General features: G+C 45.5%; 4 protein-coding genes across 14 annotated transcripts; 1 reads left to right on the top strand and 3 right to left on the bottom strand.

Moving 5' to 3' along the window:
* Window positions 1–19,846: 19,846 nt before the first annotated feature.
* POMGNT2 (protein O-linked mannose N-acetylglucosaminyltransferase 2 (beta 1,4-)) lies at window positions 19,847–52,611 on the top strand. 10 transcript variants are annotated; one of them, XM_055709674.1, is made up of 5 exons: window positions 19,974–20,035; window positions 22,276–22,392; window positions 28,807–28,929; window positions 43,557–43,687; window positions 50,281–52,611. In XM_055709674.1, the coding sequence occupies exon 5, from the start codon at window positions 50,373–50,375 to the stop codon at window positions 52,107–52,109; it is 1,737 nt and encodes a 578-aa protein (XP_055565649.1). In that variant the 5' UTR covers window positions 19,974–20,035; window positions 22,276–22,392; window positions 28,807–28,929; window positions 43,557–43,687; window positions 50,281–50,372; the 3' UTR covers window positions 52,110–52,611. The 10 variants fall into 10 exon arrangements, with proteins under 10 accessions (XP_055565654.1, XP_055565649.1, XP_055565651.1 ...); XM_055709673.1 differs by lacking the exon at window positions 19,974–20,035 and adding an exon at window positions 21,368–21,849; XM_055709676.1 differs by lacking the exon at window positions 28,807–28,929.
* A 22,927-nt stretch (window positions 52,612–75,538) lies between these two features.
* On the bottom strand, window positions 75,539–83,484 carry GASK1A (golgi associated kinase 1A; the record flags this gene model as incomplete). Its single annotated transcript, XM_027814859.2, has 4 exons — window positions 75,539–78,035; window positions 78,621–78,724; window positions 79,001–79,123; window positions 82,648–83,484. Coding segments are annotated over 4 exons (1,275 nt in total), but the record flags the coding sequence as incomplete, so codon positions are not given.
* A 23,503-nt stretch (window positions 83,485–106,987) lies between these two features.
* On the bottom strand, window positions 106,988–110,762 carry RPL14 (ribosomal protein L14). Its single transcript, XM_055709386.1, has 6 exons — window positions 110,409–110,762; window positions 109,824–109,925; window positions 109,095–109,189; window positions 108,292–108,391; window positions 107,861–107,914; window positions 106,988–107,289 (listed from the first exon to the last, which is right to left on the bottom strand). Exons 1-6 carry the CDS (start codon window positions 110,745–110,747, stop codon window positions 107,104–107,106), a joined length of 876 nt encoding a protein of 291 aa, XP_055565361.1. The 5' UTR covers window positions 110,748–110,762; the 3' UTR covers window positions 106,988–107,103.
* Window positions 110,763–112,234: 1,472 nt separating this feature from the next.
* ENTPD3 (ectonucleoside triphosphate diphosphohydrolase 3) lies at window positions 112,235–137,200 on the bottom strand. 2 transcript variants are annotated; one of them, XM_055709938.1, is made up of 11 exons: window positions 136,895–137,200; window positions 136,164–136,214; window positions 132,903–133,023; window positions 127,568–127,685; window positions 123,856–124,006; window positions 122,927–123,086; window positions 120,665–120,895; window positions 119,960–120,232; window positions 119,753–119,863; window positions 119,133–119,270; window positions 112,235–116,122 (listed from the first exon to the last, which is right to left on the bottom strand). In XM_055709938.1, exons 3-11 carry the CDS (start codon window positions 133,020–133,022, stop codon window positions 115,889–115,891), a joined length of 1,536 nt encoding a protein of 511 aa, XP_055565913.1. In that variant the 5' UTR covers window position 133,023; window positions 136,164–136,214; window positions 136,895–137,200; the 3' UTR covers window positions 112,235–115,888. The 2 variants fall into 2 exon arrangements, with proteins under 2 accessions (XP_055565913.1, XP_005445922.1); XM_005445865.3 differs by lacking the exon at window positions 136,895–137,200 and adding an exon at window positions 136,417–136,615.
* Window positions 137,201–143,226: the final 6,026 nt, after the last annotated feature.

Below are 143,226 nucleotides of genomic sequence, written 5' to 3'. Positions count from 1 at the left end.
CAACTTTTGGAGTCCCCCCCCAGTCAGAGAGTGTGTGCCCTGGGGTGCAGTGCAAGGGCAGTAACAGGCATGGGTGGCGGCTGTGCGGGCAGATATGGGGAGCTGGGGAGGAAAATAATGAGGAATGTTTTCCTGAGGCACAGCCTCTCAATGGAGAGGAACAAGGGGGTCTCCCGTGCCCTTATCTCCTTAACTCTGTCCCATACATCCACCTTTCACTCATCAAAACCAAAGAAGGCTGCTGCTCTTTTGTAAAAATCAGTGAGAGTCTCACCTGAGGCTGAACTTTGATGCACCACCAGAAATCAAAACAGGTGGTTTTGTTGGGCCAGAAATGCCTGCTTTCCCATATGTTCCCTATATAGTCGAGTGGTGGCTGTTGGCGGGTAGGACGGCATTAGAAGTGGGCTGTGTCCCACCACTTGTGCAGCTACAGCGGCCCTCACCAGGGCCCTGGGCTCTGTCCAGGCTTTGTGCGTGCTCCCTTGCTGACAGTGAGTCGCTGCATGTTGCACATTGCCAAGTCCAAGGAATGCAAAAAGTCATGTGGAAATATAATGCATGATCAGAGCTTAGTCATATATATATATATGTATATCTGTAACACATTTATATGGACTAGGTATAAGAAACAGTCACAAAACATTGGAGAGAGGAATCAAACACTCCATGCACAACATTTTCTTCGATTTTTCAAAGCCTGCGCATAAAATGGAGATGGTGTTTTGCACAGCGGTGGCCTGCTCATAAGTGTTTGTAAGATGCTCAGACATTGCCAGGGTTGCAAGCTCATGAACAGGGAATAGAGTGGCAGTGTGATCCTTTTAATAAGAATCTCATTAATCTAAATTTTATATAAAAGACATCTGAGGTTTGCTGGGAATGGAATGGAATGGAATGGAATTGAAAAGAAGAAGAAAAAGAGAGGAGAGGAGAGGAGAGGAGAGGAGAGGAGAAGGGAAAGGAAAGGAAAGGAAAAAGGAAAGGAAAGGAATAGGAAAGGAAAGGAAAGGAAAGGAAAGGAAAAAAGAAAAAATAAATAAAATAAAATAAAATAAAATAGAAAAGAGAAAATAAAAGAAAAGAAAAAGAAAAGAAAAAGAAAAAGAAAGGAAAGGAAAAGGAAAGGAAAGAAAAGAAAAGAAAAGAAAAGAAAAGAAAAGAAAAGAAAAGAAAAGAAAAGAAAAGAAAAGAAAAGAAAAGAAAAGAGAAGAGAAAAGAAAACCGTCTCTGCCAACAACAGACGCCAGAGCCTCCCTCTGGAATAGCCACAAATCCTGAGGAAAACGGCGTCATAAGCCACTTCCTCTTGGACAATAGCTGTGTGCTAAGCCTCTACTGCATCCATGCACAGGCTTAAACGAGCTACACTGAATGGCAAGACACCAGTGTCCCCACATTTCCTAAATAACTTGATTGACCTGCCTTAAATTCAGGACCTGACTCAGCAAGACAAAGAATTTACACCAACTGAAATCCCAGTTTCAATGGACTGAAAAATGTGCTCAGCAGCACATGAGCCTGATGGACCAGACTGTTGAATGCAGCAGTCCATAAAGCTGTGAAAAACACTAAGGCTAAGTCTCACTGCACTTTCAATTTGCTTAAAGATGTTATGGTGTGTGCACTAAGATGCTGTGCTGAACCAAACCTGGGAAAAGCACCTTGTAATGCCGTGGCTGGCTTGTTAGATGGTATTATCTTGTACATGGTGGGAGCTGTCAAAAGTCAGGAAGATGAATTCTGCATAGCTTCAAAAAGCATGCCTTACCTTCACATTTTCATATATATATAATGGTGTTGTGGCAGCAGTAGTGAAGTGATAAAGCCAAGTCTCGAGGTAGCTCAGCAGGAAAGAATAAATCTTCATAATTGACAGGCCGTAATAATAATAAATACGTGAAGAGTTTATTTCTCCCTCTATCCAGGTAGAAAATGACTACATGGGAATCCTTGCCAGCAGTTGGGACTCTTCTAAATAATTACCAAGTCAATCCACTTTGCAACCTCTGCCAGCTTCAGCATCTCAATAATTAAAAAGGTACCACTTGTAGCTAATGGTAAAGAGAACAGATGTTTCCCCTCAGAAGCTTCTTCCATCTTCTTTCCCATCATTTCCATTGCCTTAAGCCATACTGTGTCTGAGTATGTCCCAGTTACGCTGGCACGCCTGTTCCAGCAGGTCACAGAAACAAAGCCCACTGTGATCCCCCTTTGCTTTGCCTTCGCCTTCTTCGCTGCCTTCTTCACCTGCCTTCTTCACCTGCCTTCTTCGCCTGCCTTCTTCGTCTGCATTCTTCTTCGCCTTGTTCTTTGCCTTGCCTGGCCAGGCAAGGCCTGGGTCGTGCTCAGCTCCTGCATTTTCCAAGATACTTAATGTATCACAGTATCTCATAAGGTGTCATGTTTGCTGCTGTTTAAAAGTTGGTTTACCCTGTGAAATAGGATCATTGCTGTTTGCTAGCGTTTGACATAGTAAAAACGACTACTGGAATGCTGCAGGTCACTAAAGAATGTAGCAACAAATCCGCAAACATTTGCCACCTTTAAAGGTTTCTTTGCATTCAAAGCTGAAGACTTATGATACCATAATGTTCTGTATTTGCACAGAAAATAAACAGAGTTGCTGGTTTTGGCCTCAGCAAAGCTCAGTCCTCATGCACCTGATAGACATGGTAGTGCCACTGACACAGTTTTATGGCTGGTTGAGCTATTGGTAACTCTGATGTCTCCATTCCTGCATCACGCCCGAAGGATGAAAGTGGCCTGCCTGCTCCCCTTCTGGGAGCAAATGTAAGCAGGTTGAAATTTAAGCTGTCCTAAGTCAGCCAAAGCCTAGCTGGCTCGTTGAGCTAGGGTAGTTAAGGCACATAAGAAGATGGTGTGGCTAACATTATCTTCAACTGCCTTTGACTCCACAGGCCAGATATGCATGTATAAGGGGGCAGACCGGGGAGGTGAAGGCACAAATGAAGCATAGCAGTTAAAAGCCCATCTCTGGACCCATAAAACCTGTCATGCACCTCTCTGTACAAATTCTGCAGTCCATAGGTGAAAGCAGTGGAACTCCAAGGATTTCACTCAGCCAAAGATCCCTTAACAAAGTAGACAAGTTATGGGCAGCTACAGCCAAAATGTCACGTTAATCTGAGCATGCAATTGCTCAAGGTCCCTTTGGGGTGGGCAGTGATCAAAGGGACAGGAATAGCAGCCCAGTGACACACCTTGGGCTACAAGGGATGACCAGGCTTGGAGTGGGGTCTGGCAGAAATTATATCAGAAAGGCAGTAACTGGCAATGTGCAGGGGAAGGAAGGGTGTCAATGGGCACAAGAAGCCAGAAAGGGGGCACAGCAACCTCTCTCCCCATGGCGACTGGCCACCAGCACCACAGACAGTTGGCAGAGCCCACATCAGGCTGTCCAGCTGTATGGCACAAGGCATACCAGGGCTGGGAACAACCCCACTGCCTGGACCCAGCCTATGGCAGAGGAGCAATGAGTGACCCCAGAACCCTCACCCTCAGTGTATGAGACCTGACAGCTTAGCTGAATGGACCCTGGCCTGATGATGTCCAATCTGACCTCCAGGTAAAGCTGTACAGACGTTTGCATCCTTCCTAAGGCAATGAGGGGCTGGGTGAGGCAGGAATATCCTCATTTCCCTTTCATTGTCCAAATATCCTTTGCCCTGGAAGGGCTGCACAATGCTGCCTGCCGGGACAGCTGGACAATATCCATAACCCTGCCTTGGCTTGGCTGCGGGGAGTATTTTTCCAAAAGCAGCCAAGTGACATAGGTGTTCATATCATCTCGCAAGTCAACAGGACTTGTGCTCCTTTGAAAACTTGCAGTCTTCATGAGCGAAGGCCTTTACATATTTTTAAAGCCATTGAAGAGGCACATAAATATTTGGGTACAGTCAGCCCTATTTTAGACACATAAAACTACCTACAGGGACCCTGAAAGATGCTCACATCATTCCAAGGATCAGTGTGGGCCTGATGTCTCCTCTGAAGGTTACTTGTTTGATCTGTTCACTGTTCTGATCCCTCTTTCCTCCTCCTCTTCAACCCCTGCAGAGAAAAGTGGTGACATGATTTATAGATGTATTCCAAGGTATTTGAATTGTTCCAGCCAACTACCTTGTTCCTGCTACCTGCTCTGACAGCTGCTGTGCCGAGGGCTCCCTGAATAAAGGCTTAGGGCAAGCAATTCCTTGTCTTCACTCCCAAGAAAGATTTAAAAAGAATCACCTCCTCCTATTATTTCTTTGTCTTGTTATTTTAATTTTTTCCCCTGTGCAGACAGCAGCATGAAGCCCACTAGAGAATGAATGAATATCAATGAGACGGGGCAAAGACGGAATGTGCAGAAGTTCTTTCCCAAGGTTATAATGAAAATGCCTACAGGGAGGTGGCATTGCAGCAGGTAACACCCCCACCCCCACCCACCACCATTTTGGGGAAACATCCACATTTACTGAAGAATACCTCTTACGTGGGCAAGTTTCTAAATGTTCATTCACATTCATGGTGCACATGGTCTTCTAGCAATTTCATATAGCGGCTGCCTCCTTTCTGTTATGAATGGATGTGCAGCCACAGCCCAGGGATGCAACAGGCTAGGAACACTAGAAAGACAGACACAGGCTTTCCTGTGAACTCCCAAATCAAGGACTGTTTCTAATTATAAAATGCATTACTCAGGTGTTAAAGGAATTGATTGGTTGCTGGCAGGGAAAAGAAAGACATGTTTCTAACAAAGGACAGAGACAGGGACGGAGAGACAGCATCTACCCCATCATAAACACTGCACCAGCTAAATCCTCCCTTCAAAACTTTCTGCTTGCACTCCATCTGAGCCCAGCCATTTGCCTGGGATGCCTTTTGGCAGCATCCCCTCCCGCTGCAGCTGCAAGGATGCCCTCACAGCTCTCCAGTTTTATTAAAAAACAGGAAGGAACTGAGTCTTTTAGTGAGACAGGGAGTCAAGTCCAAAGCTGGAGCACAAGGCTGGTGTTTGCAGCAGCAGCTGGTGGCTCCCCAGGTATTCTCTCTTTTCCCCCGTGGGCCCCTCACTTCCATAGTCCCCCAAAATAAAGGAACAAAAGCTAGGAGTTAGGGGACATGTTTCACTTACAAGGCTGCCCAGGTAGTACCCAGCTCTTGGTAAAGGAGGAGCGGCACGGCCCTGTCAAGGAGCAGACCAGAAAGCAGAATTTTCCATGAAGCTGTGAGCAAAAAACCCCTGCCTTGCCCTCCCCCTGCCAAAAAATATATATATATAAAAATAACAGCCAGCTTTAAAAGGAAATTTTAGTTACAAGCTAGTTGTTAACACCGTTTTTGAAAAACATGAGTGCTAGGCTTTTTACTGCAAAGAAATGGCTCACAGCAGAGTAAACATTTTGTAAGCATCATGAGCATTTCTTGTGATGGGCAAAACATTTCCCATGGAAATTTCTGATGGTGAAAATAGGCCTTTCTGATGGGGAAGCATAAACAGAATTGCTTTCTGGTTTTGGTTCTTTGCAATCTGTTCTCTGTTCACCAGGTACAGGGGCAGAGTAGCTCCCAGGAGGGCTTTGCATGGGTTCATCAGACCAAAGCTGTGCACAACTGCCTCCTGAAAGGACACAAGGGACAGGAGTGGTGGTACAGCGCATCCCGTTCTGGCAATGCTACTTATTCAGTGGACGGAGGCACAGATACCGTATGCATGTATGGTTTGAGAATGCGATGGCAAAAGAGGGTTGGGTGGCTGTGGGCAGCTGGTTAGCAGCAATGAGCTGGACTACCAGGAGGAGAAAAATATTAGGAGCCATGAAGCATGACAGAAAAACTTGGCAGTGGCTGGTACAAGGGGTCGGGATGCTGTTAAAAGATGGGTAAAAGAGTTGCTGGGGGGGGGAGGGCTAGCAAGGGAACTTGGGGAAGATCAGAGGAGGCTCTGCTAGGGCAGCAGTGTGCACAGATGCTCCTGCCAGCCGGTTGTGCCACTTGTCTCATCCAAACGCTTGCTGCCATCACATCTGCTCTAAGTGCAAGGCTGGCGGCGAGGATAAATGCAGCTTACTCTTGTGGCTCCAAGCAGAGGCAGAGAAGGCTGCAGGAGTGCATCAGCAGGCTGGGGAAACACAGCAGTGCAGGCAGGAGATGCTCACTCGCTTGCAAACCAGTCCTCATATTAACTCAGCAAGGCTGACAGTGAAACAGCAAGAGATTGCCAAGTTTTGGCAGAAAGCACAACTAAGCAATGTCGGTTGACTTGTGCCTTGTATGTAAGTACTTCCCCTTCTCTGACTCTGATGGTAGCCCTGCTTCGGGGTCATCTACACCTAGAACACTTTGAGCATCACTAGTAGTAAACAGCAATATAATTGTTGCTTCAGTCATGACCAAAACCCATTTTCTTGTCATCTTTTTTCTGAACTGCGCAATCACGAGAGAGCCAAGTGCTTTTCCCTTTTTTTTTTTTTTTTTTTTTTTTTGTATGATAACTCAATGCTGCCCTCTGTCAGAAATGCAGCAGTACTGGTCTTAAATTGCTTGTCCCTAATTAACAACTACTATGTGTTCTTTCCATGGTGCAGTTTTTAACCATAAATCCCCCTCATCACATCCGAGGCCATTCAAAAAGGCGAGGAGGTGATCCAATTGCTTTCCACTGCACTGTTTCATGAGCTAAACATCTGACCATGATTAATAATACACCTCAGCTGCTCAGCTATTTACGGTGATAGCTAACCTAAGGATGAATTAATGAAAAGAAGACATATTACTGCCCAGATGAAAAAAAAGAAATAGTGCTGTTACTGCTTGTATTTAGTGCAGTTCAAATGGAAGAATACATGGGCGCTCTGTTAAATGCTGATGAATCTATGGTGCAGGATGATGTCCTATTTCATGAAGGCCAAGCTGAGGGCAAGCCCCCCCAGGTATACTGGGAGAAAGACGCACAGACACACACACAGTCTGGCACAGCCCCCCAGCTGGTGTAACTCAGTCCCATACAGTGTGGCTGTAAAATGTGCATATGGTGGTGGTGTCCATCTCACCTGCCTGAGGTGCAGGGCTTGTGCCATCTGGACGTCTGCCCAAGGGTGGATTTAACACACCAGGAGAAGTGATTGCTTTTACAGGGATAAATTACAGCTCTTAGCAACGTATCCATCAAATAAATGGCTAAATCCAGAGCTGTTTGGTCCCAGCAGACTGTGCTGTAGTAGAGCAATCAAAAAAAGAAGTGCTGTTAGAGGGGACGCTGCCTGGCTAAGTCACCTCTTTGGCAGTGGCTGGCAAGATTTACACACTGCAGACCTACAGAATGCTGCCTGCAACCCCCAGTGAGTGGGATGCATGTGCCAGGCACCCCACAGCTGCCTCTGAAGCATGTCCAAGACATGTTTTCTCTGGCACGGTGTCCTGCAGGCATGTGAGTCTATCTCCACAAGTGTGTGACAGTCACAGAGGGGATCAAACAATCAAAAGGGTGATGAAAGCCTCCCTTCTCCCTACAGCCCAAAACACATCACCTTTGCACTCCTGCTGGGGTCACCAACATGCAGTCCTTTCACCCTGCTACGATGAGATGCTACAGGGGAGCCCACCTTGTGGGCAACTTGTCTGCAGCCAAAGCAGGTCTGCCCTTGGAGGCCACTTTGGACAGCATGGCCACACTCTCCAGTGAGGTCTGGCAAGGCCAGCAGCCAAAGGAAGGAAATCTGTGCTTGTAAAACACCACATTTGGTCTGGAGCCACAAGCACAAAGCACCACGATGCATTGGTTTTTAGGTAGGTGTTGCCCTTGAGAAGGCACAGTGGTCTGGGATGAATATTCCTGAACACTGACTGAAGATACCACAGGTATCACTTGGTTTCACATTGAGTCACTGAAACTCAAGAAAGGCAATTCACAGGGGAAATCAAAAGGAGTAATTAAGAGAACACAGTAATTAAAAATGTATCCTAAGAGATCCTCTATGTGACATCTGCACCAGACAGAGAAGCATGCCTTTACCGACTCCAGGTTACATGAGACCTGGGGAAAGCTGCAGCCACAAAGTCGCCATGGTTACAGATGCACAAAACTGAGAGCAATGAGACATCCTGCTCTGCCATGACCACAGTGTGCAATTTCAAGCTGTAGCTATTTAATTGACCCTGGATTATGCAATTTAAAAAGAAAGAACCAATAAAGTCCTAATATATTCAGCAATATAAAAGTAGACAGATTAGAGATTTTAATATATGCACAGTGTACAGGGTGTGGGGAGGAATAGGTATTATGCTGTTGGACTGTAAATTGAGGCACTCATTATGCAGTCCTCATTCCATGTCCAAAACTTCCGCTTAGATTTGTTTCTATCACCTTCAGTCCCAGAGATGCCTGCATTTAACACACTGATGTATTATGTGTGTATTTGTGTGCATGTATACTAAGCTGTAGTTATAATACATCATAAACGCTACATACTAATTATCACATGCTAATGTAGCAAATTAACCATACGTTAGTTTCCATCAAAAGCAGATTTCCTTTGCATACCGGGTGTCAGATACACCTCATGTGGTCTGATCAGAGTGGAAATGATGGGTGCATAATAATCACTTGAATACGCTTTCCATGCTATTTTGCTGACATAAATCCTAGTGATAAAAGTATAAGAAAACCACTGAGGGTTTTAACATCACAGTGTTTACTGCACATGATAAGGAAACTGGATTTCACTGTCCGAATGCATTCCCAAGGGCACACTGATACATAGACATGTTTTTAGGGTAGTGGTAGTAAAATCCAACCTCACTTTTCAGATTTCTTAAGGTGTCTTGCTATTTTTCCAAATGCTACCCTCATCTGATGCTGAAGGGCTGCCACAGCAAACTTAGCGGGCAGTATCTGGACTCTATAAGCAAGTCTATAGGCAGGAAGAAGCTGTCTGGGAACACAGGTCGTGTCTACAGAGGAAAGAACTGCCTAAGTGTAGGGCCAGAGCCAGGTCCTATCTCTTTCCCTGAGGCTCCCAGTCCACAGACAGGACTGTACTGGCCCACCTCCCTTGTCCCAGTCACTGAAGAGCCAGCAGCTTTTCTGTGGCAACAAGAAGGCTGTTTCTCCCTCCTAGAGCATGGACACATGTGGGACAAGCAAATTACATACTCATTACTCATACTTTTTACACAGATGTGGCTCCGATTTAAGGCTTGCTGAAGGGGCGTGGATGGAGGTACGGCAACTTCCACTGAGCCACAGAGCCAACTTTACCTCACCGGCAGTTTACGGGAGTGCTCTTCTGAGTTGAGGATGGCTCTCAGCAGCTGCAACAGGATAGCTGGCCTTGTTTCTGGGAAGAGGAAGAAACTGAACAGCAGCCTTTTTGCTCAAATGTCTAAGCTTTCTTTTTGTTTTCAAAATACAGGTTTGTAATTCCTAAGCTACGGTATGCAGTATGAAAGGTAAAATGGTTTTCCTTGGGAGCACTGGAAACACCCACTCTATAGATAATAATGCATCATAACAGAGAAACTTGAGTTTCAGATACTGAATTTCAGCAAACCTGTTAGAAGTGGTGGTTTATAGGCAATGAAATTAGTGGCACCATTTGGCTGTAAAATATTATAACCGCTGGGCTGCTAATGGGACTCAGGTATTACATGAACCCTAATTAGAAAGGAAGTCTTTTGCCTACCCATACATGATTACACTTTAGTCATGTCACACTGCTGTCTTGGCACAATTTACCTGGAAGTAAGGTGACCAGGGTCTGTAATATTTACCGTGACATGTGTCTGCAATATCTACTGTGACATGTGTCTGCAAGTGTTATGGTGTGAGCTGTGCTGCATGGTGCCTCTGCAGGTCCCATGCAGCCCATGCATACAAGCCCCTTGGCCTGGACAGGACAACCCACGGGCTTCTGTGGCAGCTGAAATGGGTGCCAAAAGTTTAACTTTCAGCTACTGGGGCTCCTTTGTCCTAACAAACAAGGTCTTGGAACCAACCTTTTCTCAAAATCTGAATTTTTCTGAGCATTTGCTTCCCTCTGCGCTCTACCCAGTCCGTTAATTGTCCGGCACATCAAGCTGCGTGTCCATGCTCCTTACACAGGTTCTTGAAGCTTGCAACGCCCACGTTGCCTTTGCTGGCTATTTGAGACATCTCTTTCCCCTTGAATTGTTCAAACATCAGTAGGGGGCATTATTGTCTGTGGCTGCCTAGCCTCAGAGTGCTGCCTGTGATTCCTTGTTTCATTGTAATGAAGACTGTGTCCGTGAACAGATTATGTGGCGACTAGAGAACTGAGCCCACTTTGGTGGGTAATCCTACCAGGAGTTACTGATCCTAGTACCAAACCTACAGCTGAAAGGCTGGGACCATAACTACCACACACACATTAAATCTACTACCTATCTGAAGAAATGATCTGTAGCATAAGTTTGTCTATAATACTCCCATCAGCAGAATAAGGTGTTTATAGCTCAGATGAGTTCTGCATGCACCTTCTTTGCTAGGCTAAATATCACCATGTCTCGTAAGAAGGAACAGAAGAAGAGGAATATAGTCTACAGAAAGTTAGATTCAAAGATGGGAACATGTCTTGAGGTTTACAGGTAGAAGAGTGGTATTTTGCAATTTTACTTTTATAACACTTAGATTTTTTAAAAACTCCAGATTCCATTCACCTCCAAATTTTCACAATGTGTCAGCACTTGGTGTCTCTCCTCTGGTCAGATTTTCTTTTGCTAATCTTTGACTTTGGAACTAATCAAGTTATCTTTCAACATAACCTACCACAGTGCTCTGACATGAACTTGTGCTTGTGCTCTGGATCCAATTCATTCACATACAGAGGAACTAGCAGAGGGACCCTATGTGCCACTAACCCCTGAAAATAGGACTTACAGAGTCTCTTTGCATACTTTGGCCTTGAGACCCCTGAGGGGGTTGAATTTCAACTCAAAATCGGACTTAATCTTCAAGCTACAATGTGATTTTCATGCCTGGCCTTTACTTACTAAAGATTTCTATTACAGCCCTGGGATAAAAATGTCAATCCAATTGCTTTCATCTTTCCAGACGCCCTGTCCCAATTCACTCCTCAGCCATATTCTGGGGTCTGCTCTGGGTAGAGGGATACGCTGCAAGGAAGATCGAACAGATGGCCTGCTGCTTCTTTAAACAGTTGTGTATTTAGCCAGTAGCCACTATGAAAGAGTTGGATTTCTTTTTAATGAGTAGCTTTCTCTATGGAATAGCTCAGTCATTTGCTCCAAGAAGGAGAAAAGATTCCTCCTTTCCTCCATCCCTGCTCCAGTACTCGGGTGAGACCCATCAGATCTGCACCACACACAGTGAAGAAGTACAGAGGATTATTCTGCCCTTTAAACAGGAATGTAGCCAGGGACACCAGCCTCATTTAGTGTAGTACAGGAATTGCCATCAGGAGTAACCCCTCAGGCCATCTCATCTGATGCTCTTCCCAAGAGAGAGACCAATATCATCTGATTTGGAAAAAGAAGCAAGAAAACCTAACAGTGCTGCTTACAGAGGTTAGCTTTCATCTGGGACCATGGGGACTGGCAACTTCTAAACACTTTGAATGGTACATTGCTGGCGAACATAACTCTTGGCTGGTCCAGCTCTCCATATGGCAGCAGCTACTTTCAGACCAATAATAAAGAAAGCTAATGGTGAAGACTGGGAATACTAGAAAGCTGCAAACAATTCACACATTTAAATCAAGCTCAAGTGAAAGAAGCAATTCCCAAAGTATTGGTTTGCATATTTACAGTATTGTATGTATCCCATAACCAGAATTACCCATTCCTGGCAGCATTCTTGCCCATGAAGCACAGTAATTGCAATTACACTTCCTAAGAAGTCCAGCACTTTACCTTAAACAACCCAAACACCTTTTGCCAAACTTACCTGCAAGGAACTGGTTTTGATGAAACGTTCGAGAAGTCACAACAACTGCTAGGTCTGACTTCAGTGTAAGCATCCCTTCATGTGACACATAATTTTTACACATGGAAAAGAAGATTAAAGCTCTTTCACCACTGGGTGCTTCTCTATAAGCTAATCACTACGCTAATGCGCAGATGTTCTTTTGATACGTCCTTTTTCATACTCCACACAGCAGGCTGTTTAGGTTTTCTGTGAAGAAAATGAAAGAGACCCAGTGGGTGCCTGAAGTATTGCGTGTTTGTTATTATCCACCTCACTCATCATAACATCATATGAGTCGATGTGCCTGTGATTTCTTTTTTTTGAACATCTAATGCAGCCACTACGACTTGCCGCTGCAGTGGTGCTGTCTGTGGAAAAGGATCGAGGAGAGAGGACAGGTTTAAAATACAGAATTTAAACACAAATGGCACAAAAGGAAGAGCTTAATTTTCTGTATCGTATCAGGCGTGAAGCAGAAGGTGACCACACAGAAACCATTTTAATAACATAAGTGAGATGGGATGTGCCATCTGTAAGTGAGGGAGCAGGGAGAAGGCAGCTGTGGTTCACAGGGGGCCATAGCTGCGGGGAGACAGAGCAGCTTCAGCCAGAGATGATTTTTCTGTCAGTGAAAAGCACAGGAGAGGAGAGCTGGGGCATGCTCACAGACAGCAGTGCTTTGAGAGAGGAGGAAAATTATGCTGTGTGAGAGACACTCTGCCCTTCTGTGAGATGAATGCAAGGAGCTAAATTCCTTGCCCAAAAGAAATGGACAAATGTTATATGTCTTTGGCTACAAGAAAAAAAAAAGAATAAAATTAAAGGTGGGGGGAGAAGAAAGGAAAAAAGAAAAATGAACAAAAATGAGTGCCTGAGTTGCTGTCACTCTGGAGACTCCCCACCCATATGTATAAATTCTCTGGTAAACACAGGTGCTGAATTCATGTTACAGCCTGGAGGTCCTGTGCTCTCAGCAGAGCTGAGCCTTATTCTTTGTCTTGTTTTCATTTATTTTGCTGTGTTAGTTAAAAATTGAGCTCCTAGGAACATATGTCCTGGGGCAGGCAGAATCCAACAAGAGGAGCCAGCTTTAATAACAAAATGGGCATTAGCTGGCCTAGCCCTCCCAATTCACTATTCTCTTCAACTTCTGCAAATACCCAGGGCTGCCACTGAGGAGGACATGGTTCTACTAAGTTGTGTGCAAGTTCACAGGGGCCAAATATTCCCACTTCAAAGCAGTGCTACGCAAAGATTGGCAGTGGGCGTGCTTGCCTTCCAACTGGCCTGGATCAGGATCACCTAGAAAAGTGGGACAGCCAATTTCCCTTCTCAGTCACAGCCCAGCCCTCAGAAGAGGAGGCAAAGAGAGTATTTGCTTTATGGCCATTTTGGGCACCTGAGAAGAACCAGCACTTCCCCAGGAGCCAAGCAGCAGGGATCAGTGAGCAGAGGAATCAGCCGTAACTCACTCCCACTCAATTTTGGGAACTACAATGTTTGTGCTTGCATGAGAACAACTAACAAATTTCTGAAAACGAAAGTAATCTGTCAAAAGGAAGGCTGGGATGAAAAGCAAGGATTTCCTAGCATTAGGTTTGATGTTTCACATTGTTTTTCAGAATGGGCACAGCTCTCAGCTGCAGTCAGTGGAAAGCTGCAGTCTTGGAAGGGGGTATAACGCCTCCTTACTTTCATAGCCATGTGTCATTAAACGAAGGTGACAGAAGTTAGGCTATGCTACATGGGACAAAGCTTACATCATATGAAAAGTAGGTACAAAGAGCAACAGGCTGGATTGCTGTCTTGGCTCAACCATCAAGTGAAGCAGGAATGATTATTTTCTATGTCCAGACCTCATACATTTGCTATGGAGGTGTAAATCACAAAACTGTATTCCCTACCTCTAAAATGACTTCATAAATAGGATATGCACGCCCAAAACCATACGTGAATGCAGGGCATCATAGCTCATTAGAGATGCAGGAGGGATTCAGAAAGTGAGGATGATCTGCAGGATAAATACTCCTGAAAGAAAAGTCCTCTCCAAAGGACTGATCACCTCAGTGAATTTCAGATGTCAGCAGGTTAAACTTCAGCATCTGAGCTAACCAGTGACATGGTCATCTTCTCAAATTAGGCATCTTAAAATACATTCTAGCTGCAAGCTACCACATATTTTCCTGAGAGGTACAGATGGATACTTGGGAGCCAAAACACAGGGCTAAAAAAACAATGGAAAGCAAATATTCTGCTAATCACAAGTTGGCAGAAAGAACTGTTAAAAATCCTGTCCCTGAAGAGCTCATGAATAAAAGAAAGAAGAAGTTTGGAAAGAGAGATGGAGGGTATGAAAGCCAAGGTGAACCACACCTTTTTTTGTTATCACCAGCCTGAAGAGTTAACAACTCTTATATTTTGTTACAAACAATTACATGTAGAAAAAAGGAAATCCTCTGTGAAGACTTTGCTTTGTTATTTTATTAAAGAACAGATGCCATTTCAAGTTACCACTTGCTGATGTTATTTTTGTTTCTCGAACAGTAGTAGTAAGCCCTGTGGTACTGAAACCCAGCTGATACATCACCCTGGTACTTTTAGCGGTAACATGTAAGTGGTGTTTTATTTTACAAAATCAGGTGCTTAAGGTTTGGTGAGAGCAGATCTGCAGCCTTAATCCATCCCCTCCCCTAAAGACCGGAATCAGCCTTTACACATGCATAGTTTACAGGAAGAGGCAGAAGGAATATATGGGGCATAATATTATTTAAAATAAAACCAAACCTGAACTGATAAATTATACATAATGATATATAAATAAGAAGGTAAGAGCAGCTGCATCAGGCCAAAGCAAAGGTCCAAATGTATGTAGCCACAGTTAGGGTTGCAACAGTCCGGTGAATACACAGATAGGTTGCACATTTTTAGTAATGTCTCTTACCAACAGTAATTCTCATAGAAGCAGGACACAGTCCTTCGTTAGAGGAATTCCTGCCAGCAAGGATGGGAGGATGAAAGAAGACATGGTGATAGGAGCCCCTCTTCATGGAGAGCAGCAGATGCGAAAGGGTAGGTCAAGGCACAACAGGGCTGGGGAAACTGAGTCAGACAACCAAGAGGCAGGAACGTAATTGAATATGGGGTTCATTCTCAATGACAGGGGTGCCAGGCACCGAAGGTGGAGGACTTGTAATGTCAAGACATGGTTAGCAAGTCTCATATCCATCCCATATGGAAGAAGAGTGATTACATGCATCACATACCCCTGCATTCAAGTAATTCCCCCTCTCACACCCTGCCAGTGACAACGGCCACCATCACTCCCACCACTTCCAAAACCACCTCTGGGCTGGACATTGCTCAGTACAGAAGGGAACTGGTCTCTTAGGACCTGTGTAGTGCTTCTCATGGGATTGGGCCTGTGTTCTCCTATTTCCTGCCAGACACCTCTCCACCTCAACAGTTAGGTGCTTGATGGTGTTGTCATCTTAAATGGGCAGGTTACAGAACACCAGAAATAGCAGAGCACCATCAATTCAGTTGCCGAGTGAATCAGGTACTAAGAGTGATGAATCTTTCCTACTAGGACAAGAAGTGACTGTGGAGGTTTGTATTTAGTCATGGTATTAGATTAGTGCAAGCCTTTTTCTGTATTTAAGAGGAACATCTACTTAAAGTCCATATATGAATCTCTGTACAATCCTGTTAAAATGGAAAATTCCTTGTTTCTCAAATCCCTCAACAACTTGCCTGTACCATGTTATTAAATAAAGGAATGGCTAAATAAATATGGTGTTTGCCTGTCTAGCTGTCCTGCATTCCAAACTAAGCAGACCACTCCAAAACCAAGCAAAAGTTTTCACCACTCCATGGGGAGCTAGAAGAGAGCTACACTCTTGCTTTGCTGTCACACTAGCACAGATTGCCACATGCTGCTCACTTCTGTGGTCAGTGGGATCCAATTGCTAGCAGCAGAAAGCGCAGAGGTGAGTGCCCTGGCTGTGGGACTGATAACTCTTTTTGTTCTCTTAAAACCGTTATGAAACTACTGGCTAGTTTGAATTGGCATTCTTAAAGTTTTTACACTATCTCTTTCTATAGAATAGTCACGTTTACTTGCCTGTTTAAAAGTACATGTGCTCATTTCACCTCATTTTACCTACAACAACAGAAACAAAGCTTTAACCTTCCCTGGCAACACCAGCAATTACCCAGCCCTTGGACTTGAGGAGCAAAACAGTGGGATCACAGCTGCACTTTCAGAACACCAAGTGCCCTCACCACCTCATAGACACAAGTCACTTCAGTGGCAGTGTTGCTCAGCAGCAGATTTTTTAATTTCTTTTTTCACTCTTGCATGTGTTTGACATCAGCATGTGAAAAATTTACACCAGGGAGTAGGTACTGATCATGATGCAGCTATTACTAGCTGTCATGTACTCCAAAGAGTGGGGTCACTGCTTGGATTTTCCAAATGAGAGACAGTTTAATGAAATCTTGCTCTTTGGAGGCACCTGAGTGTCTATCCCCTCCAAACAAATTCATAATCTGAGGTAGAATGATATGAATATGTATAATTTCTTTAGTGAATTACATGAATTTGTAAGAGAGGTTTGAGGCATGTAGCACTTTCAAAATCCCTTGTTTAGCTGTCTCTGCTGCCCGCATTTAGAATATGCTGAGCTGATGTGCAGAGAGTTACATGCTGCCTTTAGTCCCAAATGACTTTGCTGATTTTTTGGCTGAAACAGTGCTCTTTCCCAGGATGATCAGCAGCATGCTTCATGGATGTCACTTATTACCTTTTACAAGATTAGAATCATTGGTGCTCATCCAGTTTTACATACTGGCTGGTCAGCCTGCAAGCTCTGCTGAGTTGTGATTGCACCACAGGTAGACTGCCTCATCCCTAGGGCTTGTGTGTCACTCATCCCTAACTCATAAATTTTACAAAGCTGACATTCAAAAAATCTGGGTGGCTTAATGGTGGATCTAGTTGACTTCAGCTGAGCAAGGCTTGCAGTGCTGCAGTCCAGTGTGTTGATGTTCATGATCAGGCACATCAGCAGCTCTGCTGGACGGGGACAGTTTCCAGGAAGGAGCCTTCTGATATTTTCTCATTCAAAGAGGTTGCATATACAAAGGGAACTATAACTCCCGTGCAGAAGGTAAGGTGATGATGTATGAGGTAGAAACATTTCAGTGTTTGCTTGAGGTTGGAGACAGCTTTGTCTATTAGACTGCAAAAAGTGGGTCAGCTGTCCTAGCTCCCAATTGTGAGCTCATCTTCTGCCTATGTCTTTAAAAGCCAATTTATTCTCTGAACAGTCACAATGGAAGTGATTCAGGCAATGTAAGTGTCTGGTACTATGTTGAAACTCAAGTTCAAGCCAGGCCTCTAGCTACCATTACACCAGTTGAGAGTGTCTTATAGAATCATAGAATGGTTTGGGTTGGAAGGGACTTTAAAGAACATGCAGTTCTACCTCCCCTGCCATGGGCAGGGACGCTTCCCACTAGACCAGGTTGCTCAAAGCCCCATCCAGCCTGGCCTTGAACACTTCCAGGGATGGGGCATCCACAGCTTCTCTGGGCAATCTGAGTGCCTCACCACCCTCACAGTAAAGAATTTCTTCCTAATATCTAATCTAAAACTACTCTCTCTCAGTTTATAATTATTACCCCTTGTCCTATCGCTACAGGCCCTACTAAAAAGTAGGTCCCATGCTGTATCTACCGGCCTTGTGCAGATGTCTTGGTCAACCTAAACTGTCCAAAATGGCACTAGGCACCTATATCTGGGCACCTAAAGTGACTGCCTCTTCCATTAGCATATTCACATTGCTTTCACTAGTTATCCCCTGAACATCCTTGTATTAAAGAAAACATTTCCCCACCCCTTACAGGCGGTGGACTTAAACAGATGTGGGTCTACAAAGCTGTTACTCCAGGAATAACAAATGAACTGTTTTGCATGAAAAGTTTATCAGATTATGCTCTTTTCCCATTGCAGGTTATTCTGAAGCAGACATGGCAATAAGTCACCGCAATCCTATGAATATTTCATAGAAACACATTTCAGCTTATGGGCGTTCTTTTTATTCTTGAATGATTATGTCTGTGTCTTTGGCCATTTATCGTCTGTGATACGTGACTGGCCACTTAATTCAAGTTACTGTAATGTCTGGCTTTTTGAGTAGTTCATTAAATATTTCATAACAAGGAGGAAAAGTAGCACTGCAGATGACATTTATGTGAATATGCAAACAGGTATTTGTGAAATCTTAGTCAAGATTTCTACTCACAAATGCTTTGAGAAAAGGAATAGGATCTTTAAACATTGTTGGAATAGCGACTTTTTATTCCAACAAATGTTAATGAAAATGGTGATGATAATGATTATTTTGCACCATTGCTTTACTTATAAGGATGCAGATCCAGCATTCTGAAGTCTCCCTAAGACTGGAACATAACTCACAAACCTAATGAGAAATGGAGTAGATGGGATCTCTTGCAATGGATTTCATTAGTGTAATAGTTCTTGAACAAACTCTGGAAAATGAATCTCAGAAGCCTGACATTTCCCTTATCAGTTCATTGAGAGCTCACAACACTAAAATTCATAGAGACCATAATGAAATTAAATTCAGAGTAGCAACGAGCATTCCGGAAAACCCTCGGTTCTTGTGTGTACCTCTTATAACACGTTAGTTCTTCAGATCATTAGCTACAAAATCTGCAAGACAGAAAAAGAGACTGGAGGAAGGAGTACTAAGCTATTAAATTTGATTTCCCCCAAATTACTATCAGCTTTTCAGGGGCAAACATTTCAACAGTTAAAAGTTTTACATTCATTTGCTGCACACATGTTTAGCAATCGTGTCACTCTGGGAACATTTAACGATGCATACAAATACCAGCTAACGTGAAAGATGCTACCAAACCATTATTTGTCCTTCTCATTGACTGAGAGCCCCTGCATGGGTGTGGAAATGGGAAGTTCCCATGAGAAATCAAAAGCCTCAGTGAGGGGAATGACAAAAGCCCCATTGACTTTGGGAGAGGCTGCGTCAAGCAGAGGTGCTGTACGCACACATGCCTGCCTGCTCAGTCAGTTCAACCTCTTGTATCAGACATAGCGTGTTCTCAGCAATTTATTCAAGCTGTAATAATCTCGGGGTTGCTCTGGTGAAGCCTGACCTTACAAACCCACCAAGTGAACATGACCTGCCACTGCTGTCACACTTTCCCCTGGTGGGAAGGCACCTTCCTCCAGTAAAGATGCTGGTGTCTGCTTTCCATCAGTTTTTTTCTGGTGGACTTGAAGCCATGTATTCATAATAAGGATGGTCACCTTCTGGTTTAGCTCCTATATTCTGAATGGAATAAATCAAGAGGACAGAGAGAGCGGTTGGCCAGCAAAGAGGCTCTCGGTCAGAGGAAAGCCGAAGGTCAGGGAGGGTCAGGGGACGGCCGGTGTGGGCAGGTGGTGGGAGAACAGCAGGAGAGGGAAGTGGAGACTGAAGGAGCTTTGCGGAAGAGGCAAGGAGTGCGGGGCAAGTAATGTCAGAGGACGGGAGGCAGAGCGGTTAAGAAAATTGACCGGACGGGGAGGCAAGGACAGGGCAGCCCGAGGAGCAAGCTGTGAGCGGAAGGCAGCGGACTGAGGCGGGAGCAGGGGTGACTGGGCTGCCCGCAGGCTCTGGGCTGGAGACGCGGGAAACCCACCCTGAGGGGAGGGTGGCCGCCCAGGCGCGCGCACACTACATCCCCCAGAATGCCCCTCGCGGCGCCGGGCACTGAGCATGCGCAGCGGCCGCCGCGCTCCCCAGCCCGGCCGGCGAAGGGCCGCCCGCCCCCGCCTCGCCACCACCAGCCGCCGCCGCCGGGAGCGCGGGGGAGGCGGTGCCGCCCCGGCCCGGCCCGGCCCCTCGGCGGACAGCGCCCGCCTGCGAGGAGGTGGCGGCACCGCCCGCCGCGGGCGGGGAGGCCGTGAGCCGGCGGGGCGGGGAGGCCGTGAGCCGGCGGGGCGGGGCCGGCCCGGGCCGAGGGGGCGGTTGCAGCCATTGGCGCCGCGGGCGGCAGGTGAGGCGGCGAGGGGCGGCTGTGGCGGGGCGACGGCGCGGGCAGCTGCAGGGGGCGGTTCGCGGGGGCTTGCGGCTGCCACCCCTTTTCTGAGGGGAAGTGGGTGAAGAGGAGGCGGGAGGACTGGGGTGGTGTCGGTTGTGCGTGGCGGGGGCTCCGCGGTGGGGAGGCACGGGGCGGCGGGGGAGAATGAGCCACGGGAGCCCCCCGGGACTGCACAGAGCGGAGCTGACATCTCGGACGTAGAAACCTTTCTTCTCCGAAGCCGGGCAGCGGGGCAGGCGGCGCTGTGCGGGTTAGCCGCTGTGGGCAGCAGAACGCGGTTCAATTAAAACTAATAACCTCCCTAGAGGTCAAAGGCACTGCAGGTTTAAAGCCTACCAGGGCAAGTAGAGATGTAATTACGTTATCGTTGACGGTTTTCCTTGATGGCTGAGTGCCTTGGGAACCCCAGTGGACACCTGCCTTCAGCTTTGAAAGCTTAGCAGTCCTTGTGAATTTGGCCCCGATGGATGTGGATGCCGAATTTATCCCTTTTAATTACCGTGTGCTGACTAAGCATGGTGGAAAAGTTTCTCTTGCATATATGTCAGCTCTGGGTGTGTTGCACATGCATGTTCGGAGGTTAGGCTCACCGGTCTGTTTGTCTCCCCTTGCTTCCTTCAGCCCCTCTAAATTAACCCGGTGTTTAAATGGGTTATTAAGGTAATGGCTGCTGCTTTGGGGAAAAAGAGAACTGAGGAAACGCTCATCTCTGGTGATGAGAATAACGACTGTGTCTGAACAACTGGTAAAGGCAAGGGGAACATATTGGTGTTTTCACACCAGTACCATAGTTGGATAACTATTGACAAATGCTGACTTTTAAATGGTGACTGCTGATTCAGGAGAATCTGTTGATTTTGGTAGTAAAACAGTAACAGCTCCTTTTAATAGCAATCTCAAAACACTTGAACTGATAGATCGGCTTGTTAGCTCAAGCCTTGACTTAGCTGAGAACCAGAAGAGCTCTTACTCTCTGGGAGGACCTTCTCCCCCAAACAAATTTGACGTATGCTGAACACATCAACTCTAAGACAGGGTGTTTATTTTACAATGTCATTTTCAAAAATGTGGTAGATACCAAATGCGTGAACTAGATACAGGAAACCTGCTTTGCAGTCTGCTTTTCCACAAGAGTGCATTTTGAACAGTTTATGTTTGCAAGGTGGCAGTTTTACTTGGAGTCTCACTTTTGTGTTTTAATTAGCAGCCATCAAAGGTGGAGTTTGGCCTCCGATACATGCCATGAACATGTATTCTAGGTACCTGGTTAATATTTTGGGGCTAATTACCTAGAGCCCGTTCTCTATTAACCATTGTACAAAACAGATTGACTGTATGAAAATCGTTTTGCAGTTAAATTTCCAATCTCCTCAGTCACGTCTCACTGTGAACTTACTGAGTTTTGCTTCAGTTTGAAAACTGGGTATTCTCATTCCCCTTGTTCTCACCCCCTTCTCTTCCTTTGAAGTCTTCCATAAGTACTGTTGGTTTAAACAGTTCCCTGTGACAGCAGCCCACATTCAGTTACTGTTCCCTAGAGTTTTTATTTGTATCTGGCCTGTGCTCTTAACACAGCAGTGTCTTTAGGAGGTGTTTTAAAACATAGAGGCTTAGAGATCCTCCACTAGTAAAACTGTCATTTTATTTAAATAAACAGAGCCATAGATGACTTCTCTCAGCAGAAGAACCTGCCTTCTATTTAAATGTCTTTTCCAACTGGAATGTGTCTAGGCTGTGAAGGAGCTGATTTTTCCAGGAAGTAGTGGGAGGTAAGAAGAATCATGAAAAAGAAGGTGGTGCAAAGGAGAGTGTTAAACCACAGAGCTAGCCCCAGATCAGAGGTTCTCAGCTGTACAGACAAAATTCTGCCTTCTCATGCTGTGGGACAAAAATTTCTTTAGTTGTTATCCAAGATGGTTGCAGAATTCAGTTTTGTGGTTCAGATCAATGGGTGGAATGGGTCTATGGGTCCATAAAGCTTGGAGACGAGTGGGCTAGGAAAGGTGAGTGGAGTTTTGGGGAAAATGGGTGACACTTCCCCGGTTTTGCTGGCAGCCTTCCTGGGGAAGCCGGTTTCTGTTCCTAAGGAACTTTGCACAGTTGGCACAGTGTGTTTACTGAAGGTTAGCATTGTTTAGTGGTTCTGCTGTTCTGGATGAATGCATGATATGGGACCCTCTTCCTTTTCCTTTTAGGCCTTCACCTTCTGTGTAGGATGTGTTCCATCCTCCTCCATCAGTGTGCCGCCTGCTCTGACACTGCTCTGCCTTCATTCCCCCTCAACTGTCTCTCCCTATCCTGGAGGTGAACTGGTAGGTGTGAGGTGTCAGGAGAAAGTAGGTTTCTTTCTTTGCCCTCCCAGTACACAGACTGGGCCTGGCGGCCCAGGCAGTAGAAAAGCAGCCACTCACATTTGGTCATGCTAGACAGCCCTCGGTTCTGCCTGCATTTGGAGCAAGCTGTGAGTAGAGCATAGAACTCAGCATGGTGGAATTTGAACTGTGAGTTTCAGAGCCAATTACTGGACACAGTCTGTGTCTGACAGGGTTCAGTTTCATTAGCTGCCTCCCAGGAGTATGGAGCTGCATGGCTTACCTTTGCAGAGATCAGATTCTCCTCTGTGATGTTATTAGGTATTTTTAAAAATAGTTTCATCAGTCCATTTTAAAAGAACTGGTCTGCTCTGATAACAGTGCCTGCTGGTGCTTTTCCAGATAAGGAACTTGTCACTTTTCCTGCTGTCATACATGCAGTTCTGCCCTATTTAGAATACAGCTTAAAGACTACAAAATAACCACCAGTCTTGTGTAAAGTTTTATGTGTTTGGTTTAAGAACAACTGAATACTCCTTATTTAACTGCTTTAGCCAGTATTGTTTTATGAAGAAGATAGGATCACACTAAATGCAGAGTTGAAGGTAATAACTTCATATACCTGTGTCTTGAGGAAATCTTGATGATAGGATCTCTTCTATAACAAAGTGACAACAGGCCAAAGATCTCCATCCTTTTTTCTTTGAGTCCCAGTTGGAAGTTCATTAGCTTTTAAAAGGCTCTGAAGTACTATGTTGTGCATGTACCTGTATAATCTATATGGTGTTGGAAAGCAACAAGATGAAATAGTATAAAAACCAATTTCAATTTCTTTTGAGGGTCTGAAAAGTAGTTGTGTGCTTGTACACATCAGAGGTATTGTGGAGAGACTGCAGTTGCATGACATACCTAGAAATTCATCCTCTAATGGTGTATGCAGGAGCAATGTTCTAATCTACTCATTTCTTAGATATTTTGTGAACAGATGACACTTTTTAAAAGGTCTGCTAATTCTGTGGGAATTTGATAATGGCTAATTGCTGGGGGATCAGAAGAGAGTAGCAAAGTGAGGTTCCTGAATTCTCTGCACTCAGAAGAGAGGCAGCTCTCTGCAGCCTCATTTGTAAGCTGCTGTCCTCTTAGAAAACCTTGCTCGGGAGTAGTCATTGGTGTCCTCAGCATAAATTGGGCATCTGTTGATCACTCTTGATTAATTTGAACTATGCTCCATGAACCAGTCACTAAAAAAAAAAAAAACACCAAACCAGTGGGGAAGATCGTGGCTTATTGTAGGACCCACTGCACTGTGAATTTTCATAGGAAAGCCTTTTTCCCCTTACTCCCTCATTCTCACTTGCTTCTCTGTTCCTTTCCTTTTTCCTTCCTCTGCTTCTGTCTCTTTCACCAGGTCTATTCAGGTACTTTAAGCACCTGCCTAAGTGTTTGCAGCATAGGCACTAAGTACCTATTTGCACTGTAACATCAAAGGATCACATTTCAGAATTCCAACTTTTCCTCTGAACAAGAAGAAAAAAAGGCTCCTGGTTGCTATGGCGATGAGCGCTATATAAATGCCTATAAATAAATAAACAGCTGATTCTTGGACTTTGATACGCAGTATTTTTGCTTTTCTAATGAGATATAAATAAATATAAAAATGGGAAGAGGTGACATTGTACCAATTTTATTAGGTACATATTATTCTTATGCCTTCTGTTTTGCAGTATTTCTGCTGAGAACAATTAAACAGTAAGTTGTTGATTTTTCTCTCTGTAGAAGATTGATGTTTTGAAAAATCATAGCCTCGTATTTATAGAAAAATATTTAGATGCCAAAAGGCACTCCACTAAAAAGGTGGTGTCCATTTTAAGTTTAATCAAAACGTACATTGTGAGCTAAATGGCTATTTTTCTTATCTTTAAGAGACACTTATGTACTGTCACAACATTTAGGCTCCCATCAAAAGTGTCTGTACATGTAATTATGTGCCTCTGCACTATTTGAAACCCCACTGGTGCACAACAGCAAAACTTGAAAATGTCACTGACTTTTTCTTTTATGTTAAAATGACAAAGGCAGAGTAGAAAATCAGATATTCCTTGTTAAAGTTGGAGGAGGAGGGAAGAATTGGCTTTTTTGTAAGCCTTTTGTTCTCAGGTCTGTGGTGTAAAAGTAGCTTTCTCTCTGTGCTAAAGGTGATAATTGTAAAATGGATTGGATGGAGACAATAAACTGCTTCTTCAGAAGTCAGCAGCTAGTAGCCATCAGCAGTTGCTAAAAAAGCCCTTTTGGTTAGTAATCTCTGGATCCCGTTCCACTCACAGTTCCTGATGCATGACAGCAGCCTGGTTCCCCACCACTGCACTGGAGCATTCCCGCCTCACAGGTGTTTCTCTCTGAGGAGATGGGTGCACCTTGTTTAACAGCAAAGGAGAGTTTATAATGGAAGGAACTCTCCTTAGGGGAAGGAAAATGAATATTTATAATATACAGAAATACTCCTTTGTTGAGGGCTCAGTCTGGTTTCTTGGTGAAAACTAATTTTGCCACAGTGGCCTGAAGAGAGATTTCTTTAGTCCTAAGCTCTGGAGCGCAGCTTGTGCGCTCACAGGGAGTAGATCTGCTTTCTACCGGTGACAGCTTTGTATTCAAAGAAGCTTCCAGGTTTCCAAAGAACTTTGAAGTACTATCCGGTCCTGTTAAATGTTTGGTAAAATAACACCATGTTGTTCACTGTTTTAGTTCCCTCTATGCATTCAGATTTATATCCACTTGTTCTCAAATATATTTGACTGAATACCTTTTACTTCAGAGCATGTGTAATTGGGAGGACAAGGATACACGATATTTTTTTTCAGTTACAGAACAAAATGTGTACATCTGTACATTGAAGGTAGGGGCAGAACAGGAGCAAGCAGTGGTGTCCCTGAAGGTGTCGCTTGAGCAGTGACAGCCTGTGCTGGTTTGATTTATGTTTCATAGGCCTGTCGCTTTTGTCCCAGTTGAGCTGCTGCTGTGGCCAGGCTGGTGACGCTCACCTGAAGAACAGTGACAGCTTCAGTGTTTTCCTGGCAGTGAATTAATCCTGGAGCTGCCTGTGAGCCTGGTGCTTTGTGCCATGGGGCTGCACTGACCTCCCTCCCAGAAGGTGGCACAGAGCCCTGGCCCTGTGCCTGCCTCAGCACTGTGTTTTATGTGGGCTTGAGGCCAGAATCAGGAGCAGGTTGTGCTCTCTACCTGCTGGAAGGTGGTTTAAGCTTCATGTGTCAAAGGCAGTTTTACCTGCATTGAGGTTAGGCCTGGACAGTCAGTGTTTGACCTGCAGGTCTCAACTGCCTTCACAGGATTGTGTGGCTGACAGAGGACAAGGCAATCCAAAGTCTCTCCCAGAAGGGCCATTGCAAAGGCTGGTGAGGTTTGTGGGCAGCCTGAACTAAAATAGAATCTTTTTTGCCTACAAGAGCAACAGGGAGATGGGAAGGGTGGTAAACAGTGAGTCTTGAAAGTGCTCCAGGTTTGCCGTTACTCCCAAGGTGAATTGCTTGGGTTTAGTGTACCTGGAGACCAGGCTCCGGAGTTGTTGAGAGAGTATTCTCAGTTGGAAAGCCCCATTATTACTAGTACTTACTGCCTTTTAGTGGAGTGGCACCTTTGTTTAGAAGACTTTTCTTAGGGTAGGAGGATGAAATACATGATATCAATGATGGGATGAGCTGGTGAGGACAAGAGGCGGAGCTATTTTGTGACTCCTTTTTCAGCATGGAGAGGACAAAGAATGAAACATTGCATATACCAAATTATTTTTCTTTTTCCTTCTTCAGAAATTCTGCTTTTCAGTGTATTTTAGGGTGTTTTTTTCTTTTTTTTTTTTAATGGATGGTTATGATCCAGGACCATCTGGTGGAATCTGCGGTTGTCACATCTAGGTTTTCTGATGTATTGCCTGTCAAGTTATATTGTATGTTCAGATGAGTTTCTCATATGATGTGCTGACAACCACTGACAGCCCTGAGATGGGAAGTTGGAAGCTTGGGGGAAAGAGAGAGGCAGAGTTCACTTTAAAAATATAACCTTGATTGCTCTTGATAGGTGAGATTTAATTTCTGGTACCTATGGCTGACTTCTTTAGTAAAGAAAGGTAAATAAGTGAACTTTAAACCAAGTGCATCTAAGTGCTCTTAAGATACTATAATTAAATTTGGAAGGTTTGTAGTCCACTCCTAGTTTCATCTTTTTTTTTCTTTTTTTTCTCTTTGATACTGGGTTCCTCTCTTAATTTTTCTCTGTCCTTAACTCTCGATGTGTGGACACTCTCACGCTTATTTAAATTGCAGCCTTTCCTTCCTCCTTTACTCCTCAGTGCTTCCCCAGCCCCTCCTTAGAAAGGAGATCTCAAAATGTTTCTGTTTTTATTTGGATAACACCAGGTATCCTCATAATCTTAGTATCCTAATCTTAAATCCTAATACCCTAATAATTGTGTAGTAAAATGAACAAAGATTTTTGGCAAATTAGTATTAACCTTTGCAGACTGATCACATGTATGAAGGCAATAAGCAACTCTGAAATAACTACAGTAATTCTTGCTGGTTTAATACTCAAATAATTAATTAAAGCAGGGTTTTTTGAAGTAGAGGTCCATAGTGCAATTGTATTTCCTCACGCATTGACAGAGATAATGCTGTACTTTGTAAACCAGAATCCAAACAGACTATAAACAGTTCAGTTTTGTTTCTCTTTTTTTTTTTATTGCCATAATTTGAAGACCCAAGTAGCAATTAGGCTGGTGACAAGATAAATTTCACAACTTGTTATCATTCTTCATTTTTTAATTGGCAGATCAGTGAAGAAGTGATTTGTGTTTGAACTTTAAAGGTTCTTAGTTTATATAGTACTGCTGGAAACATAGTACAGGTATTTATGAATGGGTTGAAAGGAAGCCTGTTTGTAAGCAAAGATGGGATTGCACTGCGGAGGCATGTCCAGGTGTGGTTCTGAATGCAGACTTTCCTTCCTCTCCCTCTCAAAGCCTTTCTTCGATGGGGGTTTGAAGCTGAAGGTGACAGTTCCCAAGCTCAGGGGACTCTGGTTGCAGTTTGCTAAGGAGCTGGAAAGCATCTGCTTGACTGTACTTACTCCTGTGTCTCCTCAGTGCTATTTCCTGGCCTGGGGACTTCGAGTGCCCTTGTGTAGCTGTAGAGAGACATTGTGTTAAGCTGACCAAGCCAGTAGAGTGGCGATATGGGAAAATGTAACCATTGTTTCGTACTGTGATCTTCTGAAGTTCCATGCTTAATGAGTATCAGGTCATTTCCATTTATCAGACTTGGAAATGATCCAGCTGCTATGATGTTGTAGGAGAGGGACTGGGGTATGCAGCTGTCAGTGTGAGGATACAGCAGCTCTCCACAGTGGTGATAGGTCGTGTTGGATGGAGCGCTGTCCTGATCAAGCATCAGCTCAGCTATTGTCAGAGGAAGTGAACTTTAGAGGAAGCCCCATAGCTGGAACACGGCCAGATTCTCTGGCTGTAACATGTGATAGCACTGCAGGGAGGCAAGGCTGGCCTTCAGTCCTTAAACACATTAAATTAACTGTGGGCGAGCTTGCTGGGAAAGAGGTAATGAAGCAGGTCAAAACCGGGATGTGTATGCTCAAGCACATGCAGTGGGCTTAATACTCCAGGCAGTATTCCCACAGGCATGTGGCTGGGGAGCAGGCAGGTCATGGAGCACACCATGCTGTTCGTTAAATGTATCACAGGCCACAGATGCAGCTGAAATCGCTTGTCCAGGTATAAAAGATAAAGTCAGTTAGGAAGGAGAGCAATACCACCAGGAGAAACTTGTGAGAGGAGCTGGATGCAGTCTACCGTAATGCTGGCTGTGTATGACATGTACTAGCCAGCACCCTCTCAGGGTTGCCTGAGTCCATGGCAGCAAGAATTTCAGCTTCTGATAGTGGAGACTGCTGAAGATCTCGACACATCTATTCTGTTGTTTCAGGTAGATGCGGCTACTGAATGGATCTGCAATGTGACTGACATTGTGCAGTGCTTCATCTTTATTTCATGTGACGAGGAGGTGGGAGGGTGGAGATTACTTGAAGTGGTTGGCTAGAGACAGAACCTAATTTATCAGTGTTCATTTGTCTGAAGGGATACACAGCCCATATATAATTTAGAGATGTGTTAAAAAATAGAGAGCTGTTGTCTTTTAAAATCAGTGAGCACTCAAGTCTGTTGGTTTAAAATCTTGTTTCTGTGACACATAAATGCACTGCTATGCATTTTATATTTATAGTGTGTGTACAGTATAAGTGATAAGTCTAAAGTGAAGCAAGAAAGTGTATATAAATAGTACTGATAAAACTAAGCCCTTCATAAACTGAGTAATGTGTATTTTCCATATTTAGGCTGGAACACCTGGAACTTCACATGAATTTATCCTCGTCAGTTCTTCTGAGATCATGTTTAAGATAGATGTTCTTTTCATATGTGATCTGAAAATGATTTTTTTTTTGTTTGTTTCTATTGCAGTAAGTATCCTTTCCCCTACTTTTTTTCACTCTCCCTTTGCGTCTTTCCCCCCTTTTTCTGATTCAAACCTGGTGATGATATGCAATAACTAAATTATCAGAGGGGAGGGAAAGGGATATCAGTGTGCTCCACCTTGCTGTTGAGAAATCTGTATTGTTGTTTTCTGCAGTGTACTGAGAGTAAGAGAAGCAAGCAAGGTGTTGCCATCCTTTATCACAGGCAGAATGATAAATTACATGTCCTGGAAAGTTTAAAAATGTGTAAGAATGCTAATCCTTGGCCCACAAAGATATATGGTTGAAAGTGCTGATCCAGCCAGGAGTTAAGCATATACTTAAATCAAAGCACAGGCATTGCTTCCATTGGGTGTATATACCTGGCACCATGCTGTGTGAGGTAAGCAAAGTGCTTGCTGTGAAAGGAGGATTGATTTGTTTTAGTGGCTTGAAGTAGGAAAAAGAAATGAGCCTTTTCCAGTCACCTGTGTGATAGGGTAGTGCAAGTGTTGCTCTTCTGTGTTACTGTCCTTGACTCTATGGTGTGAACTGTTGTAGATGGAAACCCTAATGGTTTGGTGTTCACTACCTTATGTATATCTATCCACTTCCCTTCCTTACCTTTCACACTCTGCCCATGTCTGCTAACCATGAGCAGAACTCCTGATCGGTTATAGTAGGTGGTACAGTAGTGTCGTGCCTCTGCCTAGAAGGTCTGAACATTAGAAGAGACTGAGGATGTTACAAGGTAGTGCACAACTTTTCCTCCCTTGCAGACAGAGAAATATGTCGGAAATGTCAATAATTTACAATTCAACCGCTTTCCCTCCTGCCCAGTGTAAAAGCCTTTGGACCAAAGCTTTGTACACTGGCTCACTCTCCACCAGCCTGGGAAAGAAACCTCTTGGAAAAGTGGCTAAAGGAAGATGGGATTTTTTTTCTGGCTACTGATGGCAGTGTGCCAGTGATCTAGATCTTTTCTTCATCTGGCTCTTATTCTGGTTGTCCTTTAATGGAAGCATTCTTTTTGGCTCTGTTTTGTTTTCTCCACTTTATTTTCATGCCATGTTTCTTGCTCCTTTGAATTTGATGACACTTGTGCTTTCCGAGGAAACCATGTATGCTCTGGGTGCTGTTTGTGTGCTTCTGGTGGTGTGAAGTTGTCTATCCCCTTCCTGCTGGATTTGAGCTTGCATTCTAACTGGGAGGAGAGACATCATTTTTGTGTACAGGTGGAAATGTTTTTATTGGGTTTTTTTGGTGCTGAATTAGATGTCATCCCTCTCACATCCTTGAGACTCTGAAATAGAGATGGGGGCAGGGTTTTCCTGATGCACTGATTTTATAGCATCATTTGTTTTTACTGAATTACATCCAACTGGTCCCACAGCATTGCAGCTGGCACTGCAGTTCTCACTTCCATCTCCTGTGTTTTAAGTGGTTTTGTTTACTTCATATGATACAATGAGGTCTCAGGCTCACTATTGGAAATTCCTTGATGCTTTACTGATAAACAGAGAACAGGAATAAAATCTTCCAGTCTGGTCTTTTTTTCTCTGGAGCAGTCTTTGAAGGTTGCCCGTTCTTCTGCTGTACATCCTTTGTCCAAGTCTTCTTTTTGTTCTCTATTCCCTTTCCTACTTGTTTCTTTTCTTCCTTCCCTTTATTTCAGTCCTATGTCTTCTATATTCTTTTTGTTTGCTTTGTTCACGTTTGAGAAGAGACAAACCTGAGTTTAAGCATAGTTGGCTATTTGGACTTAACTTGGAAGTTTTCCTTAGGAATGCTTTGTAAGTGAAGGTCTCAGTAATTTGACCCTTCAGCTCTTAAAGCTTTTTCCACTGACTGCTGTAAAGTTTCACAAACTTTTCCCACCCTGCCTGCAGCTTTTATTGCCATTTGACTGTCTTGCACACCAAAGCTTGCTTTGTCATACCTATGGGAGGCTATGCTGCGCCATTCTTACATCTGAACCAACTGACGCTTCCCTTTTCCATTGTAAAATATTTCACCTTTTCCTTTCAAAACACACATGCAGGTGTTTTTCTCTCTCCTGGCTGTTGACTCTGCCATATAAAACTGAAATGGAGGTCTAGGTAATTATTGACAGCTGGGCTTCTCTGGACAGTTGCATCCAGGAACCCCTTCTTCAGCTGCTAGATGTTCTGAAGACCACGTGGGGCCAAGGGGCATTTTGATCTTAAACAAGGCTTGCTTGGGGTTTGTGTGGAGATGGCATATATGGAGGTTGGGATTAAAGATGAGAGGAGTAAGAGTTTATTTGATAACAAGGATTTTTGTATTTGTGAAAAAGTGGTTTTTGTACCATCCAGCTTGCTTGCTAAAGTTCAACGGAGAAAATGTGATTCTCAATAAAAACAATTTCATTTTTGGTGGCAAAGAATTCTTTGTATGTGGTGTTAATTTCCTTTCCATCTTTTTACTGGTTTACCTTAACAATTTGATTACACATGCATTTTTGGTCTTGAGAGACAGTGGGTGTGATACAATCTGTGTTTTAAACTGTTATCATGTAATTAGCAGGGAAAGATGACTCTGAAGTCTGATCTGCCTGCTTCTTTGTTGTTCAGGGAGCAAAGAGGAGCTGAATCCTGGGATTTGGGTCCTTGATTGGAAGTCCTTGTGTAAATTCGGCATAGGCTACTCCTGTTTCAGAGAACCTCTCTTTCTTCAGCTTAAAGCTGTGTAGATGCTAGGACCATGCTTGCATGAAGCCAAGAAACTGTAATGAATTTCCTGGTCATGCTCTGTGTACCTCTTGTGTGAAGTGGGCTTGCACACAGATCTCTCATATTCATCTAGTTAAGCTCTCTGATACAGTAATCAGTAGACCATATAGTTTTTAAAACATTCCTTTATGCAGTCTTGTGGCTAGCACTGAAAAATAAGCTTTGCTTTTCCTTCTTAAAGCTTTCCATCTTCAGAAGCAGTCTGTTTGGGATATTTGTGCTATATTCTCCTCAAGGCCATGCTGTTTTTCATTTAGCTTTTGGAGCTAAAATTTCTCCTATTATGTTTTAGGGCCCGCTTTTGCATACTATTCTCCGAGTAACGCTTATTCTTGATGGTTCAGTTCCCTTCAGTGTTGTGCTAGTGTGAATGTGTTTTGTTCTGAGTGATACCTAACTGAGGGTTTAGTCGTAATTTCTTCAAGCTCAGAAACCTATGTGTAGCTTTAAGCTTCATATGAATTTTGTATCACTGATGAACAATGGAACCTGTAAGCACAGTCTGTGTAAAATACCTTGGCAATTGCAAATATCTTGAAGGAATCTGAAACCATCTAGCTCTGTCCCTTCTTTTGTCCCAGAAAAAAGCCTGCCTTAGTTTGGGTGTAGGGGCTGTGCTCCCTCTTCTGAAGAGGAACATTTTGTATTGTCAATCATTTCCTGGATGTGGTGGGGGTTTGCATTTCCTTTTGGCAAGCAGACAGTCAGATGTAGTTACAGGATGACTACAGTCCATTGCATGGAGCAGTTACTGATGAGCCTCTGATGCACTGGAAACGAGTTAGCTGTGAATTGCTTTGTGTCTTGGTTTGCTGTTGATTTCCCCTCTCCAGGCTGGCCATCTGTAATATAAATTGAGTAGGATGTTGATGGTTTGTGAATTGAAATCCCTTTACACTGGCAAGACTGGTTTTCAGTATTTGCTCCCTGGGCAGAGGAGGCTTTCATGTACACCTGTGTGAACAAAAAGCCCTCTCCAGAAAGATGTGTGACACCACTTTCTTGACCTCTTTTTTTGTACTGACTTACCGTATCTTAAGCTCACTCGTGTGAGCTGAACAAGTCTCAGGCTATTCCTGCTGTTGTGAATTTATTTCAATTTCTATTTCTATATTTTTGTGCTTATCTTTCAGAATGGATCGAAGGAGGGGAGGGAGGGAAGAGGAGGGGGGATGGAAATAAAAATGTGCACAAAAATTAATTTGCTGTTTAATTTCCTCTTTTAGGAGGAGGGAGAGACACACCTGGGAAAATGGGTTATCAGACCTCTAAGCACATAGATGAAATACCATCCTTTCTAATAGACACTCAGGTGTTGCGCCGAGGCAGTCACTTACTTGGCACTAAAACTATATGACCAGATCAATTTTGAGGAGGCATGAGCTGGTTTCCTGTGTGTGTGCGTTTTTACTGCCTTTAGCTAAGTTAGGGCCCTTGGTGCTTATCACCTTTTAATGATTTGTTCTTGCCCCTGTTCCTTGCTTCTGGCTGTTTGTTCTTCACTACTTAGGTTATTACTCATGTTCATGCAGAGACCTGGGCGTTAATAGAAAATGAAGATTGGAGTTGCTCTCCCCTTCCCTTCTCCTGTAAGGTTATCTGGGACAGCTTCACACACATTTATATATGGCTTTACAGCTTCTTGGCTTCTGTGTTACAATTGTGTCAAAGATATAAAACTAAAGCTGGGAAGCTAACAGCTTATTGAAGTTAATTTCTTTAAATTTATAAAGCCATTTATTAATCATCTTTTAATGCAGGAATAAACTTAAGAGTAATATATAGTCTATATATTGTAATCTTTTATATGAATTCTGTAGTAGTCATACATATGTATTATATACCTATATATATATTTAGCACGGAGGTCACAAAGTCAAGTTATTATACAAAAAGATCTCTAGTCCTTGCGTAATTTATGTGCATGTCTTTGTCCCATTGGAACACAGGGCTCCTAGGTATGTGCTTGTCTTTAAGCATTGAATATATTCAAGCAAATTAGAGAAGACAGCTTTTATTTTAGTATATTTTAGGTTTTATTTTAGTGTATTTCTTCACCTTGATGGTAAAGAAATGGTGGTTATTTCATGTAATCTTAAGTGACTTAGCAAGATGACTGTTCTCTGGGCTTTGAATTGAGTACTTTCTCCTTTCACATTCGTGCTGCATTAATATAGGTGCAGATTTGAGTCGCCATAGTTTCAAGAAGAGCCTTTTGTGGCTGTAGCTTTAATCCCTTTGCCTGGGAAGAAGGATTGGCTACCTCAGCAGACTGTTCCTGTCAGCCTCCAGGACAGATTATGAGCACATTGTTCTGCCATGGTGAAGGTAGAGTTGGATGAGCCAAGGCAGGAAGATTCTGTTTGGGATGATATATGTCCTCCATCTCTGACCCCTCCAGACTTGGGATGGGTCTCGCTGCCTATGGCTGATATATAGGCATATTTTAGTCTTTAATTTTCTCCAAGGTCACAAGAATATTTCTCTTTGAGGGCGATGGTGTGGCAGCACGTATGTTTTTACTTACTGTGGCTTAGCTTGGGAATTCTTTGCAAGTCAGAGGGTTCAGACCTGCTCCAACTCTCGCTGTGCCTGGGTAATGCTGTAGGGCTTTCATAACAGCTAGATGGCTTCTGTGGGGAATGGCTGCATCAGCAGCGATGCTAGCAGAAGTCTTGAGGTAGAGGGGCATATCTTGATGTAGGGTGCTGCAGTATTTCTTGAAATACTGTGTAAAGTAGCTGAAAGACCACTCTCCTCTTGGCTTTGCAAATATCTGCACGTGGATCCAGAGCTGTACATGATGAACAGGAGCAGATGTTTTTAAGTGGAGCTGTTCTAAACAGCATTTGGTTTATCAGGCTGATGTTGCTCTTCTCTCAGTGCAGTCAGGTTACACTTCAGTTATTTAAAGAGATTCTCATTGCCAAACACTTGACTCAGCACTTGATTCAACAGAGACAGCAGATCTTGCCAGTGGGAAGGAAGTGAACAGAAATGAGCTGCTGCAGCAGGGTTGGGTAAGGAATCTCCCATCATTGAAGGGCCACCAGTGAATAGCAACTATGTCAGTAGGTTTGCAGATGTTTCTTTCCCGACAGATACTTCCTGCTTTTTCTGTGAAACTGCCACCTTCTTGTGTGTATTAAATATCATATTGGCTATTTATGGGGGTGCTGTAACCTCCACAGAGGTGGGGTGAGAAGGAGGGCTGTAGGGGAATGATGCATTGATTTATCAGTGGGATATATGGAGCAAAAAGTAACCACCTTATTTTTTATTACTATTCAAATAAATATAACAGCAAGTCTTACACACAAAAATACCCTCAAATCAGGCTTGAATCTCTTCCTCTTGCTGCTGTGCCCTTGATAAATATGCCTAGATTCAATAGTCCTTCCATGAATTTTCAAGCTGCCAAGGGCATGAAGAAGTTCTTCCTAGCTATTGAACTGTAAATTGTTGCATATGACACCTGGAGGAGTTGGAATGGTTTTGTACAAGTAACTCAGTGTATTTGTCACACTTTCCCTATTGCGTGCAGTGGTTCACGTTGAAGCCGAGAAAGATGATTCATGTTGCTTTCTTTTCTTCCCTGTGTCAGTAGCAGTGGTAGCCCTCAGAGCAACATTTGAAACGGTAAATGCCTGGCCCACAGCCATGTGTTACTACTGCGTTGCTGGGCCCTCTGATGATACTGTAATCAGATGAGAAACAAGGTAAGAATTGTTGTTTTCCACAGGGAAAATCAGACTAGGGTATTTAAGTACTAATTTAGAAACAATTTTAAGGAAGTGTTTTAAACTGACCAGCAGACATCTTTCAGTCCTATGGCCTATACTGTCAGGAAACACCTTTTTATTTGCTCCAGTATAAGTTATTTTACATTATTCATGAGACCTTATGCTCTGTTCTGAATTTCCATGTGACTATTAGCACCCTTGGGATTGCTGCCAACCCAGAACATGGATGTTTTGTGCTCCCTTAGCATCAGTCTTGAGTGGTTACACTAGAGGGAGTGGTATCCAGTAGTACAGTGCTCCTATCGGTTGTTAATATTACACTACTATTATATGAATAGGGTTGGATTACGTGCTGGCTGCATCCCTTTAAAATGTGAGGCTATGGTGTACAGATGTGGCAGAAGGGGACGTTGGAAGTAAAATGATCTGTTTACAATTTTGGGACTCAAAATGGCAGTCGATCTTTTTATTTCCCCTGATTTGATTTAGATTCTCCTTTACCTTGGCTCTGAACTACATTCCTGTCATGCTGCTGTGCTAGATACCTCCAGGCATTTGTCAGAGACTGACTAATTGAAGCACACACTCCAGCTTGGATTGAAACTGCTGTTTTGATCAAGATTGTAGACACTGCTGCTGCTTCCTTGTGGAGATCTTTCCATGGAGTACTAGAACTTTGGTTTGTAGGTTTTGGTTCTCCAGGGTTTTTAAGAAGGCAGAAAGTATCTGAACATATCAGCAAGTGGAAGCTTAGAGCAAAGGCAGCTGCAGGGAACAGTCCTGCTGTAATCCTGCTTGTGAACTGAGGTGTTCTCATCAGTTCTGGAACAGCTGCAGCCCACTTGCAGATGGCAGCATAATCAAGGGAAGGCAGAGAAATTCTTGGACATCTTAAGCCCTGTCCTTCAGATACTTCCACATACTTCTTAGCTGTTCACCCCTACAGGTCTGTTAAAGTGCCTGACGGTGCTGTTTACGTGCCTAAAATGCAAGTTTTGCATTTCTGTTACCTCTCTTCTTTCGCATACTTTGGCACCCTTATGGTGTTCACATTCAAGGATCTTTTTCCTTTCCACAGTTGTTTTTGCTGTGGTATTAGCACTTTGATTTCCTAAGATGTCTATGAGACTGGCTGGTTATGACTGCCCTGTTTGTCTCAACAGACAGGAAAAAGGGACTCTCTTCCTCCATGCTTCTCAGGGTAAGTCCATGCTGACAGGGCCTCCAACCTCAGGCCGCGTTGTGGCTGCAGGGGGTTTCCCAGGCATGCCCTCTGCATGGCAAGTGTGGCTGGGTATAGAAGATGGGAGGAAGGTGTGCTGGGAGCAGAGCATGTTGGACTTATGGCTGCTCCACCAGCAACTCTTTCAGAGCAACAGTGACAGAACTGATAACTTAATCCTCCCTGTCCTTTATCATGTTTAAACTGTCACCTGTGATCTTGGAGGCCTTGGCTCCTGCCTTCTCTGGAACCCATGGAGATGAATACAGACTCAGGGTACAAAAGAGGGTTTGATTGTTGGTGGGTTTTTCCCAGGAAAAACTGCTGTGTGTGCTGGTGTGGGGTGTCCTACCCTGATCCCTTTCACAGTTTCAGTCTTTTAATCTGTAAAATGGGTGATGTGTTTCTTCAGGTGATGTGGTGGTGATAAAGGCCTAATATTAAAGTGTCATTTGTCAGAGGGCAGATGATCTTACTGTCACCTAGGCATAAATAGTTAACAAGTAGCGGGCTGTGGGAAGCACCATGGTGAGGCCATGAGCAATACCCAGGGCTCTCGCAGGCAGTGATTTACCCTTGGTTTCTGATGTCAGTCTAGGTGAACATCATTTACTTACCAGGCTGTTGCATGAATTATCTCTGCTTCCTTTACAGACACATTGGCACTAAATGTGTTTGCGCAGGTACGCAGTTAGCATACCTGTAGGAGAAGGAATTGGTTTATCTGCATCACCCTGCCTACCTGTCATTACTGATGGCAAAATGGGAATCTGAAAGAGCACAGGTGACACATAGCTTGAGTCAGAACAGCTACCAAAACCATCTCCTGCCATGGGAACTAGCAGATGACTCTGCCGTGGCATTCATCTGAACACACAGCTGCAGGAGCAGGCCAGTATGTCCCTTCATGGGGATAGAGAGATTTTGAGAGTGAATAGTTTAGCGTATGACAAGTTCAGATAGCTAGTGTGCTTTTCCATAACAAGTATATATTTTATACGTCTAAAATAATGCAGATGTCTCTACGTCAACCTGACAAATTCATAGATATTTATTCTCCTCCACAGACATGTAACCTCTGTGTGTGTGTGTGTAAGGTGTGTTTGATCAGACTTACGCCTTTGTAAACCTAATATTTATGTAAAACTTGCATCCTATGTCTCTTAAGCCTGGAAGTATGTCATGCTTGAGGCAGATGAGCTTCAAGTGGGATTTGGCCATTGAGATACTCTGCAAAAAAATACCTTTTTCCCTGTCAATTCTTGCTTAGGAATTTTCAATATTTGAACTTCTGGTTCTTTTGACATCAGTTTTAATATTAGCTTCTGCAGAATCAAAATGCCATCCTCTGTGTGTGGAGTCCTGGTCTTGGTGTCCAGAAACCCAATGCTTCCTTTATCTCCTTATGTATTTATCAGTACAAGGACTTTTTTTGTCTGTTTGGGCATGAAATTTTTTTGTACTCTCAAACTGAGATGCACTTTTGATTCAAAAGCACTGCAGAAAGAACAGTTTCTTATAGGGCATAGTTCTGGGACTATAAATAATAAATGTTGTCACTTGGAGTGACACAGGCACTCTTGCAACGTATGCATGCAAGGCAAAGAGTCAGTAAATTATTTACCCGCTCTCTGTCAGTCCTAAAGCAGGAAGTTCTATTCAGACTTCTTTGCTAGATTAATGAGTTTTGTTTGTGCTGTACTGTTTTTCAGGAATTCTAAAAATGTTAACTGTTTTTCTTTTGTGGTGCTTGTTTTGGAGGCTGCAACTTTGAGGGGTATTAAATATTTATCAAACTCTTAGTTCTGAGCCAAGGCAACCTATTCATATCTCACTGACTTGCAGCAGGCTGGTGGTGCTGACTGAGGAAAGTCTGGGGCTGCCACACTTAATGACTTAAGGTGCAGTAGTAATAGACAGCTCTTATTTCAGAGTTGCTGGATTTATTTGATTGTGGGTTTTTTCCCCACTTTAATGATGTAGTTTTGTTCAGTTGCTTTGTGATGTGGCAGATTGACAATTTAACTATGCAACTCCACGTAATGTGAAAAATTGTACCTGTGAAATCTATGCATATACCTCATGCCAGGGGTAGAGAAGGAAAAGTAGAAGAGCAGTCTGTAAATTGATGTACTTTCTTCTCCATTAAAATCAAAGCTTGACTAAGATAAGGATCCCAGCATGGTATCTCTGAGTTACCAGGGGTCCCACTGGTAAAGTCCCTAACCAGAGCTGCAGGTCTGGGGAGTCTGTGGAAAGGCTCCTGTTGGTGTCAGTGGAAGCTTTCCAAAGTACAGAAAACACAAAGGCAAAATGTGTTTTCTCAAGTGGAGCTACGAATCTAACACCACTCCTCAGCTTTCAAAATTCAGAGGAAAACCTTTTGTTCCACACGAGATGGCATCTTGGTATTCACAGGGGTCAGAGGGCAATGAGATGAGCTAAAAAGAGAAAGGTGACTGGATATCCTTGGTTCTGACAGGACAAGCTGGGGACACTGGGTGAGCCTGCCAAGGAGATGTCTTCGCTCTTTTTTTTTTTTTTATTTTATTTATTTCCTCCAGGCAGCTGTGACTGACAAGTGTCACTTTGAGATCCTCTCAGGACAGGCATGGGTTCATGCTGTAGTTCAAAGTCCACCTTGAGTTGGTGGGAAGAGGTGGCACAGGTCTGGAAAGGAGGGTACTGAGGTAGATGGCACCTTGTCCTGTCGACCCTAGTGATTTTTAATGTTTCCAGCTGGGTCAGAACCATTTTGCTTGTTCTGTACCAAGAAGGCAGATGTATAAAAGCAGCACTCCAGAGCAAGAGATGAGAAATTGTCTTATTTTACTTCTGTGATGCCTTAGTTTAGTAGATACAACAGTTGTGTTTATTCATCACGTTGGCAGGCTTGTTTTTGAAGATCTAGCTTTGTCAAGAATCTTTTGTCGATTTTTACAGAATGTTATTTGGGTTTATTCTTTGTCTCTTGCAGCTTATTTTTCTTCCGTATTTGGCTATTAACTGGCAGTCAGAAACACAAGGTTATAAATTCTGTGGTATTATTGTGTTTCTAAGCACGTGTGATGCTGAATGACACCCACATTTCTCAGCTCTGACGGTAGGTGTTTTCAGGCTAGCAGTCTTGTGTCCTTGCATGGGACAAGTCATGGTATTCCTGTGGCTGCTTGTGCTTCCCAGTTTTGCCAGATCTCTGCCTCAGGACAACCCATCTTATATCAAAGAAAGTGCTGCCTCTGCCACAGCAGACAGGAGAAGCTGGGTGAGGGACATGCTTGTTTTGAGGCAGTGGATCTGAGTCCTGGGAAGGAGAAGGAGATGCCAAAGTGCCGTCCTAGGCTGCAGGTTGTCTCCATGCAATGGCCTTACCCAGGGAGGAGGCCTGACTTCAGTAAGGTCAGGGTACTTGGTGGTGAATGAGAGACCCATCACCTGTAATAACTTGAAATGCTGGTGGATCCTTGCCCCAAGAGTTGTAGGGTATTGCAGTAATTGGTATTGTGTTCTGTTGTTACTGCTGTGATTCAAAATGCATTGCCCCTCACTGCCCTGCAAATACTTCAGTGTGTCGCACCGCACATTAATTTGGCAGGGCTGGTTCGCCTCCTTGCACAGAAACAGAAGGTTTCTCAGGGCTAGGGGTCCCACAGTAAGCAGCGGATGTTAATGGATAGAGTGACTGCAGACTTCGTCAACAATAACCAGCCCAGGCAGTGTGACTCCACAGTGTAGTGAACCACCACAGATGCTGTAAATCCATTTATCCCCTCCCTCAGATGATTTCCAGCATGATTCGGGGAGGGTAAGAAGCTGGAGCCACCAGCTTGTCTGTGATGCGTATTTAGAGCAAGAGTTTAGGTAACATGCAAGCCCTGGTAGGTGCCAGGCTCTCCTAGATCAGAGTTTTGAATACCCATATCTTACCTAACTACATTCTTCAGTGCAGAGCCATTTGAAATTCTTCAAACTTCTTCACTTTGGCAGTGAGGATAATTCCTGCCATAAGCAGAAACCAAGGTATTCTTTTCTCTTTCTCTTTATGTAGAATGTTCACTTTTCATCTGAGAGTATCTGTATGACAGTTGGACTAGATGATCATTGTAGGTCCCTTCCAAATGAAATAGGCAATTCTAAATGTATAGACATGTGTGTACATGTGAGTGTTAGAGAACTTTTCCTCTTTTTCATCGTTCTTATTTCACCCGTTAGGTCTCACTTAAAGGGAAAAAAGCCTCCCAGATAATCAACAAGATGTATCCTGAAAATACACAGACAAACAGCTGCAGCAAGCCTGGTGTTTGCTTGTGATCTATCTGCAAGGATGTCCCTACAGGGCTGGGATCTTGCTCCTGGTAACTGTGTTCAGTGGTGTGACTTTCAGGCATAAGGCTTTTGGTGAGTGCCACGGGGAGAGCTGGGCCACTTTTCTGATCCTGCGTGTAGATCCAGTTGCAGAATTAAGACTTGAAATGTGCCCAGTCAGTACCACCTGGTTTGCCATCTTCAAGAAGCTGCTCAGTCCCCACAGGTTCAATCTCTGTTAAGAAGACTGATGTAAGACACTTTTGCCTCCATGACCTTCAGCTTGTATGCAGTAAGAGACGCTCTTGTAAGCTTCTGGCTCATTTTTGTGCCTTTGTATTTTAGAATTAGTTGTTTCCACCATAAAAGATAACTTCATTTTGAAAATACTGTTCCTGTAGGAATCTCTGAAGGAGGGCACTCACAACCTTGTTCAATACTAAGCCATTTGCTGACCATCACAGCTGGGAAATCGCTTCCCTGGTGCCAAGGGAATTGCTAGAAAGCATGCCAAATGGCTTTCATGTCCTCTAGCAAGGAGCATTTTTTTCCATTCTCTTCTATTGTTTTGTTCTTTTGTGTGAAGTGTTTGGAGTAGTAGTGACATTAATGATATTCAAAAGCAGGATTTCTAAAATGCATGCCCCCCCCCCCTCCCCAAACCAGTTTGCCGTCTGCCTCCGAAGACATGCTCAGCTTTGTGAAACAGAACGATGGTGTTTGTTTCAGTGTGGCCACCCGTTGGGGATTTGCAGGAATACTGCAGCAAATCATCCTGCATGCAAGGCTGACCTCTGGGAGGCTAACAAATTGAGGTGAGCCAGCTGGAGCGATAGGACACTGCCAACAGACAGAGCATGCTCAGACCTGGGGGAGAAAGGTAGTTCAGTCTGCAGATGGTGCACGGGTTACTGTGCTGAGAGCTGTTAGATGCGATTTTTTTTCTTTTATGGTGGTGGGGAAAGAAGAGGACTGGAGTGTTCGTTCCCCTGCAAAGCATAGCTTTGAGGTGTCGTCTTTTTTCTTTCTCCTGTGAAAGAGGCACTGGATAGCATTTCCTGTCATTTAGCAACACCAGGTATGAGTGCATGTGCTGAAACACTAATCTACCAGTGATAGTACTTCCAAGATTAAAAAGATTGTAAACGCTCTGATTAACTGTTTCTTTGCTGGATGTTATTGTAACTGTGCTCTGTTTGCTGTGCCGATCACATATGGCTCGGAATTCAGTTTTGTTGGCACTCCTGGCTGCAGTGGACTTCGGGGGGAGAGGGGTTTAACATGTTTTTTGATGCTCTCTCCTTGCTCCCCCCCCAACTTCACACTGAATCTCTCCTCTATGGCTGTGCATGTGTGGGAAGGAGGTCAGTAGTTCACTTGTAATCCCAGGTTTTTGTAGTCCCTCATTGTTTGACTGGTGGCTTGCTTTATCGTTTTTAAACAAAAGTCTCACGGAGAAAACATCTTTGATCTGGACTAAATTCTGTAGGTTTTCAGAAATTTATTTCTTACTGGACAGGTGCTGCTTTGGGGTTACTTTTTTTTTTACCCTTCTCAAAAAACAGGCAAATGCAGAGCTTGTGGTAACCAAGGAGGTTTTTTCACTGTTCTTATTGGCTGTGCTGTGCTCCTAACAGTTTCAACTCCTGCTTAGAATTTGCAGCACACAGGAGTGGTGTCAGGCACCGTACTGGTGGGAAGTGGGGAGAGCTCAGGCTGTAAATGCTGCTAAGCACCAGTCCCTGTATCCAAATAACACAGGTAATAACACAGGTACTTTTTCCCTTGGAGAACAGAGAAAAGAAAGGATAGATAAAATACAGAGGATTAACAAATGGCAGCTAAAGCCAAAAGGCATAGTTGGAGTGACTTAAGTTCATCTTATTCAGTACTTTGGGATTTTGCATCATGTTCTTTTAAATTCACTTTTGTGGCATTAGTAAATTTTCCCTTCAGCTACCCTTGCTCCATCTTTGCTCTAGGTAGACCACTGAAGTAAAACAAACCTGCTGCTCTCAGACACATTTTTGTTTCTGACAAAGGTATCTTGCTTATGGACTAAAAGCAAGAGACCAGGCAAAAGGAGAGTTTTTGTTACTCATATGACAGTGCTGTTAATGCCAGTATAACCTGGCGTAACATTTGGTTGGGATACTGAGGTGAACAAAGATCAGCTGGAATGAGCTCTTTCTGTTAAGCTTACCCCCACCCCCCGCCGGTGTAGCCATGGTTATTTTGAGTACCTTGGGTTTTCATCTTTAGGCTTGGGACTGTCAGAAAGTGAAGACGTGAGGGCTGAGAGAAATACTTTTTTTTTCTTCTTTTCTTTTTCTGTTTTAGCTTGTTTTTCTTACATCTCCCACTTCAAGCTGGTTTATCAGAAAACATCTTATTTAGGGGAATTTTCTGGAGATCAGGGTTAGTTTTTGTTGGGGGAAAGGATTTCATGCACCATGTCATTCTGGATGGAGAAGAGATCTTGCAAATGTGCACTTTAAAAGCCCAGGAAGTATTCTTTTTAATTTCATACTTTTAGCTTAATTTTGTGGCTTGGTTATATGAATTGACTGCATAGTGTTGGATTATTTTTTTTCACCTGTTCTTTCATAGATCAACACAGCAGTATCAACAAATACTAAATCAATGGCTGCTAGTCAATGTGACAGTCAAGTTGGACCTCTTCCTGTCCCAGCTCTCACAGACTCTGAAATTAAAGGGAAGAAAATTTAAATTTTCTATCTGTAAGTATAACTGGTAGGTGTCCAGTAGCCACTAATGTTCTCCTGTTCATATTGAAGGTAAATTTGCAATAGAGACCATTGCACAGGCCCTCAGTCTCCTTGGTTGCAGTCTTACATAGAAAGATCTACAGTTTTGCTTTCTGTTCCTCACTTACGCTAACCATAAAAACTGAAGATAAACATAATTTTGAGCACAACTGTCTATAGATACCTGAGGTTTTTGTGAGACAATTGAGGTTTTTTTAAAATATAGTTATATTTTAGTTTATTTTTTCTGAATAAAGCTCTTTTTAAAATTCTACTTGAGACTACAGAGTTAAAATACTCTTATTTTTTCATATCCCCTCTTTGTATCAGGCTTTGTGAGTGATATTTGTGTCCTTAACTGCAGGGTTTGCTCCCTTTGAGAATCTGCTCTTTTCCTGTTTAAAAAGTCAGCACTTCTACACTTGGCTGCTTTTTACAAAGAAAATGTTCCAGTATATCAATCATTCAGTGTACCATCCTTTCTTTAATGTGATATGTACTGTGAAAGATGTATGTATCTCATTAAATAAATACAGTGAATAAGATGATAACAGCCTTTTGGGCTGTGGGGATTGACTTGCTTGTAGTTCTGCAGGAATCTGTGACAGAGATGAGAATAAAAGCCATTTCTTGGCTGCTGAATCTTAACTCCCCCTCCTTCCAGTTGGGAAACTTGCCTTCTAGCAACTTCTGCTTTGAGCATGAATGAAGTAGGTATTTAAAACTGCATGTGTTACATATACTGCATCCTTAGCTAAGCCTCTTGCATCAAGGATGGGAGAAAGAACAGAAGACATTTTGCAGGGGGAGTGTGAAATGCTGTGTATGCACGCTTTTCTTTTCCTGCTTGTCCTGGAAAGCCAGTCTAGCAAGAGATGGATCCAGGGCTAAAGAGTGGAGTGCTAATGGGGAAAATGTCCTCAAGGAGGGAATATCTGCTCCCACCCCTCCCACTGTCGTGCCATAATAAAAATAAGGGTCAGGGTCCCCTGCCCATTTCCTGCTCATGTGGCTCTGCCCCAGCTCCTTCCCTGTCCTGTGGCAGGAGCAGCCCCACTCCACTTCTAGTTGTGCTGCATTTCTGGGAGCTACAGAGATGATTCTGCTTGGACACTGCTGCCATGACTGGCAGGCTCTGCGTGGGGCCAGTCAGCTGGGCCAAACCCAAGCTGGCCTCTGTGTAGAGGCATTTCTCTCTGTGCACAGAGTGGTGATGCTCTCTGGAAATGCCTGTCCTTCGTGCTTTTTTTCCATTTTGTGAGCCTTTTTAGGCTGCTGTAGCTCTGGAAAACTGAGCATTGGCTTGAAAAGTGCTTGGGCAGTTAGTAACAAAAGCTTGTTAAGGCCTGAGTAGACAAACCAGCACTTCGCATTTTGTTAATATCTGCAGAACTAGGTGGTTCCCCTTTAGACATGCTAGTCACCCAGGTGACCCTTGTTCTCCCTAATCAAGCTCTTGCGGTTTTTTTTCCTTTGGGGGGGGGTGTGTGTGTCTTAGTAGTGTATGTTTGTGTCTTTGTTTATTTGGGTTTTATTGCATGGGTGTTGTAGCTTTTTCTCCCAACTGCTTACCTAGATTGTAATTTTTAAAATGGAGAAAGATCTAAAACATTGTCCATCGTATTAATAGATTTAAAGTAGTGATTCATCCTACCCTAGCTTCACAATTAAAAAAAGAACAACAGAGCTGGTCTCTTAAATGGATCCAAACAGTCCTCTGTGCCAGCTGTCTATTAGTAGAAATTCATCTGTCCCATCCCACCCACTCTGATCTCCATAACTTGTTAACCAGAGATGAAGAACAGTGTCTCCATCTATGCTTCCTGTTGCTTTCCTGCTTCCTGAGGATGTTTTAAACATCCTCATGACCAGCACCTAACATGCAGAAGGCGCTACTGTGTCCAGACTTCCAGGAGAGTACTACAGACCTGCAAGATGCTTGAGGTCTCTGCCAGAAGTGCCAGCTGAACACATTAGATGCATACTTCTGAAGGCTTTACCTGCTCGCTGGTAGTCAGTGCTAGTTAGAGAAGCAGTAGCTAGGCTGAGAGAAGGCAGCTGTGACCCCTTTGCTAAGTGAGCGGGGGTAGAGGAAGAGAATGGGGTAAGCTCTTCACACCTGTGATCTCTTTTGGAAAAAGAGCAAAGATGAGCTGACCAAAAATAGAGTCCCTCCCACAGGCTCTTAGCTTTTGGAGTGGCATCCGTTGAGACTGAGCTGCAAGCCCCAGGACATGCTCTTATTTCCATTGCAAGGTCTTGAGCTACCCCTATGCCAGTGTGTTTGTTGAACTCCTCATCTTTGACCGTGCAGCGCTGCAAGTCAGCTGCCCCAGTGCCCTGTCAGCATTGCTGCCAGGGAAATCTGCTGCTCTGTCTCACTCATATCCTGCTCCTTCTCTGCAGCCTGCTCCTGTCGGGAGTCCTCAGGGGCACCTCCTGTCCCATCCTATGCCATCCCCTTCCAGGGGGCATCGTTGCCCTTTGCTAACTTGGCAGTCAGAAGCTCTATGCTACTTTTACATGCATGTCTCTTCTGGCTAGGCTCTAGTCTATCAGCTGTTGTGTCTTCTGATGCTGAAGGATGGTGCTTTAGCACTTCAAAGCAGAGAGTGAAAAAATGTCAGTCCATGCGATTTCCTTGGTAACTGGGGCATATTGCTCATGTGGAACAAAGCTGTGGTGATCCCAGTGTCACTGTGAGAAGTGAGAGGGTAGATGAGTGTGGTAGATGTGGGGAGGAAATAATCTGTGGGCAACTGGGGAGGTGGAACAACCTAGATGCTGACCTATATGTAGAAATAAACAGCACAGAAGACTGCTCTTAAGGAAAAGTAGCAGTGAGTCTGGCCTGCCACTTCTGCAGGTGCTTTTCAGTTCTTAAGATGTTTTCCAATGACACTGTCATTGGAGGGAGGGGAGCAGCAGCTCTAGACCGATTTTGTGAGGGAGATTCAGTAATGAAAGTTCCTTTTATTGTGAAGCAGTTCTCTTCAGGTGGAAGACTAAATGCTTTCACCTATTTCAGAGTTACCTGCTGCCTCCTGGGAAGGTTTCCCATCCCAGGACTAGTCCTGTTGACAACACTTAATGATGGATCTTAGCTTTGGGGGACTGAGGAACCAGGGGACATGGAGTGATTGTTTGCCTTTACCCCCTGGCTGCAGGCTCTCCTGGGTATGTAAAAGCAAACAGCAGGATGGTTTGTTACTATTTATGTTCTGTCAGTCCCTGAAGGACCAAAGATTTTAGTTCTCAAAGGTCTGTGTTCACCAAAAGCATCAGATTAAAGAAAAGGTGGATGATAAAATGTGGGAAAATAGGCTAGGAATTAAGATAGTTCCCCGAGTACATGTGAAATTCCCCTTTCAGTTCTGCCTGTGACACCCCTTCCTGTCCACTTGTTCACTTCCATCAAAAGCAGCTTTCAGCCAAGCAGCATGATCCAGGATTTGTAAACTGGCAATGAGGAACAGCAGTGAAGACAGATTCCTTTAGCACTGCTAGCTTTTAACATTCATTCCTGACACCTGGTTAGCTAAAGCACATACTTCAGCTAAGTGCAGGAAAGTGAGAGCTGCACTGAGAGAAGAGATGGAGGAGGGCCTTGCAGGTAATTTTTATTAAATAGCTGAGTTCATTTGTAGCCATTTAGCAGGTATTGCTGTAGCAGAGTTCAACATGAAAATTGCCAACATCCGAACACTGGCTGCATCCATCAGGCTGCATCTCTGAAGTGCCTCTTAACACCTTTCCCTTGGGGCTGGAGGGGAGAGAAAAAATCAGTCAGGGGTGAAACATCAGAACAGGCTGTTTCTAAGGAGGCCTGTTCAGCTCAAGGGGTTTGTAGTAGTCGGTGAAGCTCTCCACCACTGAGATGCCTGTGAAATGCAGGTGGTATCAGTGGTGTTTTTATGGATTGCTGGCTTCTGATGCCTTTGAAACACCCACACACTCCCCTGCTGTACTGGAATAATAAAGAGGCTTCTCGGCTTTCACCCTCTGCCAAGTTCTTGCAACTTGTATTGGCTCCATTGAACTTGTAGGTGCTTTGTTCTTCTGACCTGCAGTAGCTAACTTGCACAATGCCCACAGACTGGCCTTCATTTGAAATGCGAGCTTGTGGCAGAGGACCTGACTGTTTAGGCTCAGTCCTTTCCTTGGTGCTGTTGCCAAAGTCATTAAAAGCTGTGCTCACAAGATGAGAAGTCTGTAGTGGAGAGGTTCTGTGGAGAGTTGGATGATATCGTTAGTTATCTTACAAAGATAGTGAAGAAGTAAAATGAAGCTTTGAAAGTCTGGTACCAACAAAATAACTTAAGATCTGTCCCCATCAAAAAATTATTTTCCTGAAAGCTGGTTTGGTTGCATTAGCAGAGCCTAACCAACTGATGGACTGCTGGCCCCAGTAGGTTTCTATTAAAGGCTGTCCATGGAACAGCCATGGTTGAGACCTGCAAAGCCATGAGGAGCGGCAGTCATCCCCTGTTATAGGGAAGGAGGGATTGAGAGGTGATGTGACAGGCATCATTCATCTGTGCAGGGGATCTGTGGCAGCTGGGACAAGACCAGGTTTAAATTGCTGTGGTGGAAACAAAGGCTGAGTGTTAGGAAAGAGTTTATCACTGTCCTTCATGCTTTTATTGCTAGGGACTGGCTGAAGAGATGAATGACTATTAAGAATGAGATAGATAAACATCTTTTGGGAGTGGTCTAGGGAGGGCTGATCCTGCCCTGGTAATTAGATGACCACTCTGTGTCTCTTCCCATTTCTTTTTCCATGGTTGAAATCAAAACACCTTTTTAATTTACTGCTTGCTTTTAAGGAGTTGCTAAGTGAGGCAGTTTTTCAGACCACTTGCCAAAGGAGGTGGACTTCATTTGTGTTTCATCTGAGTACTAGACCTGCTCTAAAATTGAAATGAATTTGTTGCTCAGATCCCCAGAGACCACCTCTTGAATCTGTGTGGCTTACAGCTAGCACTTCTTTGGTATTCAGTCTCCCGTGTACATTCAGTTCTTCCTAAGACAGGGTTCCCACAGGCTGTTGGGATTTCACAAGCTGTAGGGATCCCTTTAACTTCATTGAATTCTGTGAATGATACTCTGTTCAATTCCAAGATGGCAGGATCAAGCTTTTAGGCTGCAATATCTCTTTTCAAAAGAACTCCCTTGGTGGTAGAAGAGGTGTTCACATTGGTCCTAAATATGCCGTGCTGTCTTCCTCCCCTCTGCCATGTAAGAACAAGTGTCTCTGAGTTAAAATACTAAGGACTGCTGCTTGGGATGTCAGAGCATGTGCTTGGGACATTGCTGTTTTTCCCCTCCCTGCAAACATGCATCAAGGAAAGTTTAAATTGCTGCCTTTAAAAACTGCAGCTAGGAACAGTCTAATCAGGTATATACCAATCAGAAATTCCCCTTCCTAAAGTTCCCCATGAGTCATGGCTACAATTATTTACAGCCTGACTAGGAGTGAAGCTTGATGCATAATGAAAATTGGTGCCCATAAATACTGTAGGTGAATCAATATCTCAATCTAAGTTCACAGTTGAAAATATAATCAATACTCTGATATAAACCAGTAGTATTTCTACATAGCAAGAAAACAGTGGTAGGATCTCTCCCATGACAGAAACAGGGAGGCCTTGGAGCAGCACAGAAAAGATTCATAGGTTGGGGTGGGAAAACACCAACTCTAGAAGCATTTCAAGTATATTACCTTCCCATTTGTATGAGTTGGCTGTGCTGGTGCAAGTCAAGACTCTCACAAAATGAAGGTTTGATTACTTTAATGACACATCAATTCCTCGTATAAAGAGCAAAGCTCTTCTCTCTCCCATGCCAATATTTCTTTTGGAGTACGATGGCAGCTGCTAGCGTTAGATCCCAGATTGCAGCCAAAGAAACAACTGAGTGACTTGGGAGTCTCCCACAGGGCAATCCATAAACCTGCAAGTCCTTCTCCCACCCCCACAGTAAAATGGAATTGAATGTTATGTTCATTGTCTCACATTTCATACTAGAACGGCGTATATTGGAATAGCAAAATCTATATTTGGCAATACCCCTTGTACTATTATTATCCGCACAGTGAAGATGGGAGGCAGAGTTGGGTACTCACAGCCATGCAAAAGGCCTATTGCACATTGAGAGAAGGAGCTAGGTCTGCCAAGCCCTGCACAAGTGGCCCAGTGATTGCAGGGCATTCTTTCCTCTCACTGTTGGAGTGGTCTGCAAAAAGCACGGTGAGCCAAAGTCCCAGGGAACACACCATTTTTTCTGACAAGTCTTCACAGAGCTCATCCTCAAACTCTTTTACTTTTTCTTCTCCAAAAGGGTAGAATGAAAATGAGAGGGGAAGCTTTACTGTAGAGCTTTTCTCACTTTTTTTTTTTTTAACAATTTTGGGTAGTGCTTTGGTGCTCTTCTTTTCCCTCATTCCCTAGAAGGAGGGGAAAAATTACTGAAGAAAGCCTAAATTCTCTTGAATAGTCCGTAAAGTGTGATTTATGTTGGAGCTGTAAACCTGATGTTTAAATGGGTCCTTGTTTTATTTTCCGCAGGTCTTTGCCCTCACCATGTCAAGGAGCGTTAATGATGTGTTCCCTCTCCACTGCATTCCCCACCTGTCATATTGCTAGGGTCTAACTACAGAATGAACATAGCAGCTGTGTTTAATGCCCTGCTCGTGTCTGTCCTTGCTGCTGTGCTGTGGAAATACATCAAACTGCGAGAGCATGTCTTCATGGTCGAGGAGGAGTTGGTCCTCACACGTCAGTCTCAGGAACTCTCTCAGGCTCAGATCGACTACCATGCAGCTCTCCAGGCACTGGTGGAGGACGGTACCAGGATGGTGTGCACTGGCAGGATGCACACCGACCGCATCTGCCGCTTTGAGTCCCTCTGCTACTCTACTGAGGCTGAAGAGTTCATCTACTTTCACAGCAACTCCTCAGTCATGCTGCCCAACCTGGGGTCCCGGAGATTCCAGCCGGCCCTGCTCGACCTCTCCTCCGTGGAAGATCACAACACTCAGTACTTCAACTTTGTGGAGCTTCCAGCTGCTGCGCTGAAATTTATGCCAAAGCCAGTCTTTGTGCCTGACGTGGCGCTGATTGCTAACAGGTTCAACCCAGACAACCTGATGCATGTCTTTCATGACGACCTCCTCCCCATTTATTACACCATGCAGCAGTTCTCTGATTTAGATCTGGAGGCACGGCTCTTCTTCATGGAAGGGTGGAGTGAAGGTGTTCACTTTGACCTCTACAAGTTACTGAGTAACAAGCAGCCGCTCCTCAGGGAGCAGCTTAAAACCCTGGGCAGGCTCCTCTGCTTTACCAAATCATACGTGGGACTGTCTAAAATCACCACCTGGTACCAGTACGGATTTGTTCAGCCACAAGGGCCGAAGGCTAACATCCTGGTTTCTGGTAACGAGATCAGGCAGTTCACCAAATTCATGATGTACAAGCTGAACATCAGCTTGGAGGAAAGCTCCAGTGAGGAGTACATCGTAGTGTTCAGTCGAACAATCAACAGACTTATCCTAAATGAGGCAGAACTAATCCTGGCTCTTGCTCAGGAGTTTCAGATGAAAACCATTACTGTCTCTCTAGAGGAGCATTCATTTTCTGACATCGTCCGGTTGATCAGCAATGCGTCCATGCTGGTCAGCATGCATGGGGCCCAATTAGTCATGTCTCTCTTCTTGCCAAGAGGTGCCACAGTGGTGGAGCTCTTCCCTTATGCTATCAACCCTGAACACTATACCCCTTACAAAACCCTGGCAACCCTTCCTGGCATGGACCTGCAGTACATTGCCTGGCAGAACACTGACAGGGAAGACACCGTTACCTACCCAGACAGACCCTGGGATCAGGGTGGGATTGCTCATCTGGACAAAGCTGAGCAAGAGCGCATTATTAAGAGCACAGAGGTGCCACGGCACCTCTGCTGCCGCAACCCTGAGTGGCTGTTCCGTGCCTACCAGGACACAAAGGTGAACATCCCTTCACTCATCCATGTGATCAGGCAGACTGTGAAATCTAAGCCTGGACCCAAGAAGCAGAAGTGGCCTGGTAGCCTCTACCCTGGCAAAGTGAGGGATGCCAAGTGTCAAGCCTCTGTCCAGGGCACAAGCGAAGCTAAACTTGTCGTGTCCTGGCAGATTCCCTGGAACCTGAAGTATCTCAAGGTCAGAGAAGTGAAATATGAAGTGTGGATACAAGAGCAAGGGGAAAACACTTACATGCCTTATATATTGTCCCATCAGAATCATACCTTCTCAGAAAACATTAAGCCCTTCACGATATACCTGGTGTGGATACGCTGCATCTTCAACAAAAATCTCCTGGGACCTTTTGCAGATGTGCTCTTGTGTAGTACATAACCTGTTGCACTACCTGTACAGTTCTAACCTGCTCTCCACTCTATCTGTGGTTTAAAACTTCTTGTCTTGTAGTTTGTAGAGGGCCGAAGAGGACTAGACTGTACCAATGCCTAAGTGTCCATTTTATTGCACTCCATGTGTGTTCTTTAAATGGTATTTATTTCCAGTGAGTGGTAAAAAAAAAAAAACCAACAAAAACAACACAAAAAAAACCAAGAAACCTCTGTGTTCTTCAGAGTAACTTCCAGAAATTAAATTACATGCTGAATACATGTAATTGAAAACAGAATGGAAGTGAATTGTGTGTACCTTGGTCGTGATTTAAATTTGTTTCTGTTGTGTGGTGAGTATTTAAGCACAGCATTAAACTGCAGTTAATTCCATGGCTAGGTGGGCAATTCTCATCAGCTTTTCCTTGTAAGTTATTTTTTTCAGAAACTTTGACTGTAACTTTGAGTTCAAGTTTTGGTACGAGAGCCTTCATTAAACTGCTGTAAACCTCCTTGATTTTTTTTCTCCTGGAATTTATTTTTTTTTTTGCTTTTTATTTGTCATAATCGTTATTGTGATAGATTTATCTATTGCTGTCATAAAATGTGTATATGGGTAGCTTTATATTTTTCATATTTTGGCTGAAGAGAATGAGACTACAGTGTCAGCTTCATGTTTAAAATCAGATTTTACTGCACCCCAATAGCAAAAGGCTGAAGTAGCAGATAGGAGATAAAGGGGTTGGAGCGGATAAAATAATTTACTGTGTTTTAAGATGTTTTCATTTTGTGAGTTAGGTCGGTGGGAAAGGAAGGGGGTGGTTCAGAAGGGGTGAAGGAGGAGACATTGCACTTACAGCAAGCTACTCGAGAGAATCCTTTTTTGTGTGTGTTTGATGAGAATAATCTGTTGATAATAGCTTTCTAACAGGTGCATGCTTTGCTAAGTAGTAGGGAGGTGGTCACAAAGGGAAGCTTTCTGGGCACGGCTTTTCTTGGATGTTGGTGGGAGGAAGCGGAGTCAGGCAGGGGACATGTAGGTGGCTGCCATGGCATTGGGCTGGGCAGAGTGCGTGGCAGGGGTGGGGCTGATGATACTCACACCTCTGTTGCTCCGGTGAGGGGAGTAGTTTATTCTGGACTTGCACTCATTTTCCCCGAGATCAGAATCTGACTTCACTGCTGGGGTAACACACTGACTACTTAGGACCTGATCCTGCACAGTTCTCCTTTAGGTGGAGACCCTAAATTATATGCTGTCTTTGAAAAACAGCTCTGTACAGCCCTTTGGGAAGAGAGGAGAAAAGGGGCAGGAGCGTGAGACGTTTCCATGATGGATGTTAGCATCCTCCATAGTTTATAACCAGCGTTAAAGCGTTACGAAAAGTGCTTGCTTCTCTTCTCCCTTCCTGGTCCCCACCATCCTCCTGAGGTCTGGATGGATATTTGAACAGCTGGATAAATGGCTTGCTTTCTGAGTGATGGGCTGATAGATGAGCATCTCAAGGCAGGATTATAATACAATTTCAGAGGGGTGGGGTGAGAAAAACACTGCTGTACAAATCAGACGAGAAACGGGAGGGTTGAAAAATGAGTGAAGCATCACAGTACAGCATTGGACCTTCAGGCAAGTGCTACTTCTGTATATTCATTTTCATTATGTTTCTCTCTGTTCCCAAACATGAATATGATTTAAAGGGCAGGGGGAACCAGAACAGGAATCCCAGCACAGACTCTGTGTTTGCTTTTGCGTTGTAGCCTTGCTAACTAATAATTTTTGCCTTGGTATTTTGAAGAGGCACGTGAATACTCCCACTGTTGCTTTCTTAGGACAAAATGGGCTTCTTGCTGGAGTATCTGGAGCTGTGCCCCAAAGTCTCCATGTAGCTGCATATCACAAGCGGCATACGTCAGAGCTGAGGTGAGAAAAAACTTCCGTGAGCAGGCTGTTGAGGGAAGCCACCGGGACCTGTCGCTCCCCAGGACCTCACTGGCTGAATAGCTCCCCCTCACAGAAGGGTTTTGCAGCAATCTCACACCCCCACATCCATTCAAATTGAAGGTAGCCCTGTGGTCAGTGGCCAGCCTCCTGCTGGCTGTTGCAAGGGTAGTAATGTTGACACCCTACAAAGCTGATACCGAGTGAGGCTTCAGACAGCTGATATTTAGTCAGCATTCACTTTGCATCAGTTCTCTTCTGATTTGTGAGTTGCTAACCACCATTTGTCTGGGGCAGGGTGTGGGTCTGTGTGTTGCTTTCCTGCCTGCTTTTCTCCATGCCTACTGTAGCAGTCCTTTGCCTGTAATTTGTGGACCACCCCATTTCACTTAAAATTAGTTTCATATGATTGCAGATTTTCTAACATTTGCAGATTGGTTACAGCGCATTAACTATTATATTCTCATATCCTAATGATTCTAATCAACAAAATTGGCTGCAGAGCAATGAAGTATCATCTGTGTGAGTTTCTGTGCTCTAACTCTAGTATGAAGCAGTCTCTTGCATTCAAAGACTCACTTTTTCCAGAAGATCATCAAATGTGCTTTCCAAAAATACTCATTCAGGTTCCGTCTTTCTCATCACATCAGTGCTATGAGTATTTTATGAGATGGCAACAAAATTAAAGGGTTTTTCCTTTTCAAATTCTGAGATAGCTGAACACTGAAGCTGTGATGGCGATGTTGCCATTTGCCTCCAGCACCTGCCCAGTGTAAGAATGTCTATACTGGAGCCTCACTGCTATACCTGAATTCCTCCTCTGCCCGAGTACGCAGCACTGAGAGCGTGGGGCCCACCGCTGGCAGTCATAAATTGGGCACGGTAATGTTATGCTGATTTATGCTATCTTAAGAACTGCTCTGGAGTGCTAGCATCTTCCCCTAGTGAATTTTCTTTGCTTTTAGTAACTTTGTGATATTGGTGCTCTCCAGGCCCATTCCGTTTTTCGCCCCTGATCCTCTGCTGTCCCATGGGCTGTTGTTTTCCTTGCTTCACACGAATATCCTCTCACACAGCCTCCAGCCTTGATGTTTCAAGAAAACCTGGTGGGACTTTTCTCTGTCAATGCCAGTTAATCGATCAGAAGGGGAATGCTTGCCCGGCATTACTTGCAGTTTTGTCCTGTAATGAATACAGGCTCTCCATGCACAGGGGCTGAGGCTGCCTCTCTCACATGCGCAGGAAGGCAGGGCTCCAGCTGCGTTACTGTATTTCCAAAACAACTTATTCCTCAGGCAAGCTTATAGTGCTTCTTTTGATAAGTTGTATTGTGCAAGAGACTTGCACCTTCCACCATTGCATCATTTGGTTTTGCTCCCAAAGCAAATACATTAAGCTTTGTGGTGCTGCCTGGCCTCACTGTCCTGGAAGAAGAGAAATAGCTGGGATTAAATCCAAAACCCTCTGGGGGCAGCGCAGAATGCTAATAGCAAGCTGGTCTCAAACTCGCTGCTGCTGGGATTGGCCGTGTTTACGGAGATGGATCATCTAGGAGGATTTCCTCTGGCTGCAGTCTCATATCTCGTTTTAATTAGCCAAAGCGCAAGGAGCAGACGGCTGCTGCGGGAGGGCTGCTTACCAGCACGTACGAGGATGAGGAAGGACCGAGTGGAGCATTTACCAGCTTGCATGTGTGAGGTGCTAGAGCAGGAGCTGCAGGTCGTATGGTAACAGGGTTCCCGATGGGACGGGACTCCTGATGTTTGGTAGTGACTTTAATAGAGCCAGCACAATTGGTGCTGCTGTTACTTTCTCTTGCTTACAGCCCAAACCCTCAAAAACCATATCCAAGAATAGAAACATTTCTACAGAGGCTCAACTCCCGCCTGGCTTGGGTGTGTTTCTTGGGAAGGACGTGCTGCCACCGGGGCTGTGGAGAGTTGAGACTTACAGATGATGCGTGTCATCACTGGACAACCCCTTGCCCAACACAGTGGAAGACCAGTTGCTCTGAAGGTGCAGCCTGGAAGAGCGGGAAGCAGGTTAGAGTAGCACAAGTTGTGGGCTGAAAAGCCAGTCAGACTGTCTCCAGGACTATTGGGTGGTGGGAGGGACTTGTTCCAAGCAGCCTAGCAGGTGGCATTGGGCGTGATGCACCTGTGGGAGCTCACACTGGAAAACTTCTAGAGCACTTGTTTGCCAGCTGCTTAGGAACCTAATACACTGGGAACTAATAATGAAATCCTTTTTTTTTTTTTTTTTTCCCCTTTGGTTTTATAGGTATATTTTAATAGTCCTTTTGAGATCACCTGTGTCCTGCTAATTGACTATCAGCATCCTCTGCATTGCTTTTAAACCCTTGTTCCAAGCAGGAATCGTCATCTACCTGATGGATACCGGCTTAGAGGTGGGTGTCCTGAGCTTGCTCCCTCAGCTGGGTGCAGCATGAAGACATCACTGAGCTATTGGCCAAGTGAGAAGCAGTGAGGATGGTGATTCCCTGTGAGCAATGTTATCATATGGGTAGAACCTGGCTCCTCCTGATCTCCCTCTGCACAGCCATTGGGGCATCTTAGGCCACCACCTGATCACCTTCTCACCAGCTCCAGTGCTTATGCAGTGCACTTTAACCCTTGAGAAGCTTGCAGAATCCTAAACCTCATCCAGAAAAAAACCATGCCTGTCATAAATTATTACTGGCTAGCTTTTGCTTAGCAAAATTATTCCACTTTTTTTTACTGGCCTTATGGATTTCTCTGGCTTTTGTCTTCTTTCTTCTCACACACTGCCTGTGGCTAGTAGGGTCAAGCGGTGGTTGGCTGGCTGCAGCCCAGTCTGGTCACCCAGTATGGGTGTTACACCTCCAGAAAATGACTGGAGATATTTCATCAAAAGACTTGGGTTTGCAGAGTTCAAATTGAGATTTTTTATATCTTCTCCACTCCCCTGATTCTTTTAGGCAGATCCTTTTCTTAGGGAAATAATAATTCTTAAGAACAATTGCTTGGGATTTTTAAGAGCCACTGTGGAGGGAAAGAAAATAAAAAGGAAAAACCCTTTAAAAGACAGCTTAGGAAATATGTTTGCAGGAGAAACTGAACCATTTCTTAGGTGATTTCAGTGAGAAATAATGCAAAAGGCATTTTTTTGGCTTTATCACCCCAGTCTTCAACAACTAAATAACGTTACTCAAGGCAAGAGTATGACAGGAATATTTCTCAAAACTCTCTATTGATTTTTTAAAAAAATATTTTTTTATTCTTCCATTTCAGGCCACCTTTTTGCCCCTGTCTAAGACTCTGCAAACCCACTGCTCCAGGTCTGTGGATGGCTTGTCCCAAGGCACCAGCACCTCACAGGATCCAAATTAAATTACGACAATTAGGAAATTATTTATTTTAAGACCCTGCAGGCTGTTGTGTAGATGGCTCTCAGGCAGAGCCACATTTACTGCAGGTGGGCTGGCAAGGTCTCTGAGCCTTTAACCTCTTTAGGGCAGAAGTTGGTTCATCTGAGCAGCAAGGAGGTAGCTGCTTTCTGGGATCTTTGGGTAAAAGGGACTCTATAAGCATGATATCATTTAGTTTATATTAAATAAAAGGGTAACTTCGACATCTTTATTGCTGTATCTTATCTGCTGAGCTGTATAAATAGCAGACTTATTTCTACAATATTTTTGCTTCTGTTGTCTGTGCGGTGTAAGGCAGGGTAGATTTAGTGGATAAAAGAGCACTTAATTTTTCCCTGCTGGACTTGGGGTAGGCACACTCTTGGAATGACTTTCAATGTGATGACTGACAGTCCATCTGTGCTGTGGGGGGTATGAGAAGCATCACCATCTGCATGTGTGTGAGGCACATCAATGTCCTTATGTAAAGAGAAGTCACCTCCCCCAGCATGTCCCCCCCTAAGGGGGCTTGAGCCAAACTCTCCGTGAGCACAGGGCTGGCTGCAACGTAGCAAGCCAGTGCGAATTTGCACTGACTGAGGGCCTGGCCCTCCTTCTCACCCTCTCAAATCCTCCCTTCAGAACATGCTGATCACTAAATTAATTGTTGGCACATTCAAACAGATAAACCAAATAGCCTCCTGTTTGCTCGAAGTGACTTGGCAGCGATCATCACCCTTAAATTCTGCTTAGTCCTGCCATTTGAAAATGTGTTGCCTTTAAAATTTAATTGAGTTTCCCTTTGTTTGGTGTTTATTGAAACGGCTTGCTCGAATTGCCTGATTTACCTTCTGGGTTAGCCATGTCCCTGTATGCATAATGCAGCATCCACAGATGAACACGTTCAATTTAGCATCTCTCTTCCCTGTCCTAGAGACTCCCTGTTCCTTTGGCCTTCCTTACTTTGAAGTTATTCTGGTCCCTAGCAATAGCGGTCGCATCCTCCGGCTTAGCCAGTGTGGGGGTGAGGTGGACGGAGGTCTGTATGGCCAGTCTGCAGGCATGCCGTCACCAGCAGCAAAGTCATTTTCCCACTGCGTGTGGATTTCCCAAGTGTTTTCCTGTGGATGTTTCTATCAGCGTGATGTTTCCTTGATGAGTTGGTTCCTCCTGCGCCTTTAATCCACCTAGCAAAAGCCTGCTGGCTCCCTGGTATCGTCCACACGCAGGTACTGAGATGGCAGCTGCTGTGTGGACTCTGATGGATCTCTTGCTTTGGGGTGATTTTTCACCAGTGTTGAAAAAAACAGAGCCGAATACTGGCCCTTCCCTACCCTTCAGCCCCAGAGGCCAAGAACTGTGTGTGCCCAGCGTGTCCCCACGGGCTCCTTGGAGGGTGGGAGTGCCTTCCCAGCAGACACAAGTGGCAGGCTTATGGGAGCGCAGAGCCATACCTGCTGCCTGGTGCCCCCCCTGCCCTGCCGCGGGGGACCTGCCCGGAGGCAGAGAGGAGTGGGGGCTGGTGGCAGCACCCTGTGTCTCCATCCCACCCAGGTGCAACAGGGCCTGGGCTGGCTGGAGGCATTTCTCCCTGTATTTTGCTTTTCCTGACTTAGCTACCATATGGGCATGGGGTGGAGCTGTGCAAGTTGGCTCGGGCAGCCCCTTCACCTCCGTCCCCCTCACCTTTTGATGTATGATGCCCATTTCTCCTCATTTGAGAAAGCTTTAATACTTGGTTTATGTACCCAACAATGTCCCTTCCCCCCAACACCAATTTATGGCTCAAGGAAAAAGACTTTCTGTAATGACTCAGCAAGGACCACATAGCATCCTGGTGCTCTTGCATGTCTTACTGGTGGTAAGGTGTGACAGTCTTTGATTAGGAAGCAGAGGTTCAGGCTGCTGCTCAAGCTGACCAGCGGGATAGGGAGACTGATGGCCATCTGGCCAACGCTTTTAGGAAATGTGGCTAGTTTTTTATGGGATTCTCACTGCAAGAAGCATGGAGGAGAGGGAGGCAGTGCATGGGGCACTGCTGTCTGGGGTGACTTACTGGAGAGTCTCCCATTTTTTAGGTGAGAGACCAGTGGTGGGCTACAGGTCCAAGCCATCAGTTTTAGCTAGGGACTCTCAGATTTGCTGTTTGTACAACCCTCTTCCCAGTCCTGCTTCTCTGTTTCAAGGTTTTATATCATTCTCCGTTACTTTGTTCTTTTTATCGCCACTTCTCTAGACTACATCTTCTGTTTTGCCATCAGAAGATGGAAAATTTGAGCTGGACTTTGGGCAGGGGAGAGCAGGGGTGAGAGCTCCATGGGAAAACACCAGCGTGTCTCCAGCCACGACCAGGAAGCCCCTGACAGCATCACTTGTGCAGCCTGATGGAAGGCAAGTGCAGCCCTCTACATTTCATAAGCATCTTTAAACATTTTTTTTCTATTTCCTTCTGACAGAGAAAGGTGCTTTCCTCCATGCACGAATACCTTTCAGTTTCAGAGCCAGACAACTGTGAAAAATCTCTTTCCTTACTTCTTCCTCCAAATTCCTCCCTCAGGATTATGACGGTGCTTCAGAGGAGCAATTTTAAATGCATTTTGCTTGAGGGGAGAACAGGATTCAGTTTGGGAACATTGTCTGGGAGTAAAGGTTTCAGGTGCTTTGGGTTCTTGTTCTTTTTCTACCTCCCAGCTGCTAAATATTGGCCAGGAGGTGACTCTGCAGGACGTCCTCTGGTTAATGCTGATGTCTGGAAGATGCAGTCTCCTTGGAAAAGGAGGACAAGGAGACATCTCTTCTGCAGCTCCAAGGGGCCAGACACTGCGGTCACGTATCCCAGCTGCTTCTGTGAGAAACACTTTAGAATCATGGAATCAATTAGGTTGGAAAAGACCTTTAAGATCGTAAAGGCCAACCATTAACCCAGGACTGCCAAGTCCACCCCTAAACCATGTCCCTAAGCACCACATCTATGCATTTTTTTTAAACACCTCCAGGGATGGTGATTCCACCACCTCCCTGGGCAGCCTGTTCCAGTGCTTGACCACCCTTTCCGTGAAGAAATTTGTCCTGATATCCAATCTAAACTTCCCCTGGTGCAACTTGAGGCTGTTTCCTCGTTTCCTGTTCCTTGTTATCTGGCAGAAGAGACCGACCCCCACCTGCCTACAGCCTCCTGTCAGGGAGCTGTAGGAAGCAATAAGGTCCCCCTGGGTCTCCTCATCTCCAGACTAAACAAACTTTGTTTCTTTGACAACTTTTCCTCCCTCCCTCTGCAAAAAAAGAGAAAGGTCTATTTGGGACACAATCACTTTTTAGTTGAAAAATCTAAATTCCAGTGCTAGGTTCCCATTAAAAACTAGTTTTGAAACAATTTTCAACAATTCCTTAGGGGTTAAAGGGTGTTTTCTGATTAAATGGTGGTTTATCTAGATCATTTTCCTTTTCTCAGGCTACAGGAAGGTCTGGGGAACCCGTGGGGCTGACCTGAGGGTCCCTGCCTGCCGTGCAGAATTTTTGGTGGACATCTCAGGGCAGCCTTTTCCTTCCAAAGCTGCGCTGCAAAGCTTCATTCTCTATATTGCATGTTCCCCTTCTAGGTGCCATTGCCTTTCTGAGTAAGGACCTAATTTAAGTGTCTTCTCCTTCAGAAAGACAGGATTTCTTATGGCCCAGGTTCAGGAGATCTCTAGCCAGCAGCTTATACTTACTGTAGCCGTGGTGTAGGCGAGGGTGGTGGGTATGTAACACCAGGCTGCTGGTGGGCATAGCTGCCTGTGTGGGTCTTCCCAAGGCAAGCACCACTGGTCTTACCCTGCTCCTGCTGAGCTTATCCTTATCTCATGAAAAGCAAGAGCAGAGGGTATCGATGGACAGTCTGATGCATCCTCATCAGTAGCTCACATAAGCTGCCTAGGTAAGCATCGCACACAAGCAAGCCACCCAGGTCTAGGCAAGGATTTTGGCTCTGCTTTCTCAGCTCTCTTTCAAAGCAATAACATTTTGGGGGGAAAAATCCACAAAATTACCCACACAGAGCAATAGTGCCCCTCGGCTTGTGCTGCTCCAGGCCAGATAAGCCATTTATCTGGAAATGCTGTCTGCTTGGTAGAAATAAAAAGAACCCCATAAGGCCAATCCCATATAATCTGTAGGAAAATATTACCACCATCAGGTGACGAACAGCTTCAGGAGCAAGCAAATATGCCTGAACCCAACCAGGTGCAGTCAGTGCATCCAACTGCAACTCCAGGGAGCTTTTCCCTTTTTTCCCCTGTTCTGGTTTCATAGCTTTTTTTCATACCCTTTGCCTTCATGTAAACAACCACACAGGTTGCAGAGGAATAAACAAAAATCAGGTCCCTGAATGCAGCTGCTTACTGGGAAAAAGGCCAAGGCAGAGAGCCGTGAAATACATGTACAGTTTTTCTGGGGCTGTGAAATAGGAGGTGGGGGGTGGGGTGGGGTGTCCTACTGCCTGGGCTGCCCTGGGAGCGTACTTACCTGTACACAGATTTACAGCAGAAGGGGAAATCTGAAAGTGGCTATAAAAGGGACCCATTTATTGCTTAACTCTGAAGCTCTCTGACTCACAGGGGAATGCATCCCTTGCCACGGAATCAAAACAGGCTCAAACCACATTTTTTTAGGCTGACCTTTTACAGCTCTGAAAGGAAACACTCCAAAAATGCAAACTATCTGTGAATGCAAACTAACCATAAATCAACAGCCTGAAGCAGAGGCAACAAGAAACGTAAAACCAGTGCCATTTATTTTAATAGTTTTTGTCCATTTCCATTTAAAGAGTTTAAATAACCATGCTGGTACCCCTAACAGAAGCTCCCGCCTGATGTGCGTCTGCCACTACCCCAGCCCAGCTCTCCAGCTAACAAGAGCTCCAGGTACTTCAGACCTTGATGTACAGGGTTTCCCTTGATGTCCTGCCTACTGAAAGCCACAGCCCTGCAGCACGCCAAGCGACCAGGCTCCAGGCTGCTTCACTGAGCTAGATTTAGTCGCTCAAGACCAAGTGTTGCTGAGAACGAGCTGCCCATCATTCACTTGGAGGTGCGGCTCAGGGTAATTAATTTCCCAATTTAGCTAAGAAGGCAGCTCTAACCCTGCCAGGCTGGGAGCCCATGTGTGATGGCAGGGCTTCAAAGTAAAACACTTCTGTTTCCAGTGGGCTCGCTCTGTTGTCCCATTATCCAAGCTGCATCTGTGGTGACACCGGGGTGATGCTCCAGGGCTGAAGCTGGGGAAAGGCAGAGGTCTGGCACGTGGTGGTGGTTGTCAACTGGCATCCCTCACCAAGCCCCCCAGGCCACCTTGTCCCTGAGCCACGAGCTGTTTTCTCCTCAGTTAACTCAGCACAACAGTTCCAGCTGGTCCCGAGCCATCATAACTAATGCTGCGTCTTTCCCGTTTCTCTCCAGCTTTCAGACTCATGCCCATGCTCCTGCCAGCTATCATCAGCCACCCTCCTGGTGCCAGCAGATCAGCAGCAAGGGGGAAGGACCAAGGGGGCTGCCAGGAGATAGATGCAAAAAAGGAGTGTCCCTCTGATGAAAAGACTCTCAGAGAGATGCCCTTGGAGGTTTCCAGGAGGCCAGTCCCTAGGCTTTGTGTTTCAGATGCCCAAGCAGCCAAGGAGAACAGCACACACCACCCCTGGTGCTGGAAAACATGATGCTTTGGGACTGGGCTTCTGCCAGGCAGATTCTCCATGGTCTGCTCCTCTGCTTCCTCCTCCTTTCACCAAACCAAGCAAGCCGGCTGTCAGCCTGAGCAAAGGAGAATCAGAAATTTTCAGTGACATGTAGTCAGGGAACATGCACACTCTCCTTTCCACTGTGCAAAATGGCACATGCTGCCTGGCCGAGCATAGCACGTACCCTCCTTCCACCACCCCTCTGGGCCCACTTTGAGAGCGCTGGGACTGTGAGCCCCGGGCAAACCCCTTTGTGCAGCCCAGCTGTGCACCAGGAGCCCACAGCGGTGCAAGGCCTGGCTTTGCCAGGTCTGGATTGGGATGGTGCATCACCTCCCACCTCAAAAATGGGATTAAAGTTTGCACTTGGTATCACAAGACTCTCTGCATCTGGTGGCAGCTTTCCTGTCCTCTCCCGCGGTTTACTGGCCACGCCGCAGGGCTGTGGAGCAGCACAAGCAATACGCAGCATGGCCTGCGGGCATGCTGGCCTCGCTGCCCATTTATCAGTTGTCTCCTCCCCAAGGCATGGTCCAGGCTCTCCATCCAGAGAGAGGATCTCTGCCACACGGGAGAGTTACCTCAAAGGAGCTGCATGTCCCCCTCTATTCTCCATCTTTACTTTCTTTCCTCCCATCTTCAGAGACCACGCAAGAGCAAAGGGCACCACCAAAGTGTTTCATTTGTGGAGCAGAGGCTGCATTTTGCCCCTGTATAGCTAAAACGTGGATAAAGGTTGTCTAAACGCATGATGCACCTGGAGCTGACAACTGCTTGATGACTCCTCTGCAGGAGACCAAAGACCTGATTTTTAACTGCCGGGTTTTAGGTGAAATATTTTGATCCACCCAATGGCAAAGAGCAAGCCCTCCAACCCCTGGCTCTTCCCAGGCAAATTGAGAAAATCCCTGTATTCTTCTCGTGTTTGGGGGGGCTGGCATTTCGACATCAATTTCAATGCTTGAATTTAAGGTTCACTTCGGCATTGACTTGCTGGGATTTTACTGGGGCTGAAAGGCAGAGGCTGTATTTTATTAGCTGTTCCTTTACCCTGAAGAGAACACTTATTGTTTATTAGTTTAAGAGAAGTACAAAGGATATATTGAGTTCTTGTTTAGTAACTTCCCTCAGTGCTCCAACACAGCCAGCGGTTTAATCCCAGCACAGGGTCCTCTCCAGAGTGGGAGAGGATCCCTAAACCATGGGAATGTATTTGAAGAAACCCCATGCAACAAACCTCCATCTCCCTGGATAAAAGCGATGGGCAGGAGGAACCAGTGACAGTGGCAGAGGGGCTGCGGATGCAGGCGGGGGGGGGGGGGTTGCCTTGCAGGCTGATGACCAGCAGCAGCGTGAAATGAGAACAAGTGGAGTGTCAAATAATTTTGACTAATAGCTGACTACATAAAAAAACACTCTAGGTCTCCTCATGGATAATTCAGAAGCAGAAATAAAATGTTCGCTGGGAACAGCTCGCCTTGTTCTTCACAGTCTTGTGTATCTTGTGTATGTCATCACATTAAAAGCAACATGAAAATTTAGTTGTCCCCATGTGCTCAGCACAGGTATGTCTATAAAATCCAAGGAAAATGAGCTGTGAAGAGATAAAGAGCTTTTAAAAGAGAAATGCTTTACAGGAGGGGAAATTTCAGCGTTAGAAACACATCCAGCAGATACTTCTTCTCTCAGTTTAGTTATGTTTTAAAATTTATTTGTTATGGGAGGGGTGAAGCTGGACCCAAGCTATTAATCCAAATCAGAGGGAGAGTGTTCAGCTGAGAAATATTTTCCTAACTGCCAAACCTGCCCCAACGTGTAGGAAAGCTGTTTTCCCACTCATGTAGTTGGTTGTAGCTGTACTTTGTGTCTCAAGGGACCTATGATTATTTTATTTCTCAGCAGGGTTCAACCTTTAAATCCTCTTCCTTTGCAGAAGGAGAAAGAAGGGAGAAATGACAGTGCTTGTGAGAAGGGCCACAAGTGAAGAATCTCATGGAAGGTTGTAGGACAAAGCCAGCCTCGGTGATGGCTCCCTGGGCTCCAGCAAGGTTGTGCCGGGATTGCCCTGGACGGCTCTTTTGCTGTGGGATTGCTCTGTGCTTTCAGATACAGCTGGAGATCAGAGCTTGGAAACAAAACCTCCCTCTGTTCGACCCCTCAGCAAACCCTGTGAAGTCCTCCTGGGTTGAGACCCCAGGCCACCAGCTTTGCCCCCTCCTCTGCTCAGAACTCAGTGGCCCCTTTACCCATGCCATCCAAGAAGCAGAGACCAAGCGGAGGCTGGCTGGTGCCGGTTGTCTCTCTCCAACACATCGTCTCCAGCTTTGGGGTCGTCTGCCAGCCCGTAGGGACCCTGGTTGGAACCTGGGGGCCACGAGAGCTCAGTGACAGCCACAAGGCCGGGCAGGGACTGCTCTCCCCAAGAGCAAAAGAAGCATGAAGCATGACAGGCACGTGGGGGGTGGTGGGATCCCCGCACCTCCGAAGGGAGGCTGAGCTCCAGGGCCTCACACCGCATGGTACCTGGCAGCAGCAGCTATTTTGGGGGGAGAGTGGGGGTAAAGAAGACTAATAAGGCTTGAATGGAAATGTTTGTTTTGCCCCTTGCCCCTGGATTTCTTGCCCCTGGATTTTAATTTCTTTGATCCATCTAGCAAGGCTGTAACAGGCTCATTAGAAACCAGCTCAATAATCAGTTTAATCCGTGCTCTCCTTCGGTCCCCTGAAAAAGGGGGTGTCCTGCCTTCTCCCCACCCCTATCTCCATAACCACTAGCTATATAACAGAGGTGGTTTTTTTTAATGTTTAGGTTAGGTTAATTATTTTGAAAATATTTATTCATGACGCATCTGTTGGTAAAGGTGCCTCGCCAGGTTGTTGGTGGAATAAGTGATCGAATCTTTATGGGAAGAGAAGGGGAATATTTTCTTTTCCTGGACAGTGTCTGTGCTGGCTGAAATGCATCCCAGCACTGTGGAGGGCTTGCACAGTCAGGGCAGTCTGTAAACCAGCAGAGGCTGTGCTCTCCCCCTTAGCTGTGTACCGCACTACCTACCCCTCATCAGCACATTTGTACAAATTTGTTTTGATGCCCTTAGTTCCAGAAGCTGCCCATCAGACACCTTGTGCCAGCCTTGTGAGCCCTACCCAAACCTTCAGAGAGCTCCATGACAAGTACCTCCATGGAGATGTCCTGCAAACAGCCCTCTGGGGGGGGTGTGGGGCTGGGTGGGGGTGGGGGGGTGTGCATTTCTTTAAGTGATTCCCCATTAAATGGCTTCCATACAAGGCATACTGATTTTGCACCCTCCACCCCATCTAATTAACTTTTGGCCCAGCTGCAACTGCAGCTGCAAAATGAATGATGGCTGCCCCCGCCAGTGTGAATCAAGGTTGCAGGTTTGCTTCTGCTGCACATCAGAAGATGCTAACGTGAGGCACCTTTCCTCTGTACCCTTTCAAAAGCTTAAACTCTAATGGCATTGGATTAAAAAAAGTAATGGATTGGATCACTGTAACTGTTAGACCATTCTCAGCCTGTTTGCCTCCTGTCTCATGCGTCATTTCCTTCCTTGCTGGAGTTTTGCATTTGGATGAGCTGACAGGACTTGACTTTTATCAGGATACAACCAAGCTAACCACCCTCTTGCGATTTAACGATAAGCGATCCAGAAGGATGCATTTCTCTCCTGTAAAATGGCAGAGGTGAGTGAGCTGCAGGCCGGCTGCAGGGAGCCATCCTGCCTGGCAAATTCCTGTGGCAGGGATGGATGAGAAGGAGCAGAGGTTTGTCTCAAAGCTTCCAGAGGGTAATACTGGGCTGTGCCTGCTCTGCCCCTGCAGGTACTTCTGTAGGGGTCAGAACTTGGCCGTGCCAATTAATGAGTAACCACACTTTTAGAAGCCTCACTAAGATATTTTTTTAAAAATAAGTCCATAGAGGATGTAGATAGGAGAGCTGTATCTCCCTGTGGGTAAGGTGTGATCAGCCTTGTCATTGGTGCTCAGGAGGTACTGTCTTTGTAATAAACCAATATGATTTAATGGTATTGTATTCCCCTGTATTTCATACAGAGAAGAAGAAAACAAATTATTGATTCTTTACTCACAAAGAGGTAGCTTTGCAGCCTCCCTGTAATACCAGCAATGATTTTTCAACATATAATGACTAAAAAGAAGGGATAAAGACAGTTCACCATACTTTTGAGCATCCGCGGCAGCCCATTTTATTATTATAGGAATACACCATTTGTCTTCTAGAATTGTATAAGGGCTGTACGAGATCGAGCAAAGTCTGACCTCCTGCCATTTCTCTCCCTGACTTTCTCCTCCACTGCCTACTGTAACCCACCGCAGCACCCGGCAGCCCTTGAAACAAATACGTTATCTGCCAAACAAGCCCGCAGCTGGTACGAATCAGCCTGCTGACAGCAGCGGAGGAGATGTCAACACCGACACCAGCATCTCTGCAATCTGTTGCTTTGGTTTTAATGGAGCAAAACCAGGTCTTAGAGGTGCCCCTGTCTGTCCCAGCTCAAAGGTGTCCTTTTCAAAGGAGCCCCCCTGCCCGTGCTGGATGCAGATATGCTGCAGTGTGAGCGCTTTGGGCAGGGAGATCAGCCGGGAGGTGAAAACCAGATCTGCACTTACCTGATTAATGTAGGCATGGCTTAAGTCACTTTCCACCATCCGCCAGGAAATCTGTGAGATGGGGAGAAAATTGAATTTCAGTCTCCCCAGTATGAAGCTGGAGGCCTAATCACTAGCCCATCTCAGAAATGTAAATTTTGCAAACCTGGTTTGCAGCACACAGCAGGAAACAGCCTTCTCCCCAAGATAATTAAAATCTGATTTATGAGGCACGGTGGACAGATGGCATCTGGTTTTTGCAGTCAGTGGTCCCTACAGAATAGAAGAGGCAAACTTCAAGGCCATAGCTCTGCAAAAACAGAGAAATAACTTTATTGTCCATGTCCACGCAGGACACTCCCACCATGCCAGGGCTTGAATCTACCAGCCCAACGTGTATCTGCTTTCCCCCTTCCTCTGCCTCTCAGCACCCAAGTGTTCCCTATTTCCCAGTCCTTTCACTGCCCCAAATCCCCTACAGCTAGTGTGAGGGCAGGCAAAGAGGTGCGTGAAAGCAATTAAACTAGTCAGTGCCTGGCTGCTTTGTGGAGCGTGCAAGAGGCAGCTCCAGCACACAGGGGCAGGGAAGCAATAACGCTTCGGGCATAAAAAACCACAGTCTCTACCAAGAGCAATCAAAACGCCTCGGGAAGATGAGGGGTTTTTAGAAGGACATGTGCAAAAGCAGCACCAGGTGAGAGAGGCAGGGAAGGACTGAGCAGCCTCTCCCTTTGACCAGCCCAGGAGAAGGCTGGCGCAGAGCCCCAGAGAGCAGAGCCAAGCTGCCCACCTGGGTGCCACTGGCACAGAGGCACGTATGTTTTGGGGGCTTTTTTTTCCCACCTCTTAAACCGTGATGAGGCTTGAAAAGTCCATGCCCAGCTGAAGCCGAGAGAGCTCCCACATGTGTTCCTTGTTTTCCTTTTGAGTAAGAGAAGGAGAAGTGAGGGCAGGGAAGAGACTGTAGTTGGTATGGGACCAAGATGTAAAAAAGAGGTGTCACACAGGGACATGCCAGGCCCTGAGATGATAACTGGTGATGACCCAGAGCATGGGGCTGCAGCGAAGCCCCTGTGCAAGGCTGAGCAGGCAGACTGCCCTTCAGAGACAGGACGGCCCGGGTTGGGTGCATTGTGTGGTGCAGTGCTAGGGAGGCTGGTTTCTGATGCCTGGCAGCGAGGGCGGTGGGTGCTGCACCTTCTGGTCCCACTGTGGTGAGGGTGGTCAGCCTATGGCCAAGGTGATACAATTTTGGCTGCAGGCGGGGCAGGAGCCTGGGATTTACCTGGCAATGGAGGGGGTAGTCTCATTGCTGCGGGGACCACAGCAGAGGCCTTTGACTCAGGTTTTTCTTCTTGTGCTAAAAATACCAGGTTTTGCCAGGGGAAATTGAGTCTCCAAGGACACCTCCAGATCACAAATGATAAGCTCAGACATGTTACCCTAATACTTTCTTCTTACGCATCTGCTCACACAGGCTGCCTGCTCTCAACACTCTGTTCTTCCCTCTTATTTCTCTCTCCAAGTCCCTTCAAAGGAAGATTAAGCAGCAGGACTTTCTCGTGTCCTAATCCCGTCTTTGTGGAGGCAGAAAGCCGGACAAATATCACCTCATTGCTGCTGTCAAAAGGCTTATTTGAGTGCAGTCAAAGTACACAGCTCCCAGGTGGTGCCGGCATCCCCAAGGAGCTGATGGGGGACTTTGATGACACAAGGGCTGGTGGCACCATGTGCCCCAAGCCACCTCTGTGAAATAGGGCTGGCCCCAGCATCACCCAGAGGAGTAGCTTGACAGGCAGGGTGGCCACCTCATCTGCCCCGTGAGTTGTCTCCTCTCTGTGTAAATCCCCAGGCAAGACTACTCCGGCTGCTTTCACTCCTCACAGCTGTTGCCTGCCTCAGCCCAAATTTGTGGCTGAGTGAGGGACAATGAGGGAGGTTACATTTCTTGCCCAGCAGTCTCTCAGCTGCCCTGAGCTCATCTCTGAAATCTTAAACGCTGTTTGCTCAGGAACAGCCATGTTTGATCAGATTTGGCCATGGATAACAACGGAGTTGTGGAATGGCAGCCAAAGGGTTTCCTAAAGCTGCTTCCTAAGCCTCGGGACCGCAGCAAAGCAGCTGGGCAGATAAGCTGGTCTTGTTCCAGCAAGGCATCCCTCTCCAATCTGCCCCAAAGTCCCCTCTCAGCTCAGTGCTGACCTAACCTGTCTGTTCTGCACACGCATTTTGCACACCACTGCTCCCCCTCACTCCAAATTGAGGAAAACCACACTTAATTGCCTTAAATAGAATATAATCACCACTTCCCTACTCCCAGGCTAATTACTGTGGGCAAGGAGCAGAACTGGCAGACCCTGGTGAACTGAACTAAAACATTAAAGAAGATTTGTCTCAGTTGTGGCAAATCTCAGCCTCCTGGTATCCTGCTGGCACATGGATGCACTTCCTAGATGCCCAAATCTGCTGCTCAGCTTAATAGATCCCCTTTCTTCAAGATTTAACTCAGAGGAGCCAAGAACTTGTTTCAGGAAAGGGTCAAGGCAATAAATCCCAGACTGTTTATGCACATAAACAGCCCTGGGACATAGCACGCTTTTCTGACTCTGAGCCTTTTCTGATGCAGCCAGAATGGGCAATTAAACACAACACCTGCAAAAATACAGCAACACTTGCAGCATAGCCGGTGTCACTGTATCTGCTAGCCTCATCCTGCAATAAAAACTCCATCCCTGCTCAGATATGGCCAAAAATGAAATCCAGCAGAGCAAAACTCATTTGAAAAGGATTGGAATAGGCAACCCTGTACTTCCTTGAGTAGAGAGCTTGGCCAGCAGCACCGTGGAGCCACACTTGCTCCCCCCACCCTCAGGGAAATATCCCTTGTGTGGACATGTCCTATCCCATTTCTGTGCAGAGCTGGGACTCACATTTCCCTTGAGCTCTTCCCTATACCTGGTTTAAACCCCGCTGTATTCATCTAGCTGGACTGGGGAGCATGGGATTGAGCCATCCCTGGAGAGTTTTCCTCCACTTTCCCAAGGCTGAGCATCTAGTGGGAAAAATCCTCACCATTTTCAGGTGCTTTCTGAAGGCATCACCGCACACTGCCACCTGAAGACAGCTGGGGAAAGGTCAGGCAGCCCATATGGTGAGTTAACACCCCTGTGGACTGAAATATTAGTTCCTGGTATCCGTCAAGAAAACTCAGTGTTTAAAGAAAAGACCTGACATCTCTGCCCTTCCTCCTCCTCACCTCTCCTGCTGCATGGTCTGAGTCCCCCTTGTGCCTGGTGATGCACAGATGTCACAAATTACAGCCTCCCATCCCAAAAGGAGGTAAAATGATGAGTCCGACTGCCTAAACTAGAAATTGGCCAGGGACCGGGGAAGGAAAAAACTCACATGGCATCCAAATCCAAGCAGCAGACAGAAGCTGGAAGCACATGCACTGCCTAGCCACCCCATGCACAGGGGACCGAGCACTACCCTGCCTGCTGGGTGGTGGCCCTGTCCTGAGGCAGGGGTCCCCACTGTGCCAGATGCGAGAGCCCTCTTTGCACCTGCATCATCTCTTGGATTGGTGATGCCGGGTATGGTCCAGGGGAATAAAACCTGGTTCAGGTCAGAAAAGGAGAAGAATCGAGGCTGATCCTTCAGTTGGGAGTAAAACAAAAAAGCCAGGGAAATCCCCAAGGACCACGCAGAGGCAGACTGGGGAGGGAAAACTCCTCCTGTCTGGGAAAGGCCGATCCTGCCATTGGCTTGCCTTGTTTACAAACCAGTGCCTTTCAAAGCCCCAAGGCATGGCTTGATTTGCATCACCTGCTGGTTGGCAGCACACAGCTCTGAGAGCTGTATCACTTCAAGATCTATCCCGGGGAACAACTGCAAGGCCTATCTGAAAAGTCCTGAAGTTTAGGAGCTCTTGGGAACAGAGACAATCCTCCCAAAACAGCAGGTACCCAGAATAACTCTAGAGGACAAGTTCTTGGAAACTTGACCGCCGTTTGAGGTCTTCAGCACAGAAATAGCCATGAAGATGCCCCTTGCAGAGAGCGGAGATGCAGGCCAGCGTGACCTTGCAATGGCTGGTCAATCAGAGAAAAACAAATGCCTGGGTGACCCCGGAGAGAAAGGCTCGTCCACACTCAGATGCGATCCACCTTGTCAAAGCCTTACAGCAAGAATTTTACCACCATCACATCAGTAATGGTGCCTGGTTTGGAGGACTGTTCTTACGCTTCACTTGCAAGCTCAGAGGGACTGAACCCCCCATGCCCATGGCACTCCATGCCACAGATTGAAGAGGCACAGCATATGTGAACAGGCTTGACAAGAAGGTCACGTTTAAGAGACCTCACCCTCCAGCACTGTTTTGGGTAGTATTTGGATATATTTGGAGGCCTGCTATTCTGGCAGGATCATCAGCACTCCCAAGAGCTCCTAAACTTCAGCACCTTTGGACTGGTCCCTGCAGTTGTCCCTGGGATGGGTTTTTAAATAATAAGAGCCGTTCCTGCACCTCTGCACAGCTGCTGCGCTGCATTTTAAACACGATGCCGGGAGGAAAGGTTGCTTCTTCCCACGGCTGCTGAGCACCTGGGTCCAGGCTCGGGTGGGCAGAGCCCCAGCAGCAGCCTCTTGTCCTGCAAGTGGCTGTCCTGCTCTGTCCTGCTTCCCAGGGCTCCCTGCCTAGAGCAACATGCTGCTTCCACAGATCTGGTTGTTCTTCGAGAAGAGACGGTAACAGAGGGAAAAAGGTGGTGGTGGAGGGATATAAAGTACAGCTGGGTGGATTAGGCTGCAAGGGAATTAGGGAATTAATGATGCTCTAGCAGCTTGAAATTTGCTGGTCCAGAGATTAAATTTTTAAGATGCTCTTGGCAAGCGCAGGGAAAAGACCGTCTGTCAAGCCAATGCCACCTGCTGGACACAGTATTCAGAGACTGAGATTCGTGGCACTGGTTAAACCAGTGTTTCTCAGTCGTCCTTGCACCCCAAGTCCCTCTTCTGAAAGCTTGAAAACCTGACCCCGTGCCTGGTGGGGCAGAAACCTGGAAGGCCCACAAGCACAACTCCTCTGCCATCGCAAGGAATGTTTCTTTCCCCCAGGTTCCCAGTCTCCTTTCCCTCATTTGCTTTGTCTGACTAATTGTCAATCCAGGGGTAATCACTGGAGGAGCCATATGGGATCCATAAAGAGCTGATGCTGAGGGATTTTTTCCAAAGGATCAAAAGACCAGAGAAGTCCTATATATTATTGTTGCTGTTATGGGTATGATTATCACTGCTGTAATAGCAGCCGAAATTGCCAAATTAGACTGTGCGGAAACGGTCACTGCTGTGCAGACATGAAGACAAGGTTATCATCCCTGAAGCCGTCACAACTCTAAGAGGTTTTTAATTGAAAGGAAATAATATGTTCACAAGCTCTAATGAGAAAGTTACAGAATAAACCCAGACCTAAGGGAAGGGAAGGAGGCGGGAGGTGAAGCCTCAGTGCAGAGACCCTCCCCTGCCATGAAGAGACAATTTGGGGAGCAGCCACTGCCAGGGCAGCAGGTCTGGGAGAGCTCAGCACTTCTGCATGCACGTACATGTTGCTTATCTAATAAACCATTTCTTAAGGTCCAGTGATACTGCTACTTATATCATAAATTCAATGATCTTCCCTTTACTGGTCATTAATCTGCTTCATTTCCTGACAATTTTATACTCTTGATAAACTGTTTGTCTAACCGCTTGGAAGAAACAATGTCAAAAGCTGTACCTTAAGCGTTTGCCCCGCTAATGAAGAAAATCCATCACGAGGAGAGTTTATCTATTGCTTTGCTGGATGTAAATAAAATGTCAGGCTAATTTACTTCCATTAATCTTAAAGGCTGTTGCTACAATGGTAGTCCTATGTTGAAGTGGACTTTTTTTCCTTTTCCGCATAAATATTTAAGCAAGTACTGAAAGCATAAATAAATTGCTTCCTAAAAGGCAGATTATTTTTATATCCAGCTATTTAACAATAAATTTGGATTTATTTGCTAGCTCTTGCCTTTCAGGCTGCAGCTGGCCCATGCTTCCCCTGCACAGCACAGGGATGCTTGGGTGGGTTTTGCTGAGCATCTTATGGGATGTCTGAGCACCACCTCCAAGTGCCACCCCACTGGTGTCATCCATAGCCCGTGAGTGGTTTCAGCGGGTGTTTGGGCTGCTCTGTGAGGTCTGTACAGGGCTGCTGCAAAGGCTGTTTCGCGTCCAGTGGCTGCAACAAGCAGCTCAAGAAGTGGCCCTTAAAGCAGCAAAAAGGCATTTAGTTTATGGAGAGTTAGGCCAGCAAAGAACTGGAGCAGGCTGCTGGGGGGTGTTCCAGGGTTGCCAGCTTTGTGGGGGTTAAGAACAGGCTGAACAGGAGTGGTGTGGTGGGGTGGGGTTCGGTCTGGGTGGGTGCAAGTGTGCATGGGTTCAGTGCACATGCATGCATGTTCATGGAGGATATGCATACACACATTTGTGCACACATGCACATCTGTGTGAACATATGGGTACGTGCATGCACGGGGGTGGGTGGGGCGCAAGTGTGAGTGCGTGTGTGCGTGCATGTGGGAGGGCTGGGGTGCATGAGTTTACATGCGTGCTTGTGTGTGCATGTGTTCAGTCGGTTGGAGCTGATTTGGCCCTTGCCTTTCTTCCCCCAGCCCTATTTTCTGCCAGCTGAAGGGCCGCAGGCAGCCAGAGATCTGCTAAACACAGATCATGCCACTTGGATCACTGTGGAAAGAAAGCTTCCGCCTCATGCAGCCCAGCGAGGGAGTGTGCCCGTGCTCTCAAATGCTATTCCCAGAGCACTGGCAGTGAGTAGCACATTCCCACAGTGCCAAGGGTGGGCACAAGGGCACTGCAGGGATGTCCTCCTGCAAGCAGCCCTGGCGGGAGCGCTGCCTGGTCCTCCAGGAAAGCCTTACAGGCTCTTCCAGCAGCTGTTGAAGTGACAAGGGAAGGACAAGGCATGGGACAGCTGCACTGGGCTTTTGTCTTGGGTCTTTTCGGGGGATGTGTGGAGCAAGCAGTACCTTAAGCCCATGCTGCTGGCTCCGGGGGGCACTTGCACACAGATGGGTTCACTTTCTTAATGGTCTTGGCTCCTTGCTGCTGCTCTACTCCATCCTGTCACCAGTGATGCTAGCAAGAGCATCCTTGATAGGATGGGAGCTGTGTTTAATTGCCCCTCACTGGGAGCCACAGGCATTTCATCTCTTGCAAGTCCAGGGAAAGTGCCTTAACTTGTTTCTCCACTGTTTTTTTCCTTGCTTAGCTGCTGCCGCCTTCTTAAAGCTGAAGAAGTCGTGCCCCGGCACCGCAGCCAGCTGGGACCATGTACTTTTTTTTTATTACCTCACCCCAACAGGATCTGTGATGATGCCTGGTGAAATTTGATTAAAACAGGATCACTGCTGAGATGAGATCTTGTTTGTCAAGCGTGGCTCCGAGTGAATTCTTCTAACTACGTTATAAACCCATAAAAATAAGATTATCATAGGAATTATGACACAGTCATGGCTCGAGCAAACTGAACCCAATGCTCCATATTAAAGGCTGATATAAAAGCCATCCACATAATTTCTCTGAATGGCCATGACCACAGTTCAGGGCCTGTGAGCTTTGCTGGCTGCATAGACAAAAGCCCATGGAAAAAATTACTATTAGAGGAGACTAATGATCAGCCTCAGCAAGATCATGGCTTTTGCTTCTCTCATTTATCCATACGTTGTTCTTTGTTAAATAAAAAGTGATTTTTATTCACATGCATAACTGCTTACAGATGTTCCCATACATGTTTAGGCAGCAAACACACATGTTACAACTAAGGAAATGAAAAAAAACCTTGAAAAATCCCCACTACCTTGTGCAATAATAAGGTAAAGCAGATGCAACGAGAGGCAAGGCAAAAGCCACTGTTCCAGCACAGCAAAGCCTGCAGCTTTGGCCACCACGCAGTGCCCCACCTTCCTCTCACTTCTTGCTGAGAACTTGGCTTACATTGGATGAAAACCTCTTTTAATGAAATTTCTCATTTTAATGAGAAAAATAAGACTATGATGCTACACATCCTATCTAATATTCTTGTTACCACATAGCTTTTCACAGGATGTTTTCTCGATTTAATTACGTTATGTTTAGTCTCCTATATTCATACAAGGCCATGCCTGGGCATGGCTTTTCACAGGACCCAGGATGAGTTACTTGGTTCTCCCCCATGCTTATAGGCTAAGGTCACCTCCTAATAATGAATCTGCATGATCTGGGCTTTAGCAGGGCTTTCCCAACGGTCGTCCATCCCATGGGGCAGCAAACAGGGTGGTAAATCATGGGGTGGAGAGAGTGCTGGGGGAAAGGCTTTCCCTGGCTAACTGGAGGGCAGGACTCCAGGAAGATGCTGCCACTGGTACTCTGGATGCTGATGCGCCCATGATGCCGAGTGCTGACACTTTCTGAGAGCACTTGTGGTTGTTGATTCGTCACCCACACCCCACTTCATCTTCTCTTCAGCAAGAGGAAAAAGGGGGGGGAAAGGTAATTGCTCATGCTTATCAGCGTGAGTGTTAAAGTCTCCCCTTGCAGGCTCTAAAACTGACATGGTGCTGAGAGGGGTGGAGGAGGGAAGGCATCAATGCCCACTGCTTCTTCCTCTCCCGCTTCATGGATGGCCATGTTGTCCAAAGCTAGGGCAATGGGACAGCATCATGGCATGGGTGTCCACACCGATCTCGCTAAGACTTTCCAAAGGCACAAGTGATTTGGGGTGCCTCAAGCATGGAGGCTCCACCTGTAGCCCTGGAGAAATGGAGAGCTGCTCCCTGAGGCCCCTTTAAAAAGCCAGCCCCATGGGGTGGGAAGCATCTGCTCCTGGCAAGCAAACACAGACTGCATGCCTCAGCTGGGAAACACACTGTGGAGAGCAAGAGGCTCTGACAAAGCCCATCCCTGTATCTTTTTTCCTCCTGTTGCTTTTGAATTACCTCTCAGCCCTGACACTTGAGGACCTGCCTGGCTGGGGTGCTGCTGCACCCCATCACAGTGGGCTGCTGGGCAAGAGCCTAAGGGGTGACAGGAGTGGGATGGCCTCTGCCTGAGCATGCTCAGAAAGCATTTTGCACTTGATTGCCTTCTGCTGAAATAGCCTGGCATTTTGGTTAGAAGATATTTCTGCAAGCCTTGGAAGAGTTTTTGCACAGCTGTGCCTTAAAAGAGCAGGCAGGATCACTTTTCACAGTGGGGTAGGTTTGCCCTTTAGTCTCCTGACAGTGAAGAGAAAGAGCGAGCGAGAGATTTAAATCTTCAGATCCCACGTTCAAAATGCACATTGGCAGCAGCCCAGGCCTGCCAAGGCAGGGCGCATGGCACAGGACACATGGCACATGGCAATGGCACAGGGTGCTTGCCGGGATGGCACCTTGCCTGGCCCCGGCTGCGGGCAGTGGCTTATGCTGGCTCCCAGGCACACATCACCTTGCCCACAGGGGGAAAGGCAGAGCTCGGCTCTGGCAACTTGTTCCTGCCTAATCCACTTAGAAAACTCCCCTCTGTGCTCCAACCTCTCTGGCTGTGATGTTTTGGAAACAGCAAAGGCATCTTCAAAAGGCCCAGTGCAAGCCACTGAAAGGCTGCCAGTGACTTCCCCCAGCCTTGAGCAGTGCCTCTCACTGCTTCTTTAACCCTTTCCAGGGCCCCTGTGGGCTCTTCAGCTGCCCAAGCCTCCAGTTTTTGAAGTTGCTGGGGTGGGGGTGGGGGGTGAAGGCACCCCAAAAAAATCTCTCTGTGCCCCTCCTTTGAAAATCCATGCTGAGACCATTATTTGGTAACTGTCGCCTTTCTCAAGCAGTTGTGGATTGTTTCAGGAGAAGTCTCCTCCTCCTCTTTCATACTCCTTGTGATCCCTTCTCCAGGGCATCCTACAAGCAGCAGGGGAACCACCTTTTGGAGAGCCAAGCACCCGCACGCAGTCTCACATCGCCGCTGGGATTTGCCAGGCAGGCGTGCCGTGCCTGCCAAAGGTCGGTTGGTTCACCGCAGCGAGTCCTCAAACACCGTCAGGTTGCGCTCCTGGATGTACCGCAGCAGGATGCGTGCCCGCCTGTCGATGGTCCGAAGCAGGGGTCTCAGGCCCTCAGCACCGCCCTGGCTCTCCCAGAGCTCCCGGTCCACGTGCAGCGACTCCAGCAGCAGGTTCTGCAACCTGCCCGACCGCAGCGTGGCCACCGCTGCTGCAGGGAAGCTGCAGCAGAGGAGCAGAAGAGAGAGGGAGGGAAGGGGTTACACAGGGAAAGCCTAGCAGGGAGGAGGGGAGCAGCAGGGCCGAGCAAAGGCCACCCCTGCTTTTAGCAGAAATGCATATCCACCTAGAGGAACATAGGAACATAGGATGAGGAGCACTCTGCTTAAAACTGCCCACGGTGAGCATGCAGGACAGCTCCATCAGAAACGGGTCCAAATAAGCTCTAAAACAAGGGGCCTATAGTGTGCCAAAATGCCCGACAGGCAACGACGCAAGAAATGCTGACTATTTGTTATTTTTGCACAGCTGCCAATTTGAGAGGGGAAAGTAGGCTTTGGAGACTGCCATCGGCCAGCCAGAGCAGGATGAAGAGCTAGTTTCAGGGCAGGAGCACGTGTGATGGGTTAGCAAGCCTACCCGCTTGCCCTGTCCTGGGTGGGAGGTGGCCCCGCTTGACACAGGTGCCGGACTGGGGAGGCCAGGAGCAGCAGGAAAGTGTGCACTGAGGGCTCTGTCCATCCCTGCGTCCAAGCTCAGCCCTCACCTGGGACAAGCCCCCAGGAGCGTGCACTTCGCCCTTCCTACCTGTCTATGCCTTGCAGGAGCCTGAAGTTGAGCTTCTCCTCAGGGTGTTGGAGCCTGCCTGCATTGTCGATGAACACCAGCCGGGACGGTGCGCTCCTCCGGACCTGCCAGCGGGACAAGAAGGAAAAGTTCCCTTACCACAGGGAGTCACCAGCTTGGGGGTTTGGGCTGCTTTTTTAATGCATTGAGAAATGCTGAGAGCATTTGGGGGCCAGCAGCTGACAAAGCCCAGGTTCCTCCGTGCCCAGACACACCTCCCACCATGGACCCAGCATCACCATGGGACCTACATCCCCTTTTCTGCCACCTCAGCCCTGCAGGCACCTCCCAGGCACCTTCAACTTAGTCCCAGAGCAGCCCCTGGGGAGTGGGGGTCGTACCAGGATGTGGACAAGGACCAGCTCTGCTGGGTTTCGGCACTTCTCGTGGAGCATCTCCTCCATGCAGGGCTCAGAGGCGTCAGGCTGAAACCCACAGCAGTAGCGGTCCAGGCGGTCATGAACCTGTGGGAGACATTTGTGGACCTTAGCGGGGACAGGAGCCCAGGACAGGGAGGTCCAGTTGTGAACTTTTCTTGCTCAGAGGAAAATAAGTTTCTAAGGATCTTCAGTAGACATGAAAAGGAAAAGCTTTTTGTCACACTGGTGAGCGAGAGAGGCAGGGAAGCATTCAGAAGCTGAGCTGACTTGCAAACCCCCCTTGGCCTGGAGAAGAGACCAACAAAGGTGGTGATGACAGGCCTTCCTGATGGAGTTCAGACACCTTCTGCACCTGGTACCTCCACACTCCGTATTTGCACAGAACAAACAGGTCACGCTTCCAGCTGAAACCAAGGGAAGACATACACGGTGATGAATGTGAAAAAAAATCAACAAAAGCACCCAAGGAAACCTAGGTTTTGAAACCTCAGAAAGAGATACTTTTTTTTCCTCAGGCCAAGTCTCAGTGCACTGGATGATGGTTTTATCTGGCTCCTGTCACAGATACGCCCTTTCATCCATCCCTATGGTAACCTGAGCAGCTCTCAATGGAAAGACGAATGGAAAAGGATTGGCAAGCGAAAAAGCAATTTGTGCGCTACACAGAGCATGCCTGACATGTAAGCTGGGCCATGGTGACTTGTTTTAACTACATTTGTGTTTAATTATTTGCAGGTGCTGCTAAGGCTTTGCGTACTCGAGGCTGTCAAGCCCCCCTCTTCCCACCCCAAACCCCTGCAGAAACCCCAGTGCTGCTTGGCAGTTTCCAGTGTTTCAACCGTGCCCTCAGAGGGATGAGGGACTTTTAAAAGACATAAATCTGCCAGACCCAGCTTCAGTAATCCTGCCCTGGTATTCATGAAGCTTCCTTAGCTTTGCCAGAAGTAGCCAGCACATCCTCTCTGGTGGCCTGTGGGGCAGATAGAACCACACTGGCTGGCTCACCACCTCCAGCTCCGGACGCCTGTTTGCAACATTACAGCAAAAATATCCCCATATATATATATATTATTTCCTTTAAATAGATATAAAATGAATATATTTTCCAGTTGCAGCACAAAGGCATCCAACTTTCTCATTTGCTCAGGGTTGCTGGTACCAACCTGGGAGCCAGGGCCTGGGGTGCAGAGAGGCTCCTGGCACTGTTGTGGAGCCTGTCTCAGGTGAGCCCAGGGCGATCTACAGGTGATGACTTAGGCAGAAGCCAAGCAACCCACAGTGGCTGCCTATTCCCCTCACCCTGATCAGCAGCACAATTTATCTATTACAGGTTGTGCTTTGAGAAAGAGTTCAGTCTGAGTCCAAACACTAATCAAGCACTGGAGAAGACGTTGCAGGAAACACAAAGTTTGATTGCCATAGCCGTTACATTCATAACCCTTTGAGGAGGAAGATTAGTCCCACACCGGAGCCCCTTAACAAAACCTTCTGTTTCCTGAGGTTTAATGAAGCACTCAGGTCAGCATTTCTTCATTGGGAGACATGCTGGTTGAAAGTGTTAAAGTGTCTTTTGACACAAAAAACGTGGAAATGAAAGAAAACCTCACATTTCCTCCATGCATCTCCTTGGTCTACCTGCTGGAAAGCTCAGCACTCCAGTTTTTCTCATCTGCCAGGTTGTTTTCCAGGCTTCACAGAAAGTGAAGACAACCCGTGATGACTTACAGAGACATTAAATGGGCTGAGACCTCCACCCACGCACCCACAAGTGCCTGTGAAACTGAGGTGGATGGGTGCTGGACCCACAGAGGTGTAAGGTGGAGGCTGGACCTAATGTCCTAGTGGAGCCCTGGAAGGTGGACCAGCCGGCTGTGGAGATGCTAGAGTGCTGTTGACATGTTGACAAGCCCTCCCTCCCCTGGCCCTCCCCAGGTTGGTTATATTAATTTCTCCTCGCCAGAGCCTAAACGGTTCTAATGAATGGAACACCAGGTCATACTGCTGAAACATGAATACATGAGCTGCATCTTCTCCCATCCAAGCTCAAACCCTGTGAGAAGCTCACTGTCAGCCCCTCTTTGGTCTCACACAAAGCTCAGCCACCCCAGAGCATCTCCTTGGGTCTGATAGATCTTTCCAGCCGTGACTTAGCCTGGGTTGGCTTCCCCCATGGAAAACTTCCTTGTTCTCCCCCAGGCTGGGAAGCCAGTGCCACAGAGCAGGGATGTGGCTGCAGCCCTTCAGAGTTGATGCATTTTTGGCCCTTTTTAAAGTGCAGGACAAAGCCATCAGCAGCTGCCCCCTTCCCACCAGGCTCAGCATTTTTCCCCCAGAAGAGCTTTGCACCAAGAGGGTTGTTCCCTTGTGGCAAACACCAAGAGAAATAAATACAGAAACAGCCCAATTTTAAGGCTAATTGAAGAAAACCACCAAGATTTCAATGCCAATGTACAGCAGGGCTCAAAGCTGGCAGCTTCTCCTTCCCCAGCAGGGGCTGTGAGAGGCTAAAGCCATTCCTGAAGGATGCTGTTTCTCTTCTATAACATCCTGCTGACTTGGTGCCTCTTTACCTTTACTTGACTTTTCCACATGGGAGGATCCTATTAGAGTTATTGAGGAAAGCCTGTGGATTGCCCTTGGATTTATCATTGCGCTGCTTCGTCCCTCCAAGGGGAAGTCTCCATAAAACTAGATATTTTCTCCTGGACACTCAGCCTTTCCATTGCACTCGACAGCATATTGGCCTAGGGAAGGGAAGGGGGTTGGTTAATCTTCTCGTTTCTCTGGCTGTTTCAGCTAAAATATTTCCCAGCCCAGCCAGGACTGCTCCACCTCTGCCAGCCATAGTCTGAGGTTATAAAGATTAATGCTCAGGCTTTGCCAAAAAACAGAGAGAATAATAAGAACACGTATTTTAATAGGTTTTTTTTTCCCCTTTCTTTCTTCACTTCTTTCTTATTTTAATACTTGCCTTTTCAGGCACTTTCCCCTTGTCTGATAACCAAAGCTCCAGCCCCAAGGTGCCTAAACAGGCTTTTTTCCACAGAAATAATTTTTGCCTCCTCACAGCCGCCCTCTAAGAAATAGTAACTCTCTGGGACGCTGTCATAATCCCTCGTAGCAGCAGGGTATGATTTTCCAGACAGAAGATTAAGCACTATTAATGCTGAAGAGGCAGAGGAGCAGGGGGAAAGCAATGCTGTACAAAGGGACGGGTACCCTGTTTTCCAGTGCCAGCAGCGCATCCCCAGACTTTGATCTGATGGGGCTGATGCAGAACACGCTGCGTGCCCCTAGTGATGCCTTATCCCAAGCCATGCAAAGCGAAGCCAATGGAGCCATGCCAGGAGAAAGCTCACCCATGTGAGAATGGACTCGCTGCGTTCAAAACCCCTGCAAGTCCCAGGCATGGACCATTCTTGGGCCAAACTGCTTCTGCACAAAGCTTTGCCGCTCCCCATTAGCTAATGAGTAAAATTACAGCCCAAGAAACTGCAGCCTATGTGACCCCACAGAGGAGAAGGAGACCATGGTCAGACAAGGCAGCTGCAGGGGGACCCGGGCAGCACAGCTGGTGGGACAAGTGGTCTCCGTCGCTCCAGCCCTACCTGAAGGAGAAAGTCGAAGAGGGCCAGGCGACTCCACTCGCCACGAGGGATGCTGGAGCAGGAAGCATCCCCAGCTGTCACCGCTGGTCCATGGGGCTGCAGCATCTCCTGGTACTGCAGCCACCCCAGGGCGCAGGAGTTCTGGTCATTGTTGACATCCTCCAGGTGCCAGAGGTCAGGCGCCCACCAGATGATGGGTCGCAGGGAGCCGTCGGTGTAGCTGTAGGGCAGGAGGTGGCTGGTAAAGCGCCGGGCCACAGCGGGCAGGCTGCGGTTCAGCCCCAGCACCCTGTCCAGGTGGAAGGCCAGCACCTCATAGAGGTCCCTGGGGCGCTTGATGAGCCCACAGTGCCCATCCTGGCACTCCCACTCTGGGCTGGCTGGCGAGGCATCCCGCTCAGCGTCCCCCATGGCCCGCAGCCCCACTCGCAGGACTTGCCCATGGGCTGGGACACGGGTTTTGGAGACCACCTGCCCACTGGCCAGCAGTTGCATCTTCTGAAGGTCATCATTGGAGAGCCACGGGGGAGCATCACCCCCCACACCCCGCCGCCGCCTCCTGCCCTGGCCAGGAGGCTGGTCCCACTGCAGGTGAACTGGGGATATGGGGAGCCTTTTGCTGCGAGTCTGGACCCCGGACAGGGGGGCAGCTGCCTCTGGCTGGGGGCCAGGGGGGGACAATGCTGGCAGCGGGTGGGGGGAGCGGTCTGGGGGGGGGGGCAGGTGGGAGAGGGCCAGCAGGGCCAGGGCCAGCAGCACCCCCAGGGCTGCTGAGGCAGGGGGCTTCAGCCCCGTCCTTCGCCATGGTCGCTGGGCCTGTGGGGAGAGAAAGGGAGAGCATTACCAGAGGATCCCGTGTGGTACTATGGCCAAGGACCCCCAGACCTATGTGCCCCCTGCCCCAGGCAGAGCTCTCAATAAACTTTAAGGGGTTTGCTTTGGAGGTGCAGCCCCTCTGCTTGTGTTCCCCACACACTCGCTGCCTCCATGGCGTGTAGCAGAAGTATGGATGGCAGCATGATTTGTGCCAGAAATTAGCTGCAGTCCCTTCAGGAGCTGATCAGAGCAAGGGCTGCCCCACCACAGACATTACCATGCCTGCAGCGATGATGTACAGGATCACCCTATGGGTGATGAATTCTTCACGATCAAATATTTTGCTTTAAAGACTCAAGAAATTAAAAAGAAAAAAATAATAAAATAAATAGACCAAACCAGAGCAAATTCCTGGCTGGATGCGAACACTTTCCAGTTCCTAGGAGGTTTTTATCTTCAGACCTTACTTTGGGCATCCTCAGTGGTTCCTATTTTGGTTGCATACTGAACCCATAACCCAGATCCCCACGCCCTCATTCACAGGACATCTCAATGTGTGCTGAGACACAGCCTCTAGAGCTCTGCCCGTTGCTGTGTCCGGCGTCAGGAGCTGGGACAGCCTACATTTTAAAAGGATGCAAACTGCTGTATCTAAAACCTAAAATATTCTGATTCCAAGCACCAAGGAACTGCCTTTAGATGGGTACTACCAAGTTTTGGTGTATGTATCTTTACACACACAGCTTTCCCCGCTCCGGCTTTTAGCTTTTAGTCATACTTTCTTCTCTGAAGAGACTTACAAAAATTATATAGGCTGGAAAGGCAGTTATAAGCAAATGCTATGCAAGTCTCCTCTCACCGCTAAGCTCATCTCTCCCCTTTGGCCTAAAGCAACCCCACTCATCCAGCACTGGGGCTGCCCCAAGCACAGCACCTTCCCATTTGGGGTGAGGTGGAGGGGTGCGATGGGGCAGCACTGGGAGACCCTCCCAGCCCACCCCAACCCTGGGCCACGCCGCACCCCCACCACGCTCACCTGGGCTCAGGTGCTTTAACGAGCTTCCAGGGGCTGGAGCAGCAAAAGGCACCTTGGTGCCGTTTCTCTGCTTTACAACGGGCATTTCCAAGTGGCTCAAACCCATGTTGGAAATTGAGGCACTGTTCAAATGGATACATTTTTCTGCAATTATTTATTTTGGAAGCATAAGTGTATCTATGGCAGACACAGCGGGACAATACAGTGCCAGAGAAGGGATAAGAGACTGTTTATAAAAGGAAAATCCTGGAAAAAACCAAAACTCTGAAAAACTGGAGGGAGGTGAGAGCCAGTAGCCAGAATGACTTCCAGAAGGCAGCTGGGTGAGCAGAAGCATTTCCAGCCACAGGGCTTTTAGGACCGCAGGCTCCCACCAGCTGCAGGGACCCACCACCAGCACAACTCCAGCCCTCAAAGGAGCTGCCCCAGGTGACCCCAGTGCATGAGCCCCTTCACAAGCTGATCCAGCACTATCCTAAAATCCATCAGGTTTCATGTCCTCACTGTGGGGAGGCTGGTTCAGGTGTCCCCACGGTGAGGAGCCACATCCCTCCCAAAGACAGTATGTCAGCCGAGGTGGGTAAGGGGAGCCACAAAGCCACCAACTTGCTGGCAGCAACCATGGGGGGTTTCCTTCAAGGTCTCCCTCTCAAGGACTGAGCAGATTTAATGCAGCTTATAATAGCTAGCAATGGAGTGATTCAACTTTATAGTTCTCACTTAATTTTTCCTCTCCCAGAAATACAACGTAGTGCAGCAAAATATATCCACCAGGCCAAATTTGTTGCCCACACACAGCTTACACCGAGCTCTGCCGGGAGCTGGGGCTGCCTGGTACAGGGCTTTGGAACCTGCTGGGGGACACCCTGTCTTACCAGTCCCTTAAAGCCGCAGAGTGAAGAGAAGCTAGTCCAGGGTGAGACTGTTCACGGGCATATCTACCCTAGACCACGGGTAGGGTTATTCAAGGCTTGGGATTAACTGTCACAGGCATCATACTACCTGGCTAAATTATTGCCTTAGGCCCCTTTCTGGGCAGGGGATGAGCATGAATACCCCTGAGCAGCCCCAAGGGGCAGCAGAACTTCTACCAAGTGGCTGGTTGTGATGCCTCCTCAGCTCTCCCACTTGGATGGGATAATGATGTGCCGTGTAACCATAGCCAACGCCAGCTAACACAGGTGGCACCTGAGTTCAGCTACCCAAAACCTTCATGCCCTGCATTTCAAGCAAGTCCCGCAGAGTGCAGACACATTTGTATTCCCAAGTACCCGCAACCCAGGTCTGGCAATCTGAGCAAGAGTTTAAGGGAGGCACAATGTCTAAATCATAGTTTAACCACAGTAAAATAACACTGTGGCTTTAAAAGGCCAGACCATATCCTGATATCCATACTCCTTTCAGGTCATCACTGGAAGTGCTTCACAGTCTGTCCCTCCAACCCCGAAGTATGCTGAATTAATTGCAATGACACCTATGGAGTTAATCCTCATGGACAGGATTAACTGTAAGTCTCAGTACTCCCATCTGCATCCAGCAGAGTTCCCTTCCCAACCCGTGCTTCCCTTGGCAAGTTTTCCCAGCACCTCCCCCATCCCACCCTTCTGGAGACACACAGCCCACTGTGTCCTCACCAAAACGCTCTTCTTCTGCACAAAGGATTTGCAGGATGATCATTTTTGTCATCTGCCCGATAATAACCCTTTGGCTACTTACACCATCCCTGGGCATGCAAACTGCCTAGCTGCCAAAAATCCCAATATCCTGGCGGGGTAAGGGTGCATGCCGGAGCCATTCGAAGAACCTTGGAAACACTGCAGGAAAAATCCTTTTTAATCCACATCTGGAGAGTAGTGGATGCCAAATGGATGGCAATGATTGCATGGTTTTTAATGTCAAGTCAGTTTACAGTCCAAGTGGTTAAGGAATCATTATTGTCCAAACTGACTTCATCTTCTCTGTCAGTGGGCTCGGGTTTGGGCACCACAAGTTACAGCTTCATTTCTTTCCCAATCTGACCTTGAAATCCTGTGCTGTGAAGCTGGGAGAGGGCCACTGCAGGCTCCCTTCCCCAGTGCCATTCAGGGCTTCCCTGCCACATCCACAATAAAACAAACAAAAAAAAAAGTGCAAGTACAGTCTCTGTGTTATTTCTGGCAGTTGGTAATGCAAATTTAATCATAACCTAAATGATAAAACATTGCAGAAATAATACTGTATTTACAAGCCCAGGGTAAATACTTTTCCAAAGAAACTTTCTCTGAGCCCATGCTGTAAAAAAATGCTGAAGTTAAAGCTATGGCTTCGTTTCAGCCTGAAATGCAAACCATACGTACAGCTCTGCTTTGCCAGTCTGACATACTGACAGTACAGCATGTCTTTGCTAGAAATTAGGTCCATTTCCCAGTGGACAAGCTACAGGCAAAACCCATAAAAAGGCTTAAGAGAAGTACTGTTTTTTCCAGGGTGCCAATGAGTAAATAATATATACCCTCGCTCATCAAAGGGACATACAGCATGGCCCGGGCTCCCAAAGGCACAGTGGAGAGGCTATGCAGCCTGGCTGCCTGGGGACAAAACTCCCAAGTATGGCGGGGAGGGGGGGTGGGTGGGGTGGGGGCGTGTGGGGGGGTGTGTGTGCATGGGTGTGTGTTATCCTCGACATTGTATTCCCAGGACACTTGAACCTTGGCAGAATTTGAAGCAGAGAAGTCTGTTTTCAATTTCTTTTCAAAGAGCATCAAATTGCCTTTGTCAAGCTGAAAGAAAAGAAAACCAAACCCCAAACGTCATGATCCAAGAATGTAAGAAACAGCCCTAAAACTAGAAAGATGCCATGGCAATATATGGCCTTTAAAAATGGAATTGATCCCTGTTTTCCCTCTGGCATCCAAAAGAGTGCTCCTGCTCTTGCACCAGCACTGCCAGACCCCTCCAGCAGCAAATCCCACTGTCCCAAAGAGGTGACCAAGGGAGCCAGAACAGCTCAGCCACAGCCACGGCCCTCTTGGCCACCTGCCTGCCCTAGGCTCCCAAGCTCAGAGGACTGCTGAAGGCTGCTGGTGAGTGGGTTAAAAGCAGGTATGTGCATTTATCTGGATGCATACCATGCAGGGTCTATTTTGCATGGGGGGTGCAGCACACAGAGCTGTACTTAACCTCCCAGCACTGTGCTCGCTGCCTGCCCGATGAACCACAAAACCGCCTGGGCAGCAGAAGACTGCCTGCCATGACCGATTTTAACAAAGACTGCTTGAAAAGCAACAGGGAAACCTCCTCTAGCTACCCCTCACCCCTGGGAACATCTCCAGAGCCTTGCACCCAACACATGGTGCTCGCAGAAGATCCAAGCATGTTGGGGAGAGAGGCTGAGAGTAGGTGTGTCAACCAGATCTGGGAGGGGAACAGCCTCTTCCTTTTGGTATCATCCAGGAGTGTTTTGGCTTGTTAAAGGCATGGCACATGGGCTAAGCTCACTGCTGGGGACCCATAACCATGCTGAGGGTGTGGAAGGAGACAATACCCCTCCACTGCCAGAGTGACTCTGGGCAAGTCTGAGCAGAAGGAAATCCTTGGCAGCATCCGTCACCCATCATTCAAGTGTTTAAGTGCTTTCCTATATCATCCTGCTCAGAGAAGACAGATGGCTTGCAGAGTGGGAATTTACTAAAGACAGCTATTAAATGATGACTGCCAGCCGCAAAGGTAGCCCCGCTCAGAGCAGCTGCCCAGGGGGCAGATCCACTGTGCTCCCCCAGCACATGGGTACACCACCACCCACCCTCACCCGCATTGCCATGGGGCACGAAGAATGGACAGCCTTTCACCCAGCCTCATGAGCCATTAGTGGCCATAATTCCTAGCAGACCCACACCAGCTTTGCGTCTGGAGTTGTTTCCACCAGGGATGCAGGGGTTTTTTCCTCCAAAATGACCTTCAAGGTGGGAGGACCATGACCCCACTGCATTGTGGCCCCCTGCGGACACCCTGAAGGCCACCCTGCTCAGCACCAGGGCAGGGATGCTCGAGGTGCCCCTGCAGACCTGCTTCCACACATTGCTCCTCATGAGTGGCTTGGGAAGCTCAAGCCAGGCACTGCAGAGGTGAGAAGGGGTACCATGTTCCCACAAACCATATGCAAGGGAATCACAGCAAATGCTGGGTCAGCTGAAGGCCAGGAGATGGAAACATGATACATCACCACATGGTGCTGGGTCCCTCCCTGCAGAGTCAGCAAAGTCCTCATAGCTGGCACACAAACCTTCCCACCAGCATGTCCAAAACCAAACCAGAAAATAACCAAGTTAAGTTGCGCAGGACGAAACTTTAAAACATGATGTACTTTTGCTAAATTTTGGGCAGTCTGCAAAGCTTCTGCCTCCAGGGGATAATTTATAGTCTTAATGGCGAGACAAGCATGATTTGCGCTAGCATAGCACAACACTCCAGCAGCAGCATCAAGGGGTGAAACTGTGTCAATACTGTTCACTCTGAGCACTAACTTTGAAGGCATGGTGCCAACATGCTTCTTTTAACTTCTAAAACAATGTTGCCTTCACAGTTCTTCCCAATTATCGCTACAATCTTGGGGCAGCAAACTATAAAACCCCTGAAACCCTCAAGCTCCACAACCTCTCCCTAGTAATAACCTGGCATGTGTTTGGCTCCAGGCCCTGCATCATCCCCTTGAGCTTTTTGTTTCTCAGGGGTGAGATGTCCTGTTTCTTGCTCAATCTCCCCCACCACGGCCCACTATTTCTGTTTTTGGGAGGCCTCTTACCCTGGAGGTGCTTCTCTGCCCATCCACAGGCTGAGCACAGCCTCTTCTCATGCACCCCATCATCCAAAAGACCATTTTCAGCAAAATCTTCAGCCAGTGCTGGAAACTGCTCTGCGTAATGAGAAAATGCCAGCACTTGTACCTAACAGTGCCATCCCCATTGCACTGACTGGTCCCGGTTGAGTTACAGACCAAACAAGTACAGCTGGACCATGGGCTTGTAAAAACCCTTCAGGAGTAGCCTACAAGAGCAACAATGCTTCCAGCATCCCCAACGTCCTGTTCAGCACCTTTATGGAGCACCTAGGCCAGGAGATGGAGGACACCATGGAGGAGATGGATGGCCATCACCTAGGTGAAGGACACCACACTATGGGGTGCAGCTGATGGGAAGGCAGGGCTGCTGCTTGGGGGGACCCAGAGAGGACACATGCCATGTCCTGAACCTGGGATGGATTAAAGCCCTGCAGGGTACCAGCAGGGACTTGCTTTTCCTGTAATGACACTGACCTTACCTCTAAATCGTGGGAATTTCACTGAGAAAAAGGAAAGATTCACCATTTTCCTTGTTCCCACTGTGTAAATCTTTCAGCTTGTAGGAAGCTATATTGAGCTCTTGGTGAGGGCACTTTTCATCCTGATGCTACCTACAGCGCAGCTCAGGACCCCTCTGTTTTAATCCCAGAAGTGAAAAAAAAAAGCAGCATAAAACAAAACTGTCTCTAGGATGCCATACTTATTTTGCTTAAACAAACTAAAAGCTTTCAGATGGCTCATCCTTCTCCTGTTTAAGTTCAGAGTCAGGGCTTTTACTGCAGACTCCTGCATTTGGCTGGATCTTCTACTTCTTGGAAATGTATCTCCTAAAAGATTGCTGGTTGTCTCTCAGGACATGTCACCGAGACACACGGGTCTGCTGCCATTTACATTGTGCAAACATCTCCATTACTTTTCACCACTAAATGCCTCACATTAAGTGATACCAACCTGCACCCAAACCATCTAGGCCACTGCGAACCCAAAACAGCACCTTATGTTCACAGGGGACAGCGAGGATCTGAGTAGCTCTGAATGCATAACTGTCCTGCTAGCATCATGGGACAAGGGAGGTCCTCCTCATCTTCCCTCCTCTCTGTCCACCCATTCATCTAACCCTCACACCTAAGTGAGAGCAGCACAACCTAGAAATCCTGCCAGCGATGTCAAGGAGGGAGAGCAGCAGTTCTGCACAGCTCGCTCCCTCGCTCCCCCACTGCTGCGCAGGATCCTGCCAGGTTTCCCTTTTCTCCCTCCCCTCGTCCCAGTTTCCTACCCAGCCTATTGCGCTCGGCTCCAGAAGTTTTCAGAGCAGCTTCCCCATCTGCCTGCTGAAACAGCATGAAGGGGGCCCCTTCCCCGGTGAAACAGATGTGGCTTGCCTTTGTGCAACATCTGTGCCTCATGCCCCGTTCATATTGAACAGTCTTGCCTTTGTTCATGAGGGCTGTGCAGGAGATGCTTTAGAGGGGGGCAGCAGGCTGTGACCCGCAGGCTGGACTCCTTCCCTGCAAGTCCCACACACAAACTGCCTCGAAACGCCTGGGTTTCTTCTGGTGAAAAACACCACGCTGTGTTCCCCGCAGCGCTCGGCAGCTGACAGTCCTCTGTGCTCACAGTTCCAGCTGCAGCCAGTGGCTCACACTGATGTTTCCTGTGGGATTCCCAAACCTGGGGATGCAAGAGCTGGAACCTGGGAGTAACCATGGATCCCCTTCTTACAACCCCCTCGCCTCAGCAGCTTCTCCTGCTCCACCTCTGGGCTGCTCACAAGCTTTGACTGGGCATCCCCAGTGGGGCTGCGCTGCTTGGGCTCCTCTGAATAATAGCAGCAAAGAGCAGAAGTGCTAGAAAGCCACATCTTTTTTTGCAACGTGTTTGAGGCTGCATTTAATATGAGGAGGAATACATTAAAATAAAATCTCATTTTCTTTCCTCTCGATCTTGATGAGTTTACCAATGCTGCTGCTGAGTGCTTGAGAAGCTGCTAAAATTCTTACACGCTTTGGCACTCAGTCCCATTTTATTTATTTTACTGGGGGTCACATTTTTTCTATATTTTGGGGAGGGGGCGTATTTTGATCCACTGATTTTCAGTTTTCAATTCCAACTGGTGGATGAGCACTGGGGAATGGGAGGGCTTGCTCCGCGCCTGGTGAGGGCTCACAAAACCCGCTTCAGGGTGGCAATAACGGGCAGTGCCAGGTTCCCTTGTCAGCATTTCAGTGGAGGTTGCCCAAGCCGGCTGGTTGGGTTTCCCCAAGCTGGCTGTCAGGTTTTTTCCCTTCCTGGAGAGCAGGAAAGCACATTCGTGGGATTCCAAAGGGGAGGGAGGAGAAGGACAGTGGGGCCTTTCAGCCCTGCGGGCTTTCTTCAAAACAGAATTGTTCATGCAAGCCCTGGCTGCAGCTGCAGAAAGGTAGCCCTGTTATTCCTTGTTTAAGCCATTGCTTCTCCAACAGGAAAAAAGGGAAAGAAATCTCTTTGCTGCTTGGCTCCGAATGTCGCCTGTGTCCTGCAGACCCCATCCTGGGCAAAGCCTGCCAGCAGCCGCTCTCGCCTCGCAGCAAACCCCACAGGGTGAGCGAGCCGAGCAAACATGGTACAAGCACCGGTGCAGCCCAGCTCCCAGAAAAGGGGCTTTTCCTTCAAGGCAAGGCAAATAGCTGCAGGCAGGCTGGACTTATTGAGCATTTGAAACAGAAGCGGTAATTAAGGCATTTGGCATCTGTGCCAGGAGGATTAATAAAGTGTAATCAGTCCCTCTTATATAGACTGCCTCATATGGGGTGAACGACACAGCAGTTGGAAATTACTTGCTGGCACATTTTGAACCCAGAAGAAAGAAGATGTTTCTGTAATGCAGTCATGCCCCAGCACCCACTGCTCCAGCAGGTCAGGCACATACAGCAGCCGGATCCAACAAGCAGCCGGCTGCAAGTGCACGCTCTGTGCTAACAGCAGAGCTCACAGCTGGGATCTCTCTGGCTTTCTGCAAGTGGTCACTCTCCTGGTGATTTTGAAAGAAGTAAAAAATAATCTCGAGTATCTTGCTTAGGGTTTTGCTGCAATTGAAGCAACAAGATAATCGGCTCAGGGCACAGCCTGAATTTATCCCTCATGACCGTCACTGCCCTGCCTACAGGTGCCCAGAGCAAACCCAGATTACAAGTGAAATCAAAGCAATCAATATGGGCGCCCACAAGGAGGAAGGGACTGCAGGAGCAGACCTTTCCTTGCCAAGGGAAAATGAAAATTCTGGCAAAAAATGAATAGCCCGCTCTTGCAGGGGAGACCGCATCAGGTACCTGGCACAGCCCATATACTCTTTGAAAAGCTTCATAGTGAAGGCTCATACAGGAGAGCATTACTGTGGATGACAGGCTGGTGAAGGGAGAGCTGCCTCACTTTTTTCTTTGACAGAGAGTTATCTCCAGTCCCAAAATGGTGACACAAGCCCTGGTCTTGTCTATTCTTCCTGCCATTGAATGTCAAGAAACTCCAAACAGCATAGCAAACTGTAGAATGGAAAGCATAAAGCACAACAGCAGCGTCCCCATACACACAAACACTCACAGACTAGTGAAGACTGTCACAGCCTTACTGCTCCCAGAGATGCTCTGAGCCATCACCACACTCTTGGGGATGTAAAAACCTTTCAGTGACACAAGTGACACCAAAGCACCAGTTTCTGGCAGCAGCACCAGGCGCCTCCTCAGCTCATCCATTTGCAATCCCTGCCCAACACAAGCTTTGCAAGGGCTGAGGCAGCAGTGCAGAGACAGAGCCCCCCTGCCCCAGTTCAACCCCCCCGGCATGATGCTCCGGCTGTCCCCCAGCAGGACGGCAGTAGTGGGGAGGGGTGGGGACCCTGTCCCAGCTCAGCTGGCTCATGCTTGCTCAGATGGGTCTGCAAGCCAGTCACCAAGGGATGTCTCAAACCTGAGCACTAAAACTAGGCAACATGAAAAACCACCCTAAGGTTTGGAACGTGCCCTGGATGCAGGGAAATCTCTGAATGCCAATGGAAACACAACATTTCACAGGCGGGGGGGAGGCAGAAGCTTCCCCTTGCCAAACGGGCTGGTTTTGTGACTTTTTGATGAAAGCACTGTGCTTTTGGGGGACCAAATGGAAAGTGCGGAGGGGCTCTTCATGCTCTCCGTATCTATCTGCACTTTACTGCCTTCACCCCATGCTCTTCACCATGCCACCTGGGCTCTTAAAAAAAGTGGGGTTTCAGCTGAGGAAGCATAATCACCTCCCTGGCTGACAGCGCTGCCTTTACAGACATCCTTACAACCTGCTTTGTCCACCCCTAGTGCTATTAAGAACAGACATGCGCTGAAGCAGGTCCCTGCTTGCCTCACCATGCCCCAACCCACCCAAGGGTCCCACTCGACTTGCCCCCACAACAGAGACAGATGGGAAATGGCCTCGCACTTCATCCATGGGGTTGGGGTCCCTGAGCAGACCCAGCGCCGCTTCCCACTGCCAGCTAGGCAAGGAAACCCCTAAATCCTACCATGTCTTGCAGCACTGGCCAACACAGTCCTCCTCGTGTGCTTCACCACCTGCAGGCAACGTGGCACGCGGTCACCTCCTGAGCTGGGTGCCAGCTGCCTGCGGCACTTCAATGCAGCACCAGGAACCCACACAAAATACAAAAATTAAACAAATAGCAATAATAAAGAAAAATCCTCCAGCAGCTACTCAGCCCGTCTCCTCTCCCCAAGCCGCTAAGGACAGCTGGGGGCTGTCACCCTGGGGTGCCCCTCCATGCGCTCTGCAATCCCTGCTGCCCAATTCCATAATGCTGGGGGCTGTCGGGTCCCTGCCACGCCACGCCGTCAGGCAGCTCTGGTTCCCCCCTGGGCGGGAGGACACCCTTCAAACTTCAGCTGCGAGTTTTCAAACTCTGCCTCATCCCAGACCCACCTCCCTGTGGGGAGGGGAGCTGAGAGGCTGGGAAGGGGGGAACAGGCATTTGAAGAGTCTCTTTTTCACAATAAAAGCCCTTCTTGCTCCTTTTTTCTTTTTTTTTTAATATCGAAGGCTGATTTGAGTTAGGAGGCACAGGTAAAGGTTGAAGACACACGTGCTTCTCCCAAACCTGTTTGCTCCTGATGACCCTGGTGCCACAAGCAGAGGGACAAACAGAGCCCCAGGGACCACAGGTCTGCTCGTGGGTGCCCAAGAAAATGCCCTTTGGAAGTTTTCATTAACGTTGCTTTGCCTTTCAGTAACAGTCCAGCAAACAGCTGTGCTGCATCAGTGCCTGCGCAGCCCTAAAAGATTTCTTATCTGCTTAAAAGGGATTAATGCATTAAACCCATTTGTAGGGTGCTCAGGCACCTGCTTTCCAGGAGAGGGGTGACCCAGGGGGAAGTAGACCATCACAGCCACTGGCATGGCACGGCACGGCGAGCCCCGCTGTGCCTGGCCAGTGCAGCTCCCCCCCAGCACCCGGGTGCAAGGCGCATCCTAAATGCCACTTCCTCAGACCTCTGGGACAAGAGGGGCTGGAGGCAAGGCTTTGGAAAGCAATGCATTTCCATAGCCCTCCATGGCCAAGCAGGGTATACAGGGAGCTGCCAGGCTGTCAAGTATTTGGGTTTTTTCATATAACCTTTCCCTTCCAGCTATGGGCTATGGCCAAGCAAAACCCATCAGTCTCTCACTGTGGCAACTCATGCTGTCAACTGCCCCAGCCCCACACCAGTAACAGCCCCCACCAGCAAGGCTTGGGGACAAAAGGAAGCCCTCCATCTCAGGTGTGTGGGATTTCCAGCTCTCCAACCTGTGCAACTACCTCAACCACAAAACTGTAAAACAAACTGGGCTGATCGGCACTGTTCTTTACTGATATTCATATTTTAAAAGATCTGACAAAGGCACAGTACAAACTATTGTGAGGGGTATTGAAGATACTGTCTAAAAAGAGATGGGGATGAAGCTGAAGGAAATGGGGCCAAGTGACTTGAGCAAGGCAGCACAGGAGGGCAGTGGCAGAGCCCAGGAGGAGGCTCCTGTGTCCCCAAGCCCTACTCTAGCTCACTGACCCTGCATGGTCCCACAGCAACGTTCCACAGGGCTGCGCAAAGCGTTGGGCGTAAGCAAGATGGCAACATGATGCTGTGCCCAGTGCGGGCTTCTGCTAGTCCCAGCACCCCAGCCTTCACATCCCCTTGGTTCACCAAGTGCACTTTATTTTCAATATGATACATCTCCCAACCCCTTTCATTGCAACTCAAAACTAGCTAAGAAAAAAGGTGGATTGAAGGTTACCTACAAAAGCAGCAAGTCTGGTTTCAGCTTCAGCACGCTCCCCTCCATGCTGCTCATAAGGATGGGGTACGGAAACCAAGCCCTGCATCCCCCCCACAGCTGCCGCTGAGCTCCCTGACCCCCCAGCAGTCCTGAGCACTGCAGCGTTGCACAGGTTAAAACATTTTCCTTGAGGCCAGTCCCCTGGGGCAGCTAACAGCCCAGTATTTCTGATATAATTCATAATATTAGGTAATTAGCAATAACCCAATGTTAGGTTCAGTGCAAAGATGGGCCGAGCCCGTGGCTGCTGGGCAGGCAGCAGCCGAGAGCTGGAGCAGGGAGGTGCAGGGCTCCCGAGGCTGAACCCGGCGCATCACGACTCATTGGTGGCACCTCACTTTGCAAGCATTTGCTTTCATCTCCCTTTCTTAATTTTGAAATGATTCAATTTATATGCAATTTTCTGTCAAAATTAATCCTGTCAGTGCAGCAGTATTGCAAGCCTTGACTGACAGGCCAAGCGCTCCGGCTGGTCTCTCTGGATTGCCTCTCCGTACAAATAACTGTTTAAAATGCACACCTGACATTTGAGGAATTTTCCATCAGAAACAGGCATGGATGGCTGCTGTGGGAGGCAAACTTAAGGGATCAGTGGCTGAACCAGTATGATAAATCCACCGAGCCTTGAAACAAATGCTCCCATCTTGGCATTTTGAAATTTCAATTTCATTTCCCCCCTCCTTCTTCCCCTGGAGAAGTTTTTTTTAGTGATTTTCACAGCGTGAAAGTCATGGTAAAAAGGCAGCAAGATCAGCAAGAGAGCCAAGTGCATGATGAGCCCATTTCCTGAGGAGCCCCAGGAAGCTCCCCCAGATCCATAGGGCCACACCACGCTGTACCGGAGCTGGACAGTCCCAAGCACTGTCAGCACAGCCCCGGCCCCCATCGGTAGAATCCCTGCTGCTTCGTTCTGCAAAACCTGTGATTACCTGAATAGCGGAAACTGCTTTTCTTCTCTTTTTTCTTTTCTATCCCCTGACTGACTCTGCTCATGCTTTCACAGCTGTCCCTACAGCTCAAAACAGAGCTCACTCGCTTGCTCACATGTAGATTTCCATGAGGTTTCCCTGATTTTAACTGAGGCCAGTCCTTCGATCAGACCCACTCCACCTCTGCAGGACGAGGAATGGTCCCTGCTCCAAGAAACTCCCACCTGGTGTAGACAGCAAGGGACACAGAGGACAGCAGGGGGGTGGAACTGCACCCAGCTTACAGGCCAAACACAAGCCTCCAGAACAGTCACATCTCATGCTAAGGCCTCAGGGCAGATGAGCTACGATTTCCAGTATCAGAGGTCTCCCGAGTCTGCTCCCTCTCACCTTGGACTTAGGCAAGAGGACAAGCTGTTTTGCCCCTGCTGCAAGGCATGGGGCAGCAGCAAGGGGAGCTCCCCTGAGGCTCATGCTAGACCATACATACAGATAGTTCCTCAACTTGCTGGTGTCACCGGGCAGATCCAGCTTAGCTAGGAGCAAGTACTTCGGAGAGCCGCGACCTTTCCCTGAAGGAAAAGCAGTAGTGAGGCAAAGCCCAAGGAAAACGATGGAGAACAAAGGTGGCCATGGGTGCTGGTGTACCCACAGCAGCACAGAGGTGGCTGTGCTCCCCAAAATGCCACCACTACAGACATTAGCAAAAGCTTCTGGCATAACCCTGCCTCCATTTCATAAGCTGACTTGCCTTTCCCCTTGCTTGTCCTCTTAAAGAAATACCTGTTGCAGAAGGATGGAAATGGACTCATCGGTTGTGGGGGTTTTCCCCATAATTTTTTTTTCTTTCGCTTTCCGTCCCAGTGGTCCTGCACCCATTTCTTCCTTGGGAGCTAAAGACAGGAAGAGGCGAGAAGACAGATTTCAAGAGCTGACAAAGAACAGAAAGCTGTTCTGCTCCTAAGAAAGTAAAGTGGAAGGGTTTTCTTCTCCCCTTTAGAAAAGTGTGAGGCTTTAATGGGTTTGACAGACTATGAATATGACTCTCCATGTATGCCAAGATAATTATAAGCTTGAATGAATTTCTGAGACCCAAACCCCACCCAGATAAATCACTGCCTATCAACCACCGATTACTAACAAGCTGCTCAGAAAACCTTCAGATTTCTGTTCCCCCACCCTGCTATCTCTCTGATGTGTTGGTAATGGACCTTGACACTTTCCTAAGGAACAGGTTATAGAGGAGACCCTGATACTTCAGGCCGTCTTTGCAGCAGCTGTGAGAAAGATGGGAAATTAAGGCTGTTAAGGATCAAGCGGAATGGGGAGAGAGCTGGGCTCCTGCTCAGCACTGTGGGTCTGCGTTTGGTGCTGGGACCCAGAAGGCACTGAGGAGCAGGTGAGCTGCAAAATGCATCTGGTTTCGAAGTACCTGTGCCCCACTTCCCCAGCCATTGTCCCTAAAGGAGACGAGTCAGAGTCCCTCACATAAAGAAAATGCTGGATGTGGGCGATTTCTTTCAATGCATTGTGTGTGGGAGCAGACTCTTGTGCCTCAGGTTTTCCTCATTGTTCACATGGAAATAAGCCCACCCAGGTCACTTACAGAATGCACTGAGTTTTCGCAAATACGCTGAAGAAGCAGCACACCCCCAGGTTGATAATTAGAGTAAATTAATGCTGCCAGGATGCTTTTGTCACCATTTGTCTGACTCAAGACAAAAGGCAGGGGGTCACATCCTGAAGGGAGAGAAATTCTTTGTAAGCAGCATTTAAGATGACGGAGAAAACAGTAACATCTGCAGAGGAACTATACGTTCCCTGAGTGTGCAGGCTTTATGCCTCCCACAAATACCTATTGTATCCTCCTTGCTATCATGACTCAAACAAGTATACGGAGGAAGGGACAAGGAGTTATTAAGTCCTGCAGAGGTGATTACTCATTCCTCTAGCTTATATTTGAGATAAATGCTAGAAACTCTGAATAGCTTGTCAGGCTGCACTATTGTTTTTGCAGGACATGAACTGTGATAATTCAAATGAGTTAGGGTTTTCTTTACATTTTTTCATTTCTCAGGGCTATTTTTAAAGCTCTCCCATCTTCAGCCCGAAATAGTTCTTACCACCTCTGTCCTGTGTCCAACACATTTAATGAGTTATTGAAGAAGCAACTATTTGCTAGCCTGCTCCCTCAGAAAAGGCAGCTTTTGTTACCACTCTGCGTCGCCAAGGGTCTGTCAGCCTCCATCCTCCACCAGCTTTTAGAAATGACTGAACTTCAGCCCTGTGTGAAAGCAGACAGCTGCTGAGAGCCTGCCTATGTCACGACGACCCAAGCCCATGGGAAAGGGCAAGCCTGCCCAGGGTGGCATGACACGGGTGCCCCATAGGACACCCGTTCCTCTGGGTTCCCTCGCTCCCAGCAGCTGGTACAGCAACTTGAACTTCAACACTGAGTTTCTACCTGTATCTCACCCTAGACATCTCTGTCCTCACAGTCTGCCCTTCCTGAGGCAGATCCCCCTGTCTCAATACAAGCCTTACCTTTTCTTCCTCTCTCTTTCTCCTTCCTAGATACAAACCCCAGTACCCAGATGAATCGGAAACACCATTTTCTTGGACAGTTACCATGTAAATCAAGGGATTCAGATTTCTGTTATTTACTATCCCACTAATCCTGCACCATCTGCAAACTTTACTAGCAAATAAATGCATGCGTGTGTCTGTGTATCCTCAGCTCAGTCATTGTTTAAAAATACTGGATGTTGGATGAAGAACAATTCTAGCCCACAGCGTAAAAAACCTTTAGCACTGATGTCTCATTTTGGGTTCTGTTGTTGAAACAGTTTCTCATCTGATATGTAACGCAGTCCTAATCAAAATGGCATATGGTGCTGCGCCCGTTGCCTTGGAGACACCCAAATGTGCCCTGCCAGCACAGATGCCATGGTCTCCTCAGGAAGGGAACAAATTTGTCTGACTATGAAACCATGTTAGCTGGTGATCGTTACACTCTCTGCTCCTCGCTCCTTCTTGGCAAAGACTTTGTTTAGCCACTCACCCATGCTTCGACACTCACAGAAACTGGCTAGGAAAAACCACAGACAAGCCTCAGAAAAGTCCACTGGAAACTGTGCGTAGCATCACAGGAAAAAAAAAGTCCTGAATAGTTGTAAAACTCTGCTCATGGCTCAAATGACTCAGGCTTAGAGGGGCTAAGAACGAGCACCGAAGGTTCAGAGAGCTGCTTGGCTCACCCCCTCGGCCACTTGAGCCGGAGTCGACCAAGCTCATCTTAGCTGGGAGGTGCTTTGGGAGAGGCAAGGAGCCGTGGTGGGGCTCTGCAGGGGACAGCCCAGCTCCTCCCCACCCGCTTTCACACCTCGTAGGCAGGACCAGGGTGAACGCAGCTTTTCCTGCGCCATCCCCAGCTCTGCGTGTGCCCTGAAACTGCAGCTGGATGACTTCTGGGAAGCACAGTGGGTGCCAGGCAGGAGCATGGAGCTGCACTGCCTGTGATTCACGTTAGCACAACTGGTGCAGTCAGCATGGGTGCAGCACACCCCAGAGAGCACGATTGTGCTCTGAGACCTTTCCCGAGACAGAAAGCTTGTTTCCTACCTCTGTGTGTGAACAAGCCAGACACTGAGGGCAGAGTCTCCTGGATTCACTGCAGATGTGCCAGTGTCCAAGCGCAGGGGGCATCAAGCTAAAACGAGGCTTCATTTCCCTCAAAACATCTCAGCAAACCTCCAGCTCTAACCCGCAGGATCAGACAGAAACAAGGGAAAAATGAACACAAGCTGATGCAAAGAACATTTCCCTCTCCCCCCCGGCCCTAAAAAAAAAAAAAAAAACAAAACAAAAAAAAAAGAGAGAAAAAGCAACAATCTGTTTCTTTTCCTGGAAGGAGTTACTAGCATATGCTTGACTCAGATCCACGAAGACACTGTATTGTCTGTGCATATACCTTTGCATTAGGGAAAGTCCTCTGTCACCATGATGGTAGGATGGGAGAAAACGTGTGTGTTAACACATGGAGTAATCAGGGAGTATTTAATCTGAAGCTTTGAATTGTGGCTGCAGAAAATAGGGCCTGACCAACATATGGGCTCATGAATCTTTCCTGACAGCCCTGCAGTTACAGAAGCAAGAAGTGAAGCCTCTTCGTTATAAACTGGTCATGAATAAGTTTAGGCTGACAGTTAGAAAGTTTCTAATGATCAGATTAATTAAGTTCAGGGAGCTTTCAGACAGGAGGAAGGGAACCCTCTGTTGCACCCCAGTAGAGCAGTGTAAGAGAGGGGAATCTTGAAAGCTTGGAGCATTCGCCCTGTCCATGCCCCCAGGGATTGTTTTGTATCATCTCCTAAAGACAATACATCATCATAAGATGATACAAAGCAATAGTCCTGGAGCCAAGCTCCTCGCAGGCTTTGAGTAGTACGGTCAGAAAGAAAGGTCAGATTGTCAGGAGCTGCCTTGCTCCAAGCTGTAGGTCCTCTTCCAAGGGCCGTAAGGACACCAAATTTCCTGCCTGAGCAGCGATCCAGGGTTGTTGGCAGTGCCTGTGACCTTGGGCACTCTCATTCTATGGCATGGCTCTGGGACTTCCTTCTGCCCACAATCTCCGATTTGCTATAGGATGCTAGAATGTGTTTTGCACCATGCAGCGTGTGGATGCTTTTAAGTGTCATACTGGAATAATTGTCCTATGACACAATTGCCCACACTGACGCTTAAGTGCAACTCAGATGGTCCTTCAAATACCAAGTCATGGCACTCTGAATGAGGACTCAATGTAACTCAGCCCCTTTCCATGGACTCCTCTGTGAATTAACATTTTCTCACCTTCACCTCCAAGCTTACACCTGTTAAGGATGTCACATGGTGTCACAGTGCTTAATAGTAGCTCCTGTCTCAAGCACTGGTTAGTCCTCACAGTAGGAGACTGGTTTGAAACACTAAATAGAGCAGTTTTCTATCCAGCAGCAGTGATTTTCGGGAATTTGTTAGTACAAGGTTGTGGAGGAAGGTGGCATGAGCAGAGTCAAAACACTGAACAAATGCACAGACAGTAGAACAAAAAAGAGACACTAAGAGGAACGGACAGGCATGTCTCCTCTAGCACCCTAATCCCGCCACTGTAGATGCTGGGGAATTGCAAGAGGAGGGACTAAACTCACATCCTCTCCCTACACATCATCTCCCATCGGCAGCATCAGAGACCCAGACAGGGGTTAGACGGGTTGCTGGTCTGACCCAGCAGAGCACCACTTGTGCTCCCAGCAGGGCTGCCGGCAAAGTCTAGTGCAGTTTGGTGCCGATGAGAAAGGTTAGCGCAGCCACAACCAAGCAGTCATTGCTACCTGCCAACTGATTTATGCATGCCTTTGCTTTCTGAAGAGCAACCAACACTATCTGGTGAGCAGGGGGGACCAAGGAGAACAAAGGGAGCCAGAGGACCACATCACTGAGGGACCGTGCCCCACTTCTTGTGAAGCTATGGGTTGAAGAAGCACACCAACCCCCACATTTCCTGGTGTCCATCCCTTGTGCCCCAACACCTGCCTCTCACTCAAACAGAACCGTGGCACTGTCAGCAGAGGCCAGGCACACCCACTGCACCAACATCTCCCCTTCCAAGGTCACGTTCAGGTGGCTGGGAGTTGAGGAAGCCTGCTCACATCTGGGGTGAGGACCTGCATGCATCGCCAGCAGCAGCAGCTTGCCAGCCTCCCCCTGGACCCTGAAAAATGCTTCAAGCAACCAGAGAAAAAATGATGCCACTTTCAGCTAGTCAGATTTAATTTACTTCATTATGCCATAAAGTCTCTGATTTTTTTCCATTCTCTGCAGAGACTTCCAGGATGAGCTAAGACTCACATGTGCAATGTGTATGAGAGGAGCAGCAGAAATAAAACAATAACAAACAAACAAACAAATCCCTTTAAAGTTATTCAGGGGCTCCAGAGAGAAAAAGAAGGAAGAATTAAAAAGTCCACAAGCCTATTTCCTATTCTTTCTTTAAATCACCTTTATATAGCATCTGACTGCAGTAACACAGCTAGCAAGGGTCTGTTCTTTTGTTTGATGGCTTTTGTAAATATGAGGTTCAAATAGTGCTTCTAAAAAGTCTTGGCTGCTGAGTTACCATGAAAAACATTCAGATGTTGTGCCCTCCCACTGTGTGTCCTTAGGTAAAGCTTCAGCTGATCTCAAAAGATAATATTCTTTCATGCTATTTAAATATGAACATTATTACTCTTTCAAATAATTTTCATCAAAGCACAGCTTCCTGATGAGATCCAGCCATATAAAACTTTTTATCAGCAGCACAGTTCCCTGAAACATCACCTGCGCTCCACAAGCAGCCCAAAGCGACACAAGGGAAGAACTCGAGCTCTGCTGAGGGCCATGATAAGCACCAGGTCAGGGTCTTCCTCACAATAGGTAAGGAGAGATGCTCCCAGTTACAGAACAAAATATCCTGAAAAATACCCTCATACCAGGAGACCACTGGGAAAATGTTAAAAAAATACTTCCTCTGCAATAAGAACTGGGTCAACGCATCTCACAAAGGAGCAAGTAGCTCTGTGCTGGTGGTAATGGCATAATTTTTAGGCTGGTGATCAGCACAAATAGCTGACTGCAGGCAGAAGCCTTCTCTAATTCAGATGCACATAGTGGTCTGAAAGCTTTTGGGGGAGGAGGGAGAATTTGCTACAAAAACGTACCTGGAAACCACTCAGACTAGCTTAAGATTGCTGAAAGAGACATGAGGAAAAAATGACCAAGTCTTCATTTACTTAAAACAAGAATATGACACAGGGGTGACCTGCACAAAGTGAAGATTGAGTCAAATTCCCACTTAAGGACACCATGAACTGCAGGTTGCACAGCATCCTTGCAAGAGTGAAGCCTGTTACGAGTTTAGGGAAAAGGAGAGGGTGTGGGTACATCACCAGCATCCACAGGACCACTGCCTGTGTCAAAGCAGGGACGGGGACTGTGGTACTTCAGCACAACTAGGGATGCCGCACTTCAAACAGGTAAAAGCAGGTCCTTCTGCTCCAGAGAAGGAAATCCCAGTTTGAACTCAAAAGTACCCGAGTATGATATACAACAGTATACGCAACTTCAAGCTCGAAACATTAAAAACTACTTCCAAATTATAAAAAAATATATATATGAAGAACCAAAAGCTGAAGACCTGAAACGAGCAGAACCCACCACATAGCCAACCCTGCAATTTGCTCCACTTACCACTTCTTGCTTGTAAGCTGTACTTACTCATGTACCCATAATGCTGTGAACAGAAATTTGCACCTTTTCATCTTGACAAAAGGCAGGCACAGGCATCTGTTATTTTCAGATGCACCTTAACAACATGAGTAGGGGGAAGGAGAGAAACATACAGGGCTGGAAACATTTAAGGGGCACTACAAGTGAGGTGAGACAGAATAGAGCAAATCCAGCTGTAAACCAGACCAGATTTGCCACAAGTCCATGGTCAGCATCAGTGGCACAGAAGTTCAGAACACTGTGTTATCTACTACTAAGACCTAGGTAACTACAAAACCAAGTGACTTGAAAATGTCATGGTCACCAAGCAAACCTCGACTGCAGGACAGTCTGAATACTAACTAGCATTTGAAAACCAGGAAGATCAGTAAATCCAGAGGTTCCTCTTTCAGGTCTATTACATCTCAAAAAAATAATTTAAACACATTCAGATGCCAAACACCGCAACAGACATGTTGAGACAAGCACCAGTAGTACGTAAATATAGATCTTTTTCGAACAAGAAAAACCAGGCATCACCAGCAAACCACTTGGCCCAGAACAGCAGCTGGTTCACAGTAACAGCAGATTTAATGCCTTTTAACTACAGATTATGCTAAGAGGCCCAATCCTGCTCCTAGAATTGCTCTCATCTCCTAGACTTTGCAGCACAGAGACTCAAACTGGGTTTGCCAACTATTGTTATTGATTTAGGAAGTACGGCAATTATCTGCTAAGCTCAGCAGTAAACAAGGTACATTTCCCCTCTCTGCCCCCAGTAAGTGCCCTATATGTTCTGCATGAAATAAACTGAGAAAAATGCTGGGACTTCACATTAAGCTTTTCCAAACAGCAGGTCCTATTTCTTTACACACTGCTCCACAAAGCAAATTAAAGAAGCATATCCTCAGTTCAGCAAAGCACACCTTGGTCAACTATAAAGGCAAAAAAGTGGGTAAGTCTGTCCATTCCCTTTGTTTGCCACTGTTCCTTGCATGGAAAGGCAGCTCAGCAGCTTTCGTGGTTTGGCTAAGCCTTAGGAACAACCTTGTGAAGTGCTAACGTTGCCATCGTGTGGTAACCTTCAGGAACAAAACTGTACTTCCATAAATTTTCTGTATCCCCATAGCTTTAAAAAGAAAGGACGAATCAGCACAGATGGTCCAACACTCGGGGACTGAAAGGACAGCAGACTACCAACCATACAGAGCTGCCGAAGGTTTCAGAGGTTTCACGAGTAACTAGAAAGGGCACCAGATTCTCCCAACGTGGAACACGCTGCCAGAATGACACAGCACAGGTACCAAAGATGGCTGTTATTGTTTTTCTTCTCCCCTTTCCTCCAAACTAATATGGTACCTACACAGAAGCACTTGATAGCAGACATGGCATTACAGAACCAAGTTTTTTTCTAAGGCACATAAAGCCCTCTCCCCCAAACGGTGCCCACCCCCTTCCAGGGTGCAGTGCCAGGGCGGACACTGCCGGCCACAGGCTGGCAGCCCTCCCACCAGGCACCTTTTGTTCCTGTGTTCAGGCAAGTGGCAGCTGCCAGGCAGGTTACAGCGCACTTCGTACAGGGGAAAAGCTTCACAGACCTCCGTAGGTGCCAAGCGGTACTGGTGGGAATGAACGCTGGATAAACTGCCGGTCAAAGCCAAAGTTATTCTTTGGAAGCAAGTACCTTCAATCCCAAGCAAGTAACATAGAAAAAGCATTATGATTAAGGCACATCTATTCTCTACGGGCACCTTTACCAATTTTCCTCCAGTCTTATGTAACCGAGCTTAACAGAAGTACATAAAAACCCCAAATAACCCTAAGGAACACATCTTTCACCTTAGAGGACCTCAAGGTCGATACACCTTTCAAGTTACAAGTTTCAGAGTAGGTGGATTTAATCACTTTAAAATCAAATTTAGTATCAAGATCTCCAGATGCTTGAACATGGGTTTTAATCCCAATTTGCATCATTGCAGACTTTTTTTTCCTGAGCTGCTATATTCACTTGTATAAACCTTGTGCTTGAAATCAATTATAAATAGCTCAAGACAACATTATATAGTTTTAAGCGTTTGAGCATGAAGATGCTCAGTTCTGGCTAAAATAAGCAACACTAGCCACGACATAACAGCACACATTTGTAAAAGCACGTGCTTACCAATACACTTGACAATATGCACAAGTATATATTGTATATATAGATTAAAAATATATGTATTTAATTATATATTTAAAGGTCTTACAACCTTAGTTTTTTAAAACACATTCTCCCTCCTCCACTTTGTATTTGACTGTAAAAATAATTTGCTTTTCCATTACCAGATCTCAGACTTCCAGTTTCTTCATTCAGTATGAAGAAAATACATCCCCTGCCAACAAGCTACACGGGGGAAAACAGAAAAAGATGGATGCTGACATTAAGATATGTAAACATTATTTTATAGTGCAAAAACTAAATTGAGCACTTCAGTGTTTCAGATGGATTGAATAATTTTTAGGTCACACCCCCTTTTACTTAATGGCACTTTTATGCTGCATAATTTAAGGAATTGTAATTAGGCTCAGGTCTTGACATAAACCCTGAACTTTAAACATGTTGAAAAGCAAGCATGCCTAACACAAGTCACCATTTCCAGCTTGTTAGTATGTTGTAACCACACCTACAGGACAACTGTGGTGTTAGACATCTGAAGTAGACAAGTATTCCAAAGGTCACTACTTAAAGAACAGTGTAAGTTTTTTTAGAAAATATGGAGTAATTTAAAGCATTTGAACAGCAAATCTGTCACTCTTAAATACTTGACGTTATTTATATTCTAACCAGAATACACACTTTGTTTATGCCTTAATTCATAAGAGAAAAATTAAGTGTAACTATTTATCTTTCACGCTCAAGACTGTGCAAATAATTTTGTACATTCCCAACCACTTCAATGGACTGCTTTAAAATGTCAGGATCCGACCTGTTTCAAATTACTGAGTATAAAAACATTTCAATCAGCACTAGGTACAGAATACTGAGCATATATGGTCTTCTTCACAGAATGCAACAACAAACACTTCCACATGTTCCTGAGAAACACTAGAACCCAACACTTGGATGTTAATAAATGAGACAGACAACAATTCTTGGTCAGAAACAAAAGTGAACTTATGATTACAATTTAAATCAGATGTTTAACCATTTGTTAATTTTAAAGAATCAGAACAAGGACACAGTCATACATAACAAGAAGTTCACTTTATTTCTGCGGCTTCTGCGCCTTCTCCGGCTTCTGCGCCTTCTCCGGCTTCTGCGCCTTCTCCGGCTTCTGCGCCTTCTCCGGCTTCTGCGCCTTCTCCGGCTTCTGCGCCTTCTCCGGCTTCTTGCCTTTTTTAGAAGACAATTTCTGGAGCTTCTTCATTTCATGCTTGATGATCCTGTTTCTCTGTAAAGAAGGAAAACGTTTATTATTCATCAGAATGAAAATAGCAATAGCTCAAATATTATGCCTTAATGTAAATACTAAGATTTCAGATTTTTCCCTTTTTGATAACTACCCCTTGCTAATCAATTATATTTATATTATACAGTCAAAAGATTTATCACGTATTGCATTTAAAATGTCAAATTCCACCTAATACTGTTCTGATCTACCAAGTGGACATCATTTTGGCTGGTGACTTGGGCACCCCAGTATTTCATATGTACTAACTTTCATTATAGTATGAAATACTAACAGCAACCCATCAAGAATATCTGATTTCATCAGTGGGCAATTCCCTTCTCAGCTATAACCTGGAGGACTGACACCACAGATCACACTGATTCAAGTTTGATCAACTAGTGAACAGAAAGTGGTGGTCAAAGCAGCATGAAAAATTCAAGGCATTCACATACTTTGTGTAACACCATAACCCAAACCAGCTATAAAACTAAGGCTACTAAAATCTGTATGCGACTGTGAAGTGACATCTACAGGCATTAAAACCATAAGAAGACAACACTCAAACACTTACCATTTTCTTTGCTTTCATAACCTTGTAGCGATCAAAGTCGGTCATTTTGGCTTTCTGTTTGAAAAGAATCAGTCATGAAGTTCTAATATATACTTATAATATGCAAGCAGTAAAACTCAAGTGTTTCAAAGCATTCCACAAGTAACTCTGACCATCTCCAAACTAGGTTTAGCTGCACATCGGGAACTAGTGCACTATTTAAGGCCTTTGCTGGGAAGTGATGGTGCAGAAAAAACCAGGCCGTTATAGAAATGACTGAACAAAACCACATTTACTGTTAAAACCCAAGAAGTTGAAGCTGATAGGCAATGTATGCCTTGTCTATCTTTAATCTTAGCCTGCAATTGAAAACTCATAGTTTATTAGATTGCACCTAATTCTAATAAGCAGAGGCAGTACAACGTGTGTTACTCATACAGTGAAAGCTGTACCTTTTCTCGGGCTTCAATCTTCTTTGCCCATCTTGTTGCTGCCCATTTTTCATTTATATTTTCCTTCTCCCAGGCAAGTCGCACACACTTCTGACGAGCACTGCATTGTAACAGTCACAAAATTATATTCACTGTCCTTATAAAAAAAAGGTCTCTCCAACATTAGCCCGTCAAACTTCATACAGGGGAAAGTCACCCTTCTACATTACTTCAGACACTTTTAAGTCAATGCTACATACATCTCTGTAGCCTAATTAAAATTTTGTTGCATAAATGCTTTGCTGGGACTGACAGACAAGCAACTCCAAAAGGCACATTTGCATACTATTCCTTGCACTGCTTCAGAACCAGAAATGCAGTAATTTGTTTCTAAATTACATAAACTCATATAGTAACTAAGCTGAAGAGAACAGAATGAGTTCAGCCTCCTGCAATTCCAGGGTAGTTCTGTAGGCAGGGAACATATTTAATGTCTGAAGGTGACCTAAGCAGTGGCAAAAGTGAAGCTGGACAGTATTTGCTGCAACTGCTTCCTCCAGCACCATCCATCCCACAACTATATGCAACTTGCCTAGGCCAATGTGCTGTTGGCTTTGCTCATTAGCAGCGGCCATCAACCAATGCTGGTAATGAAAATATATGCAACTGTGATAATACAGATTTTTACTGTGCACACATTAATCCACTGACTTCGTGTTGTACAAATTTTCTGGATTTAGCAAGCATCAGATCACATAATTCAGCCATCAAGTGACAGCACATTTTTTTTTTTACCCTGGTCAACGAAAGTGCCAATGACTCACCTGTGTGGGAATTTGAGAACAAAGTCTGTCAGCTGCATGCACTTGAAGGGCATAGCCTGCCTTCTGACACCACTGCAGGGGCCATCAACTAGTGCCTGAAAAAGGAAAACAAATGTGGGGGCTTCCTAACAGTTTTCCTATCATACAGTTAGACAACAGCTACTTAGTAATATATGAACAGTGTCTTGACAACAACGGTCCAAAATTGAAATAAGCATTATGCAGACAAAACCCAAGCATTAAGTCTTGCACACACAACCCAAGCTCTACAGAAGGAATTTTAAAGGCTCATCTTTGTCTTTGGCAAAAAAAAAAAAGACCCCAAACTGAACTTTAATAAAGCACTGAGAACTAAGATGAAATACGTATCTTTTTTTCCCCAGGTTCTTTACCAATATTAAGCAAAAAGAGTCTCCTAGCGCAAAAATTTGTTTTGAACATACATTAATTCCATTCCATTCATAAGTTTTAGACTCCAACTGACATCACTTGTCCACTTCTACTCCTAGGAAACATAGCAGAGAGGGGAATACATCATTTGCCAGTGACAAAAGCTCGCTACTCAAAGTTTCAAATACAACAACAGCTGTTAAATCCCACCTTTTTGTCAACTACTTATCTCTTTCAAAGTCCTATTCACAGAAAATTTCCTTTAAAATCGATACACTCTTGCCTTAGCATACAAGCTTCTGTTAAGGCAGAAAACGGCAAACGGCACTCATAGCTTACCCTGTTTTGGTCAATAACATCCACAATGGCCACCAGCTTGCCAGCATGCGGCCCAAAGGAAATAAAGGCAACTCTGCCGATCTCGACGAAGCGTTTGAACACCTGGGAGCAGTAGGAATTGACAGGAATTAGGCGACAACGTACCTACGGCCATCGCTAGACTCAAGGCTGCCTCACAGCCTTTAAAACTGCTTCCAAAGCTTTCCAGCTGCTCAGAAACCCTCCGCTGGGGCCGAAGCCCCGAAGCCCCACGGTAACGCTCCCAACGCCTTTCTGCCGGCGCCGAGCATAAGCACCGAGCCCCGCGGGCCGCGAAGCGCCGGGGCGGCCGCGCCGGCCCCGAGCGCTCCAGGCCCCGTCCCCCGGCCGCGGCCCTGCTCGCCCGCCCGGTGCCGCACGCGGGGCCGGGGCCAGGCCGCAGCCCAGCGCGGGGGAGGCGGGCCAGCGACCCCCCGCCGCCCGGCTCCCCCCCGCCGCCCGGCCCGGCGCTGGGAGGCAGCCGCGGGACGGCACGGGCCGGGGGGGGCAGGGAAGCGGGACGCGAGGAGACCCCCGGGGCGGGGAGGCCCGGCCGCCCGCACGTACCATGATGGCCGCCCGCGAGCAGAAAGGGAGGGGCGCTGCCGGCGGCGGCCGGAAACCGCCTCTGAGCCGCGACTGCGCATGTGCGGAGGCGGGGCCCGCGCTGCGCCCCTTCCACGTGCGGCGGCCACGCGGGACCTGGCGCGCGGCGCGGCCGGAGGGGCGGTGCTCGCCGGGGTTCGCGCCGCGCGCGTGCGAGCAGTGTCTTGCTCGGTTGCTATTGGCACTTGAACGGCATTTCCCGGAGTGAAGCTGCCGCGTGAGCAGTCTGCAGTGCATGTGGAACCGACCTGTCCGACCTAGAGCAGAGCTGCAGAGGTGGCATGCGGCATGGAGAGACATTCCGCGGGGTGACTCGCCGAAGGGCACCCTCACAGTGGTGCAGGATCCCAGCCAAGGCGTTTTACACGGAGCTCCCTGCAGCTCTCGCTGGTCTTGCTACTCTGCCAAGCAGCACTGCTGCTGAGGGAAGGCAGGCGGTTAGGGCCCCGTGGACCATCAGGGCACGGCAGAAAAGCTCCGTGGGTGTATGTCAGCTCACTGGCTGGCTTTAATATACGTGCATCAAGATACTGATGTGTGTGCGGATCGCATTTTGCAGGATTTTCACTCGCATAAACGTCAGCCAAAACACTTGCAATGAGAAGAGGGGCTTTGAGGGTAGCAAAGTGTAAGCAAAATGTACTGCGGAGCACTGCCAGCACACAGCTCTGGCCTTCATTCTTCTGGCTCTTCTGTCAACAGTGGAACAAAACAACCCAATTTACCTGTCTAAAGCATGGTGTTTATTGTTTGTACGGGTTTGCTTTTCTAATAAAAGACAGCAAGGAAAAAATGCACTTCAGCAACTTTAAATGGTGTCGATATTTTATGCAAGTGCCCAGGGGATGGATCATTACAATGGTAATGAGCACTGCATCAAGTATCTTTGAAACATCCAGAATACCATTATAGCAATATTATTTTACTGTACTTTACAACAGTAATATAGTAATACATCTATTAAACCAGTTATTTTTAAACAACATGTTCTAGGTCAAGTCAGTAGAAGGTGATGGCTTTTGGATTCTTCCATTGCAGTGATTTGGAAAAAACCTATTTTTCGTTTTCCTCCTTTGATTTAATGCTACTTCCCATTACTACTTAAGAGGAAGGAAGGGAAGTTACCCAAAATCTTGGTCTTTTTAATGACCTTTACACATTGTATGACAGATGTACTTAAATGTCACTAGCAACTAAACTGATGACTTACTGAATATGTGAGGGTTGCATGTGTTCTCCTTAACTATAATTTGCATGCATGCATTTCTGCATCTGTTAAGAACATAAACAATTGGAAGAGACATCATAAAAAAAACATCAAACACACTTTGTTTTAACATCAAATGCTGAAAGCCGTTCAGGAATTTGAGCTTAAAAACATTTTCTCCCACGAATACACTTTTGAAAACATACAGTCAGCCTGCAGAAATGTTGCTGAGCAGGAAACTAGATACTACCTTCCTCTTACTACACAGAAACACTCATAAATTAAGTATAGGTGAGCACTTTTTGCAATACACAGTCTTCATTGCCATCCAAGTGAACATACATTGTTCCTGAAACAGTAATTGAATTTAAAAACTGAATAAAACTTCCCTTATTGGGGTATGATTGACTATCATGCTCAGTGTTGTTTACTTTTCTGTCCTCTTCACTCATCTTATCAATGCTGAATTATGCCACAGAGTACGGCTTACTGCTTTCTTCGGCCATGTTTGCATATGGTTTATAGTTTGTCACTTTTGCCTGCCCCCCCCACCCCCATCCCCCCCAAAAAAATACCCGTATGCATTTCATTTCTCTTTCTTATGGGCAATTAATTTATTGCTGCTTCTCTTTTTAAGGTGGGGTTTCTTCTAACTTGGAACTGCTGCTGCTCTTCAGCTGCTAAGTTTTCAGATCTACATTATGATGGTGAACTTGAAAGAAGCCCTAGCAAGTGTCCCTGAATGAAATGTTAATAGCATCTACAAGTTGTTTGTGTGTATGTATGTAACACACACACACAAAATAAATCAGAAGAGTAACTTGGTTTTAACCACGAGGGTTACCTTGCTGAGAATATGGATTCTGGAGACAATGAGCACTGTTCATTCCAGAACTTCAGTTGTGCAGTTTGCAAATTTCTGTTGTCCAAAGCATTTCAGACAAGTTATTCTTATTAGAGGGATAGCAGATCTCTATCAGGATGAAAATAGTGGTTTAGGGGAAGAAAACCCAAAGTAAAAAGTACACTTGCTTAGCTTTTCACAATTTTATTAATCTTCATAAGCAGGCAGTAAAGAGTATAAAAAAATAAATAATCTATAGTTTGCACACATTCCCAAATGCTGTTAACATCACTGGCTCTCCAGAGATCTTAACATTACACCCACTGATCTGGTTCCGACTTGAACTTGGTGGAGGATTTAGCGGTGGTTACTGAAGCCATAACCATCCCCATTGCCTCACCTCCCCTTCAGAAGCGCCCACTACAGCCAAGGGTAGCCAAGCTGGCTGCATGTCCGAGCCATGTTTGTTTACTGTAACACTGAACTGCAGCCACGGCGCTAGCCTGGAAGAAGCTGTATGCTATGGCAGTGCAGCTGCCTGGCTGGAAGTTCAATAGCTTTCAGCTTGCTCAGCTGAAGCTGACAGCAGAGATAAGACCAAGCAGGTGGGTATCCTGGTGATACGGGAGGGAGATTATATACATGGGGAGAAGAGGGAACTACTGAAAAAGGAAAACAGAAGGTGATTCATGGAGGGAAGGCATTCTTTGAACAGGTACTGGCTCTATCCAAGTCCATCTGGAAGTCCAAATGATTTTTGAACAAATTTACTTTCTTTAGCTGCCAACTCTAAGGAGACTAGCATCCAAGCATTCCATTTGTGCAAACCCACATCTGAATGGCCCTGCCATTCACAAACAAAGGAAAGCAAGGGTTTTGTGAGGCAAGTAAATATTCCAGAATACCATTTCCCACATAAATTTGGCAACTGAAGAGAATATTTTAATGCTTTCATCCAACTGCCTTTTTTTTCCTTACCCTTAATGCAGTTCCAGATACCCACACAAAAGACAGAAGCTTTATCTCATGCCAACCTCTGTAATGTCCATGCATTATGAAGTAAATTTTATCAGATGTCACTTGGGTGCTACACAGCACTTCATCATCGTTTAATACCTTCTGCCTTGATAATGCTACTCCAGTAAGACTGACAGGACATAGTAATATACCAACAGAGAAGAAACAAAGCCCTCACTGCTGATCCTCTTGAAAAATCACTAGCTTTCCCCCCACACACACACATTTAAAAAGATATTTCTTTCCCTTCAAATCACCTATCAGCCTTTGAAAAGCAGAAGAAAATAAAACTCCAACCCCACAATCAAACCTGAAAGTAAGAAGGTGACATAGAAACAAAAGACATAAATTGAAAATGTTATTCATGGATAAAAATACTGGCCATTGTTCTTCTATCTCATAACCTAATCAATACATGGAATAGATGAAGTTGAGATAAAAACACATTATGTGCCATTGGGATTCATAACTCAATGTTAGCTTGACTTCTCAGTGTATGCATCAACAAGCAGATCTCTTAGATGCAACACGTGTGCAGAAACCACTACTCACATGGCCTCACAGACTTTAGCGCTTGTTAGCAGTGGGGGTTGAATATGGTGATCTCCCTTTTCGTTTTTACTTTCTCACACTGAAAAGCTCCATGCATGAAATTGATAACCATCCCTTCAGAGAGGAAAGATGCAAGCAAGGGATACAGAAGGAAGGAATCCTGAGAAGACAGAGAGGGAGGAACATACAAAAAAGTGTTCAGTGGCAGCTATTTGTAGGATGTTTGGGGAGATATGGAGCTCCACGTAGGTAATCTGGGCGAGAGGAGATGGTAGAAGGGGAGAAGTGAAGCAGAGATGCTCTTTTCTTCTCTTGCAGCCCTGAAGAGTACAGCGATCCCTTCTTTCTGCTAACTCTAAGGCTCTTCAGATATATCCCCTTGCAGCTTCGCAGACCATGTTATGGTGGAATTAACAGAAACAGTGTACAAAGGGAAGAAGAGATGGCAGATGATGGGGCAGGAGGCTTTTTCAAAGGTTATTTCAGAAGCCAGGTGAAGACCACCAAAACCATACAAAAGACAGGCAGGTAAAAGGGGTGGGCACTGACCATGAAGAACTCCAAGCAGCAGGTAAAACTGCAGTCTTACAATTTAAGGGAATGAGAGGTTTGGTGAAGAATGCCTGGGATTTCAAGGCTGTAATCTCTCTGCAGCAGGAAGGCAGCAGCACTTCCAGGACAGCTCTGGAGATAATGTGTTTAACAGAAGCATCTGCTAGGTAGGTCCCAGTGCTGTTGAAGGAACACTGAGGTCAGGACAGTGGAAAGGCCAATCAAGGCACCACAGCCATGACTGCAGCTCCAGCAATGTGTTCCCCAATCCCCTACAGAACAGGTGTTCTGCTGGCCTGCAGCCTGGCTCCTATTCCTCTTGGCCTTGAATGAAGAGCTTAATAAGTTAATGCTTCAGAAGGTCCTAGGTCTGAGACTTTATCCAGACAGTTAAAATAATGTATGTACATGACAAGTCAGCACTGACTGCAACCACCTGAGATGAGCAGTATGTGGGGAATACAGGTCAGTGCTTGAGAACCTACAAAAAGTATTTATGTGAAAGTTAGAGAAAAGGACACTGAAAACTCTAGTGGCTTCTGGAGGTAGCTGTGATTTAGGTTCAGTTACTAAAGCATGAAAGCATTTTGTTCCATCTTCAAAGCAAATCTTATGTACCATAGTAGAGGCATCCAGAGATCTCCATGATACCAGAAAATACAGCTGAGTTTTAAGACAAGCTTGAAAGTCCTGTCAGGTGTTGGCAGTTTATTACACCTTTATGTAGTGGGGATCAAACAGTTTGGAACAGCAGTAAAACCAGTTCTATCCCAGCTGTTTCTTTCAGTTCCCGTCATTAGCCAGTGCTTGTTCCAGTTTCAGTAATTAGATTATTTGAGGGCTTTTAGTGTCAGCACTGCACACAAGAATAGCTATCATGTTCCTGCCTCCCACAATTCCTATTGACTTGTTTAATTTTATCTTAAACAACTGCCACCGTGATCTAATGCATCAGCACTTAAGTTTATCCGTTAGTTAACAAACAAAAAAAAAAATACATACCTGACAGGAAAAGGCTATTAATCCCTTATCAAGCAAAGTGATGTATCTGCCAATGCTTTCTCTGCCACACGCTGGACAAATTAGTTTTACAGCAACAATTGCCAAAATATTTCAAAAGCACTCCACCACACCACAGATTCCTTTGTGTCCCTTCCCTGTTTACGCTTCTGGTCCTGAAGTCTTCTTGATTTCGCCCTCCATTTTTCAAAAATAAAGTCCTACTTAATAGCACTATAAAATTCTTGGTTTGTCTTCAGTAAAGTTCATTCATTGTGGAATAAATACATGTTCAACATGACAGATATGCTTCCGATTACGTGACACAATACACAAGTAAACAAGGAAGAGAAGACACAACAGTGCCGTAGCTGTGAGGAAGACGAGGAGCCCAGCAAACAAAGGAGGTTTCAGAGGTAATTGAATCAGCTTGCCTTCTGCTGGAATCATGTTCGTGAGGCTTAACATGTAACCAAGTGACCACGCTATACTGCTGTTACCAACCTGAAATAAAGACAGAAGAGTCCTATTCCTGTGGACTTTTCAAAGAACAGAGGTTCCAAAAGCTCAACTGCTGATGCTGACAACCACCTTTTTAAGTTAGCAAGGAGAACACTTTTGTGGAGTATACAAAGAAGATACAGAATTATTTTAAATTACCCGTTTTTTGTAGTTGCAGAGGATGCTAATAAAATTGGTCACTGGGCTAAAGAAATGAGACACAGGTATTAGATGGATGGATACAAGGACTGTCATACAGATGAGACACGCAGTTAGGGGATTTTCAGTGCAAAAACCATGCTTTAAAAAGTCAACACTACTGTGCTAATTCCTAGAATTAGCCCCTCATCTCAGCCGAATTCTAGGATGTTATTTAGTTCAAGCAAACAAAAAAACCCCACAAAGAGTCCCACTGACATGGACAAAGGAGGCCAGGGTAAAGTCCCCAGAGCAGGAACTCTATCACAAACCAGCACTAGGCTTCTCCATTTAAAAAATAAGCATAAGTGGAAAACTACTTTGGAACAGGTGAAACAAAAGCAAGGGGGGTAGGTTTGTATTTGCTCCATGGTCCTGCTTTACAGTCTTTCCCCACTTCTAACATGAGCAACACAGTTTATCAATTTTCCACTGTCTTTTTCATTAAACCATCATCCTGCCACTTGATAAGCACAGGATCGAAGGGTGAAGGTAGAGTGTCCCTTGCCATCCTCCCAGACGCCCAGGCACCAATACTGGTTTGCCTATTTATATAAAACATAAGTACACATCACTGCCTCCTACAAATCAAATGACAACTTAAAAAAAACCAACAACCTATTGTTAAACAGCATGCAAAAATATGGGAGGTAAGCATTTCAAGATAAATTGTTGGAACTCATTAAACAAGAGCTAGCCTAGAGGGCTAGCTGCAAGATACATATTTGGTTTACACTCTAGCATAGGTTGCTTTCTTTTTCAAAGGGCCCGCACCACCTTCAGATCACTCCAGGTAGGTCGTCTAGGGTATACAACAGGACAAACAAAGCTGAAGTTGCATTGTCCTACAACCAGCCATCCCTCCCAAACTCATTTGGCTTTCCATCTTTATTACAGGTCATCTCACCCTGCAACAACAGAGATGAGTTTGCCTGAATGGCTGCCCCTAAAGTGGTTTGTTTAAAATTTGCAAAAGCAAATTCTGGAAACCAGCCTCTTTGGTTATTCTTGTATAAAAAGCATCATGATGAAGTTGAGGGATAAACTTTAACAAATTATTTAATGTCTTTAATGAACAGTTTCAAGCAGTCACCTACTGGTTGTAGGAGATCACAAGAGCTTACAATATTTGGTCCTTTTTGTAGTTGCACATATCCCAATACCTTTTGTTTAACTGATAAAAAGCAAGCTACAGCAACAGGAACTGGAACATGACAGATGAACAAAGGGGTAAGATGGATCAAGGTGTTTTTTCATTGCTAAGCAATGGCAAAAACTCTCAATATGAAATTTAGAACTTTTGCAAATCATCTAGCTCTAGATCTCACCCAGATCTTAGCATTGGGTTAAGGTTTTTTTTCATTGGTTATGTTCTTTAATTAAAAGGAAATATAGTAAAAACCCCTATATTTTTGCATAGGCAAAAACCCCCACCTTCTACTCTTGGAAAACCTGTGTTGTTATCTCTGGGGTAGCTTAGTTGATCAGTCAACATTTAATTAGGGGCAGATCTAATTAAAAGAATGTAGTTTTTCCTTTTGGAGTTTCATGATTACTGTAGTACAAAATCGAGGTAACAAAGTTGTTCATTTCAATTAATTCTTTTGCATTTTTATTTTGCTCACTATTTTTATAGTTTTGGCTAAATAGAGAAAAATATTGCTTGTTTTTGGCTGCTCCCATCTGCTGGGGACAATACAAGATATTTAAATATCAAGACAAATCCACCCGCACCAGGTCCAGATTAAGATCCCAAAGTAAGATCTACACTGATTTCCTGGCAGAAGGACTAAATTCTGGATGCTCCTCCAGAGCTGCTAATGGTTGTCCACCAGAGGACAAAATAAGGCAAAAAAAATCCTACTTGATATTGCACCAGTAATAGATATGACTGCTCAGAAAACATTGCTTGTAATTTCTTATGCACAGCTTGCCAGCATAGCCTGCATTTAAGAATACTCCATAAAGATCTACAACCTATTCTCTTGTTGGTTTTGCATGCAAGTGCTGAAGCATTTCCAAACTGTACAATGATTAAGAGTCAGTCTGGGACAAAGTTTTAGAATAAGGCTCTGTACAGTAGCAGAGAGGAAAGGATGGAGTCAGAGTGTGCTGTGGGGACCACAGTTCTTCATGTCACAGTTCGGCTTCTATAGCGGCCATGCCTTCTGATTTGGAAGCAAAGATTTCTTAGCAGTAGCTTTAGAATGGATATAACGTTTGTTCCAAGTACTCCGTTCTTTATCAGAAAAACTGAGGTCAGGGGAGAGAGAAATGCAGCTATTAAACATTGTAAGCTTTCTCTCTCTGCCAACTGAAAGCCAGTATCCCAATACAGATTCTTATTCCAGAGAACTTGATTATGGCACAGATGGATATGCCAGCTGAGGATGAAAACTCTCCTATTTGCTTCATCACCACTTGCTCACTACAGACCAACTCTCCTACTTCCACCAAGGCTCTGCCAGCAGACAGAAAAGCAGTTCTCCAGCTCAGCAGGGTTCAGGCAGATCACTGCCTAGAGCAAGCCACCACTTCAACAAACTGGGGCAAGGTTTAAAACACTATTAATTTGATCCTTTCTTAAAGCTCCTTAAAAGAATCTAGGCAGCATCTCCAAATAATGCTGCAACCCCTGGAAACAGGCTGAAATTGCTACTGAAGCTTAAACAGTGTCTGACTTACACCAAACATTTGATAATCACTTACAAAGGCTGTTTACCATCACTGTATTTTTGTAGAATGCTGCATCTCCCATCTCCTTCTAAACTTCTTTGGATTAAAATAACAGTAAGAGAAAATGATTATTACTTACCTCCTTTTGAAAACGTATCTGTGGCCAAGTTTCTGTATCAAAGTTGTAACCGTGTACAAGCAAGTAATAAATGAAATGGGCTGAAAAACAGTAGGATCTAGCATATACTTCTTCAAATTTAGGCAACATAAACTGGAGCTGAAAGCAAAAGCATTTTTTAAAACATGTATATTATAAAAACCCAAAGCATTTGCCTCTCATAACTAGAGAAAACTTTGAATTCTAATTAGAATTTATTAGCATTTTTCAGAAACACAAAGTGAAGTTGTGGATAACTAGATACAGACATTTAGTAAAAGAAGGACCCTGACAGCTTATGTGGAAAAAACTGAAAATAAACATAAAACTGCACATAAAAGATGGAGATGTTATGGTTCCTAAATTTTCCACATCACCTTTACAGCATGGTTAAAACAGTGAAATGAAATTTAAAAACCTAGTCCAAGTTTCAGGCATGCTATAAATACTACGTGGTTTGATGTACAGTGGGAAAATAAATGTTAAGGTTGATAGAGACCTTCTGGATACTTGTCCAGTCCATATTCTTGTCACATCTCCCTTTTACAGATAAAAAAGGGGGGGAAAACCAAACAAAAAAACCAACCCAAAACCCCACTTACCTGTGCCCAGCTCTGTGAACAGAAAAACCACATACTTGAATTGAAGTCAGCTAGGGAAAAATGCCCAGATAAATTCAAAGCATTAATTGTATAGTAGAATCCTGAGAAAGCCTATAGAAAGGAGTAGATGACAAGCCTGTTACTTTCAGAACTACAGAAATGAAAAGCAAACAAGCTCAGAAAGAAATGCTGTGTTTGCAAACCTACCACAAAATTCCCTTTAACTTTTGGCTGATGCATTCCATCAAATGGACAGTCTTCTCTGTCTCTGCAAGCAGTGAAGTTAAACAATAAAGAAACCATCTCCTGGCACAGACCTGGATCTCCTGTTCCACGAAATTTCACAAGCTGGTTTGGGTAATAATTTGCTGGTCTCAGAGACTGTGTACAAAGGCTGCTAGAGAAGTACTTCATCGTTAATGCAGTATTATAATTCAGAGGGTAACATGGGTTATCCACATTAGAACTGTTGTTTGATTTCTGGAAAAACAAACAAACAAAAACCCCAGTCAATGAAGGCTACTCAAAAGCAAGAAAGACCTAATTTGACATTAACTATGAGAATCTTTTTAAACCACGTATGCATGTATTTTCATTCTTTTCTCTATCATGATCAATACAACATCGCTGATCATTAAAATGCATAGAAACTCCTTCCTCCAAAATTCATTGGCAAGATCAGCAAAACACAGGACTAGCTGGGCCTTTTTGTCAAATGGTACAAAACTCTCACCAATTTTTAACAAAGATCTTTGTATGAAACCTAAGCGCATTTGTCCACAACTAAGCACAAAAGAGCTCTTACTCTAGCCTCCAAACTCCACCAAAGGAAGGCAAACACAAGCCTGAGAACCTGCTCGGACAACTACTGAACACCTGCAAGAGCAACATAGCAAAGGATTTTAAACAGACCTGGAACAGCAACACTAAAAGCCTTTTCTCAGCTTCATCTCTCCCATAGCACTGGAAGCTATGAGTGTAGACATTGTAGTTGTAACCATACAACTTCACTTGCAAGGTGCTGTTGAAATTCTTCTGAGAGTCCTCTGGGATAAATGAAATTTGAGTGGAAGCTCCTCCAAGATCCAGTGCACCCATAGTCTCTTTTCTGTAAGGATGGACCCATGTCCTCCAAAGATTTCTCTACATGTAAAAATAAAAGCAAGGCTAATTAGAAATACCATCTGCTTGTTGTTCCTTCAAGGTTTTCTACTCTTTACTTAACTTTTTGAGATTTTCCCCCGTCTTTGTCCTCCACACTTAACAAAAAAATCTTTATCTCTAAGGAAAACATGCAAATGCTTTTTTACATATGAGGGATATACATTCACAGAGTGAAATGATCTTTAAAGATGGAAAAAGGAATGCAACGTAGCTTTCAACTCAGAGGACAGCACAATGATCAAAGCACAGGACTAGCCAGATCAAGTATCTGTACTAAGTCCAGATACCCATGAGATCTTGAACAACTCTGGATGGAAACAGCATGAGTTGCTTGTTTCAAGGCAAGACGAATTATTAAAGGAACAGAATATTAAGAGATCACACAGGAAAAGATCGTGAAAATAGAAACCCAGAAAAGTCAAATGAAAGCTCATCAAAGTCAAAAGAACAAGGACCCCTAATCTGCACATTTCCTTCACTGAAGCTGCAGGGGCAATAAATCTGATCCATTCAGCTGGCATTTCTCCCTATTACCAAAAACATCCCCTAAATTCTGTATTTTATCTACACAGTCCCAGTGCAGACTATAGATTTTGTGTGATTATCTATCTCAATATTTACTATTATTTACTGAGCATGATATGAATGTATAAATAAGAAGGGGACAAACTTTATGGGGTAACAAATACACTCCCAAGAAAATTCTACAGTGAAAGATTCCCATTAACAGCCCCTAGCAGAACTTGACTCCTAGCCTATTGTCACAAGAACGGTAAAAATTTCTCTCTCCTACTAGTGATATTCCACACAAGTTTTCACAAAACTCACTATACTAAACTGGCTTCACAACATCTTGCAGTCCCTTCAGTAGTCCTTATGAATCTGCCATATGCAATTTGATGTTTGGATTATTAAAATTCATGTGGTAGAAGATTGACAGCACCCTGAAGTTCATGACATCATTTTTGTTGCCTGCAATGAGAAAAGCTTTTCCAGAACATGTGATTTCAATACTGTTTTTCTTAACTCTGCAAGAGTCAACATATTCACTGCAAGTTATCACTCAAGACCACCAACCACTAATTCCTGCTTATTAATTGCCATGATCTACCAGGAACTGTCCAACAGGACAGCTAACAATACTCAGGGGTTTGGCTGAAAGCAAGACTATCTGGAAGAAGTGCAGGTAATGCTAAAGGAGTACACTGCTGCCACGAATACAGATGAGCACTTGATGATCATCTTGTACAGCTTTTACTGGGACTGAAATGATGCTGAATATCTTTATATAAAAAGGGACCTTCCAACACATTTGATTCCCTCTCTGCTATGAGGCTCCTGCCTGACCCTATTCTGAGTTCAACGACAGCAGAAGTATCTTTGTATTGCTATCACTTTGCCTGGACAAGACAGTATCACAGATCACTGCTCATAGCCTGCAGCTTCTCAGCAGTATTGGAATGAACTGTATGCGAGTGATTTCTGGTTCAGCTGAGGCATATTTGGCCACATCAACTTAACCACCTTCACAGTTTCAAACAGTCTTGTCTGCTTAAAACAAGTGAGCCAACACTGCCAAATAATTTGTTGACACCTAAGCTGTGCAGATCCTTCACCAGTAATGCTGCAGGGACAGCAACCACCTGAGGAATGCACAGAAAAGTAGAACATCTTAGTTGGCACCACTGTCAAGACAATATCTGTCACACTTCACATAGCAATGCATTTAAAAGCAACGCAACTTCTGCTTCTAGGTAAGGCATCTGATGTTATTTAGGGAAGAGTCTGTTTTGTGGGTTAACAATTTTACCTTTGCCATATCACATTCCTGTAACATCATATTCTTTGATTTGTGTTTGCTTTGTTCTATTACTGCCACAGAAAGACCCTGTTATATATTTCAGTGCAAAATGGAAGTTATAGCTATGTTTTTAACAGGCATGTCCTCTCAAACATCTCATTTATAAGAGAGAAACAGCAAGAAGAAAAGCATGCAGTTTTTCCACACACCTCTAAGAAATTGCCCATTAAATAGTTGGCTGTTATCCATCCATACAGCCCTTCCTCTGGCCCAGTTATGATTTGTGCACCCCTAAATTCAAAAGGTTGTGTTCTGAAGTAGTTTTGAATGCTTGCAAGGACTTCATTGGCTGCCGTTTCATTTTGCAACCTAAGCAATTCACAAAACATGAGACACTGAGCATCTGGAAAGGCAATTTCATGTTTATTGTTCACTGACTAGCAATTCAAGAAAACTCCTACAATCACCTAATTAGAAAAAACAGACATTGTTTCCCTAAAGGAGAAGCCTATGATAGGGAACAACCAAGTATCCAGCATAATTTCAGCAAGCAACTCCCCCACTACGTACAAGGTTCATTCTTTATCATACAGGTCCATTGGTGTTTTGTTTCTTATATAAATTCTTTTTAGTGAACTGAGTGCTGATATGACAGCTTCTGGTTAAAACAGTCCTGGAGCCTTTCTTCCCACTCCGTTTAGCAACGGACCAAATATAAAAAGCCAGTTTGTGCCAGGGCTAAAGCCACAGACAGGCCCCAAAAGCCACATTACACCACATTCACACTCAGAAAACTTTGCAGTGTCTAGCTTTAACCTGCCTTTGCTGCCCACGGGTATGCACAAACATTATCTGTTTATGTAACACTGAATTTTAAGACAGATATGGAAAGGAAAATTAAACTCTTGCCTTCTCCAGAATAAAGCAAGCATTTTTTTCAATATGGCATAACAGGATTTTTATACAGCCCTGCTTCTCCTATCAAAAAAGCTAATTAAATTAAATTGGCTGGGCTCCATTTCCTTTTGAGACAGCCAATTTCCAATAGATAAAAATGCATCCAATACATTTTTCAAATTCTGTTTTCACAGACTTCTGTGTTAGTACACATACAGAGAAGTTCAAGTTTCTGCCATACCTCAGTAGTCTCATGCCAGCTGTAGCCCCCAGATAAACAGAAGTATTTTTATGCAGATGAACTGGTATTCTCTCCTTGACTTTATTCAGACAGTCATCAAAGGGTTTGGCAAGAGCTCCAGGGTTACTCTCATAGCTGGATATACCAGGACCTAAAAGAGAACAAGTAAATTGATTTCATTCTGCTTTGCCAACTACAAATTAGCCCAATTAACAAACAGGTGTCAAGAGAAAGAGATTCCCTCTTCCCTCCTGTAATTGCAAACAAGGATAGGATGGTTGAAAACTGAGTGCTTAAGGAATAAACAGTGTAGCAACTGTCTCAGCTGTGTGAGACAAGAGAAGATACTTGCAAACTGCTCGCCTGTGTTTCTGTATGTACACATATACACCCATAGTACCATACCTAGCGTAGATATACAGTGTAACCATATAACAACACAATGACAGCAGTGCTATAATTGATGAGGAAAACAGGTTTACTTATAGCAGACACTGTAGGAAATAGTATGTCTAACGGATGCAAAATTTCTCCAATCTGCTCAAGTACAGAAAATCCCTACTTCCACAACCTATGACAAAAATTTCCTAATCTGGTTTGCCACAACTGTCATTGACACCATGGCACCTCTACAGCTCACTGCTCTTGACTGAAAATAGAATAAAGAAGCTCCGCAAGGCATTGCTGGTGAAATTTCAAGATGCACACAAACGGCTCTTGAATTCATAGAGGTCCAAGTCTAGGCTGGTACATGAACTACCAAGTATTTCACAGCTTTCCAATTTCCAAAGCCTCCAAATAACAGGAATGAAAATTATGCCATGTTGCATAAGGCATAACTATTTGAATAATTAACATCAAACCCTTTCTTCCCTTGCTTAACACTCCAAGGACCAGCAGGACCTCAACTTGTTCAGGCTCAACTTGGGTGTGCATAAAAATTTTCCTTACTAAATTCCCTAGCTAAGGAAGTTGCACAGGGATCCAGGCATTCCTACAAAGCCACTGTCCCACAGAGAAATCTGCCAGAACTCCACCTAGTTCTCCTGTAACAGCCATCTCTCTCACAACCCGATCCCAAGTTAAGCAAAAGGTGAACCACACATGTTCAGCCACACTGCATTAATAAAAGCAGAAGAAAAAATATGTAAGACTTTACAGACTCTACACTCTACCACTCCCTTTTTCACAGTATGAACTTAAACATTACCATGTCATCATTAGATGTTCACAGCCCTGGTTTGGACTAAGACTTTCTAGAAGTCTTAAATCTAGCATAGCCAGGCCTGGAGCTGAAAGGAAAGCTGTTACCAGAGGAAAATGGCAGCAACTGCTGTTTTATATCCCCAGCAGCTGCTGTTGCCTCACACTCCTTTGGTGGCAGCAACCTCCATCTCCCAGTGTTCACAGAGAGCAGGTCACAAGGAAGTGATCATTTTGTCCTGGACAACGGCCTGCTTTGCCAATGCTTAGAGCCTGACCAGGACAGATTAACTGCAATATACAGAAAGGATTTTGAACTGGGGCTGGCTTCCACACACAGGGGCAGCGGTACCTAATAAAGGCAGAAATGAAATCATAAAACCACCATGGAACTTACAGAGTAATTGGTCATTTGACTTTCAAGTTCAGTAAGTATGTGAAGGTCTGCCTCCCAGTATGCCCACAACCACCCCCTAATTTAAGTGCTTAAGGTTATGGTTAGAGGGTCCCTAAAGAAATATGGACAGATGTGTTCGCCGCTGCCCCCCACATAGCTTAGTCGGGGACCTCTTCCATAGGCTTTCCGTCCCCTCCAGTGCAGACTCACCCGAGACTGGAGCAGTGAACCCTTGCAATTTTGGGTGCTGGAGGATGAGGAGTACTTTGGTTGACCATGGTTAAGGCCCCTCTGGACCTGAACACTTCACAGCAATTCAGATTCCTCCATTTTGCAATTTTTTGTATTCTCCAGAGGTAAAACAAGATCTAAACCAATTAAATTCATAAAGTACTTCTGTGTCATTTTTTGAGCAGAATAATGCAATTTCTCTGTGCATTTTTCTCACACCAGAATTCTTAAAGGCAACATTCCTGATGAGTCAAGACATGAGCTAGCACAGCGTATCTCCCACCCTGGCAGGCTGGCTGCCATTCCTGCAGTCTTCAAGGACATACCATCAAGCACACGATAGTGCATTACTTCTGTGCACATTACACTTGCTTTTCTTTCCCTGTTCTAAAACTGATAAGAATGTCCATACATATATTTAACGCTGAAGATAGAAATGTTGGTGCTGTTAAGAAAGCATTGCCTTTTACTCATCTCCTAGTTACTCATGGATCTCTATGGCTACGTCTCCAGCATCTATTTCCTGACACAAAGAGCGATGCAGGATTTTGCATGATCATGACTAACGGAGAAGGAAAGAGAAAAATTTGCTTTGAACACCACAGTCATTACCAGAGATCAACAAAACTTGTGCTGAGACTTCCTGAGTTGCCCCACCTTCTCCTCTTACCTAACTTGCACACACAAACCAGTACACTAAACAAAGCAGTACTGCTGATGTCAGTATCTTAGAGGATAATCTAAAGCTCATTTAATTCAGCATAGCAGAATTTAGGAAGTTTGGCTTCCTGCAGAAATCCCTTATGGATTAGCTACTGGTTAATAATGTGGATTTCTCTCCCCTGCCTGGCCACCTGTCTTCATAAGACGTGTGGAATTTTGGTATCTTTGAAAGCTTAGTCAAATGTCACTGGAGTTGACTAAGAGATTCAAAAGCTGTTATAAAGGAGCAAAACAAGCTATTAGAACATATACTTAACCATACCAAAGTGTGAACAAAAGTCAGTCTAGTCTAGCATCCTCCCTCTGGGAGGAAGCAATGAAAAACCTCAGACTAAAACAAGGCAGGCAGCCAGTAGTACTTGTTGTGGAACACCTTCCAGCAGGGCACAACTGCAGGTCTTCCTGAGCCAAAGGCCAGACCTGCATATTTGATACAACTGTGACATCCTGCCAGAAACAGTTCTGCAATTCCGGTATTTTACTTGATAGTTTTATTAGATGCTTCCTAGTTCTGCAGCATGGAGAAGCTCCTCCTGTTCACCTTCTGCATGCCTTTAATAATTTCCCATTGTTTGCCTCCCTCCAAGTAATTACAGAACAATTCCAGATGAACTGCATAAACCTTGTTTCTCTAGGAAACCTGACTCAAAACAGCAGAGTGGGGTTTTTTTAAACATCACTCAGATTTCTGGAAAATATGAACCAATTTGTCAAACTCCTATAGCATAGCTGACACCCATTTTTTCCCCTGTCAAAATGAATAGCCAACACCTAACAAGGGCTCAATCCTCACTTTTCTAAACAATCTTTTATTTCAAGCTATTTTAAAATATATTTTATAGTTTCCTTTTAAAAGAAATTATTTCAGTGCACAAGGACTAAACATTTACAGGGCCTGATTTTCTGTAGATTGAATTCTATCTGCACCAATAATACACTGCAATGGAGTAAATCAAGTTTAGCTACAATTTCCTCTCTCCATTGCAGATTTGAGCACCCTGCTGTATCAGTAGGGCTGACACTGACAGATACAGACAGAGTCTTAACAGTTCTTGTTCCCCAGCACTGAAAAGGGAACACAACCAAAAAAAGCAGTCTTAAGTTTCCAGATAACCTCTTCTTGGAGACTAGAAAGAAGAAACTTCCATCTGAGCTTACCTTTCACACTGCATTTGAAGGTTTGGCTTACAACTCCTGTGTCATTTTCTTTTTCTGCTGGCCATTCATAGACGTAGACTGTAGTCCGAGAGGATCCAGCATCAAGGACTATTCCATACTGGGGAGAAAAAAAAATAAGACATTAGATCAAGAAACAAACAGTGACAGCTTAAAGGCCCATATGCAGCTGTACTTCTTTGCACCATCAAACACTTTAGGAAATGTATGCACAGCATATTAACAAGAAAGATTAATTCTAGTGTTAGGCACTTAGGCATGAGACCAACAGCCAAGCACAGAATGAATCTGGCTGCAAAACAAAGAACATATGACATATCCTCAATAATTAATTCAGTGGGGATGGAGAATGCTCATCTTTCAGCATCAGGTTCAAAATCCACAATGACACACAGATAACACTGTGTTAGGGCCTGATTTTGCAGAAAGTTCATTTCCCACTATCCCAGCTACACTCCCTGGACACTGAAGGGTTTGATGCCTAAGCACAGGCTTTAGATTCAAGGATGCACAAGGGATCCATAAAGCTATGAGCAAAGAGGTAAAGTACATAATAGTCCACAGTGAGAATGATGTGACAAGTCTGGTTCTTTTCTAATTGCCCCATAAACCTCTCCCTTTCAGTGGTTTAGGCAGTCCACCTGAGAGTTTGCCACTGAAAACAGGCTGTGCCAGCGTGTGAGGCAACAAAGAGGGAAAGAGAATCAATATTACTACATGTTTATTTATGAAGTAAAAGAGAAACATTTACGTGACTTGCCCCAGGTCACTTTGTCTGTGGGATTAAAGCACAGGTTTATCCATCCCATTCTACTACTCTACCAAATCAGTCATCCCCCCTTTCCCATCTTTTATGGCAGCAGACAACAGTAGCAACTGAAGGCAAACTGCATAAAGGGAAGAAAACTACAATTCTGCTTAACGGCTTTATGATCCCTGAAAGGACGTTTAGCTGCCCCCCTCTTCCAAAGTGATCTAATCGGTAGGAATCACACAGTGTAGGGTTCATTTCTCTGTCAACCTTTTTTCTTTTAAAAAAGACAGATGCCCAGGAGCCTGACAATACTGAAAAATGAGAGCATCCATCTGGCTGCAAAGCAGTAAGTGCCCTTGCAGCAGGCCAAGAAATTTCATCCCACTCCCTCCCTGGGGAGCTTCAAGTCTGACCAATAAAGATCAGTTCTTCAGGTGGCAAACCATTCAGCTTCCACACCTCATTAGTTCCCAGCTTCCACTGTAATTCTGCAGACCCCTGGCCCTCAAAGAACTACCAGCAATACCAGTCTAGTCTGTTTCCTAGAGGACTGCTAGATAATGAAAATTCCATTTGTACTTACCCAGATTATATTTACTCTGATAACCAAAAGGTGAAAGGCTTCCCAGATACTATCAAACCACTATGTCATCAGGTTCCATTCAAGTAACTACTTGAGCAAAGATACTTTGAGTATATTTCCCCCTCCTTGAAAGAGAGATGAGCACTCTAGTTACACATAATACAGTAATGGTTAATCTGCTCAATAGCTATTAATTAAATCTGGTCTCAGTCAGCCTGAAGTGCCACCCATAAGCTTTTAACTTAGCTACTCTCTGAGCTAACTATCATGTTCAAGTAGAGCTGATAGATAAATTAAGTATTGTTACCTCAGCTAACCATGGGGCTTTTTGACCTACTTCCATCCTCCTCTGAATTTCCCAGCTTCCTTCCTGAAAGTAATAGATTTCCATCCCAAAGAGTAATCTGAACCAATGTGTGACTGACAATTTTACTTTCTTCCTCCTCCTCCTCTTTTTCCTACACAGCCTCTTGTTTGCTTTCAAAGAGATGTTTTTGAAAACTTAAGGGTGACTCTGGAAGCTCCTCAGAACTTGGGTGAGGTCACGCTGTGTAACTGGCCCATGCAGCCTCATGAAGTGGTGGTGATCGGTGAGAAGTATACCAGGTGTTAAGACTAAGATTAATCTTTAAAAGAAATTAGGGAAGATGTAGCATTTTAAGAGGGTGAAAGAATTCTACATGCCTTGTCTCAGCTTGCTGCCCAAGACAAACTGGTTGAATTAAAATTCTCTGGTGACATTACATTTCTGTGGAAGTTGCAAGTCAGATCACCTTTGGCTGCCTTTTAAGGACAAGCAGTGCCTCTCTGCTTTCAAATGCACTGCATGGGACTGGAGCACAGGCAACCCCTTATCCTGGGCTAGCAGCTATTAAAGAACAGAACGACTTTTTCTGCTTCCTTTCCCCTCTATTTCAACTTTCCCTCTGAGGATTTCTATGTCTCTATTCAAACACTAATGGAGAAAGCTAAAGGCCTGGGAATTCCCCAATATCCAAGAACTTCACCATCTAGTCAATGGACTAGATTAGTCAGACAAGACAGGGAGACAACATTAACCCTGGAAAGCTTCACAGTTCTGGTTTCTAAGGGAAAAGGGAACAGGGAGGAAGAACAAAGTGACTTAAAAGAAAATGCTTATTTTTGGGTTTACTCATGCCCAATGTATCTCTAACACAGAGGTGACCATGCTGCCTACAGCATGAAATAAATGTGACACTTCACTTCTTGGGTCTGGCAGAATGACTACTGTACGCACTTACCAGAAGCTGAATAAAAACCAAGGTAACAATAAATCACTTTGTGTCTCTAAAGGCGCACTCACCTATCTTTTTTTTTGGCTGCAGCTGGGCTGACTAAAGAGACAACTACCCCTTCCCCTATCAACTGTCCTTCCCTTGCAAGAGGGTACTCCTTGCTCACACAGCTACCTGTGTGAGTGACAACTACCTATACTATTTCAGAGACAGTTTCATGCTATTCACTCAACCAATCTGGTTGTGGCCCAAACAGGTAAGGGATATTCATATGAATGGCTTTGCAAGTACATCCTGAAGAGTAATAATCCCAACGGGGAAGCAAGAACAAGCCCCAGGATTAATCACCTTTTCAGACTGAATACCATTCCCATAGAAGGATGTACAAATGCACAAACCCTTAAAGCAGGCACTGTTATGATGGCTGAATCCGCCTTCCAATCACTTTGGAAAACTGCCACAGGAAGCTAATAAGCTAAACCAGTGAAAGGGAAAATCGAGGCCACAAAAGTGGGATCTATGCTAGAAGCACACTTCAGCTACATAGGTTTGAACTACTTCTAATGAAGTATAGCATCCACAAACAAAGCAAAACACTTCCTAAGAGCCAAAAGAGGTATGCAAAATTTAGGTGTAGAAAACTGTACCACCTGGAAAGACAAATTAAAGAAACACAATAACCAAGGGAGGGTTTTTTTCTCTTCAGGTCTCACAAAGTATCAGCAGACAAACACAAATTTCTTTGACTAGCATTGTTTACAATTCTGGACTTCTTCACAAACTATGTTATTAAGGATGTTTGCACTCTCTTTGTCACTCTTCTGACTTCACAGTGTATGCCAATGAGTCCAGTTCTTTCAGGGACTCAGCCTCATGCACATGGGCAGGTCCTTCCTTCACAAATCACTGGCTTAATCTTCAGATAATCCAACCACCAAGGAACCAAAATATTTAATTTTGCAGCAACATTTTAAAACATCAATGGTGTAGCAGATAATTTATCTCTTGTGCCACAGAGGAGTGAACTTGGACACTCTCAACATGTATCCTGGAAATCGGCTATTATGCCACACATAACACAGACTCTAGTTGTCCTTCAGTAGCTGTTTTGGTTTCATGGAGAAGAGCCAGAAGAAGGCGGCGGCAGCCATTTACAAAGAGTAAGTCTGTTTTCACTATGTTATTGCCATATTTAATTTTAATCAACTGCTAATTTCAGGACACTGCCATTTCCAGGCTCCATCATATCAACTGGAGAGTTTCACACTGGCATACCGAGGTCCTCTCTCTGCTCCTGAATAATTACTTCTTGTGAGTGCTAATCATTTACTAAGGACTCAGCATCTCAGGAATCAAACATAGGGTCCTCCGTATCAGCTGGGATTTTCTGCATTGGCAGGCTTACAGCCCAAAAAGAATTCCAAAGCCTAGGCACCTAGCAAAGGAACCGCCAGTCTATCCTCCAGAATAAGCCATGAAGCCATTGTGATACAGGAAAGCATATCTTCCCACCTAAACTAGGTCCAGATAGTCAAGCTGGGTCTGATGTTTGCTCAAAGAGTAAGGTAGACAATTTTATCGTTCTGAATGTGAAAATTAATTAATGACAAACAGAAGTGATATGTAGGCTTTAGAGAGTGGCTTCAGCATTACACATCAGCCTAGTCTTGCCTTGCAGGAAGTAAGGCTGTTGCAAGCAGAGATTTGGGGCACAACGGGGAGTAAACTTGAGGCACTATGTCACCATAACAGATCCCAGCACACACATCCTGCCATACCACGAATACACATAAAACTGGTATAAGAATACAGTTTTATCCTATTGTCTGACTCATACACCACCAAACAATTCAGACAAAGCCAAAGGTGCTTATAATCCCATGAAGTGTAATGAGACATTAGCCTATCGCTATCAGTATGTGAACTATCCAGTTAGACACATAGGCAGACGGAAAGGTAGAAAGGACTTCAAAGAAGGATCTGATGAGGTTTATATGCTTGTAGCTATTGTGGGGAAAAACAGAGAACTCAAAATGCCAGACTGCACAGCTTCTCTAGAAGGCTAATTTCTACAGCTTTGCCCTCAGTTGTGTACATCTCTCATTGAAGAATCTGCACACATATTCCAGCAGCACAAGGCAAAGCCTGAATTCCAGAGTACTTCAGTTTGTCTTTCCCAGTTTGCTGTGCCCCTCCTCATGAAGCTACTTTGCTTCTGTTAATATCCAGCAAGTACCAATGTGTGGAAAATCATGAAGTGCACTCTCACAGCCCAAATGCTTTTGATACACAGAGGCAGTCTGCAAAGATTTCAGCATAAACTTCCTAGCTGTACCTGGGGGCAGAATTTAAACGCTGGCTATTTCCCAGCGTTTTTATACTTTAAAATTTATTCCAATTATAAAGTATATTTTAAAATTACTTCCAATCTCTAGAAAAAATAAAAAATCAGTGGCATATTCTCCTTGTCTGGCCTTTCAGTCTTGACATTGCATGACAGGCATTGGACAGGGAGTCAAGGAGTGCTTTTCCTGCTTTGCCAGTGACTGTCGTCTAGACCAATCCTCTTTTCTCTCAGTTTCAGTTTTCCCATGACAAAGTTGTGACTAAACTTTATGGCTGTAAGCTCATTTGAATCACCCCATAAAAATTAGTTTAGAAAGGAACATTATTAAATATCAGTTCAAAACATTGTTCTCCTTCCTTAGGTATTTTAAGACTTACCTTAAGCCCTGGGGAAAGGATCTGTTGCCGATTTATCTGAATCACTGCAATAGCAATGACAAGAACTATGCTTAGAAGAAGGAACACTTGGGCAATAACACTTGGGGTTCTGGTCAGCATCCTGAAACAACAAAAAGGGAGACACTTAAATAATGTTATAGGATTCAGTGATTCAGGGTCTGAAGCCCTGAATCAGTTGAGAATCCTCATAAAATCTGATTTTGTCAACTAGATTACACTACATGGAAATTCTGTGTTCTTGTCAAGAACTGCTGGGTCTTTTGCTAGCCCTTTTTATTGTCTAGAAGGGGTGTGTCTATATTGTCATGCTAATAATGCCAGATTTCACCCTCAGGTGCTAGTCTGCTCATTTCCCCCAGTGCCTACATGTAGACACATGCTCACCATCTCCCACTGCCTCAGGAGATGAGAGTACTGGGCAGGCTGAGGCTAGTGCACACTCAACGATCCCATGTACGCCTACAACTAGACACAACCACAGCCATGTACACACAATGCTGGCAGCTGCAGAGCAGAGTTGGATACTTCTGCCAGAGACACAAGGTTGGTGTCTATAATAGATACAGGCTGCTTCAGTAAGAAACAAAGGAGGTTTTAAAAATGTTAGTCATCCTTCTTCTAGCTGCTGATGTGCTCATGAAGTATGTTTGTGTGTGTGTGCATATTAATACAGAGCCTATTACTCTGCACTACATATAAAACATAAAATACACAGTTTAACTCTCAGATTTTGTGATGAAAAGTTACTCTAGATCAACATGTAGTTACATTAAGCAAACCCAAAGGTGACATGAAACATGCATATTGACTATAAGGCTGTTTCTATGTTCATATCCTCTAGAAAGGCTTTCTAGGACTCAAAAGTGGCTTAGGTTTCCTGTAATTTCTTTTCATCCTTTATTTTTGCATGTCCCTGGCCAGACAACTCTTCACCCCAAAAAGCTTTTCAGTACCTCCAAGTACTGACAACCCCCATGTTAAAAATTCTTATGCTCCACAGGGCTTGAGGACAAAAGAGGTGGCTGGTGGGAGATGGCAAGCTTAGAAATGTCAGAGGAACACAAAAGGAGAACTTTCCTGACTTTCCATTTTCAGAAACCAGTTATGTTGGCAGAGAAATATCAAGTTAGCCTGGCATGTTCTATCCTGACTCCCATCTCCTAATTCTTCCATACTGATGGTAGAGTATATCAGTGGCTCTTCAGGGCTGCCCTGCTGTTTCAGCAATTGCCAGTGCCAATCTGTACTGAGGACAGGAGCTAAAAAGGTAGTCTACAGTTCACAGCCACAATGCACTGGGTCAGCCCCATTGTACCTGCAACTAACTCATGGTCTTCTCCTTAGCTCCAACCAGAGCCAGAGGGCTGAGGGACAAGTCAGAATAAATGCTTCACACAATTTCCGTATTCTAAACCCCATGGGTTCTTCAGCCTGTTTACTTGCGGTCCAACATCTGTGTTCATATTCAAAAGAGAAGCAAGTTATTTGATTTGCTCTGGGACTAGCTTCACTCTGAGTGTTGCCCGCTGCTGCTGCTTTCCTTCCTTGTCTTCTGATTTCTGCTGTGAAATCTCAGATTGGCTTTCAGAAACTTTTCATTTCAGCCTGACACATCTCACTTCCAGAACGTCATTTTTCACACTCATTAACCCCCTTCTCTAAATCCAAAGAGGCTCATACGGTTTTAAAACATACGGTTAAAAAACAAGGTTTACTGCCAATCTGCTCTTCCAATACTTTCTTTTCTTGGCTTCGTAATAGCTTTATCTTAATCATCAGCCAGTTTTAACAGAAAATTAACCAGCCACATTGATGATTTATTTACTGCTGTCCATTGCTTTACTGTTGTGAGGCATTCAAACATCATGTACACATTGCATAAATGACAGAATGAAATCTTATTTTTACTGTTAGAAAATAAGTTAACACTTAAGATGAATTCTCACTGTAACCTGTGGATGATGTCAGGGCATGCTAATTAGAAACATTTAAACAGATCGATTCATTTTTGAAGACACAGCAGACTTTAACTATAAATTTATGAATAACCATTGGATAAAATACTTGTCTTTAGAGGGAGAAAAGATCTTTTTCTTCAGCTTTCAACTGTCCATGGAGTTATCTATAACTGTAAAGTGACTGAAGGAGAACTATCTTCTTGCAAACTAATATATACCAGTCACTCCTGGATCAAAGCACTGATGTTCAGCGCTGGAAAAAATAAGTCATTATCAAAGGAAAAAACTCAGGGCAAATGACTCTTTGAAAAACTAAAGCATTACTAAAGGGCAAAGCAATTACCACTATTATACTATTAACACTGAAGAACATCCATGATGACTGCTGAAGTATTTTCTGCTGCATCCATTTGTAAAGGCGAAATCGAAATCTTGTTTTGTTGAATTTCTTACATGCTTCCTGGGTACTGGGATTTGTCTTCATCAGAGATTATTTCTCTTTTTAAAATATTTTTTGAAAGGGAGCATATTAGGTAAGGGAACACCTCTTAAGATGAATACTCCTCATACAACCTTATCCCACTGGCAATCAGAACAATTTAATCAGAGAATGATCTCTAAATCCTGATTTAAGCAACAGCCTCTGTGTCAGAAGGACACCTTACACGCCATGCCCACTTGAAGTTGTCACACAGTTGACATCTTTGCTATCTGGATTGTGCAAGATGCTGCAGGATTTCATATAACTAGATCAGAAGCACGGGGTCATATTTACTTTTAGCTACACTCAACTGTCTCACAGACATATCAGGCAATACAATCATACTTGTCTGTTCAAGAAAGTCTGTAGAGATACCAGAGAAGAGTTCATTCACTCCACAGTTTAAACAGAATTGTAATGCAAGTAACTCTTGCTAACATTGGACACTTGTTGGCAAAAAGCCAAATAAAAGATTTTAATGAATTATCAAAAAGCAGTTGCATTCCATTATTAAAATGTCATCCTGAAGCGAGAAACAGCATAAATACATATTTTCCACACCCAACTAAGTACACTGGGCCACACAGGAGCATATTAGAAGGATCACTTTCTACATCTTACTTCAAGCAAAAAGAACTGCTACCTGCAAAGGCAAATGGACTAAACTTCTTCATGCCACCAACATTTTGAGTTTAACTAGGTTAAATACACATTTGTATAAATGACAGTGCATATCATATGCTGGAAATCCTTTTTCCAAGTTACTTGAAACATCAAACCCCACTTTTTTGAGGTACTGACCTGCTTGTTCATAGGGTGGGTAAGCAAGCACCATAAATATCTTTCTTCACACTATAACCGGAGAGATAAAAAAACCAGTAGCATTTATTTGAGGCGTGGTCTACAGGTAAATGTTTTTCAACAGCCGAAAAAAAAATTCAAAACGCCAAAAACCTCAACACCCACAGCATTTCAAAACTCACAGTGAAAACCTGTGAGGAGGTATCACAGGCCTTCCTTCGGAGGAGAAATCAAGTAAAAACAGCACGCTGACCCAACATTAGCAGCTGAACTTAGCTTTCCCTCAGCCCACCGTCGTCCCGGGTGAGAAAGCTTCACACAACGATTGTGACTTGCGAGAAAGCACAAAGTTCTCCCCCCGAAAAAACCGTGGAGAGACAGAGACACGCTGCCCCCCGCCGCCCGCGGAGGGATAGAGTGAGGCTCCCGCCCGCCGCCTCACCTCAGCGGGGCGGCCGCTGGGCGGGAAACCGCCCCTCAGCCTGGCCCTCCCCGCCCCGGGATCCCCGGCCCCCGCCCGCCTCTCCCGCATCCCGACCCGCCTGCGCCAGCCGCGGCTGCCCCGTCCGTCGCGGGCTGAGGAGAACGGGCACCGGGGGCACCCGGGCAGCGGGGAGGCGGCGGCTGCCGGACGCCCTCGCACCCAGGGGGCTTGCGGAGTCACTCGCTGGTGGCTCGCCCTCTACTCCCTTATTTCCAAATAGGTTTAAAGGGAAAAAAACCAAACACACTTGCAGGTAGAAACTCCGGATGAATCGATTCAAGGGGAGGAGGATGATCTGCGGCGAGTCGGCGTATCTGGAGCGTTACTGCACCCAGAGCCGTGGCGGCGAGCCGCAGGGGTGCGGAGCGAGGCTGTGCCTAGCGGGGAGCGCCGCCGCCGGGCGAGAAGAGCCCGGGAAGGGGGGCCCGGGGTGCGGCCCATTCCTGTCAGCCTGGCTCATGCCCTGCCGCTGTTGGACCGGCTCCAACGGGGGGGCAGCCCGTGCCGTGCCGAGGCCGACCGGCCGCCTGCCGAAACTCACTGCCGCAGCACGGCCGTGCCGCCCGCCCCGGAGCCCCGAGCACGGCCGTGCCGCCCCACCCCACCCCCGGAGCCCCGAGCACGGCCGTGCCGCCCCACCCCACCCCCGGAGCCCCGAGCACGGCCGTGCCGGCCCCCGCCCCAGCTGCTCCTCTTTGCGGCAACGCAGCCCTGGCGCTGGCGGCAGCTGATGCGGCAGGGTGTCGCTGGCTGTCCCTAACGCACATTCCTCACTCCCCTCCCAAAGCAAAGACACAAAAAGGGTTGCGTCTAGAGATGACACTGTGGGTGGCAGAATGGTAAGTCCTTGCCTCTTCTGAAAGGATCAAGTGCCTTCCCAGGAGGGCTTTCCTCGGCCCTCGGAAATTAGGAGCCCCCAGGTCTCAGGGCTACCTTTCCATTCAGGTTCAGGCATACTGGCACTACTTTTTCTGGAGTTTTGCTGCCATTTTCCCAGCCTTCGCCAAGCCTGTAGCATACCTCTCCTCCCCATCATTTCCTTTGCTGCACCACCTGTTTCTTCTCCCCTTCCAAGCATCCTTGGTTGAATGTATTCAGTGTAGCTAACTGCATTGATTTGTTTTGCTCAGAATCTGCCCCAGGTGTCCATTTAAAAATGACAAATGAGCTGGACTGCTGACAGATCCAAGAAAAAGAAGTATTGCTTTTGCTGCCATTGAGCATGAGTATGTGGAGTTAAAAGACGATTGATACTGGCAGGTTCATACATGAATACCAGTTGCAATGATCAATTAGCAAATCTCTAGAAACAAAAATATTACAGACATGAATAAAGTGTTTGTTACAGATGCATTGTAACATAAATGTATTACCACTGCAATGCATTTATGATATCACATTTACACAGATTACACAGCAGATACTGCTCCATTTCCCTATAGACTGACAGCAGCAACATCAGGAGAAGGGATGAATGATTATACATCTCAAGAGATGACAGAACTGCATATGCTTCTTGTGTAATGCGCATACAGCACTTGATGCTGGAATTTTAAGAAGCCTCAAAATATCCTCTGAAGAGACAGCAATAGGGTGAAACGGAGAGGAATGTTAAAATAAAAAAGGAGGTAAGAAGACACTGGCGGTTGCAATCAGTCTGTTTTCTTGCATGGTACTTTGCCATCTCACAGGAGCAAGACCCGTCCCCCATTTCTGTGCATTCTTTGCAAAGTGCAGTAAACAGAGGGCTTCTCCTGTTGCTCCTACGCTTTCACTGCCTTTTTCACCACTAGTGTTCATATCAGCAGATGGGTGTGATGCCCTTTAGCTCAGGTCATCATTTCCATCAATATTCTTGAACACTTTCTTCCTGGGACTTTTCATCAGGGTTAACAAAGACCCTTCACTCATTAGGTTTCTGCTCCCAAAGACCTCCTGTCTTCATGTTCACCTCTTTACCTTGGGATCAACTGTGAGAACTGCCAATGCAGGCAGAGCTGTCTAAAGAATTTCGGACCCTCTGCACCAGCAGGAGCCAGGACATTTTTATTAATTTATTGATTAATTTAAATTAAGTTTCTAGGCCATTTTTGCGAGCAACATTTTGTTCCAAATCAAAATGCACTTTTTCCATTTGTTTCAGACAAACCTTCTACATATTATGTGTCCAAAGAAGAGCAATGAAGCTGGTGAAGGGTCTAGAGAACAAGTCTGATGAGAAGCAGTTGAGGAAACTGGGGGTGTTTAGCCTGGAGAGAAGGAGGCTGAGGGGAGACCTGATCACTCTATAGCTACCTGAAAGGAGGTTGTAGCAATATGGGAGTCGGTCTCTTCTCCCAAGTAACAAGCAATAGGATAAGAGCAAACGACCTCAAGTTGCACCAGGGGAGGTTTAGATTGGATATTAGAAAAAATTTCTTTACTGAAAGGGTTGTTAAGCACTGGAACAGGCTGCCCAGGAAAGTGGTTGGGTCACCATCCCTTGAGGTATTTTGGACTCAATGATTTTAAGGGTCTTTTCCAACCTAAATGCTTGTATGATTCTATGAGTCTATGATTATCGCAGCATACCTTGTTAATTGCCAAATTTAGGAAGATGGTTCCCTAGGTTTTCAAGCAAGTAAGTCACAAACCGCATCTGAAATCTACATTTAGAAGAATGGCAGATGTGATTCTTCTCAGAGATCAAGAATGCATTTTTTTTCTTTTACACAGTTGCAAAATTAATTTTTAATAATCTTTAAAAGCATCTTCTGGTATATAGTTTTTTTTATCATCACTGACAAAAAACCCATAAAGCAAATTCACAGCTATGTCATGAGAAATCCAGTTTGTCCCTCTTTGTTTTGAATAATGGCTGGCTATAGACATTGCCTTTTCTCTTTCGGAGTTTCATTGATGGCTTCTTTGAAATACCTCAAGACAGCTGCTTGTTGGTTTATTTTTTTAATCCTTTACTGCAGCATTAAATCTAACGATGTGTCTTAGATTCATCACAATCACAGGAGATTCTGAATCTTCTGCCTCACACATATGACTCTGTGGTAACAAGTTTTCTGGTCTACATATTCTTCTTGTGAGGCCTTGAAACAAATAAGAAATTCATTCTGAAGCTGAACAAAAATACTTTCTAATCTATTTATTTCCCTTCCTGAGACTTAAAGCTTTATAACTTGCATAGCTTGTCCAAAGAATCAAGAGCTGCTTTAATCAATTTAAAACCTTCAGGGACAGCCTTGATCACATGGTTATGAGCCAGCACAAGTTGTAGGCATGGGCACAATAAGCACGTAATTAGGGCAGCAGATTGCTGGTACAGCAGAAAAAGGCAGTTCTTTGTCTATTTTGCTATGCCAGAGTTTTAGAAAGCCAAACTAGCTGCTGCAGCAGGAGCGGGTGTGGGTCTGCCATGCTACACTGCTGGAAGGAGAGGAGCTCTCCGCTCCCATGCCTTTTGCTCCCTGGCGCTAAGGTGCAAGCCAAACTCAAGAGTTTTACAGCAAACTTGTTCCATTTTTCGTTAAGCCATGCCTGCAAACATATATTATGTCCTGACATACATATTCCATTGTCATAAAACTGACCACAGGAATCTGACAAAGAAATGCCATTCTTTTACAAGAAATTCACTGTTGTACTCAAAGAAATGCACCATCTCCCGTGAATGGGGATAAATTCCAGAAACTACTCCTTGGGACTTAATCCTTTAAAAATTGCTATATGAAAAACTGCTCGACACGGAATATTGCTGTGAGGCTGACGACTCTTAAGTGAATAGTGTTTCACTTTTCATGGTTCAGAAGTAATTACTGATAAATTGCTAGCTCAGGAGAAGAGATTCATGCCCTATGTTTTCAAAAAAGTATGAAGTAGTCCTTGTAGCAACATTTCTATCACCTTTTTGTGCTTTTCCAGGAATGGACCAGATTGGCTGAGCAATTCTAAAATTCTTAGATAAAATCCTTTCCCTTGCAATTCCATGCAGGTCAGGTTACCTCCTTGAGTACAAGATCTGTGGATGATAGAAGTTCTGTTACAACTCTTCCCAAGTCCACCTGCCAGCATTGTTATTCGCTGTCTTTTTTTTTTTTTAAGGTATTGCTTTGCTAACTCTCAGTCAATGTAACAAGTTATTTTTGCTGCTTTCTATGCACTAATATTAAACTGTAATTCTTTGGGATTGTTCATAGTTTGGAGTTTCATTGATGGCTTCTTTGAAATACCTCAAGACAGCTGCTTGTTGGTTTATTTTTTTAATCCTTTACTGCAGCATTAAATCTAATGATGTGTCTTAGATTCATCACAATCACAGAAGATTCTGAATCTTCTGCCTCACACATGGCTCAGAAATGTGATTATACACATTAAAGTCAGTTGTACAGCACAAGAAGCCTGTGGGAGAAAACAACCAGTGCACAAAGGGGAAGAATGATCCCTGCAATAGCAATTATAACAACCATTTCTAATTTACAGACTCACCTTTATGCAGTTCCTGCTTGAAACAGCCTGCTTTAAATAGCTTTTGGTCACCAACTGAATAAATATAGAGAGACTTAGTAAAATCACAGTTTTGATTCTAACAGATTGAAAAGCTTTTTCTTACGCAGTATGGGGGAAGAGAACTTCTTGCTAACTGGAGTGCAAAGCTGGGTCTGGTGGAGGGTGAGGTGTCCATTGATTGGGATGTTCCTACAATCTTTGCTGTCTCTCATCATCTTCATTCTACCTTTGCAGTCACAAGCACTGTGCCATCTCTTCAGTTCATTATAGTAATGGTAAATAATACCACTGATGTGAAAAATGCATCCAGTTGTGGCATATCTATGATTTTTCCTTTTGTTCTTTCCTTTTGTTGCCATTTTGGTATCCTGAATATTTATGACCTGCATAAGGGCACATCACACACACTGTTTTAGTTTATGAGTTTATGAACCCTCTCAAGGCAGTGCCTCTGGCTTATGTCAGGCAGGTTAGTGCTCTGAGTCTGCCCTGGGTGTGAGTGCCAGAAGCAAAATAAAATCTAAGTGACAGAGATCCTGTCTGCAACTTGAATCTGTTATGTTCGTCCTAAGCAACAGGCTCTGTCAACCATAGGATAGGTTGTACATGCACAGTAAAGCCAGACATGTTAAAGGCAGCCGACGTATGGACTGGCCACACCCAAGTGCTGTCTCTCAAACACTCCAGTTACTTGCTGGGCCATATCAGCAGTATAAGCACAAAATAAGAAGGGTGGTAATTTCATATGAACACTTTGAAAGCTCGTGTCAGGCTGTCTAGGTATCCGTTTCTTCCTCTGTCTCCCCAAGTCAGGTATCCTAATGGTATCCTGTTGTTCCTCCAAAGCCAAATCTACTTTTTGCCCCACTCAGCATAACAGTAATTCTGCATCTTCTTCCCTGTCTTGCTTTGCTCCTCACTCAGCCTTCAGCTCTTCCTGCTGGTTGTGCTGTTGTGGTGAAATGGTTTTCTGCCTGAACAACTCACACATACAAGGCCTCTCTCCAAAATGTTTCCATCTACCAGTGGTGGCAGATTCTTTTAAATAAATTCAGGACAAAAAAAAAATCTTCTCCTTAAAAAACTCTATGTGTGCATTGAATACTCTGTGACAACAAACAGGATACTGTCCTCTGATCTCTTCCCAATCATGGTCTATCCTGTGAGCTCTCTGAGGAAGGGATTATCTCTGAAGAGGCATGGTGCCAAGAACAGTGGAGCCCTCATTTGGCCAGGGTACAGGACAGAACCATGACAAAAGACATTAATCACCACAAACCTGAAACAAGGCTCCATGAAGTCGTACATGCTTATAGGCCAGCTGACTTTGATTAAGATCCATGAGCACAAAAGCTGACCTCCCCGGGGTCCCTTCATATCAGTACAAACAATTATCACCCACAGGAAAACAAATCACTTCTCTACAGTTTCCAAGCTATTTTATTTGCCAAGAACAAATCAGCTTCATCTTGAGCTGTATATATACAGCTTTTTACATAAGCCTGTGTATGCAAGGTTTCACATGTGAGAGGCTGCCAGACAGGCATTTTCATTTTGACTTCTGTCTGCTGAGCAAGGTCAACCACATTTTGGAAACATGCCTATGCATACTTCAATATTGTGCTTTTCAGTTTGCTTCTCTTTCTTCATCTCAATAATTCAACCCTGCTTTCCCATGACTAATACAAAAGAACTAACAGACATACTAGATCAGACAGAAGGTGGATTATCTTCTCTTATAACATCACTAAGAGCAGATGTCTATGAGAAGGCTGTCGGGACTAAGCTGCCACACATGGGCAATTCCTCTGAAATACCCTCTCAGCTGCTGCCATCTCAGGCCTTAGAGACTTCTGGAGCCAGATGTCGTATCTGCTCTAATAGCTCCTGATGGACCTCTCTGCTCCTCAATGTATTTGATGGCTTTTCGAGCACATGCATGTGCAGCAGGTAAATCCACACAGTGCCTGTTTGTTTTCTTGTAAGTTCAAGAGCAGCCTGAATGCCAGAAGCAGTCTGGTTTAATCAGCTTGGCTCTCTCAGTAAATTCCAGACTTGCACAGAGAAACCTTGTTCAAA

Source organism: Falco cherrug, chromosome 4 (assembly GCF_023634085.1).
Source record: "Falco cherrug isolate bFalChe1 chromosome 4, bFalChe1.pri, whole genome shotgun sequence".
NCBI classification, from domain to species: Eukaryota; Metazoa; Chordata; class Aves; order Falconiformes; family Falconidae; genus Falco; species Falco cherrug.
Note: the sequence above shows the minus strand (reverse complement) of the source record. Positions and strands in the feature narration are given on the sequence as shown.

What these genes read in the sequence shown, in the direction of transcription:
- POMGNT2 (XM_055709679.1), top strand. Translation starts at nt 50,373, where the DNA reads ATGAACATAGCAGCTGTGTTTAATGCCCTGCTCGTGTCTGTCCTTGCT.
- RPL14 (XM_055709386.1), bottom strand. Translation starts at nt 110,747, where the DNA reads ATGTCTCTCCATGCCGCATGCCACCTCTGCAGCTCTGCTCTAGGTCGG. An exon ending in ATGTTATTGACCAAAACAGG is followed by an intron (nt 109,190 to 109,823) that starts GTAAGCTATGAG and finishes TTCCTTTTTCAG; the next exon opens with GCACTAGTTGATGGCCCCTG. An exon ending in GTTCTCAAATTCCCACACAG is followed by an intron (nt 108,392 to 109,094) that starts GTGAGTCATTGG and finishes GTTACAATGCAG; the next exon opens with TGCTCGTCAGAAGTGTGTGC.
- ENTPD3 (XM_055709938.1), bottom strand. Translation starts at nt 133,022, where the DNA reads ATGCTGACCAGAACCCCAAGTGTTATTGCCCAAGTGTTCCTTCTTCTA. An exon ending in TAATGGGCAATTTCTTAGAG is followed by an intron (nt 120,896 to 122,926) that starts GTGTGTGGAAAA and finishes TTTTACATGTAG; the next exon opens with AGAAATCTTTGGAGGACATG. An exon ending in GTTCACAGAGCTGGGCACAG is followed by an intron (nt 119,271 to 119,752) that starts GTAAGTGGGGTT and finishes TTTTGCTTTCAG; the next exon opens with CTCCAGTTTATGTTGCCTAA.